General features: G+C 51.2%; 6 protein-coding genes, 1 long non-coding RNA gene and 6 other non-coding genes across 15 annotated transcripts in view; 6 read left to right on the top strand and 7 right to left on the bottom strand.

The window, feature by feature from the left end:
• Positions 1-143, bottom strand: part of LOC148673982 (uncharacterized) — a 21,650-nt gene extending 21,507 nt beyond the window's left edge. Inside the window, exon 1 of one of the 2 annotated variants that reach the window (XR_015933495.1) lies at positions 1-143. This exon is cut by the window's left edge and continues 1,534 nt beyond it. This is a non-coding gene — a long non-coding RNA (uncharacterized LOC148673982). The other variant, XR_015933496.1, reaches the window with a different exon arrangement.
• A 21-nt stretch (positions 144-164) lies between these two features.
• vma22 (vacuolar ATPase assembly factor VMA22) lies at positions 165-5,364 on the top strand. Its single transcript, XM_088623657.1, has 5 exons — positions 165-808; positions 1,690-1,793; positions 2,099-2,193; positions 2,713-2,901; positions 3,820-5,364. Exons 1-5 carry the CDS (start codon positions 692-694, stop codon positions 3,936-3,938), a joined length of 624 nt encoding a protein of 207 aa, XP_088479783.1. The 5' UTR covers positions 165-691; the 3' UTR covers positions 3,939-5,364.
• A 305-nt stretch (positions 5,365-5,669) lies between these two features.
• On the bottom strand, positions 5,670-5,741 carry trnae-uuc (transfer RNA glutamic acid (anticodon UUC)). The gene has a single exon. It is a non-coding gene; the product is annotated as a tRNA-Glu (tRNA).
• Positions 5,742-5,877: 136 nt separating this feature from the next.
• trnah-gug (transfer RNA histidin (anticodon GUG)) lies at positions 5,878-5,949 on the top strand. The gene has a single exon. It is a non-coding gene; the product is annotated as a tRNA-His (tRNA).
• An 18,012-nt stretch (positions 5,950-23,961) lies between these two features.
• vgll4l (vestigial like 4 like) lies at positions 23,962-28,032 on the bottom strand. The gene is made up of 5 exons (XM_088623640.1): positions 27,683-28,032; positions 26,081-26,240; positions 25,718-25,979; positions 24,454-24,541; positions 23,962-24,358 (listed from the first exon to the last, which is right to left on the bottom strand). Exons 1-5 carry the CDS (start codon positions 27,747-27,749, stop codon positions 24,111-24,113), a joined length of 825 nt encoding a protein of 274 aa, XP_088479766.1. The 5' UTR covers positions 27,750-28,032; the 3' UTR covers positions 23,962-24,110.
• A 24,374-nt stretch (positions 28,033-52,406) lies between these two features.
• syn1 (synapsin I) lies at positions 52,407-118,880 on the top strand. Of its 2 annotated transcripts, none has more exons than XM_088623637.1 (13): positions 52,407-53,917; positions 79,898-79,955; positions 81,669-81,760; positions 84,002-84,158; positions 84,284-84,373; positions 103,606-103,668; positions 104,217-104,359; positions 108,903-108,977; positions 109,415-109,517; positions 109,811-109,963; positions 110,066-110,171; positions 111,551-112,256; positions 114,250-118,880. In XM_088623637.1, exons 1-13 carry the CDS (start codon positions 53,616-53,618, stop codon positions 114,386-114,388), a joined length of 2,187 nt encoding a protein of 728 aa, XP_088479763.1. In that variant the 5' UTR covers positions 52,407-53,615; the 3' UTR covers positions 114,389-118,880. The 2 variants fall into 2 exon arrangements, with proteins under 2 accessions (XP_088479763.1, XP_088479764.1); XM_088623638.1 differs by having other exon boundaries at positions 52,411-53,917; positions 114,288-118,880.
• LOC148673977 (metalloproteinase inhibitor 4-like) lies at positions 84,713-93,424 on the bottom strand. The gene is made up of 5 exons (XM_088623639.1): positions 93,266-93,424; positions 88,362-88,507; positions 87,646-87,740; positions 86,436-86,684; positions 84,713-85,920 (listed from the first exon to the last, which is right to left on the bottom strand). The coding sequence occupies exons 2-5, from the start codon at positions 88,483-88,485 to the stop codon at positions 85,717-85,719; spliced, it is 672 nt and encodes a 223-aa protein (XP_088479765.1). The 5' UTR covers positions 88,486-88,507; positions 93,266-93,424; the 3' UTR covers positions 84,713-85,716.
• A 279-nt stretch (positions 118,881-119,159) lies between the features above and the next one.
• Positions 119,160-119,231, bottom strand: trnae-uuc (transfer RNA glutamic acid (anticodon UUC)). Its single transcript has one exon. It is a non-coding gene; the product is annotated as a tRNA-Glu (tRNA).
• Positions 119,232-119,587: 356 nt separating this feature from the next.
• trnah-gug (transfer RNA histidin (anticodon GUG)) lies at positions 119,588-119,659 on the top strand. The gene has a single exon. It is a non-coding gene; the product is annotated as a tRNA-His (tRNA).
• An 863-nt stretch (positions 119,660-120,522) lies between these two features.
• Positions 120,523-120,594, top strand: trnah-gug (transfer RNA histidin (anticodon GUG)). The gene has a single exon. It is a non-coding gene; the product is annotated as a tRNA-His (tRNA).
• Positions 120,595-120,777: 183 nt separating this feature from the next.
• Positions 120,778-120,849, bottom strand: trnae-uuc (transfer RNA glutamic acid (anticodon UUC)). The gene has a single exon. It is a non-coding gene; the product is annotated as a tRNA-Glu (tRNA).
• A 294-nt stretch (positions 120,850-121,143) lies between these two features.
• Positions 121,144-128,630, top strand: imp4 (IMP U3 small nucleolar ribonucleoprotein 4). Its single transcript, XM_088623636.1, has 9 exons — positions 121,144-121,283; positions 122,353-122,461; positions 122,887-122,970; positions 123,571-123,680; positions 123,947-124,079; positions 124,832-124,986; positions 125,398-125,492; positions 126,307-126,380; positions 127,547-128,630. The coding sequence occupies exons 1-9, from the start codon at positions 121,281-121,283 to the stop codon at positions 127,657-127,659; spliced, it is 876 nt and encodes a 291-aa protein (XP_088479762.1). The 5' UTR covers positions 121,144-121,280; the 3' UTR covers positions 127,660-128,630.
• Positions 128,631-130,360: 1,730 nt separating this feature from the next.
• On the bottom strand, positions 130,361-134,470 carry LOC148673970 (tubulin alpha chain, testis-specific). The gene is made up of 6 exons (XM_088623633.1): positions 134,316-134,470; positions 133,022-133,244; positions 132,214-132,362; positions 131,897-132,049; positions 131,149-131,676; positions 130,361-130,724 (listed from the first exon to the last, which is right to left on the bottom strand). The coding sequence occupies exons 1-6, from the start codon at positions 134,316-134,318 to the stop codon at positions 130,428-130,430; spliced, it is 1,353 nt and encodes a 450-aa protein (XP_088479759.1). The 5' UTR covers positions 134,319-134,470; the 3' UTR covers positions 130,361-130,427.
• Between the last annotated feature and the right edge of the window lie 3,579 nt (positions 134,471-138,049).

Below are 138,049 nucleotides of genomic sequence, written 5' to 3'. Positions count from 1 at the left end.
AATTACACTTTGCTGTCATTACACACGGAACGGGGTGGCCGTGCGCTCCCATATGGTCTAGCGGTTAGGATTGCCATTATGGGAAAGGTAGATTTTTCAATTACAACATAAATACGTTTCACTTGTATTGGTTTCGATCTGTTGTAGAGCCCTGTATTTTTACTCCAAAGTCTGAACCTTTAACTAGCAGGTAAAACTGCTGTACAGCACGTGTTCTGGGGCATCTCTGATTGGCTGTCAGTGCCGGGAGCCGATTGGCCTCCTTTCAGACTCAGCTGAGTTGGTCATGTGACGTTGGAGTAAATTCTACTTCCGGGGTACCGCATGAAAGCTCCTTTATTTAAAAACAAGGTTACTGGACGTAAATATTAAATTTTGTTCGACGTAACTGCGTACCTTTAGTTGATTAGATTGGAGCGTTTAATCACTGAAAGGGTTTTATTTTTGCCCTCTGCTTTGACTTTTTGTTTGAGGTCATTCGGTATCTACCTTCAGATCATATTCTTGAAAGTTAATATTCGGGCTTTGTTAGCTGTATTCCACATATTTAATGTTTATGTTGCACAGTAGTTAGAGGCAGAGAGAGGTCTCTCCGTGTGTTCGTCCTTAGTGAGAAGCCTTTCTGCCCGTTTCCCTGATTCGGTGTCGCTTGTTTGCCGGACAAGACCGGTTCAGTGATTCAGACAGACAGATGGGTGTCGAAGTGACAGAGGTGTCTCTCCGTTTGGATGAGCTGCTTTTGCAGTTCATGGATCAGCTGGAACTCCTCGAGGATAGAAAAAGGACTTTGAATTCACTCATAGAGGAGGTGAGTGAGTCGCGCACAATAAGGAAAACGTTATAATATTATATATACCTAAAACAGTATGTAAGTTACATAACAATAATTCCAACTGTTCAGGTGCATTAGTTCACATGTCTTTTTGAATCGCTTCCAAAGCATGACGGTCCCGTTTTTCTGTACATGATAATCAGTATCGCAGGGTTTTGAGGCTCAGTCCTCTGCCCTCTATTTTCCACAGATTTTCTGCTTCCTCCTTTCATTCTCTCCACAGTTCTCTGAGGTAATAGTTCTCTATAATCATGTACAGGGCCAGGCCACCTGCTCCCTTGACTGGAACCTCGATGCCTTTCAAACCAACCAGTATCACAGCACAGATCAAACAGCAATATCTCACACACGGGGACAGACACACACAACATAAACTGGAATGCTACAGAACCCCAAACGATAAATGCACGCTAGCTGAATATTTGACCGAGATAAGAAACAGACCCTGACGAAGTCCAGGCTCAGTGACCACAGCCTGGCCGTAGAAACTGGGCGACAGAGGCAGACCTGGCTGCACTCCCACACAAGCAGGGCCTGTAACCAGTCCTGAAACTGGGCCCAGGAGGCCTTAGCGACAGGCAGGACCACAGGAGATGGGTCAGAGTCTCCTCCTCGCTGCTAGAAGAGTGCCAGAGCAGTGCGGGTGTTTGGTTGGGTGGGGTTCAGCTTCTGACCATGGGGGGGGAGTCCTTTTGGACAGGGGTGGCGGGGGCGTGGGGGGCCGAGGGATTCTGAGAATGCAACGATACAAAAAAAAATTGTTTCTTCGTTGCATTCCGTTTAACAAGAAGTGTTCTGGAGTTGCACACCGTCTCAGCCCAGCCCCTGTGGCTGCTGTGTGATGTCCGTTCCCGCAGGGCTGGTTTGCGATCTCCAAAGCGCGCTACGCCATGGGCAACAAGAGCGTGTCTGCCCTGCAGTACGGCAGCGAGATGGAGCCGCTCGTCCACGTCCACCACAGGTGTGTGAGAGCCACTCTCCTGCCCGCAGACCAGCTGTCTGCTCACGTCCTGCTGCTCCTGGGAGACAGTGTAGACGGAGACAAACAAGTGAAAGAAGGGGGTGTTGTCTTCTGCATTATGGTCTTTGATAAAACTGAGAATAAGCTCGGTAAGGAGCTGAAAGGAATTTTGATGTGTCGACCTCTTTTAAAAAATGAAATATCTGAAAGTCCTTCAAAACGATCCGCAGAAAAAGGAAGAGTTCTGGGGGGGTGCATGGGGGCCGTCGTGTGCTCTGAGCTGTGTGTCTGTTGCTCTGGGACAGGGCGCTGGAGAGCGGCGAGGTTGCTTTCCGCACCGAGAGGAAGGAGCTCCAGCCTCCCGGCGGGTTCCCAGAGGAGATCGGGCCGAAAGAGGAAGGTAGATCCTCTCTTCGAATTCACCCGAAAAACTACCGCCGGCTCTGCCCACCGCACTGTCAGTGGTACTCCTGACCTCAGCTGAGAGCTGGTCCTACTGGAGTTCTGTGTTGCTGAAAACATTATCCTTTTATTTTGCTTGTGTGCTTCTGCAGGGTGTAGAGTTACCCTGCCCTACATATGTACCTTTACTTTACATTTATTTCCAGACACACTCAACCCAAATACGTATTCGACTGGCTCATTCTTTCCCTGGCAGTGCTCACCAGAGCTGCTAAAAGTGAACCCTGGCCTGTGGAGCTGAGCAGAACAACAGAATTATCTTTGTTCCTTATTTCCCTGGAAATTGTGATGGTGACGGGGTGATCTAGGACCTAACTTACTAAACTGCTCTCTCTGCCTGCCTCTAACTTCACAATTTTTTTTCTCACAATTGTGTCTGCAGAATGAGCAACTATAGCAAGACCGGGCACTTGGAAAATCACACATAGTTGTTGATTTAATGTTTTCTGAAATGTAGGCATGAGAAGGAGAAAGACAAATAAACCGAAGGACCCCACGGAGGAGCCTCAGGAGCCTCAAGAGGCATCTTTGCTGAAAGACGTGAGCAGGCAGGTCGGAGGACAGCCTCAGCCTCAGGACCCACTGAAGTGGTTTGGCATCCTGGTCCCACAGAGTCTCAAACAAGCTCAGTCCAACTTCAAGCGGGGTGAGTCGGCCTGCACAGACGGCTCACGATAGCTGTAGGCACAGAATTCCAAATGCCACCATTGTTATTTTACAAGAGTATTTTTTCAAAATGAATATCATCTCAAAACATTTTCTGACTCATTTCTACCACAGGCCAGAGTGGACATATTTCCTTAACTAAAGCAAGTTCAATTTCCAATGAATATTATGTACATAATGTTATGCCTAAGTCTAAAATCAATTGATATCTGAAGACTGAATGCACATGCTTAATTTCGACAAGGCAGACATCCTGCATGTAGGCTTACTGCAGGTTCCTGAGCTCCCAGGGTACTCAAGGACTCCTGTGCCCAGAGCACAGCTTGCCTGCCCAGATGTCTGGTTTCACTCAGCATTCAGACCTTCCACTTTCTGGATCGGGTAGAAGTACAGAAACCCGTGTAGCAACCATGCAGGATAAATTATAACATAAAATTCTCTATTCATTCGTTATTCATTTTTTTCCTTCTGTTGGAGAAGGGACTGAGCAGTAGTGTTTTCCCATGCACAACACAATAGTACGGTGGTCTTGACTGCTGACGCAGGGCACCGATGAGTCCGACACGCTCTGGCTGAATCCTGGAGGGCAGAGCAGGGCGGAGAAAACTGCTGTCCTGTCCACCGCACATAGTATTCTCACAGTGTCCTGTCTGTCCCACTGTCCACTCCCACAGTGTCCTGTCTGTCCCACTGTCCACTCCCACAGTGTCCTGTCTGTTCCACTGTCCACTCTCATAGTGGTGTCCTGTCTGTCTCCCTGTCCACTCCCACAGCGATTCCCTGTCTTTCCCACTGTCCACTCTCACAGCGGTGTCCTGTCTGTCCTCCTGTCCACTGTCTTAGTGTCCTGTCTGTCCAACTGTCTACTCTCTCAGTGTCCTGTCTGTCCCACCTGCAGTGATCGAGCTGTCGGCCGAGGTGGCAGCCCTGCAGACCAGACTCATGGCCACGAGGCGGGAGATGCAGAGGAGCCTGCAGGAGAAGCGGGAGCTCCTGACGGGGAAGGAGGAGCAGTGAGGAGTGCATGACCCCGCCCCCCGTGGAAAGATGTGGCCCCGCCCCCTGTAGAAAGATGTGGCCCCGCCCCCAGGAGTAGGCCATGACTACCTGAAGGGAACAAGTCAAGATTTATTCCATGCCGAACAGAGAAGACACAACATTTCAGCGTGGTAGCCTTCTTCTTCGGGGTCCACACCCAAAGAAGGCTCCACAGTCGAAACATTGTGTTTCTTTTCTTCTCTTTTCAGCCAGGAGTAAACCTTCACTTGTTCCTTTGCAGCCTGTGCTTGCTGACGCAGCTGCCTGCTTGAACTGTTTCATGACTGCCTGAAGCCCGCACTATGGTTCAAAGCAGTTAGAGCTGCTGTCTTTTACTTATTTTCAGCACTGTGCATGGTCTACACAGTACATATGGAGGAGTAGCGACAGCTTTTAGCTTTTCTTCCCTACTTATGGCCTCTCATTTCCGGTCGGTGTGAAGGTTTGCTCTTCCTGCTTCTGTTCCGGTACTGCATCCCTGCTGGTGAATCTCGGAGACGTGTCCAGCAGTGTCTTGATCCAGTGCTCCTTTTCTCCCAGACTCCTCTCCTGGCCCTGCAGGGTGGTGCAGTGCCCTCCGGCTGTCTGTGTCGCCTGTGCGTGTTCACTGCTCAGGCTGCAGCTGCAGTTTTACCTGCAGGGAATCCCATCAGCTGATACTTCAGTCCCTTCCCTGCTTTCAGGCTAATTCACGGTTCACATGCTTGCACAGGACAAGCCAAGCCGAGCTGAACTCGGCCACGTGGCGCCCTGATTATTTTTGAAGAGGAGGCAGTTGTCACTGTGTGGCAGTGCTGGAGGGAAGCAGTGCAGGGCCTGCTGCAGACGCTTGCTGAGTGCAGGCCTGTACGCGTTTCTCCAGCCAGCGCGGTGAGAGGGGGCCCTGTTCACTGTCCCTGGGGCTGCCTGCAAGGGAGCAGCTCACCCCCGGGGGGCAGTACCTACCTGGACCTGGGCCTGCTGGCTGGCTGGTTGATGAAGAGCAGGAATGAAGCCGGTATCCGCTGTGAACTGTGTAAAGGGTTTACTTTCTGTAGGGTTCTTGCACAACTGTGTGTCGGCGGGTTTCTCTGAGATGACCGAATGGGAATAAAAAATACAAATGAACAGAACCCGTCTGTTGCTCAGAGATCGGTGTACACGGTTGTGCTATCAACACGGTACTCCCGCGAGGTTGTCTGCAGGCCGCAGTCTGCTCTCCGCTTGCTCTTCCGGCCCGTGTCCGCCAGGGGGCAGCAGGCTCGACCGGTCCCTGGAGCAGTGTGCGGCACCGTGCTGGGTCCGACAGGTTGTTTCATGGTCCTTTTTTATTTTTTTCTTCGGACTACGGTTGTCGACATGTCTCTGTAAATGATATCTAATATATACTGTGATTCCATCATTTTAATAAACGTATTTTTCCGCCTATGCGTTGTTACGATTATTATTAAACAGTTTTTGTCCCACACAGAAAAATATAAAAAAGGTGTCCGTGAAGGAAACGCAGATTGTTTTTAATTCCTTCTGTTACGAAATCGATTTGCTTGAGAGCTGAGATTGAATTGTTTATAGTTGTAGCCACAGCGCAGCTTCGAACCGAAGTGAAAAGCTTTCTTCAGTTGCTGCCTGCAACGAATTGATATAACTCGCTCGGACGACCCGGTGACGTTCAGAATTCCGTGAATCACAATAAGCATATTTATCTTTCAGAATTGTGAAAAAAGACACACATTCCCATACCGGGAGTCGAACCCGGGCCGCCTGGGTGAAAACCAGGAATCCTAACCGCTAGACCATATGGGACTGTCGCGCAGGAGCGTGTGGCATCTGCTCATATGAAGACGTCATCAGCGCGGAAGCGGAGCCGGAGCGGAGGTGACGCGTGTGGGCCCGCAGATGAATGAGCGCCTCAGACGCATCTGCAGCTGCTCGCTAGCTCGCCGTGATCGTATAGTGGTCAGTACTCTGCGTTGTGGCCGCAGCAACCCCGGTTCGAATCCGGGTCACGGCAGGCGTGGGGTTTCCGCCGACGCTGGGCTTGATACTTTTTTTTTTTTGTCGTCTCCCTGTAGACGGATAAGTGACTGAGATGTTAGTATTCCCCCGCACTGTCCCTGTCCGTCCCGCCGGTCTCCGTGAAGATTCAGTCTGCTCGTCATGGGGTCGAAGTCCTGACCTCCGTGGCAATGCTATAGAAACCAGCTGAGGAAGGGCTGTGCTCATAGTCTTCATCAGGCCTTTTAACTTCAGCCCCCAGGACGACACGTTCGGTCCCGCGGTGCGAGACAAGCTGGAGAGACTCAGCTCGGAGACCATGAGTGCAAAGACGTTTTATCACTATGATCTCTGTTAGAGCCCCCTCTGCGAATGTACGTGTACTTCAGGACTGTCTTAAACACCTGACACCTTGATTATTATTCTACTTTGTATTATAGGTCTCATTGTTAAGCTCAGAATCTTTTTATGGACCTTTTGCTGTTTCTTTTCCATTTTTATATATTATAAAAACGTTGTGATTTTTTTACTTGTCTTGCTTGGAATGGGTTGCGAGCTGCACAGCATGCTGATGAAATTGCCCCTTGGGGAGGAATGATGTATTTTGAATTGAATAAAAAAAGCGTTTTGCGTGCAGGGTAAAAGTTCTCCAGATTTATTTCGATTTCCTGGGACAATGTGTGGTGCAGGGTAGCTATCTCAGAGCGAGTTACACAATACATCTCAGTGAGCCTGTGATCATGTTGGTGGCAGGTGCCCATTGTGTCGTCAGAGCTGTGCTGTATTAATATAAGAGAAGCCAGACTAAGTGATCCATCAGGTGAAGAAAATGTCATTTTGTGAGTTGTAGTATCCTCAAACCAGCTAAATGTTGCCATGGTTTCACAGTTTAAAAATCCTGCTGTTGTTAGGAAAAAGCAAAAAAGACAGATGTACTGTACAAGCTTTTGATTTCAGACCTTCTTGCGTTTAAACAAGGCACAGAAGACAGGTGCAAGTGGTTCTCAGGCAAGTGGCCATGACCTGACATCAACGGGCTGGTCATCAGCTCGGGGGCTTTGAGCCACATTTCTCAAACCAGCAGTTTGTTTCACCAGAGTGAGCAAAATATATGAGCTATATCTCAGGGCTACAGAGGGCGAAAAGTAAAAGCAATCATTTGATGCTAAAAATTCTGAAGCTTTTAAAATCACAACAGCAGATATTCGCAACCCATGCAGCTGAATGAGCATCCTCTGTCCAAAGTGCAAATACTATTATTATTCCTTACACTTATAAAGCGCTTTTCTGGACACTCCCCTTAAGTTGTATGTTATTTAACTTGTTGCTGCTGCTCTTCTGTGTCTTTGTTTTTCGTGATTAATGTCTTTGTGTTGGAGCGCACATGCAAATAAGCATGTCAGTGCACCTGTGCCGATGACAATAAACTGCACTGATCTGGAGCCAGCAGCAGGCTAGCAGAGACTGAAGCACCAGCCTGTTCTGCACCAAAGCTACCTGAATGCTGTTTTTTATTTACACCAGAGCTCCGTAGCTTTCATTCCTTTGGTACACAGATTACAATGAAATCACAAAAACAGCACAGACACAGAAAAAAGGTTACTAAGACGAAACCTGTTCCTCGGATGTTCTGCCTTTGAAAGTCTCCAGCCGTTTTGCGCCTCCAGGCGAGATGTAGTTTTATGTACGTCCGCTAGATGGCAGCCGTGTTCAGCGCAAGAAGCCGAGACCCCACTTTCTGGCACAATGTCGTCCAGGAAGTTACTACGTTTTGCTTTCAAGCGTGACTTATTATCGTTAATGTATCATTTCTGAGTCGATGGAAGTCTCGAAAAGATTTCGAATAAGCAGCCTGTAAGTTACATGAATGGTTCAGTTAAGTAACGCGCCGTGAACCCCAGCGCGCGGCGGACTGAGCTTGACGGAGATGAGTGACCTTGATCTGACCAGAATTAATTTAAATAACTTTAAATAAAAGTAGAGAATTAAATGACTTTAAAGCAGAGAGCCTGAGGGGGCAACCGGGGTGTCGGTGCAGTCTGTGACGGTCTGTCTTTCTCTCGGGCGGCTCCAGGCATCTCTTTGCACTGAGATACTTCCGGTTATTTCTCTCAGCAACCCGCACCTCTCAGACATTTCCGCTAGAGGGCGCTTTACAACCACTTCTGCGGCTGCGTGTCCCCTTTCCCCCCGCAGGAAGGAGACAGCACTCCCCGCCCCGGGCCTGGCGGAGCTTTTCGGGATGCGCTCTCGTCTCGCTCAAGCGGTGAAGCAGAGCAGCTGGATGCTCTTTTGTCCGGTGTTTCACGCTGCTCACGATAGGCTCCCACTCCTGGAGAAAGATCACCCACTTTCAGCTCCGTTCAGCTCAGTTTATTGTCATTCGGCTCTCGTACAGATGTACAAGAGAGAAGGAAATATCGTGTCTCCTGGGCCGAGGTGCACAATGCGCTGGAGCAGTCTGGCTATATAAGTAAAAATAAAACAATGTAAAGAGAAGGTAAATGAAAAAATGGGTATTTACATGGAAATAAGCATTCTGAAATACAGGGGTGGTGGGGGAGTGCAGACCACAGTGCAGGACACAGTCGTAACACGACACGCCAGTGAGACGGTGGCGGTGGCACAGCAGGGGGTGACCAGGCCGTGTGCCGTCTGGGGCTCTGTCATCTAGCAGCCTGCAGGAAAACGCTACTCCTGAGCCTGGTGCTGCTGGCTCGCAGGCTGAGAGACCGTCTTCCGGAAGGCAGGTGTGAAAAGGGTGAGAGGGGTCTGGGGTGATGGTGCACGCTCTCCTGACACACTGCGAGCTGTAAGTGCACTGGATGGTGGGCAGTGAGGTCCCGGCGATGGCCTGGGCTGTCTTCACCACACGCCGCAGAGCTCCCCGGTCAGAGGCAGTGCAGCATGTCAGGACGCTCTCGATGGCACACCTGTAGAGGCTGGTGAGGATGGGGGGGTGGAAGTCCGGCTCTTTTCAGTCTCCTCAAGAAGCAGAGGCACTGTTGTGCCTTTGTGACTAAGTGTGACGATGTATAGTGGGTCCAAGAGAGGTCTTCGGTAATATGCACCCCCAGAAACTCAAAGCTGTCCACTAACGCCAGCCCTGAACCATCCATACACAGGGGAGTGTGGACAGCCCCAGTCCTTCTGAGGTCGGCCATCATCTCCTTGGTCTTGTGGACATCAAGAGACAGATTGTTGGCCTTACACCAGGCTGCTAGCCGCTCCACTTCATCCCTGTAGACCCCAAACACCATGGGCCCGGGGTGGGACAGTTCCGTTACAGACCAGTGTTCAAGAACAGACTCACGGGGTCTCGAGCTGGTCTGCTAGAAACAAAAAGGTGTGTCGACCAATGGAAGCTGAGCTCTCCAGCCCCCCGTCTTACTGTTTCCATGGTGACATCCAATCAAATGCGTCTCAGAACTGCGGCAGGGAAGATGAGGGGGCGCAGCTGGGGCTGTTTTTGGGGTGCTTCTGCGTGGTCATAGTCCTCATGAATCTCCTGGGGCTTCATGCTGTGCAAAGGGCTCGTGGTGCGTCGCCAGCCGGCTGTGCCCTGCTAGGGCGGCGCTGTGGTGCCCCTCCGTCTGGACCATCTCCGGGCCCTGCAGTGGAGAACGGGAGTGTCTGTTTGCAAGCTCTGGCTCTCAGCACAGCCCCCATTTTCAGTCTCCTCATCCTCTGCCTGGACCGTTCCTGCCCCCCTCTGATTCCGCGCCAGCGGGCGGACGAGCCGCCTCATCGCTGCGCCCGGGGTCCTGTCTGCCTGCGGCTGGTCCCCCGGGCGAAAGGCTGAGGTCCGTGCGTCACGGGAACACGACAGGGAGCACTGCTGCCTCCTGGGTCCTTCTGTGTGGAGTCTGCGTGGTCTCCCAGTGCGCATGTGGGGTATTGTCAGTGTGGGGTATTGTCAGGTGCTCAGAGTTTTTACCTCCCACTTTCCAGTCCAAACCCACAGCCCTCGCGGTGGAGCCTGTTGAGCTGCAGACCTTGTCCCGCTCCTGCGCAGCTGCAAGGCTTCCTGCCTCTGCCCGCGCGTGCTCGCTCTGAGGAGCACAAGACGCGTCACGAGAGGCGGCCCTGCGAGCCACGCTTGGTAGTGAGTAGCTAATTGATCCCAGGATCTCAACCGGCCACTTCCTGAAAGAGCCAGGGTTGTGGCTTCAACAGCACATCTGGGTACCCTGTTCCACTCTCCCACAACCCTCTGTGTAAAGAAGTGCCTCTGATTTCCCGTAGTTTCTGCTTGTGCCCTCTGGTTCGTTTTCACTGTCGATTCTGAACTCTTCCCCATCGGCACTGCAACCATCAGCAGTTTGTGTTGATTTTTTTCTACTCCTTTTTTCCCCTGAATTTGCTCTGTTGTTATTTTTACTTACCGGTGTCCTGGCCAAATTTCCAATTGGCCCTTACCAATCATGGCCTCCTAATAATCCCCCTCTATGAATTGGCTACATTACTCTGCTCTCCTCCCCACTGATAGCTGATGTGTGGTGAGCGTTCTCACCACACATCATCCACACAGGTGGATGCTGCACATTGGTGGTGGTGGAGGGGAGTCCCCATTACCTGTAAAGCGCTTTGAGTGGAGTGTCCAGAAAAGCGCTATATAAGTGTAAGCAATTATTATTATTATTAATTACTTAGTTGTTTTACTATTTCACCTTCAATAAGGAAAAAATAAGCTTAACTGAAGTTATTCACAGGAGAAATGTGTTGAGCCAGGTTTTCAGGAGTCCTGAAGCAGGTCTCTTGTGTGCACTGCAGGATGGAAGTACGTCACTGCCGCGGCTCTGTCGGAGATACATACTCTGTCTTTCACGGGAAAGTATTTCTGGGTTATTTAGCAAAAATCATCTCAGAAAAAAATACAGTGATAATGATAAGAATACAAATCCACCTATGATCAGAAAGCTGCCTCTTTTAATTCTTAATTTAAAACTTACTTTTATGCTATCTCATTTAGAGTTTTACGCTGCGCCTAGCTGATGGAAAGGCAGTGATGGTCCTGCATGCGGAGACAGCTAGGTGTTTGATCCGAGTGTAAGTGCACGTCCTGCCGCTAGATGTCGCAAGCATGCGCGGTCCTTCACGGCCGCCTGTCTGAGATGTGGGACAAGACGCGCAGACGTCGTGCTGTTCTGCTTGTGCTCCTGATGGCTTCAGAGGTATTTTCAAGGTCCGCTGGTGTATGAAAAGGCAAAACAAAGTGTGTGGAAGCTGATCTTCCTTTGAATTGTTTTAATTCCTGAGCTGTAACAGAGCCTGAACAAACACATTTGGCAAACAGAGGTCTGTTTGGAAAGGCTCTTCTAATACTTACTGGTCCACTACCTAGAGAAAATACCGCAGTCCCTGTGTGTTTTAAGGGAAAAACAACATTTCAAGCAGGGCCATTATCGTGCTGTGGTACACTCAATTACCCTTACAAAAATAGCCAAACTGAATCGATAGAAATGTCCCAGTTTCATACCAAAACGCACAGGTTGTCTGTGGGCTGGGAGCTCATTCCTTCTGTCCCTGCCTGTAACCAAGGTGTGAAACGACACCTTCCGCTGCGACATGACTCGTCTGTGGGTTTCAAACCTTCTCAGACTGAGTGGTTTTCTGCTTGTTTTGTGCTTCTGCCGGGGTGCCTGACTTCAGCACAACCCCTGATGTCATTGACAAGCAGCAGCTGTGTCCGAGGCTGGGCGCAGGGAAGATGTTGTGTTTGTGGACGGAACGACTGTCTTTTACTTCTCGAAGTAAGATCTTTCCACCCCTTCGGACAGCCGATCAGGTCATGAGCCAGGCCAAGAACGCACTGAAAATCTACTGTACTGGCATCGAAAACGCACATGAGCATGTCCGTGTTCACGTCGAGCGCATCTGTTCGGACGTGTTGTTCCCTGGCTGTGTGAAGGGATTAGGAAGACGATCCCTACATAAAGCCGAAGGAAAACGAAATTGAATCCTTGTGTTAAAAAACGGGCGTGTAGTGACGGGCCCCCAGGCGCTGACGTGACTTCGCCCGGCAGCTCTTCGGACACTGGACACTGGACACTGGACACTGGACACTGGACACTGGCCCTGCCATCCGAGCTCCGGAGCGCCGGGCCTGCGGGCTCACACAGACGGGGTGCTAACCTGACACCTGGTGAGGTAATCACACAGCGAGGCCGTCGCTTGGGAAATGATACGTTTGTGATTGCTGGTTTGATGGCTTGCGTAACCCAGGATGATTATGATTAGCAGGAGACTTCAATTTCACCTCCTCTCTTACACCGTGGTGTTGACATTGCCCGTGATGTAATGGTTAACCCTTCAGTGTGCCTGAGCTGTCCCGCGCTCGCTGCCCCTGCCCCTCTGCACCTCATCCTCAGACTGCAGCCTGAAGTCTCCCGGAGCCGGCTGGCGTCTTGGATCTGCGCGGCCTCTGAGGAACAAGCAGCCGCTCTCTCTAGTGCTGCCCCTGCCCCTATTACAGCTGGCTTTCTGGGGCAAATGTCACCTTGTGGTTCTGGGGCAGCTCTTAGGCAATGGTCCTCAGTGGGCTGGGATGGTCGATTGCCTTTTCACCAGGTTAGAGAGAACAGGTTCAAGCACCAGGCAGAGTCTGAAAATCAGAGCCCTGCGTGGAAATGGGAAGAGCTCTGAGAGAAGCCTGGGGGGCACACAGACAACCATACGGTCTTAACACAACACCCAACACAAAGAGGAGCAGGCACAAACCCCCTCATATACATATGGTGACCTGCCCTTGTGTCCCATGCAGGGCCTGACGCAGATGCTGGTGTTAGAAGGCCACAGGTGGAGCTGAAGGATGGGGAAAGTGATGGACCTGTGAGAAGGCTGCAGACGAGGGGAGACCCCCCGGCCCATCCAGCTGGGGTGACCTGAAGAATCGGAGCTCCTGCAGCGAGGCGGCTCCGTGGGGGCTGTGCTCCTGGAAACCTCCCCCCGCGAGGGCCGCGTGCCCCCACACCCCACCCCAGCTCCTGGCCCAGCTCTGCCCTGGGTGCCCTGTGCTTCCATCTTTTAGCCTGTGGTTTGTTTCAGAAGGGAATTTAAAGATGAAAGAACAGCTCAGGCACTGCAGGAGTCTGGGCTGTTTTAACTCGGTGTTTTCAGGATGTTTCCTGTGCATGTATGTGGGAGCTCAGGGTCTCTGTCTCCCTGTCTGTCAGTTCAAGCTGCCCTCTGCCTGGACAGCCCCAGCCCCTCTCGAGTGCTCATCTCGCAGGCTGACCCTGAATCTGATCTCCAGCACGCCTGCTTGCCTGTGGTCACAAGCAGCTGGTACTGCGAGAGGGTTGCTGGGCCAGTGACGCTGTGGTACCAATACGGGAGAGTTCGCTTTGTGCTTCTCCAATAAGAACTGCAAGGTTCCACTTGTGTGCAGGTTTAACATCTGTTGGGGCCGTGCACACAATACCACGTGCATTTGCTAAGCAAGCTGTTTAAGCTTGGTTTCCCACTGTGTTTACTATAAATATGGGAGCTCAGCTGTTGTGTTTTGCAACTGGCATGCCAGTGTGGACACAGTGTGGATGTATTGTTTCATATGCTGAAACACTGAAGAGGGTGTTCTCTTATAGATTTGTAGGGTAGCATGTGATTTATGATTAGGTAGCGCAGTGGCATGATGCCCAGGGACACTGCTGCCGAGACAAGATGAGGCTGAATCACGGCTGGACCCAAGCACTCACTGAAGGAAGTGCCCGGATCGGGAACAATGGATCTCCAGCTTGTCAAGAGTGAGACTGGAGATGGGACTTTAAATAGGTGGAATTCTGAAAACAGAGAGAGAGAGGAGTTTATTCTGCCACGTGCACATGTCCATTGCGCTGTTCTCTCGGGACATGCACAACAGGCAACGCTTTCACACAATGTGCGCAGTAATCAATAATAAATAAACAGCAGAAACAAGATGTCGCCATGGGACAGCACGTCCCACGCCAGCTCAGAGCAGCGATCTGGGGAGATTCCGGGGACGAGTGGAGGACCAGCACGGCCGTCCGCGCTCAGAACAGTGGGAGCCCCTTCACCAGGGAGCCTCGCTGGCACCGGCAGAGCAGGGCTACTCTCCTTTCGCAGTGCCCCCGCAGTGCCACTGGGAGCCAGACACACCTGCCGAAACCTCAGCCCCCTGGGCACGCTGCCTCCAGCCGGGACCAGCTGGTGTGAAAGCCCCCCACACTCACGCACGCACGGTGTCTGAAAGCCTGACCTCGTTACCTGCGCTAATCACTCCCTCCCATCAGCGGCGGAGGCTGAGCTGGGCGAGGGGCCTGACAGGCTGTCTGCTGCTCTTTGTGCTGGGAGAGATGCATTGGAGCAGGCAGGGATAGGGTTTCGGCCAGGGGACGCGGGGGTGCAGAGGGGGAGTGTAGCATTTCGGTGGATACAATGGCAGAATAACATGTCTCCTGTTGTTTTTTTCCCCTTTATTTCTTGTTATCTCGGCTGCCCAGCGGCACTGAATTCCACAGCCCAGCCACCTGTCTAAGGTGACCTTGCCTCAACACGTCAGCCCTCGAGCCCGCCAGACGTTATATTTTCCCAAAACCTTGTCCAACCGGTTTCCCCAGCGCCCTGCCTCAAATATCTGCCCCTCTCCTCCCCCTCCGCTTTCCTCTTGGATATCGCCGCTCTGACTCATCACCTGGCTGCCTTTCTCTGTGGGTTATTTTCATCTTTCCCCCGTTTCTGGGAATTTTATGTTGCGATTGTTGTTTTTCCTGATTCTTTGTCTGTGCTCATGTTCCCGGTGTTTCTCTGGGGTGCTCTGGGAAGGTGCTGGTCCGGTTCAGTCCGGCCCGGCCTCCCGCGCCTCGCCCTTGTCCCAGGCTCTCCTGCAGAGCTGCTGCTGGACTGGACTGCCGGTCTAGTTTAGTCGGGAAGGATGCTGTACGTGGGGAGGAGGAGGAGCCTGGGGTGTATTTGCTCCATGGAAATGGCCTGTACCTCTCTTTTCCATTTCCAGTCTCCAAACTCACAGAGGCTGTTGATTGCCCTCGTGTCTTCCTGCTCTCTCCTCTGGCTGCTCCTCGCTCCCCCCTGCCTGCCCTCCCACCCTTGGGCCCACAGAAACACTGACTGGCAATCAGAATAGGAGTGATGACATCTTCAAGTCCAGACATCAGCAGCTAACCAAACACCTCTTTTCTTCCCTTCCATTCTCCTCACAATCTTCCCTCCCTCGGGGCGTGAACCCCATCCCTCTTATCAAACACCAGCAGCCGGCCCGGATGAAAGAAACCACATGAGTAACCCAGACGCCCCCTCCTCTGCTGCAGTCCTTGTCTGGGGAGTGAGCGGCCCCTTTCAAGCCGCACTGCGGGGGGGGAGCGGAGCGGAGCTGAAACCCTGCCCCCACCTGGGCGGACACGTGATGAGTCACGCCGCCGAGTCGACAGCACCATCGGGTTACAGTTCGAGCTGAGCCTGACAACCGATCTGCACTGCTGCCAGGCTCACACACACACACCCGAGCCGGGAACACTACCCTGTCCCGCAATAATGAACCCGAATCAATTCACCAGATCAATCAACTTTACTGTACATGGCACCTGCGAACATCTCAGATTTGCAGCACTGCCTTCAAAGCGATGTGGAGCCGTGTGACGCTGGTGTGTGTGTGTTGTGGTAGAAGCTGATTACCAAGCAGTAAAAGACAGCAGGATGGTGGTGAAAGCCCACACATGTGGAAAAGCATGACAGTGCACTGGTCACACCCTACAGATGGACTGTGGTACAGGGTGGCAGAAGCTCTGTCTGGTCTTGCCCCAGTGTCCTGAGCCACTCCCCAGGCAACAGCACGGGGCTGCAGGGTGCCCCGTGAGCAGGAAAGTGCACAAAACCATTTTCGGGGCACCTGTGACATTTTCAGCCTTGCCTGAAACCACAGAAAGTGAGGCTGTTCCTTTACCAGCTGCGCCATTTGAACCTTATCTCCACTGAAAGAAACGTCTACAGATTCCTGTGCCACCCTCAGTTTGCATCAAGGAGAATGAGATTTTACCTTTTACTTGCGAAAACATACAATACGTTCCTGCTCCACTCAGCTTAAGGCGACCTCAGTCCTGCAGAGCTGCAGTGAACAATCCCAGCCATCTGCCTCTTCACCTGTGCTCGCTAACCCCATCAGCCTGGGCAGAGAGCGGGGATGCAGACTCCACTGCTGCACTGCGGGGATCTGCTGAGCGCTGCACAGGGTGTGGACATCAGGCACAAACTGAAATTATTTTTGATTTCTACATACTACACTCACAGTAGCTCTAATAATTATTTGTGCAGCCACGTTGACCTATTTGCACACCTGATTTTCCAGTATTCTGAGGTGTCAATGTTTCTCCAGTTGTAATACTGCAGAACCTGTTCAGCTTCTTTATTTATCTGGCAAAAATATCTGAAATAATATCTGGTCGAACAGGTAAGCAGGGATCTGTCTGTTGGCCTGCCGTTATGTGCAGCTCAGTCTTTTGACTTGGTTGTTTTGCAGCAGATGCTGTTTCAACGTCAGGCAGTGGTGTTGGGGGAAACTCCATGCTGTGTGTGAAGCCTCAGACCCACTGGTTCCCTCCCGTCTCGATGTCCAGACATTAGCATGCAGGTATCGCTTCCTCTTGTCTGTGATCTTTAGTCTATTCTGTACCAGTTCCTCAGTGTTTTAGAATACACTTCATTTGACAATGGACAGACACTTATGTGTGATCAATCCACATTCTGCATCAGCTGGGATTGCCTTTTGACTGACGGAAATAGGAGTTTATCAGGTACCTGTGTGATTCGAACTGCCAGGAAATGGCCCTTTAAGATTTGTTAATGTTCTCCTAATTAGCACGAGCTCCCCACACCTGCGCCCAGCCTGAGCCAGATCAAGCCCGGCCTGTGAAGGGATGTTGATTTCACACTTGAGCGGTGCTTTGAGCATTGTGGCAGGGCAGCGGCCATGCCCCACCCTGGAAGTTGAGAAGGAAGGCATTCAATTTTTCCAGCAGCTCTTCAAAGCCAAAGGATTTAAGCTCGGGAGGCAGGTGTCAGTAAATTGGTGGGGGGTTTGGGGGGGAGGTGTTTGGAAGGAGAAGTAGCAAGGAAACTCAATCTCAGGTTCAAACACGATCCCTGCAGGCTTGCACGCCCCCGCACACACCTGGTGGGCCCCCACAGGTACTCCTGGCCCCGTCCCTCTGTGGCTCTGAGCCAGGCAGGGCAGCAGCTTCAGAGCTGAGATCAGAGGCAGCGAAGCAGAGTGCCGTGTACTGTGTCCTGACATCATGGCACCCACAGCAACGCTTGATAGCTTCTCGCTTAGATTTCAGCGCTGCATCTCCGCGGCACCTGCCACAGCTCCTGCCTCAGGGAAACGGTGTCTGTGTCCCTCCCTGTCAGATCATTCCAGATCTGCTTCTGTTCCCTCTCTTCTCTCTGCTCTCCCCCCTCTTTGCTGTGCATCTCTCTCTCTCTCACAGTGAAAAGAATAACAAGACCACTTCTGAAGCATTTCTGTGCTCCAAGAGCACAAGCATTTCTATTGATTTTCTAAAGCTGCTGTTGGCAAACCAATCGACAGCCTTGCAATGTAGAGTGAAAAATCAATTTTCTTTTCTTCACTCCAAGCATTTTGGAATCTTAGATTCAATGTCGGGTTTATGTGATGATAGAAGAAAACGTGGAGCTGAAGCTGAACAGCAGAGCAATTTTGAAAGTCGTCCTGTTACACAGTGCCTGTGAGCATGACTGTGAACATATTTCCAGTATATTTCCCTGTGTTTTGCTTTGCTGGAGGGAAGTTCGGCTCTAACAGCCGGAGGCTGGGAAGACATGCTCTCGGTGCGTGATAGACCCCCGTCAGGGGAGCTGTGGCCGTGATCTCGGCACGGCCCGGCCACTCCTCTGCCATTTCCCTGCCATGGTCTTCCCAGAACTCCACTGTCCGTCAGACGGTGCTCTGCTTCAATCACGGAGTGAGCCAGTGCAATATTGAAAGGGTTTCAAACTGAAATTAACTGTCCTTCGTTATTTTATTAAGCCTTGACCAAGGAGTTCACTAGGTGATGAAGACGCAGGATAAAGCACTGCCGAAGAGGAGCCAGGGCTGCCGATCACTGTGTTATGTCGAGCGATTTGAAGGAAAGGGTTTGAGAACCTACAGCTTTCGTTGCAGTGTGGCTTCTGACTTAATCAAGTCCATTTGCATCGTGATCTGCAACAGATGTACCTTACACCCCTGAGCTGACCAGTTCCCCAGTTTGTAAGATTGAACGAAACTCTGCCTGTTAGCCCCACTGTGCTGTCGAAACTCTTCTCTGGGCCTGTAAGTCTGGCCTCCCTGAAGATCCCCTTAATTCACTTGGTGCACTTGGTGACTCTCTCATCCCCCTGAGCTGCTGGTGCACAATGAACACTGTGCGTCTCCCAGGAGGAGCTGCTGGGGCAGAATGATCACTGTGTGTCTCCCAGGAGGGGCTGCTGGTGCAGAATGATCACTGTGTGTCTCCCAGGAGGGGCTGCTGGTGCAGAATGATCACTGTGCGTCTCCCAGGAGGGGCTGCTGGGGCAGAATGATCACTGTGTGTCTCCCAGGAGGGGCTGTTGGTACAGAATGATCACTGTGCGTCTCCCAGGTGGGGCTGCTAGTGCAGAATGATCACTGTGCGTCTCCCAGGAGGGGCTGCTGGTGCAGAATGATCACTGTGCGTCTCCCAGGAGGGGCTGCTGGTGCAGAATGATCACTGTGCGTCTCCCAGAAGGGGCTGCTGGTGCAGAATGATCACTGTGCGTCTCCCAGGAGGGGCTGCTGGTGCAGAATGATCACTGTGTGTCTCCCAGGAGGGGCTGCTGGTGCACAATGATCACTGTGTGTCTCCCAGGTGGGGTTACTGGTGCAGAATGACCACTGTGTGTCTCCCAGGTGAGGCTGTACTGTAGTGAGAGGTGAGTTGGGTTCTCACCTGTATGTAAAGCAGTTTGGGATCCTTTGCAGGTGAAAAACACTGTTCAAGTGGAAGTTATTATCACTTCTCAATGGGCTGGAAACTGATTAGTCTTCATCTTTCATTCAAGTCACCTGTGTTCTGTTTTATTTTAGTTTCTGTCAAGTCAGTGTCACGTTGTTTGACAAGGCAACATCTAACACAGATCTTGTTTGATCCGTTTTTGTTTTCTCACTTACAGATGGGCAAACTAAAAACCAGACAAACTAGTTGGATCAAAGGGCCTCCTTGCTTATGTGCTTATGATCTAAATATGTGAGTCCCGCCTTGTGCCCTGTAACCCCCCAATCGGCGCTGACTGGCCGTGCTCCTGCACGGGAGGAGGATTATGGATCAGGGAATAAGAAAGCAGGAAAACAGAACAGGGTCCCTTCAAATGTGAATCCGCAGGACAGATGACCGACAGTATCGCAGCAGCGGTTGTGCCGTGGAGCCTGCTGGTGATCAGCACTGCCCTCATCGAAGCATCATGATCTTGAACTCCATCAAGACACTCTCAGAGTTTTTATTTCGTTTCTTTAAATCTAGTATCGTCGCAGGGCTAGTGTGGGAGTACGTGAAAAAACACACAATGCCTGCGGGGAAATCCGCAATAACAACCGGCTCCTGGGAAATTTTCCTGGCTTGCCACTTTTAAAGGGCATCTGTGAGTGCAGGTTGACGTAATTCCTGCAAAATGAAAAAAACCTGCAGGTTTGGTTGGCTCATCTTTTAATTGTTCGTTGTTTTGCTGTTTAATCATTTCTTCCCAAACCAGAACTCCCTGTCGCTGCTGTCGCTGCTGGGGCTGCTGGGGCTGGAGAAGGTTCTCACAGGCTGTGGCTCTGCCCGAGGCGGTAGGCTGCTGGGAGGCTGGGGCAGGCCTGTGCAGGACCCGGCTCTTCCGCCCCGACAGCTCCGCGCAGCAATGTGAGCGATGGGGACAGGAATGCGCCCTGCAAGCCCGGACACCGTCCCGCTCTCCCCCTCCGAACCGGCCAGGCCGGGCCTCTGGGCGGGGCCTGACTCTGTCCTCGTTCGGACCTGCCAGGGAACCGCAGCAGCCAAACAGGCTTGAATCTGGGCCTGCAGGCCCCAGCACTGGGCTTTTCAGAAGGGAGAGTTTCAACAGGCCGCTCCTCCACCACAGGTGTGCACACAGACTGACAGAATACAATGAGCAGCTTTGGCATAACCCAGAGCAGACATCAACACCACAGCATCTGTGTGGCGGGCAGTGTGCTCCCAGCAGGGCCTGATGCAGATGCTCATGCAGAATGCTGGCATTATATCAAAGGGTGCAGAACAGTACAGGGAATCCCAAACTGTCTGAGGAAGGTTGTCTCTGTACAAGTATCACCTTCTCAGCCTGGTTATTGACTGTGTCTGAACCTGAGAAACATCAACCCCCTCTGAGCTCCCTCAAGGGAAAACTAGCACTCCTGGCAGAATGCAAAGACTTTATCGGACAGGAAATGAGAATAGTTGAATTCAAAATTCAGGTTTTTAAAATATCATTTTATTTTAAGATTTGCGTAATGTATTGTTTCACAATATTGCGTAGGAACTGATGGACAACTGTTGTTGTAGGAGCCATTGTAGACAACGCCTGGCGCCCAGCTAGTGTTTTCCACAGCTAGTGTTTTCAGTGATAAGAACCAAAATCCAGCAGACGTGTGAAGCGCTTGTCAGCTCTCAGCAGCAGGTTATCAGACATTCAATCTGTTTTCTTTCCTGTGCTGCAGTATGTAAATCAGGAACTGTAAAGGTAGATGTAGATGTTTTCACCTATTGCCTTCCTTCACCCCTGCCTGCAGCCTGGGAAAGCTCTGCTCGGGAGGTGGGAATGAGGTGGCCTTCAGATCCCGGCCTGCTGGGGCATGTTCTCTGCATACTTGAGCCCGACACTTTGATTTCCACACCACTGTCTGCACAACACCAGCCGGCACTCCCTGCGCTGACCTGCACGCTGAAAACACTCAGCAGCAGGGTGTTCGCCCAGCTGCTCCGCCTGTGACTAACAGAGGCATCAGCCGGCCCTGCCTGCTGCTCCCAGCCTCCTCAGGGCTGCGTCACTCCCCCTGTTGTTGTGATGCTGTCTGGAAATGAGCCCTCAGGGACCCCGGAGCTGAGCTCCCAGAGACGTCAGCAGTGCTGGTCCTGGGCACCCAGGGTGACTCAGTCCACACCGCTGCAATGAAATCACTGCGTTTTTTGCAATTTTATTAGTTTAGTTAACTCCAGAGGGTGATCAGTCTTGTAGGTATACAGTACTGCAAAAGCCACATCTTTGGGTCCAACTGTATTACTGGCAGTTTTAGATTGGGGTCTGTCGATCTCTAGCTCACTGATTCTGGCCAAGAGAAGAGATGTTGAGAAATTCAGAAATGTCTCCGTCAGGTGAACTAGGACATCTCTTCTCCTGTGTCAGGAAACCTGGCTTCGCTCAGAGACACACACTCTCTGTGTGCATTGACCCTGCGCTAGTCTGCTTCTCGCACGCCGGTGGCGTACCCGTGTCCCTCCGTTTCTCAAGGTTTCTCAAGTCGCCTCCCTGCCCGAGTGTGTCCTGCTTGCTGGGCCGGTGTGACCATGTGTTCAAGGAGCCCGGGCTGCACGTCTCCAGCGGGCTCCCCAGGCCAGGACAGGATCCACAGCCGTCCACTCTGCCCCTGCGAGCTGCTCCCCGCGCAGACCAGGCCTCGGTCCAGCCCCAGACCAGGTGGGGAACGTGTGAAAGCCGTTTCACTTCAGGGCAGGAGGAGGTTTCCAGAGGGGCTGTGGCCGTGGGGAACCGACAGCCTAGTCATCACTGTGGAGATATGGCAGAAGTCCTGATAGGTCCTGCATTACTGACAAGTACACAAATGTCCCAAATACCTGCCTCTTCTTATACTGTTAATGTGTGCTTATTTTATTTCTCAGGGAGGCAAATATTTCTAGACTGGTAAAAGGGTCAGGAAATGCAGCAGTGTTTGATTTAGCCAGTAGCCTACAAACTGGAGTGAAAAGTGCTGACAAGCACAAGCTTGAGGAGCCTGAGACAGCACAGGCCACAGAATGCAGTGGAGAGCACAAGGCGTGTGCCCTGCACAGTGTCAGCACAGTATGAGCGCACATTTGAAGACAAGAGAGCTTATACAAACATTCATGTTTATTTTATTAAAAAAGTACTCATTTCCACTTTGTTTACCAACACAGACAGGCTTGTAATAAATATCACACACAGAAAAGGAGCAAGGTCAGAGTAAATCAGGAAACAGGAGGAACATACAACTCCAGTACATCCCTCAGACTTCCCCAAAGGAACCCAAGTGAAACACCAAGTCAAGTCCGTGGCTCGGGAAAGCTCTATGAAATCTTCGCGACAGGGGCCACAGGTCCCGCTGCCCCACAGGCAAGAGGGACCGCGGACCGAGCTGGCACCAGGGCCTGCCAGACCTGCCCGGAGCACCACGCCCCTCTCCCAGCTCAACACCGGCGATCAAGTGAGCCACAGAACATCCCGAAGGTTTAGTTCAGGGTGGCTTTAACTGCAGAGAAAGGAGATCGTATTCCACAACGTGTAGCTTTCTGTTCAGTTAAAGTACAGGGCCACAAACGACGCTTCTTCCCAGCCAACGTACTGACACCGAATTCTGGCAGATACCATTTTAAACAAGAGATGTTTCAGATTTAATAAGTGTAAAAGTAGGTAAATATTGTAAATTGCTACTAAATTTCTCCTGCTCCTATATACACACACACACAGTTCTTGGTACCCACTGAACACTGGTCCCCTGAGAGGAGCGCAGGGCAGCAGGTCTGCAAGACATCGTGCGCCTTTCCGTTCAGGGAGTGAGCAGTTTGTTTACTCCTTCCTCTTCATGACAGGCACCGTTCTTCAGGCGTGAGGGCACAAGATCAATCTGTGCAAACCTCTGTGCAGGCTGCTCTCCCCACTTTAACCCCCCCAGTTCAAAGGTCATGCCTCTTGGATAGGCTTACAGCTCAGGAGCTGCTGTCAAGGTCTGCTCCTTTGCTCTACAAACTGTCCCCATCAATCACTCCTATTGATCTAGTGCTGCAGAGGCTTGAGACTTTCTTCCTATTAGGATATGGTGACCTTCGTGCTTTAATAACACAGTGAGGGCTTTGTCCTGCGACACAGTAGATGTTTCTGTACTGCTGAATCCCTCCAGCAGGAAGGGAGAGGCAGTCTCCTGTGGCATTCCTGCAACAGCAGCTCCTGACTCAAGCCTGTCAGCTACCGTCTGTTTTCACACCAGTTTGAGTTTAAGCCGCTTAAAAACCGCTGGGCAGACCATGGTGGAGATCGTTCTTACTGGGCGAAGAAGGCCATCTCAAAACATGATTAGGCCTGGGTTCCAGGCACTGCTTAAACTGGGTAACAGCCCAGCAGAGCCTAAAGGAGATGCCACATGTAGGCAGTTTTAAATTCGCTTCTCGTCCTCCTTTGTGAATCTGCAGCTGCCCCTGGGGGTGTGGAGGGGGTTGAATTACATCTAAAGATCTTTAAAATCTTTGATTTCAGGGAGGGATTTCCCTGTCTGTACTAGGAAAGGGGTGATTGTAATTGAGCAGACAGGCAACACATCTGCTCGTTTATCTGCGATTATAAGCTGACAAAATCAAAAGGCTCACTAAGCTCTGAGGAGAAGCAGAGCTGCTGGCACCTTGAGCACAGAGACAGCGGACCAACTGTCACTTCAGAAACACACAGACAGCCGATTGGCTACACATGGGGAAAAAAATCAAAACGGCTTTTTTAATTCACTGAAACATGACCACTGCTACCGAAGCACATTCTCCACAAACCCACATCGGCGTGGTTCATCGGAACACCGGAAAAGTCCTCTGCCCGTCACTACCAGCGCATCCTGGGCAAACTAGTCTACGCAAGCGAATTCCTCAACTGCGAAACTGCTGCGGGTTCGAGCTCCACACAGCTCCCTCTGCTGCGTCTGGTCAAGACCAGGCCTCTCCCGGGGGTGAAAGAGCCCCCGCCTGCGGCTCTCCACACGGGCAGCAGTGGCCGTGGCGCGGGGGCAGGCTGAGTGGCAGTCCAGCGGCGCCCCCTGCCCCCCGCTCCGGGCACTCAGGCGGGGGGGTGAACAGTACAGCGTGCCAGGCAGCCCCCGCCTCCCCGTCGCGATGCAGTCCGAGCAGCGTCCTCGTCGCCGGCTCAGGGGCCCCTCCTGCGGGCGGCGGGTTACGGGGAGGACGTCCCGGCGGGGCTGTGGGGGCTGTGTCCCCGGCTGGGCGAGGAGCCGTAGCTGGGGCTGCCGGGGGGCGAGGAGGCCCTGAGCTTCAGCCACTTGTCGCCCAGCGCCTTGGCGAAGTGGTCGTCCACGGACACGCTGACCGGCAGGGCGCTCGAGTCCGCCTCGCGGTAGTGGAGGCCCAGGCTGCGCCGGAAGTGCTCCTCCACCACGGGGTCGCAGGCCGGGGGCGAGGAGGCTGCAGGGGAGGAGGAGGAGGAGGAGGAGTTAGACTGGACCGGGCCCGAGTGCCAGGGCCGGCGGCCGTGCCAGGGCGCGGGCGTGGGGACTCACCGGAAGAGCAGGGGCTTGACCGGACCTCGGGAGACGAGCTGGCCGCCCGGGCGCTGGAGGACACGCAGGTGATCACCGAGGGCCGGATCTGAGGGCAGAGCAGGGGAGCCCGTTAGTACCGGAGCGCAGAGGGCTCTTCACGCAAACACGTCGGCTTTAAACGCCAGGCAGTGCCGCGGCCAGCCGCGCTCAGCGACGCCTGGCCCTCCGAGAGCGGAGCCGCTCAGCGCTGAGGGGCCTGAGCAGTCCGGTCAGATGGGAGGAGAGCCTCTGCTTACAGCGCCATCTCCTTGGAGTCACATGCAACAGCGCTGTCTGTTTGGGCTTGTTGGCTGCATTCCTCGACCCATTGCTCACATTTCTCCAGAAATCCAGCCGGCTCGCATATTTGGTACAAGCACAGACCTGCAGCTTTCCCTGCACATCTCTACGTGCTTCACTTCAAACACGGCTCGGAGCTCCTGTGAGGCCGTTTGAGAGGATCGGGCCACAGCCTTGCACTGCAGGAAACGATTTCATTTCCCCCCCAAGGCATTCCAAGGACGAATCCTGACAGGCAACAATCTCATGTTTTGCACACTCAACTCCTGGAGCATTACGGGAATCTTTCCTGCGTCTGACAGGAATCGGTTTGTTCACATTCCCGGTAACTGGGCGCTCACAGCTGGTGACCCATGCCAAGGGCGGGTCTCTTGTGGAAGATGTACAATCCCTAGTCACAGTCCCTAGTCTGAGAGCTATTTTTCCCTGTGTGAAGAGCTCGGAGCAGGGACCTGCGTCAGCAGCATCGCCTGTAAAGGAATAAATAAAGGTTTGCTCTGCACTGAAGTAGAAAACTCTTCCTGCTGTCAACACCTTCAGACTCAACAGCAGTAATTGTTTTTCTATTTCCAGCACAGAGCTGACCTTCACCTGTTTTCCGGTCAGCAGTCTCGGCTCTGTCCTCATGAAAACCCACTGAAAGGGTGAACCGCAGGCTGTGACGATGCACGATGCTGAACTGCTGCTCAACACCATGATTTGTCCTGAGGGCACGGTAGTTGATTCTTAGCTCTGGGCACGGCTGCCCACTAATGGTTCGTTTTGTGAACCAGTCCGATGATGATCAGCTGGCACCCCTGCTGCACCAGGTCCTAGACTGTGTGCAAACCAGTGGTGTCTTTTGCTATTTGCTTGCTCATCTGTGTTCTCTACAGCCCTGGGCTCCCGAGCTCGGAGACGGCGCCCACCACAGTGCCAGCGCAGAGAAACCGCTCGGACTCACCTGTACCCGGGTGGTGGTGGGGCTGTGGGGCTTGGCGTCCATGCTGGGCACCGTGCCCTCCGTGGGCGAGCAGTAGCCGGGCTTCTTGATGAGCGCCAGCGGCTCGTCCATGGGAGGCCCGGCGTACAGGGGGCTGGGCAGCCGGCGGGCGGGGCTCCTGGTGGTGGTGGTCACCGTGGGCGTCTGCGGCGGCGTGGCGGGGCTGAGGCTGGGCTGCCGCTGGAAGCTGCGGGTGGCACTGCCGAACAGCGCCCGCTCCTTCCTGGGGGGCACAAACACAGGGTCACAACACGTCACAACAGCAGCGGGCCGGGCTGGCCGGGCTCTACAGAATCGGGCCGGGCGGCGGCGGGTTCCACTCACGAGATGAGGGCCAGGGACGAGCGGCGCACTTTCACGGCTCGGTCCTCCACCGCCGGGCCGCGCTCGGGGCTGTGCTTGCGCTTGATGGGATAGACGGGCGGCACGCCCGCCCTGTGGGCCAGGTGTCGGTACCGGTCCTCCGTCCTCAGGCTGGGCTGCCCTGCGGAGCGAGAAACAGGCCAGTCAGCTCACGGCACGCACACGCACGCACGCACGCTGGTCCCGAGCAGCAGCGACGACAGGAGGCGTGGAGCTGGCGCTGTCTGAGACCAGCGCCCTGCAGCACACCAGGTGTCAGCGCGGACGGGCCAGCCTGGGGAGACGGCGCTGGGCCCGGCAGAGCGGAGTGACTCGCAGACCGGTCAGCTCCGAGCCACGACCTCCACAATGGCTTCACTGCACCAGTATCAATCGCCACCCCTCAGGATAAAACCAGACACTCTTCACTAATTAACCCCCCTCCCCCCGTCTAGTTGCTGGATTACCGAGACCAATCTCATATCAACAGAACATCCCACAGGTTCCGCCAGAGCAGACCAGAACCCTTGTCTCCAAGTCGCAGAGCGGCAGATGTCAGGCGTCTCGCGTCTCACTGCAGCGCGCTGAAAGAGGAGCGAGCAGCGGGCTGGATCAGGTCACCTCGCGCACAGCCACGGGGACTCGCCCCCCAGGAACACACTCGCCCCCCCCCCCCCGCAACGGCTTTGTTTGAGGACCGGGGGCGGGTCAATCCGGCCAGAAAGCACGCAGGGTCACCTCCTTACCCTCGGGCTGCACGGACAGCACTCCGGGGCGCTCGGCCGGACGGAACTCCTCGCAGACGGGTGCAGGCGACTGGCCCAGTCTGAACTTTCCGGACTAAGCGCGGTCCTGCAGTTCAGCGTGTGGCGAGCAGCGCTGTTGCCGTCCCGAGCCCCGCCGTCCGAAAGGCCCTGGTCCGAACAGCCCGCGGCATCGGGCCGAGCCTTGCTCATCAAAACCTCCCTCGCCCTCCTAACCCATCCAGTACGCACGGGCGTAGATTCACACACGCCTGTCGTTTAAATATTCCCGGTGTAACGATAGAGACTCCCGGCTCAAAGATCTCCAAGTCCTTTTCTACAGCGCTGCGGGGAACTAGCGGGCAGCCGACCGGACCACCCCTCCCAGTCCAAAACGCCACAACGCGCGATCAAGAAGGCACCTAGTTCTCCCAAACCACATTTAAGCTGGAAGACGCTCGGGTGCGAACGAGGTCCTGAGCTGCTGCCCTGCGCTCCGAGCCCCGTGTGAGCGTCACGGCCGGTCTGTGCTGCACCAGGGCAGCGCACTGTCCTCTCGGCAGAGCAGGAATACCGACTAGAACAGACGTTCAGTTTAAGGGGTTTTGTCCGCACCCGACAGCCCCGTGCAGTCGCGCGAGGGGAGGGCTCCTCCGGGCGCCAGGACTGCGCTTCAGGTGCGCATCTTCTTTTCCTTTCAGCAGGAAATAACCCTTTACCTGCTCCTTTCAATATATATAGAGGAACAGTAATGTCTCCACACCGACGCGCTTGACCAGATACCGTGACATTGCCCTGCTGAGTCCAGTTCAAACGCATAGTAGCGCTTCCGATGACTTACCTTCTAAGATGTAAACTTTGAATCCACTGTTCATGCGCGTGATGTAGTGGAAATTGGTTACAGCCATCCCGCCGATTTTATTTAACTCGTATATAGAAAAAGCAAAAAAAAAATTTTTCAAAAACTTAAATTAATAAAATCCTTCCTGGGGAAAGTTTGCAACACGGACCAGACCACAGCCGCAAGCTCGACAACGGCGAGCAAAAAACAAAATGTAAAAGACTGGATTAAGGAAACTTTCAAACGGAGACAGATAAAGACCGAGATCCTGCTGAAGATCGAGGATGAGGATGAGGTCGGGGGTCCGGCCAGCGCGCGCCTGCGAATGGCCGTGTGTCAGGAGCGTCACGCGCCCGCAGGTATTAGTAAACCCGGCTGGCTTCTGATTGGCTCCTCGCTGGCCAATCGCCGCGCTCCCCTCCTTCTCTTTGTCATCCGCTCTGTTTTGATCTCGGCTCCTTCCCTCCTTGTGTGAGATCAATAATCGCGGGTGTCCCCCGCCCCCCATGAAGAAACAGCACAGCCAGAAAACGGGGATTTAAACAGATCTGACAGGTTTCAGCTGGTACAAATACCTCAAGCGAGACAGCAGCGCCTTTTTTATTTCTGATTCCAGATAGATGGATCTGCTGGTGCTCGACAGAGCCTCTTCTGAGCACTACAGAGCTGTAGGTCCTGACCTTGAGCTTGTACAGTCCCATGGCACCCCTGAAGAACATCATGATTTTGTTCCTGTAGTTTTTATAGCTCGATATCCTGCCCAGGCTGAAACCAGCCCCTGCAGCAGAAGACACGGCTTCACAGCGTCCTCAGCTGGGAAATCACCCAGGAGAAGCATTGTTGTCTGCAATCTTATTAGAAATATATGGCAAATCTTTTGGAAATGCTTTCAACAGTGAGGTGGTAGATGTGCTACAAGAGGCGTCTCCAGAGCTCAATGATCCATCCTACTGACTTGAAATCAGCGATGTCCATAATCTACTTGTGATCGGCTGAATGGGTGATTTTTCAAATCAAATCATTTAGAGACCCCATGCCCCAAAAATCAAAAGACCCTCCTGCTCTCAAAGACATCATCTCCCTTCATTGAAACCATTGTTTCATTGGTCCCTGATCAGCAAGCGTACCCAGTCTGGTTCAGGGGCTCCGAAGGCTCACCGGACTGGTCAGACACCCCTGGGCTCCTGAGCCTCTCTCCGAGGAGGGAATGAGCAAGAGGAAAAGGGCTTTAGTCTGACTCAGGCTAGGCCTCCGTCAAGCCTGACCTCCCAGCAGGCATTAATCCTCATCAGGAGCCTGCAGAGATCTCCTCCCTTCAGACAGGCTGAGACTGCTGTGTTTGGAGTGCTTAGACAGAGCCTGAGACAGGAGTCTGCACATGACAACAGAAGAGCTCTTGCTAACAAGAGGAAGCCACTCTGAACACCTCAGCCATTTAGCAGTTTGTAGTAAACTGATCCAGTTGTTTCTTGACAGAAACCAGGGTATCAGCATCGACACCGTGGTTGGGCAGCTCGTTCCACACTCCCACAAGCCTTTGCGTAAAGACGTGACTCCCGTTCTCAGTTTCCTCCCATGTGCTCCGGTTCGTGTGTCACTCTTCATTCTGAAGAAACCCTCTGCGTCGTCTTGTCGATTTCCTTGAGGACTCTCTGTTCAAGGCCAAAAGAGATTTGCTTTTTGTGTTGATGCCCTTAATGTTTCCTTGTTTTGTGTTTTTGCTGTTTTACCTGGAACTAGACAGGTTGCAGTTTGCGCTCTGATAGTGGCTGGAGTCGAGAGGGGGCTCCCCAGCGCAGATCAGGGACCAGGCTCACATTCAGCCCTGCAGCGCCTGATTTAAAGTGACACATTCGTTTGAGGGAGACGCAGCCTGACAATAATGCTTCAAAAGCAAAACAAGATTTGCCACATTCCCTTTCATTTCAGTGCACGCGTCAGGTTCGCTAACTGGACAATCACTTTCACTGTGCATTTCCAAAAATCTGGAACACAGTGTAGATTTTGTCAATAAATTACACATAAATGATAATTGCCTGATATGTGAGGTGATTTGGATCAAGAAAAATAAATGAGATTTAAGACCAGTGCAGGTTTATAACCTGATTAAAGTTACTTGATGAAAAATGTTATCTTTTCTTTTCCTTTCAGAGTAGAATTAACCTTGACCTGTTCTTAATCCCTGTTATATTTATAGCATGAATACAAAATTGACTGAATCTTAGTAGATCAGGGGGGCAGCTGCATCAGCATGCGTAGGCTGCAAAGGAACAAGTAACAGGTTTATTCCCTGCTGAAAAGAGAAGAAAGTAAACACAACGTTTCGGCCGTGGAGCCTTCTTCATGTGTGAGGGAATCTTAGTAGATACACTCTGAAAAACATGTGCAGACAATCAGCATGTAAATGAATATGATTATGAAAGGTCTTCAGTGGGACAGGATGGACAAAACCACACAACCTTGCAGTAAAGCAAAAGCAGACCAGTCTTGTTGAGCCATTAAGGACGAAGTATTATAGTATTGTATCACAGGGTGGCTGTGGCAGTCAGTGATGAGTTCATGCCTCGTCAGTGCTTGAGGTATAAAAATAATTACTAGTTAACAGACTGATGAAAGTTGCAGAAGACCTCCCTACAACCGCACTATTCCGACCACATGGATACCCAATCCTCTGGGATGCTAAAGACCACATTTCCATTTTGCAACACTGGGAGTCTGTGAGAACTGCTGTACTTTTGGGGGATTTTCTTGGAGGTGCCTTGTGCTTGAGTTAAAATTTGTTTGGCACAAACCACAGGAGAATGTGGAAGACACCTGTGCACCACAACTGAAAACACATACAGTCTTTATTCTACAGTTCTTATTCACGTACAAAAAGTGATTTTATTCTTATACAGTACTTTCTGTACAGCTCAAGTACTGCTCGTTCCACACTCCCACCGCCCTTTGTGTAAAGAAGTGCCTCCTCTTCCTGGGTTTCCAGCTAGCTCCCTTTCAGATCAGTTCACAGATTTACACAAGGAAAAGGCTCATTTAATAATATTAATTATAATTGCTTACACTTATATAGCGCTTTTCTGGACACTCCACTCAAAGCCCTTTACAGGTAATGGGGACTCCCCTCCACCACCACCAATGTGCAGCATCCACCTGGATGATGCATCGGCAGCCATAGTGCGCCAGAACGCTCAGCACACATCAGCTCTCAGTGGGGAGGAGAGCAGAGTTGAAATACAAATGACATCTCCATTGTTGCAGGGCAAAGCAGAGCATAGCATTATCTCATACCACGAGTTAAAGCATTTTATTGTCAACTAAAGCATTTCTTTGCCAAAAACACCACTGTATGCTGTACTGTTCGTGCATTGATAAATAAACCTTGATTGATACCACGAAAGATAAACAAATTATCTACCAGCAGGAGGCTTTCCTCTGCTAGGTGGACACTGTCCTGTATATGTCTAAAACCTGACCCAGTTCAGCACTGCTTTAGCTGTATACTCTAGACATCACTTTTATTCATGCGTAACATGTCCAGAAGAGGGTTGCACTGTGGTAATGTGATCAGCATTGCTGGCCCACAGCGCTGGGGTCCTTGGTTCAATTCTAGACTCGGGGAGCTGTCTGTGTGGAGTTTGCATGTTCTCCCCATGTTCGTGTGGGTTTCCTCTGGGTGTTCCAGTTCCCTCCCACAGCCCAAAGACATGCTGGTAGATTCATTGGCTTCTGGGAAAACTGGCCCTGGTGTGAGTGCGTGTCTATGTCTGTGCACCCTGTGAGGCCCAGGGTGTACCCCGTCTTGTGCCCGCTGCTTGCCTGGAGAGGATCCGGCTCCCCCGTGACCCTGAATCGGATGAACATGGATGGATCTCCATGCGAAGGTCTTGTAATAAGGCCATGAGAAAGGTCACAAAGGAGAGGAGAAAGTTCGGCCCATCTCGCTCATTTACTGACTAGCAGGGTTGTTTAAATCTGCTCTCACTTCTCTGGACAGACGCCACAGCAGCAATATCTTCCTGACAACACAAAGACCTCAAACTGTCTGCAACAGTGCTTTGTACAATTGTAACATACCATTACTGGTTTTACATTTTACGCTTTTAATTAGTTATCATCATTCTGTTTGCTATTTTACTGCTCAGATGAAAGTGACGTGTCCATCGTCACTCTGCAGTTGCCTACAGTAAATGTCACTGGCCAGGAACTGCATCTGCAGGGGGACAGGAGGCTGTAATTGTTGCTGGTTCCCATTGTGTCCCAGTACTGCAGGAAAAGCAAAGGTGTGAGCTTGAGAGCATTGTCATCTCGCACGCCCTGCAGTCACTCCCTGACACTAATTAGTTTAGAGGAGATGTGACAAATACCTCACCAGAGAGGTGCCTGTCCAGCAGCTCAGATGAGCTCTCTCTCTCTGTCGTCTGGATTCGTTCTGTCTTTCTGAGCGTGAGATCTCTTTCCTTAACGTTGTTCTGAGCTGCGCAGAAGAGTCCAGAAGCCAGGCTCTCCCACGACCTGCACTACTGTCTCAGGGTGGCCCCTGCGTTACATTGAGAAGTGCTGTGCACTCAGCCCTGAGCTTCAGGACTGCAGTGCCAGTTTCCCACTCAGACAGTGTGACGAGGTGCCGGGACCCTGCAGCAGAGTCAGTCTCTCCAGATGTTTATTCGCTCCCCTCAGATCCCCCATCCCCCCCTCCTTTCCACAATAGCTACCTGGGAAGCCACCGCCTGCCTTCCCAAACATCTGCAATCTGGCCCGACTGCATACCTGCCATGGCTGAGCCCGGAGCTGCGTGGAGCACAGTCATTTCGGCCGACCTGTAACGACACGCAGAAGGGAGAAGAAAGAAAAGGGAACTTGTGCATTCCGGCTCTGCCTCCCATTCACGGAGATTAATTGAGGTCGGAGCTGCTTTGTTGAGGAGAGACAAAGGAGGTATTTAGCTGAGCCTCCTCAGAGGAGAGCTGCCTCCCCTGTTGCAGCTGTGTCTGTGCTTGTCTCCGAGTGTCCGTGCTCGGGTGGAGCGTGCAGCACAGCTTTTACCTGGCTGGATGGGGCAGGGGGTCAGTGCAGCGTGCAATGTGCCGTTTCGGGAGGTTCCTTTAATGCACAGACTACAGTACAAACAGAGCAGGGTAATTGATCTCTCATTATTTATATTTATGCGGCTTCACATCTTGCTTTGGTTAAGTGCTTTGAGCAGAGTGCCCAGAAAAGCGCTATATGAGTGTAAGGAATTCTTATTATTCATTTTTAGAAAATAGGTTCCTATGAAAGCACACTTAGCGGGGTTTTATCTAATGAGATGGGGAAGTATTTGGGTGCTGCACATGTGTTACGCCCACAGTGTGTTAAAATCGATTTGCTTCCTGACCAAACAGCTTTCTTGAAGACCTCTCCCGGGCAGATGTTGTAGAAACCCTCAGTTAGCTCTGCGAATTCGGACACTGGCAGATTGGGAGCAGGAAATGGCCCCAGTTGGTGAAATGACAGACAAAGGGCCCTGAGGACAGCCGGAGCCGCACACGGGGACAAGGCTGTGCTCTCTACTGCAGGGCAGCTTCAAAGCCTCTGCAGGCACATGCAGGTCAGGCGGCCCTGGTCACCTCCGTCAGGGGGCTGAACCGGCCACGCCCGGAGGGCCCATCTGCTCCTGCTTTCAAGAGTTCGTCTCCTGCAGGCTCTTATTTCACAGCGCGTCTCAAGTGTCCTGCAGGGACCTTCTGGGGATGTGGGGTGTGAGCAGAGAACGACCAGCTGCCAACCCTATAAAGAACAAAATTGGTTGACTTTGTCCTCTTCCTTGTTTTTTGTTGTTGGTTATTCACACAGTCTCTTTGTGTGCTGCACCTTGTGTACGTCTACTTAAATCGCAGTGTAGTTTGGATGGTATGGAGTATGTTTTTTTTTTTGCTAAGCGTTCAGGTAGATGATGCCATTGCCCAGTGAGCAATAAAGTGAACAGTAAAAACGAAACAGTGCAGAAATCTGTTATGCAGATCAGTTTAAATGAAAGCTGTAATTACAAAACATTAGCATGGATCCATAATCAAATCAAAGTACAGGACTTACGACAACACAAGAATGGATCAGAGGCTCTAAAAAGACAAAAGGCACACAATACCAGTCACAGACAGTCAGGTGATGAATCAGATGTAACCTGCGCCCATTATACCTCAGTCTGAGAGCTGGAAGTGACTTGGTGATGAAAACAGCACGCTGTTGAAAAATGCAGTTTCTTTTTTTAGTGGCTTTGAAAATTTTAGGAAAATGCATTGTTCATCCGGTTCTGTGGCACGATGAAGGGGGGCGTGCTGGAGAGATCGTTCGTCTCGCTTGACTTTGAGACGGATGGTTGTGTTTCTGGAAGGGGTCTGGTACTGGAGGGGGCAGAGAGCTGGGCAGCGCCCTGGTAGAAATGCTCTGCTGCAGGGGAGCTCCACTCTGGTCCTCAAGAGCTGCTGTCCAGCCACACAGAAAGGCTCCAACGTGTCCAGTTGAGCACATGGTGAGGTCAGGTAGGTAACTAAAGGCTCAGGTAGCAGGAGTAGATGGGAAACCAGAGCCCCCCTGGCCCCCCAGGACTGGAGCTGCGCCCCCCGGCCTGTGTCGCTGCGCTGTGTGGTTCTCCGCAGTCACCAGCTCTGTCCATCACAGGGCCCCTGCCTGTGGAGCGTGGGGGTGGGGTCTGGCAGCTTTCAGCCTGGGGGTGTGTGTGGGGGGTGATGACAGGTGGCCTGAGCTCTGGCAACAAGCCAGGCCTTTGTTACCTGTCCCAGCACCTGCATTCCAGTCCGTGGAGAGAGCTGAATGTGTAGCCTGCAGGCACACTTCCTCTCTGCCCACCCCTCTGCCTCGTGTCTCCCTGTCTCCCCTGCAGCTGCCCCCTGCGCCCCGCCCCCCACCTGGCTCTGGCGCTAGCGCCCCCACCAGGGCAAACACCTTGGAGCCCAGCCCATAGCCCCCCCCAGCAGGAAACGGCAGTAGTGCGAAGCTCTGCAGGTTGGGGTGCACGTGTGTGGCAGTGGGGGACCTCGATGGCTGCAGGGGAGGCGTCCCGTCAGGGGAGCCCTGCGCTGAAATCACAGTCTGCTCCTGTGGGGAGCTGAGCCACTGTCATGGCAGGAGAGAGCCCACAGCCCTCCTCGGCTCACCCTCAGAGACCGGCGCAGCGGATCGTAGTCTGACACGCCCTGATTCGGGTTTCCCGATCCCACACGCGGAACAGACTTGCTTTTGTTACAACAGTGGTAATCGCATCCTTATTAATGATGTCACCACCTTGTTAGCTCAGTGTTATTAATTCTTCATTTTAAGAATGCCAACAGACTGAACGAGGGAGGGTGCCTGTTTAGCATCTGGTGTTTGAGTGATGTTGAAAGGTGAAAATCACAGGTACAAAGCTATCTCTGAGGGCGAGTTCTTCCACTCAGGTTGGCTGGGGTTCCTGAGAAACGATTCTCCTGCTTCATGCACTTGCGATATGTGATCTGAAGATTGAGTACTGATCAGTCAGATGATTACAGGATACCTGATCTGAGGACAAGGACGGGGAGTTAGGAAAAGCAACGCAGCTTCTACACTCCTATTCACTGCTCTACCCTTTTGATCGGAAGGCTGTATGTTTTCCTGGCCCCTACCGTATCAGATATAATCTGGTTTGTATTCATCCTGGTAAAACAAAATCACAGGTGCTTGAAATCCAGATCAGAATTTAGAATGTGTGTTTCTTGGCAACCGTGCTAACTGTACTGTCTAAATGAACAAGGGAGGAGTGTCATCTGGACTCTGGCTGAGGGACACATGCCCACTTCTACAAGGTCTTGCCATATTAAAATGAGCACCCCCTCCCCATTCATAAAAATAAGAGTGACTTTCATTCGTGTGTAATCTGGTGCGTTTGCTCCCAAGGTGTAAATATCGCTTTCTGCACAGGGTGCTGTGTCAGGCCCTGCAGGCCTCCTCTGTGTTGCTCCTGGTGTTGTGCTGTGATTGATATTTCTCCACCCTTGGTGCTCTTTTTAATACGGCAGGGCTCTGCAATGTGAGCTGCAGGGGAGCCTATTTCCATTTCCTCTAGAATACAATACATATTATTGCAACAAAACCATTAAAACAAACGTTATCAAGGAGCAGCACATTTCAGGAAGGTGCGTATATGTAAAATCAGTAAAATAACACATCCATCCCGCCAGCCCTTTTCTATTTGCTGCTTGATTTATTCAGTACAGGGAGAGGAGGAGACGAAGCCTGTCCCAGCAAGCAACCAGCACAAGGCAGGGCACACGCAGTAAAATCATCAATGGAAAATGAAATGAAAGAGCAGTCTCTGTATGCAGATCATAACACACAAATATAGTTCAGGTGGGCAGCTGTGTCAGCAGGCGCAGGCTGCAAAGGAACAAGTAACAGGTTTATTCCCTGCTGAACAGAGAAGAAAGGAAACACAACGTTTCGGCCATGGAGCCTTCTTCAGGTGTCCAAACAAATGCATGTCCATACAAATCACACCTGAAGAAGACTCCACGGCCGAAACGTTGTGTTTCCTTTCTTCTCTTTTCAGCAGAATATAAAGCTGTTACTTGCTCCTTTACACACACATATAGCCTCACTCAAAGGCAAAAGCCTGGGAGCCAGGGCCGGTGGTGAGGAGCTGCGTCAGTCGGAGAGCGCTGCAGCCTGCGCTCCGGCTGTGAGCTGCTGTCCCAGGCCAGCGTGTCGTCGCAGTGGAAACTCCCTGCTCTGCCAGCCCCACTCATCTCACCTGACCCACTCAGGCAGTGTGCGAGGCCTCAGGGAGTGGAAGATTGCAAACTTCATCTTGCTATTTTTGTTTCCTCTGTTTCCGTTTTGTTTTCACTCGGCCCTGCAGGTTGTGCGTCGGGCTGCTGTGGGCACAACGACAGAACCCTTCAGCTTGGACAGCTGGATAGACAGAAAGCTGCAGCCATGCCAGACTTCTTCCTCATGGCTAACTGCTCTCCAGTTTGCGTTTGACTGTACCAGCCCCTCAACGTGGCCCTCATGCATGTACAGTTCTATCAATCATTTGTCTTACATCTTGCTACAAATTGTGGCATTTGTTGTGCAGAAATTGTTTAGAATGCCTCATGCTTTAAAAGAGGTTGTATTAATACATTGTATACACTGAACATGGGTCCCTGCCCTTCCTCCTGTTTTTACTAGATATCCACGCCGTTGTTGTTCTTAAGCAGATAAAAGAAAGACCCTCCTCTTCACCTCAATGCTCCACATCAATCTACAGTTACAGCCGGCTTCTAGCAGAAACCACAAGCAGCTGTCGCTGTCATCACCCACAACTGACAGGGAAGGCAGCCAAGCTGATTGTGCCGAGCCTATTGAGAGCCGCAGAAAAGACAACAGAGCGACAGAGTCCTTTCACCGGCGTGCAGCCTGACCAGGTATCAGCTTTGCATTGGGCTCCTGAAAGTGTGTCACTGCCGAGTTCCTCTTTGAGAAGAGCCCACCTGCTCTGTCAGGATTAATGCTGTTTCTCTAGGGGGGGCCGGGAGGGGGACAGGACAGACACAATGGGCTCTCTCATGCACTCTTATCAGGACCATTCCAAAGCTGTTGTTGTTGCATTGGACACAGAGCCTCTGTGGTTGAGAGTTCTGAGGCGCTGGTCTGTGACTTTAAAGCCTCCTAGAGAGTATCTCATCCTGTGCTCCTGATGAGATCTGTAAGGTGAGACAAAGCACCATACCTGTTGGAGAAGCACCCCGAAGTATCCCATTTCATGAAAGGCTTTTCATGCACGGTCCAGCTTATTTACTGTAAAGGACTGTAGTCACATGCCAACAGGGCTGGACTGCTCCACTTCCTGTAGAGGGTGTTACATCTCACATGACCTGTGCTCTCAATGTCCATTTGTTTTATTAACAGAAATACTGTTTCTCAGAGCATTATTGTAAAATCACTATAATAGCTACTGTTTTGAGAACCTCTTCACCTCAGATCAGCACAGGACAATCTGGGAATGAACAGTGGGCAGGGGTCAGTGTTACAGTGGACTGGGCAGGGGTCGGTGTTACAGTGGACTGGGCAGGGGTCAATGTTACAGTGGACTGGGCAGGGGTCAGTGTGGACATGAAGCAAATTTGTTCGGAAACAATCTTAGGCCTGAAGTGAAGGAAGATGGTGGAAAGAGAGCCTCTCATTGTACTGAGTTGGTTCAGAAGCCGTTTCTTGACTGAAATGGGCTGAGCGATGTGTTTCCATTCTAAAGCAGTGCTAAGGAAACAACACAGCCTACTTTAGAACCAGTTTCTTTGGCCAGACAGTCTGCAGTGGGAAGTTATTTTCCTGTTTTGGCTTGTAATTGGTTAATGGGCAGAGCTGGGCCTGGTACAGAGATCTTACACGGGTTCTGAGTTAAAGGCCAGGCATGAATGAGCCTGCCAGCGTGCTCCCAATATCCCAGGATTCCACGCACAGTTCGGATTTCTTCCCACTTTCCCACTAATCCTTCAGCTCACTGATAATGATCAGCTCAGGCTGAGCCTCCTGTTCAGCACATTTAATTGCTCAGCTGCTGAGACCTGAGGGAACCTTTGAGCTGCAGTAAAGCTCTTTTCAAGGAGAAAAATGTTTTCACACTGATGAAGATCAGAAGAACAGTTACAATCAGGAAGGTGATGAGCACCCAGAGGAAAGCCACATGAGTGCAGGGAGAACATGCAAACTCCACACAGACAGCACCCCCAGGTCAGAAAGCAACGCTGACGACTGCTCCACCAAGGCACCCCGAAATGCCTTTCAGCACACCACTAAATACATTTTATAAAAATAAACACATTGGTAAGTTCAGGTGGGTAGCTGTGTCAGCATGCGTAGGCTGCAAAGGAACAAGTAACAGGTTTATTCCCTGCTGAAAAGAGAAGAAAGTAAACACAACGTTTCGACTCACACCCAAAGAAGCTTCACAGCGGGAACGTTGTGTTTCCTTTCTTCTCTTTTCAGCAGGGAATAAACCTGTTACTTGTTATATTGGTACGATAATTTGCTTCTGGAAAATTGACCCTGCTGTGAGTGTGTGTATCTGCAGTCCTGAGATGGACTGGTATCCTGTGCAGGGTGAGCCTATTGCTTGCTGGGATAGGCTCCAGTGTCCTCCAGTGACACTGAATTGGAATTGAATGTTAAGAAAGTGGATGGATGGATATCCCTTCCCTCCGAAACAAGCCTACCAGCATCTGAAGTCTGTTTGAAGTGTATTTCACAAGCATTTCAATTCTGCTGTTTCTATTTTCTCCAGTACGCACTCAGTGTGAACTCAGCCGCTAACAGCTCCTCCCCCAGAGAAAGAGCAGGACAGGCTTCAGCCAGGCGAGACTGTGGCAGGGCCAGTCCTTCTGGAGCCCTGACTGTGTCTGTCTCATCCGCTGGACACAGGTTGCCCTGCCCTTGTGCTCTCTTCGCGAGAAACACCCCTAGAACTTCCCACCCGTTCTTTCTCCTTCTCTAGTGAGGGCAGGACTGAATACCTTCTGAGGTGTTCGGCTCAGAAAAGCCTTACTTGGGCAGGAATCTAATCACAGCACAGGGACACAGTCTGGGCATATACAACAACCACACTGCTTATGTTACACACAGTACACAAGCATAATGTTTTCTTTTCCATTGGATGTTAGCAAATGAAGGCTCTGTAGAAAATGGTGTGATTTATCTATTGTCATCAGACTTTATTTTTCCACAAATCGCTGCAGTAGGGAGGTTCTAGTTGGAGTGGGAACACATCCAGGATCAAGGACCAGGATCCAGCTGGAGAGCCGAGCATCTTTCCTGACTGTGCGAACTGGCAGCAGGTCTGCAAATACTTGTATCTGAACAGATCTCACAAAGAACTATAAGTCTCCAGCCTTTGTGTATTCAGAAAGCTCCCAGTCGTATTGGGTTACAGGTTAATGGGTGTCCATTCGCCCAGCTCATAGCTGCATTCCTGACAGTGCAGCCAAAGGTGTCTGCCATTGACAGAGGAACAATGTGCTTTCAAAGAGTAATTCTCTCAAAACAATTTTCTGTGGAATGCATCCCATTATAACAAATCAGCCATCTGTTATGTAGGTGATAATGTGTTCTCTTGGTTATATGAAATGTATGTATATTTACAGTGCATTGCACATTGTTTTTTTTTAAAGTTTAATAGCCCAGTAGAAGCATCAAGTATGGTTACAAACCCACTTGATTTGGAAGAAACAGTCAAGAAACAACCACAGGGGGCGCTGTTTGAGGACCAGCACTGACTGGAGGAGAGGAGCGTCCCGCACTGACAGCCCGGGAGCCACAGGGGGCGCTGTGTAGCTTAGAGCTGTGAGAGCCCTGGCTGGAATCCCAGTCACAGTCCAGGCTATGACCCTGCCTCAAACCCGGGACTTCCTCTCAACTGCAACTGCCCAGCCATGTTGGAGAAGCCGAAACCCTGGCTTCTTTCCAGACACAGCCGGACAAGATCCTGGGACCAATTCACTACGAGCAGCCGAGCTGCCCGGATGTTCAGAGTGGCTCCTCTGGTCTGGAACTGCTGGCCGAGGGCCAGTTCCCGCACTGGTGTTTGGAAACGCCTTCGTTGGTAATGGCTTGTGTGTTGTGTTGTGTGGTTGTGTTGGCCATAAAAACAATCTTCCTCCACAGCATCATAATAACATTTGAATTAAACTATTTAACAAGACTGAACCGCGGGATCCTGTTGAAACTTTGTAATTGTTGTATCCTGTCCACTGGGGTAGCAGGGGTGTTTTTCCTGAATGGCCTGGGGCTGTGGTGGCTCACTGTGGAGTCGGTTCATTCTGCTGCCCTATAGTCTTGGCTCCTGGTTTGACCTGCTAATCGCATGCCTGTGTGTGTCCTGTGGTGGACGGTGGCTCGTCCGGGTTAATCCCGCCCTGTGTCCTGTGCTCCCCGCCACCTGGCCAGGAACGAGCATCTTGCTGCTGCCTGTGGATCGCTGTAAGTTCCCAGGCTGGGAACGCCGCAGCGCGAGGGTGGCAGGTGACAGCCCTGTCAGTTAGCTCGTTTGCATTTCCATGCCCTGCGGCTACAGCTCAGAGCTGACTGTGCCAAAGTCATTAGGGCTGCATTTGAATCACAATCCACAAGTAGGCAAACAGGTTTTTGTGCACACCAAAGGCACTGAGCCCACGTCCTCTCTCCCTCTCTCTGGAGCGGCAGAGCCCAGCTGCATGCACACTGACCAGCGCTGGGCTAGTTGCCCATCTCCTGCTGCCCACCCGCAGTGGTGCCACGTCTCCGCTGGGTCGGTCAGTTCTGATGGATAACATCAGAGAAAAGCCCCACAGTTCCGCCTCGTTCGTGGAAGACAAAACAGACATGAAGATCATTTTCATTCCCACACAGTGGCTCTGCCGGAGGAGTAGGAGCTGCTGAAGTCCGTGCCTGTTGTTCACAGTGCAGCTGAATAACTTAGCAGCAGAGACACACGTGTGTGACTTTGTTCAGTGCCAGCTTTTACTGTTTGGCCAAATAACGATGGGAAAGAAAATGTCATTGCTAACATCTGCCTGCATATATAAATGATTATTTGATTAAACTGAATTACAATTTCAGCTGTGAAAGGCTTCAGGTCCAGATATTTTTCATTCCTGAATCTAGATCATTCTCATCCGCACAGAGCCGTTGCGCAAGAGTGACCCCTGCAGCCACTGAATGAAGTTAGCGTCTCACTTACAGTGCTGGCAATGAATTACCCTGAAGTGCCAGTTCTATCTGCAGCTAATGAGGCTGTGCTTCCTAGCTGGTGTTTGCCAGCTGTCTGATGTTTATGGTGCTGGCTTTGAAGCACAGTGCGGGTTCTGCTTCAGAAGAGCAGTGTGCTTCCTGAGCCCAGAATCTCTCCAGGATACTGAGTCCAGACTGAATAGTTCACACAGAACAATCAGTTACCGATCCCCCTTCATTCCGTGCAGGGAAACTGAGAATGAGGGTCTCAAGCGTGGTGTGTCTCTCCCCAAAAAGCTCCGGTATCCGAGAATATCAGAGAAAACCATGACAGCAAGGCAGACGAGAGAAGCACAAGACATTGGTTCTAACACACGTGTAAAAAATCCTCTTTTTGTAAAATACAAAAGGAAATATCGTGTCTTCATACTCCCGGCAGGAGAGCACCTGTGGCGGAGGCCGCAGCGTGCGTCCCCTTCCCAGATGCCCCGGCTGGAGAGAGGGGTGGGGCTGCGGGCGCTGAATTCTGTGTCCGCGGGCGCTGTGCGGCTCGGCAGCTCCGAGGTGGGGCCCAGCAGGTCCTTACTTGCTGATCACACACTCTCCACCGACTGCATTTTTTCCTAGGAACCAAAAAAATGAACCACCTCCACCGCACACATTTTCCAGTCCCCCGGCCCCCGTGTGGCGTGGCTTTCCCGATTTCCCGTAAAGATGAAACCCTCCTCCTGGGTGGAAATGGGAGGTTTTCCTCCATTCCTCCGGGGTTAGACCCAGCCCTCCACGGGGCACTGGGATTGCAGAGGTGGACAGGCAGGCGGTCAGAGCACTGGGCAGTCCGGGGCAGTGGCATGTGCTCCCAGTGGGCTCTGTTTGCCGAAATTACTGACCCACCCAGATCCCTGCCTGTCCGTCCGTTTGACCGCCTGACTGCTGGGGCCTGTGTGCGGCCTGTCTTCTCCTCAAACCGCAGGCCGGCACTATCCACAGAAAGCTCCGAGCCGTAAACACGGGAATTTCTCCAGAGACGGAAATATTCTGCTGCTGATGGGTCTCACCCAGACTGTTTTTCTTTTCCCACACTGAACAGAAGTGCAGCGTCGCTCCCTCCTCCTTTTCACAGACAGTCCCAGCCACACTTACAGCGCAGGGTGCAACACAAACAACAGATCAACGACAACAAATCAGAGGATATCAGGCACTATGGGGAGATGACTGCAAGCCTTTCCCTAATAAAGCCCTGAGACGAGAAAGGCAGGGAGGTGTAGCTCACAGCTGCAGGATCCTGGTTAAAATTTTAGTTTGAGTGCCTGTCTGTGTGGAGTTTGCATGTCCCCTATGGTTTCACCAGGTTTCCAACACCCAAAGACATGGGCAGGGCAGGGAAAGCTGTTTCACCAAGCTATCCCAGTGACACCCCAGTCTGCTGCTTTTTGCTCCAATGAACTGCCTATTGCTTAAATTAACCTTTAATTATCCTGATACATTGTGGTCTAGGCACCTTTTACCTTTTAATTGTTTTGTAAAATTGTTAAAGGAATTAAGAAATTTGATACCTGTAACTCCATCAGCCTGTAATTCTTCAATCTGAATTAAGCAATTTGAAACCTGTAACTTCAACTAGGTGCTGAAAGAAATGAAAAAAAGGTGAAGTTCATGTGGTCAATGAAAGCAATTGAGAGTCTAGCTGGACTGGGAACTTGCAGACAGCGGTGAATCTCTGGGTAGATTCCTCTTACAGGTGGACAGTGAGAGAGGACGCCAGCAGTAAGTCCCACAGGTATTTGGCCTTTCACTCCTGCCTGCAGCTGGGCCCACACTGAACTGCTCTCTATTCATCCTCCTAATGAAGAAACACCCTCACTAGGACCCCTCGCTTCTTGCAATGGAAATACTGGACTCTCTTGGCCTCTTTCTGCCTCTCTTGGCTTCTCTCACTCTCTATAGGTCTCTATCAGTCTCTCTCAGTCTCTCTTGGTCTCTCTCAGTCTCTATTGGCCTGTATCAGTCTCTGTCATATCAGACCTATAACAGTCTTTCTTGGTCTCTCTCAGTCTCTCTTGGTCTCTCAGTCTCTCATGGCTTGTGTCAGTCTCTTGACCAGCCGTCGCAGTGTGTGCAGGGAAGTGTTCCCAGACAGAAGAGCTCAATCTCCTACCCTCTCTGTCCTGTCTAATGCTTGTCAGTAAGATCTGTTGTTCTCTCTTCTCCCAGAGCTTGGACCTCTGCCTCCGATTGGAAGAAGGGTTTGGCCTGCTCTGGCCTGCTCTGCTCGGTCGATCGCAGTTCAGGACAGCAGGGTGGTTCTGATCCCTGTGTCCTGGGCGTCTGGGCGTCCTCACGAGGAATCAGATACAGGTTGTGGTTTCAGAGGACAGGAGCAGAGCTCTGCCTCAGTGTGACACAGCCTCTCTGTCCGATCTCCCTCTGGCCCGACCAGGAGCTGAGGCCGGGAACATTTCAGCAGATTCCACGGGGAAACTGGCACCTCTGAGTTTTCAGCAGCACAGCAGGACAGCTGTCCCCGTAGGCTCTGAGAACGAGATGAAAGAAAACCTATGCTTTGTTTCTAGGAGGAGAGAGGTTGTAAAGACAGGAAATTCCCCAAGAGAACAGTGGAGCTCTGAGGGGCCCTCTGAGCTGCCAGCAGGCAAACCGACCAGGGGTCTTGTGAGCACTGTGAGTCTGGGGCCTGTGTGCGACTCAGGGAAAAGCAGAACTAATTACCATCAGCTCTGACGAGGAGTGGAAGAACAGGTTTAGGAAAACTGGGACGGCTGTGAAAACAAATGGCATCTGGAGCGTTCAATTACCCCCCACACACCAATACACAAACACCTTCCCTTTCAGAGACACTCATCCACAAATCCACAGGCACTGAGACACACCGCCTGCTGCCTCACTGCACCCTGACTTGCTGAATGTTTCTATCAGGTCTGGACAAATCAGAGGAGAGTATTGGATTAGAAACCAGAGAAGAAGAGCAGGCAAGCGGATTCCTCCCCTGGCTGCGCTGTGAGAATGTGTGCTGCGGAATGTGGTTGTTAGGGAAATTTGCAGGAATTTGCTGTTATTCCAGGGACGAGTCGACGCTTGTCCGAAGAATTTGCCAGTATACCTGCTGGCTCTTTCCCACTGTCACCACAGCATTGGCTGAAGGTCAGAGCCTGTCTGAGCCGAGCCCCGTTCCCCCCAGATGACAAGAGCAGCTCACACATATACAGAACCATTCATCATAGCTGAGGCTCTGAAGACATCCGCAACAAGGCCCGTAATAAGAAGAACATGAAGGGTGGTCAGTCACCCGATGTGAATACATGAGGACCCTTGTCTTGTCTGCACAGGCCAGAATGGGCACTTGGGGTCACGGAGCACGCCCCCACAAATATTCACAGGGGGAACCTCAATTCCAATAGAATTCACCCTATACGTTATCCTACAGGGGAATGAGTTTGGAACTCCAGGTCCAGAGGGGGAGGAGAGCGCCACCTTTTGGCCCATCAGTGTCACTGTACACCAGAGGAGCCTGATGTCTCCCTCTCGGTTCTGACCCGGTCCAGTCTCTGTGCAGTAGAGTGTCCAGTGCAGGGCGCAGCGTTTGCTGTACCGGAGGGTCCTGGCGAGATCAGACCTCAGGAGCTGCAGAACCTGTACTATCAGCATGGCGAGCAGCTGGAAGAGCAGCTGCACACAGACAGGAGATTCAGATCAGACTGGCTGTAGGTTTCTCTCTGCTGCTGGATCAGGCTGGTGTGACTCATGAGAGTCTCCTGCAGCCCCAGGGCTGAGTCTGCAGGACAGTAAGAGTCAGGAGAAACGAACAGCTGGTTTAGCTCTTGTACATACTGTGCTGTGCAAGACAGCGATCCTCTCACAGGACAGTGTACACTACTGTTATTGCCTCTCCAGAGGGAGCACCCTGATGTCTCCCTCTCGCTTCTGACCCAGTCAAGTCTTGTTAAAATGTATAGACATCGGACCAGTTGCATGCAGTATGTTACGTGCTACGTGCTACAGTATATACTATAGGCTACCATCTGCCAGCAGCCACATCACCCTGCAGCTCGCAGCTGGGAGCCCACTGGAGCCCAGCAGGTGTGAGCCTGGCCAGTACCTGGATGGGAGACTCCTGGGAAAAACTAAGGTTGCTGCTGGAAGAGGTGTTAGTGGGGCCAGCAGGGGGCGCTCACCCTGCGGTCCATGAGGGTCCTAATGCCCCAGCATAGTGACGGGGACACTATACTGTAAAAAGGCACCGTCCTTCGGATGAGATGTAAAACCGAGGTCCTGACTCTCTACGGTCATTAAAAATCCCAGGGCGTTTCTCGAAAAGAGTAGGGGTGTAACCCCAGTGTCCTGGACAAATTTCCCCCCTGGCCCTTATCAATCATGGCCTCATGATAATCCCCATCTTTGAACTGGCTTCATCACTCTGCTCTCCTCCCCACTGAGAGCTGGTGTGTGGGGAGCGTTTTGGTACATCATCCAGGTGGGGCTGCACAGCTGGGGGTGGAGGGGATCCCCATGACCTGTAAAGAGCTGTGAGTGGAGTGTCCAGAAAAGTGCTATAGAAGTGTCAGCAATTAATCACTGTATATGCTATATACTATATACTACACTAGATATTCTACTGTGTTAAGTATATACTCGCCCGGTATGTAGACTTTACAGCATGTCCAGTTAAAAGGTGACGAAGATGAAGATGATGGTGATGCGCCTCGACCTCCTCAGCATTCCAGTCGCACTGTTCCTTTTTCATGGAGACACACAGGAATGTGAACGCTGGCGATGGAAAGGAATTCGCTGCACAGAGTCTTGCGAGGCGTGTAAGATCATCAGGACGCGTTATTACGATGTCTTCAACATAAATAATGCCTCCCATTCAGAAGAGCCGTGTTACCCTACGGGGGTAAGAACTGGCATGTTCCTCTTTTCCTGCGACACCCAGTGGTAACGCTGGTGGGCACCGTGCGACATCAGTCGCGTCCGAGGGCGAGCCAAGAGCCGCGTGACCAGGCCCGCCGGCCTCGCGCGGCTCGATGCACTTCCGACGCGTCACCGCTGGAGGGCGACAGAGCCGCGTGCACTCGTCCTCCCACAGGCTTGCTCGTGGTACTGTCCATTGATTTATCTTACGGTTCTAAATGAAAACTAAATTGCTTGGCTTAAGATGGCTTTTTTGGTATCAGTATCCATAGTCCTTTCTAACAGGTATTGGTAGAATCTGATTTCTTTTAAAGATAGGATAAAAAATATTTTTTACTAAAAAATGCTTGAAGGTCACAATAAACAACATTGAAAACCTCGACAATAAAATCGGTACCCCTTTGCGCACGGCTGGTCTGTGTGTCCGTGCAGGGTGTGAGGCGAGGGCTGTGACAGTGCCGATCACTGATCGCTGCGTGTTTCCGCTGCGGCACAGCTGTAGCACAGCGGCGTGTGACCCGATTCAGGCATTTCGTGTTCCAACGCCGACTGGGCTGGGTCTGAAACGCCTCAGACACAGCAGAGCTCCGGGCAGAGAGGGATGTAGTCTGCAGGTCCTAACTGGGGAGATTCAAGCAATCACATCCATGACTTTTCTAACTGCTTCACAGAACACAGGACCAGGGCCAGCCCAGCACCAGCACAGAGCCGGGTACACTGTGGACCAGCACAGGGCACACACAGACACACCAGGGCCAGGTTTCCCAGAAGCTAATTAACCCACCAGCATGTCTGTGGGAGGAAACCGGAGCGCTTGGAGGAAACCCACACACACACACACACACACACACACACACACGGGAAGAACATGCAAACTCCACGCAGAGGAACCGAACCCAGGGCTCCAGTACTGACCACAGCGCCACCCTGGTGCCTCACGAGCAGCAGCAGCCCTGGCTGGGCAGGGACTAGGGCCACATGAGCACAGGCTGCCAGGCCTCCTGCGTGCTGTGTGGATTCTCTTTTAATTGCACCACCAACACTCAAACTGCTTTACACAGATATAAAGCTCAGCACTCGTCTGTACCTTAAACCTGCAGGAAGTATCTTAGATCAGAAATCCCTGCTCGGCTGCACACTCCGAGTGGACGTGGAATGGAGTGTTGTAGCCCGGCGAGTGGGATCTTGTTGTGCTCCTGGGTGGCGCGCGCTGGATCAGCTGCCCTGAAAGGACTGGAGATGAGGGAGCAGGTCTGGGGAGATGCCAGGAGGCACTGGCTCCGGGGCCGAGAGCTCTGGAAGAGACTCAGTGTGAAGACTGAGTGTTTCATCGCCGGAGAGGCAGAATGACAAACCTGGCTTTCCTGTTTTACTGAGCAGTAAACTGTCTGTTATCATTATTTACTGGAGATGCGAGACTCACATAAAACGGCAGCTTTGAGGGATTTACCCATAAAAAAGAAAGACTCACAGAGCTGTGGGTTATTTATAGAAGGAATTCATCTAAAATTGACCAGCAGCGCAGCATGACAATAATCTCCCATGCAGCCTGAGCTCTTAACCCCTTCACGGCCAGGCGTGCTGCAGGGGGCCTGTGGCGATCTGAGCGCACCTCGCTCTCGCGCTGGACTGGACTGTGTGAGGAGCACAGTGCTGTTACTGTGTTGAGACTTTAAAGCCTACATGTGTGGGGGGTGGCATGAAACCAAGGTATTGTTTTGGAAAGACCTACAGTGTTGCCTGAACACTAGACTACAGGGAGCTTCTAAAAATAACTAGCCTGCTGGGACAGATGCCTGGCAAAAACTTCACATTGCAGAGCAGTGAAAATTGGTGACAATTTTAGCGAATCAAAGAGGTACCAGTATTCCTCCAATAATACACGCCAGAGGGCGCTATACCAACATATTATGGCCACTGTTCATCTTACAACGGCCGCAGTCGCCCCCTGGTGGAGACTCAGAAGACTGGTGTCTACTGGGGTGCTCTGTTCTTGCCCTTGAGAAGGTGAATCTCAGCTGCCAGAACCTGCGCCTCGTTCTTCACAATGCAATACCTGTGCATGAGTGACAGATTGACTGAATAAGCAGCCTCTGTATGTGTGAGAGTGAGGCAGTGAGAGAGAGAGCCCTCCGAGCCAGCTGGTCCTGAGGCTCCCCGGCCCGAGCCACACCGACACCAGCCAGCCTCAGCACTGCTAGAGCACCACAACTGCAAAGGAGGGGCCAGTCAGGTTTTTTGTGAAGCGATTCGAGTGGGGAGCAAAACAGGGCCTGTCACACCAGTGAATTTATAATTGACTCAATAACAGGATAAATTCAAGCTGTGTGACTCCTTTCAGATTTTTAACCTATTGAAGGCAGCTAACTGTTGGATTTCCTAACTAAAATCAAATCTCAAGCTCTAGAGTCAAAAATGTACTTGCAAATGTCCCAGTCAAGGAGCTTATTCCTGAAATCCAGCAGGACCAGGATGGGCTCCCCTGCTGTAAAGGGACTAGTGCAGGTGAAACCCAACTGGAAAATTAGAAAGGAAAACACGGCATTTCAGCAGCTGGTTCTCCTTCAGAAGATGAACTTATTCCCCCGAAACGTGAGCATGGGATTCACCCGTGCCTGCTCCTTCCTACTGTGTACATATCTGTGTGCACAGTGCTTCTCACAACGCCTGCCCGAGCAGGCTGCTTTTCTCACATGTGCTCTGCAGATAAACACGTACCAGCTCGTAAACTCCTGGGTGGTAGCGCCTGTCTGCAAAATTAGCTCAGTGTCAGCACTGTAATTATCGAACAAAAAATTCCCAGTTTCTTGAAAGGAAGTTTAATGGCAGTGTGTCATTAAATGCAATTACAGAAAAACAAAACACAGGTAGCGGACAGAAAATTGGAACCTCCTGGGGGAATGAGGAGCAGCCAGGACACGGGGCTTCCGCACAGCAGAGAGCGGCTCTGTATGCTTAGGGGCACGTGGAAGAATGGACAGGCCAGTTCCTACAGTTACAGCTGCGAGAGGAGACCGCAGTGACTTTGTAAGCGGGGTGAATTTGGGGGAGCGAAGGGAAAGAGCTTCAGGGATCAAGGCGACTCAACTTGCTGATGTTTGATGACATGATGTCATGATGATGTCAGCTTGGAACTCCAAGGGAGTGACATCATCAGCACAAGGACAACAGTGGGCAGAAGCATAAACACACCGTGGCGTCCACGTCACGGTCAAGAGCGCTTCGCTGCAATGCGCATCTAACGTCTGGATGTGTGTGTCGACATTATTACACCTACATGTGAATCCAGATTCAGCCCTGCTGGGGATGAAGGTCTCTGACAGAGAACTGGCCAGTGTTGTAAAAATGGCCCAAAACAGAAAAATAGCTTACTGAGCTACAGCTGAAAAAGGAGATTGGGATCAGCAAGAGAGACAGAAAAGAACATTACAGTGGAGGCTAAAAATAATACACAATGCTAAAAGCTGAAGTTAACATGCAAAAACACCACAGATGCTAGTTTTTAATGTCTTTGAGTATAGTTTATGTGATTACATGAGATCAAGGCTGAAGATTAGAAAGAAACTGTGAATGTGCAAAATGAATCCTCCACACAGGTGTTCACAGTAGAACACATCAATAGCGTTCTTGTTAAAGAAGGACTCCATCACTACAGGGATATTTTAATGTATCACTGAGACACAGGGGCTCTACAGGGGCTAAGGCAGCTAAACACTAAGAAATCATCAGGGTCTGCTGGTGTTGAGAGATGTAACTCATAGACAGTTCATAGATGGAGCTCTGGATCGGAATATCCACACTGATACGGGGCCTGAGGACACTGCTGTCGCGCGAGATGTTAAATTGAGGTCTTGGCTACTTGCTCATTAAAGTTCCTAGGGGGGTGTGCAGGAGGAGTGGTTTGCCTGCTGTCCTGGCTCGTGTCCACTCTGACCCTGCAGAAACAGCCTCCCTAAATCTCCTTCCTCTTCCTTCGGTTTTGTTTCAAAACAAAGCACTTTCATTCACAGCAACCTTTCTCACTCGCGCAGTGCACGGAAATCTTATGTAAAAGGCATTGCATAACACAATCATTCCAGAAACAGAAACTCCGGCTTCATCCAGCTGGAGTGTAAGACTGTGGGTCCAAGACAAAACTTTGCAGAAAAAGTATAAATGTAACCAACACTGAGGATCACGAGGGCAGACGATTTTGTCTCTCTTCACAACAAAAAACAGTGGCTCGGCTCCTGGAGCTCTGTTCTCATCCTTAGAAAGTCCGGATCTGAGCCTTGCATCGCAGTACCTGCGGGCTCCGGGCTTTGCTTGGCCAGTGACCACAGGCACTGAACCGGCTCGCAGGGGCAACAGGGAGACACCAGCGTCTTGTTCCCTGGGGACTTGTGAACTCCCTCCCCAGCCCTGCAGTGAGGAAGCTCAGCTGACCTTGACCAGACACCTGACCTCTGCCCTGGGCAGAGCTGCTCCAGTATCAGGACAAATAGGGGTAGAGCAATTCCAATATTCAATTCCAATAGACAGAGGAGGGCAGAGCTGCTCCACATTCAAGACAGAAGGGGGCGGGGCTGCTGCAGATTCAGGACAGAGGGGGGCGGAGCTGCTCCAGATTCAGGACAGAAGGGGGCGGAGCTGCACATGTGCAGATGGGCAGAGAGGGTGATCCTGGTCCTGGGTGAGCTTCCTGGAGTCTCTACAGCCCTGCTGGCTGTGAGGGGACAGGACCTCTGTAAGGATCTCTGCTGTCATCAGCTCATGGAACTCATAATCATTGTGAGACAAAACCTCCATCAAATTCAAATAACTTTGAATGTAATTTAGAAAACTTCTCCCTCCTTGTCAGCCATGTTGGTTCAGGAGGCCATGGAAGTGTGTCTGACACGGATCTGACAAGACCATCAGAAACACACAGGTCACGTCTCCTGTGAGAACAGCATCTTTAGCCTTCCAGGATATCCCACGCCTAGCTAATAGTCTTCACCAGACTGCAGGAAGGCAGTTTCCAGACTGATATTCTCATATTAATTCATAATTAGTCATTTCATGTATATACTGCAGAGATTTTCATCCTACGGGATCCCACAGCACCGCACACACAGGAAGAGTCCTGCGAGAACAGGTCACAGGTGAGAGGAATCATCCTTCCCGTTTCTTCATTAGTAACTGATTGCTCTGAGGACAGGCTATCGGCTTCAGGAAAACAGGACTGGACAGGACATACAGGACTGGACAGGAGATATACAGTAAATGCAGCACCTGGGACACAGGTGTCAGCCATTGTACAAGGATGGGCTGGAAGGCGGAAACGTTGCAGTTATCTTGTGCAGTTTGGTGGGTCTGAAGCAGCAGGAATGAAGGAGAGTTGTTATAAGCATAAAGTGACAGTGCTATCTTACAGGTCTAATAACACACCTCTTACCTGATATATAATGATACACCTGCTGCACAGGTGTATACACAGTTAAATAAGGCCCTCGGTCCTCCAGCTCCATCAGGCAGGATTCTTGTCTTAACGAGGCTGATTCTGCAGAAGCAGCAGAGGTCAAGGTGACTGAAACCACTACAAAACTCTCTGTTAGAAGCCGTCAAGAATCCTGTTCAATTACAGCCATGAGACTTGCTTCACGACAGAAGGTCCCGCATTTGGTCACGACTTTACGCAAAGGGCGGTGGGAGTGTGGAACAAGCCGCCCAGCCAACCTCTTGAAACCGATACCCTGATTTCTTTCAAGAAACAGCTGGATGAGATGCACAGATCAATCACCTGCGAACTACTCGACAGTGACTGGTCTGCGACATTCCCGTGTTCTTGTCTTTGACAGCCGTTATGACGGGGCACAGACAATAAGGACAGAAGACCTCGGGGGTCTCCTACGAAATCTCTCTGCTTGTATAAGACTGCGCTCTGAGGGGACGATCACGATTTTAAATCAGAGGGACTCTTTCGGAGGAAAACCGAGCCGGCGCTCGTCAGGTGAGCATCTTTCTTGATATTTCAGATTAAACAGGAGCCTCCATTTCACGAGCGATCGCATTCATTTTCTCTGATTTTGCCCACAGTCCCGCGTGCTCTTGAGGCTTGAAGAAACGAAACGTGTACAGGCAGAGAAGAGGGAGAATCAATCGATCCGATAATCCATCGATCCCCGTGAAGGATTATTCACAGACCCACAGAACACAGCCGTGCATGAACTCCCACGTCAACTGCTCTCAATCACCAGCGCCTTACCCCCCTCCCCCGTCCTGCGTTAATTGGATCATCCCGAGCGCCTCAGCCCTTTGATTTCCAGTGGCGTCCCGGGCCCCCGGCACGTACCACTTCCCAGGCCGGGTGCGACGCAGGGGTGGCGAGGTGAGGAGGGCAGGGAGAGGCATCGCGCGGCTTGAATGAAGGGATGAAGGAATGGGGGGGGGGTGACTGCTGTAGATTCATAAGCCCCCACCCCCTCCTTCCCTCCCCCTCTCTCTCTCCACCTCCGAGGCTCAAACGCTGCTGAGCTCGTTATTAGCGGTCCGGACTCCGGCGGAGACGAACGGCTCAGCCCAGGACGGAATAGCGGGACAGGACCCGCCGCACCTGCGCGGAGAGTTTCGCTGCCAGACCTCGGCTTCGCTTCGGGCGGGAAGAAAACGGGCTGCGTCTCGAATCGAAGAGCTCCCCAAGGCACGCATAGATCGAGTAATCAGGTGAACGATTCAGGTTCGAATTCTGAAATGAAAATAAATAAACCGACCAATTAGCAAGTAGCGTTTCGAACAACCGGGTGCTGCAGGTTCTGAATCATAAGAGAAACGCGCAGACCCCGTGCACGCCAGATACTGGGAAGGACCTGACGCTGAAGACCGCTGTGTGTGAAGATGCTTTTGGAGGACGGGAAAGCATAAGACTGCCTCTGCGGTGAACACACCACGGCGATCCCTCACACCCCCCGATTTCTTTTGAAGATTGTCAGAAAAAAATCGCACCCGCATTGAAGAAGAGCGTGTTTTCCTGCCGCTTGTTACAGAGCCGAGAGCGAGCAGACGGACGGACCGACAGCGCGCCGCAGAGCAGGACCGTCACGACCGACAGCGAGCTGCTGCGCCGCTTGGGTCTCCAGAGCTGACCTGCGGCTCGGCTGCTGTCGCGGGCTGCCCTTCCGCCTGGCCAGCCGGCGTGCCGGAGAGGAGCCGCCACCTCGCCCCCGCCCTTGCCCCACGCCAGTCGCCTTCGGACCCGACACCGCGCGTCGCGCCCCGCGGAAGGATACATTTTTTCCAATAGAAAGCAAAGAAACGTCACATCTGTCAAACGCAGCCCCGGTCTGCCACGATGAATTACTTGCGTCGTCGACTGTCGGACAGCAATTTCATGTCCAACCTGCCGAACGGCTACATGAGCGACCTGCAGCGGCCCGACCCTCCGCAGCCCAGCCCGGCGGTGTCGCCCGGGCCGCCCGAGAGGCGCCAGTCTTCCAGCCAGTCCGCCGGCTCCGGCTTCTTCTCCTCCATCTCCAACGCCGTCAAACAGACCACGGCGGCCGCGGCGGCGACCTTCAGCGAGGCGACGGACCGAGCCACCGGACCGTCGAGGGCCAAGATCCTGCTGGTCATTGACGACCAACAGACGGACTGGTAAGGCGCTGCGGCTGAAAGGAGCTCGGCCACGGGCAAATGTCGTTGCGTGAAAATGAAGGCATGCGTTCTGTTACAACCCAGAGCAGAGGGGATTCGGCGTGGAGGGACTCTGCGGTCCTGTAAACACGCTGCAGCCTCACCCCCGCCATGACGGGGGTGTATCTGTACCGAGAGAGGCGAGTGCTGGAGCTGGGAATGGGGCATCTCTTAGTCTCGGGGTCGTCAGGCAGGGAAAAAAACGAGCGAACGGGGGAGAAGCCCAGGGCACAGTTTTCACAGAAACTGCTTTTAGACTGAAGGTGCACCTGCGAAGTGGTGGTCACAGGATCAGATTAAGCAGGAATATCCTCCTGCTCCTCTGGTGCTGTGGTCTCGGCGTGTCGGTGGTCTCTCTCGGAGGCGCCAGGTAAGCAGCTGGTTCTCAGGCTCGCCTCTCTTCCGGGACGGTTTGCCCAGAGCTGTTTCCCAGCGTGCCTGACCGCTCCGGCCTGCCGCTCTCCTGGGATCGCACCGGGTCAGGGCCCCGGGGGCCCGGCCTGAGCGGCTCTGCGTGAGTCCCGCCTGCAGGTGGCGCTGCTGATGAAGAGCGGCTCGGCGCAGCCAAGCCCTCTTCAGCACAGGGTGCCCTGAGCCTGAGCCTGAGCCCTGGCCAGAGCGCTGGAGTCATCACACCAGCAGGGCCGGGAGGACTGCGGGCTGTGTGGCTTCGCTGGTGCGTTACTGACCTCCCGGACACGTTCTGCGTGATGCCTGGCTGTTGGTGCAGTACCGCTTGCACAGAGCTCTTCAGGGGAACGTCCTGTTGGCGAGCGCAGGGCTGAGATGAAACCCACTGGTTAAAACGGGTCACCTGAAGCCGGTTTGAAATGATTAGCCTTGGGTCTTGATTCATGCAGTGACTGATGACTGAGGAACTGAGGGATTGGCCGGCTGCAGTCTGCACTGATGTAACACCAGGACACCAACATGCTGAAGCAAAGAAAAGCTGATAGATAGGAGGGCTGCGGGGAAGCAGTTGAGAGTTGCACCGTGTTCTCTTTTCCATGCTGGTGCAAGTGCAACGTTAATGTACTTCCATGCGTTTCCTCTCGTGAACTTGTTTAGGAGCCACTCATGACGCAGCTCTGTTCCGGCACTGTTAGCTTGTTATCATGCAGGTGGAATTGGCACAGGGTCATCAGAGAGGACACACGCAGCGTGGTACAATCTAGCAGGTCAGGAATGAAGCCTGACAGTAGCGCAGGCGGCAGAAAGCAGCTCCTCTCAGGAGGAGGAGAATTAAGCCCAGCAATGGAGTGCATTGTGAGATTCACAGTTGTCTGCCCCCAGGCCAGTGGAGTTGCATTACAGAAAGAATCCAATAACTGTCTTTATTGTCGCTGGAACAGAACTGTCCCCAGAGGCACTGATAAATGAATTTACCCAAATGACACTGGCTGCTGTTAAAGAAATCCTCTGACTGTCAAAACCCGTCACTTATCTGATGGCTGTACTTATGCAGCAGCCAAAGGACGTGACTTCAGGAATCTGGAGACGCTGGCCGAGGAGCTGACTGAGGCAGTGAGGCTGTGTGCGTTTCTCTCTGCTGCTTGGGTGACGCAGCCCCGGACATGGACTGATCTTAAAATGAGAAACGCGGTGTCATTTCCTCAAGAGTCGTAAAATGAAAGTTTGTTCCACGGCTGTGAGTCTAAAATCTTATATAGTATTGATTGAGCACTTTCGCAAATGAGTCGTGAGTCTGAGTGGAGCTGGGTGGTTTAGCGTGGTCGATCTCCAGTGAGGATCGATCACAGCTGCGCTCGTCTGTGCAAGAGCCCGGAGATCATCGGTAATCGGTAATCCCTGCAGAGCTGTGCTGGTGGAAGGGTGCCCAGGCACGTCAGGGTTAATGACACTTCTACTAGCAGATCAAGAAAATTTTGTGTTTTTTTTCCAAGTTCCAGCAAAATTGCACGACTGCCCATAACAACAGCAGTTCACTGCATCAGGGGCTGCACATATCTGAATTACCCAGCAGTCTCAAGGCAATCGCAAGGCCACTGGCCTGACAGTTCTGTCCTTCCTGCTGCAGAGAGCGCAGGGTGCAAATGCTTAAGGGAAACACGGCCTGCCTGGGAGAGCTGGGTGAATCATGCCTGCTGGTATCAGGGGGTCGTGTGGCCTGAGTGCACTGCCTTCTGCATGTGTATGAGTCAGCAGTCCGAGTGGGCATGGCTGACATATCCAGAACAACAGAAGAAAATGAAGGTCATCGATCTTTTTTGTTACTGTTTCCACCTTGGATTGTAGCATTGCAGGACAAATACTTTTTTTTTTAATTTAAAAAGCTTTTCAGCCCATCACCGAACATTTTGTAAATCTTCATTGCTGGGTGTGATAGGTTTCACAAACACTGCCAAGAGCACTTCGATATGATGGAAGAGAGTGTCGATTTATGAAATCACCACACTGTTTCAGTCCGTTTTAATTAGTTGTTCTGATGGAATCCAATTTGCTGTCACTGTAACCCCCTGGAGTCTTCGCAAAATAGGCCAGTTATTAACTGACTCTACAGTGGGGCTGAATATGAGAAGTCAGTCTTCAACTAGAAGGAGTTAAAGTGATGAAAGGCACGGCGCCTCTCGGGGGCTCGCTGTTGGAGCAGGGGTCCGCAGGCGTCCTGCAGTGATTTAGCTCACAGTCAGGCCAGCAGAATCGGCTCTGAACATGGCGATGCAGAAGCTCGCGGCGCCCTCTAGGGGGCGTTGGTCTGCACTGTGAGGTGGAACCTCTCTCAGCGAAGATGAGTCAGAAAGTTAGAGTCCCCGTCTGCTGTAAGTTAATGGTTTGAACAGCTTCATACCTTTAGGTGTTCTAATAATTCTGTATGCACCAGCGTGACTGTATTACCTAAAGTAATTTAAACCTGGGAGCCAGAAATAACCCGATGCTCTGTTGCTCTCTGGAGAGACAGCGTGTGTCTGGACTGCAGAACGGCAGGAGGGGGCTGGGGCCGCATGGGGCCACTGTGGTGAGCACGGTTGTCTCGCGGCTCATGGTTCGAAAAGGAGCCGGTCTGTGTGGAGCTTGCATGTTCTCTGCGTGCTCACTATGTTTTCTGCAGTCGCTGCTGCTTCCTCCTCCATCTGCAGATGTGCAGAGCAGGTCTGCCTGGCTGGCTGCTGGAATGTATCCTTACCGGGGGTCCATCCTTATCAGGACCCCAAGAGAAGGGGAGCTGGGCCCCCCAGACCTTTGCTCTTCCCCCAGCTGGAGCTGCTCAGCTGCCCTTCTGCCCTACAGTGGGGCAGTTGGATGCCTGATCTTAATATCCTGTATTTCCAAGCCTACATTCAGCAGCAGGCAGTGCTGATTAGGGCTGTGTGTGATATCTGCTGTGGCTTCAAGTGTGAAGAGTGATTTCAAGGTGGCTCTGAAGAGTCGGGGTGAGGGAGAGGGGGGGAGGAAACGCGGAGGCCAGGAGGGGGTCAAGCCATGGCCGGAAACAAGGAATTAAATTGTGACCTTTTTCCTCCGGTCTCACTGTTGGCAGTAAAATGTCTAAAGGGGGAGAGGAGCAAAGTCTGACAGGATCTTCTCAAAATGGCGGCATGATGTGTGAGGTTACTGGAGTGTTAAATTCCCTAAGACCTTTATTTTTGTACAGTGCCCTTCGTGATAAGCGCTTTGATAGGCCACCTTTAATGGTGCTATATAAAATAAAGTTTTTTATTATTATTATTAGAGTGCTGATCGAGAAGTAAAGAGAAAAGCAGTAGGGCTTGAGAATGGGATCTACTCCTTGTAATTACCAGCTACACAGCAATGCAGGAGGAGTAGGATGAAGGCAACTGGGCTGCATGTAATTGGACTGACACCCAATGGCAAAGTCTGCACTCGCACAGACGCACAGACGCACAGACGCACAGACGCACAGACGCACAGACGCACAGACGCACAGACGCACAGACGCACAGACGCACAGACGCACAGACGCACAGACGCACAGACGCATTCTGGGCAGAGCAGCAGGTGCAGGTGGCTCCAGGAATCTGCACTTGTCCCATATTGACCATCTCGACTCCATGAAAGACACAGGAACAGGATGTTTGTCAAGTGGCAGCCGCCTCAATAAAATCAAAACACAGCTGATGGCAGCTGCCCCCGTTTAGACACTGAGTGCCTGGAATAACTGGGAGGCCAGCAGGTTTAGTGCCGTGATTAAATCAGCATGAGGCTTTTGTGACCGAAATGGAGTTTTTAGCAGCAGGAGTGTCGGCCTGCTGTCCTTCACCAGTGGCAGAAAAGCACTCCGAATTGCTGCTGCTGCTGGAGTGGCTGAATGAAATGATCCCGTGATTATGCAGACCCAGGGGAAACACAATCCGCTGTTCAGATTCATCCCTGTTCACTCCCGGCCCCATGCCACTCTTACAACAGGAAGTACATCCGACAAGCGAGTACAACACAGGAGGCACGCAGGTCAGATTGACTGTCTTGAACTGGTCCAAAGCCACACCCTGTGCTCTTGGGTTGCAGTGGCAGTAGCAGGCCAGGCGCTTGAGTGTCTGTATACATGAGTGTATTGAGGATGCCAGGGCCTCATGTCCCACATGGCCCAGTGCTGCAGCAGGACAGCTCTCAGCGGAGGAGGCGGACAGTCTGTCCCACGCTCCATTCTGAGACGTTGTTGGTCCTTCCGGTGGGTTCCTGTTCTATTATCCTATGAGTGCATGTTGGTTCAACATTAAGATTCTGGGTAGTCCCAAGTGGCTCAACCAGTAAAGGAGCTCACCTGAGTGCAGGCTGAGCTCTGTGACCCCGGGTTTGAGGTGGGGCTGCGTTACTAGCAGTCTGTGACTGGGATTCCCCACGGAATGCTCAACTGGCTGAGTGCTGCCGAGGGAGGCTGGGATTAGTCAGACAGGGCTCCGCAACACAGCGCCCCCTGTGGCTCCCGGTCTGTCAGTGCGGGATGCTCCTCTCCTCCAGTCAGAGCTGGTCCTCACACAGCGCCCCCTGTGGTGTGAGAGGAAGGTGGGGAGTCGGAGGGATCGGCCTGCTCTTCCCCTCTCTCTCCTGCGGTCACAGGGTTCATAGTCATGAGCTGATATAACTTGAAAAATGCATAACTGGGGATTTATATACTAAAGATAATTGGTGATTTTAAATTTGTCTAAAAATGTAATAATCCTCCTGTCATATGTAGAACTAAGTCACCCACAGTTTACTCTTGCCTTATTCAGCAATTTAAATTTGAATGAGAATGTTCCTCTGTACTCAGAGGAAGGTATTCATGACTGAAGCCAGAATGCCCTGAAGAACATGTAGACTGTGCCTGAGCTCAGAGTGCCCTGCGGTCTGTGTGAAGATCTCATCCCTTCAGCGAGAGGTACAGCACTGCGCAGAGCTAGCACAGCCCACTGACAGAGCTGAATTACACCTACTGTAAAATCAGTCCGCGTCGCCGAATAACAGCTACGTGCTGACAGCAAGCCGGTTGGATAAAAATGCTGCAAGACCTCCAAGCATCTCTGAAGTGAATGGAGGCAGTAACGTCCCCAGCTGGCGTCCTGCAGGAGGAGGAGGGCTGCATGCCCAGTTCCTCCAGCTCACACTGGTCACGCTTGGTCGGAGTTTCCAACCAGCAAGGCAGCAGGACTGAGTCGTTTGAGCCAGAGACTCTGGAACTGAATTTCCATGGTCATCTACAGGAAATGGCTTTTCTCCATTCTGCTGGCGAGGAGGGGGCAGTGAGACACAGTGATCAGGAGGTGCGCTCTGTCGAAGGCAGGGATGAGTGTATTAGATTTGTATAGGAGCAGCCGGCCCCAAGCATCTGCGATCACGCTTAAATCACAGACAAGGGGTCACCGCGGAGCGGGCTGGGCAGGGACAGGCGGTCTCTGCGTGCAGCGGGGCTGGCGCCTGGCCCGGTGCAGAGTGGGGGTGTCATGGCGTGCGCGCGGTGGGAGAGCGAGATCTCGCACCATCTCGGCGTCGACGCTCAGCAGGCACGCCTCCTGCTCCTGGGACTGCTTTCAGCTGTTATTCTGCTCTGCTCCTGCGGTACTTCCCTCTGTCTGAATTTCACCAGCACCTGCGGCTGTTAAGAGCTGTTCTGGCAGCAGTGATGGCCTCCAGAATCTTCCCTCAAGGCTGCGATTAAACAGTTTGTTCCCCAGGGTCTTTCTTAACATGGATTTAGCCAAAAACATCTTTGTAAGAGAGCTGTTCAGTGAGCTTTAAATAACTAGCGCCTGGTGCTGGCTTGCACACAAGTGTCTTCACTTGATCAAAACAGAACTGATCCAAGCGCTATGCAGCCGGCATCTTTTGTCATGTTCTGCAAAGATCGTGGCTTAAACGCCTGGTTGGGGAGTTAAATCTGCGTGACGGGGTCACACGGTCGTTGTGGGGGACCGTGCTGTGCAACTGTGAAGCGAGTCCTTGCCTCTTGTTTTTACACCGAGGCCTTTGACAGCTCTTTAAGAAACAGTATTTTCTGGGAAGGGTGGGGAAATGTCAAGTCTCAGAAATCGAGGAGATTTAGTATGGAAAAGGGGCCCCCAGTAGACTCTCCAGATTCTAGGTTTACTTTTTAGTTTTTCATTCACTTTCAAAGGAAGCCCACATATCAGCATTTTCTCAGTATGTACCAGGCGCCTTGAACGAGTGTGAGGAATTGTGTCATCTCTGGATTCCTTATTTCTCAGAAAGAACACAGCCTACCTGGAAGCCATAAGTGTCAAAATCCACACTTTCCATTGTCTGGAGTCACTGAGACCCTAGAGCTGGCAGAGAACAATGTTTCTGGTCTGAATCACTGCCGTTTTACAAGAAATCGCTTCAAGCTTTCTCTGTAGGTGTTCATCAGCAAGTTTCTTTGCTTCTGAAATGGTTTTAATGCCAAACTGCTATGAGCAGGTTGGTGAGGAATTGGTTAATTTTCAAGTCAGTTTAGTTTCTTGGATTGAGCATTGCATGGGTTTGCTGCAGAGAGGTGATCCCTCATAATCTCGTCCTGGAAAAACTGCTGTGTCACACTGGGAATGGAGACTTGCTAGATTAAGATGATCCCAGCAAAAAGAACACAGAAAGCCCACAGATGAGAGGAGTCCCATCTGGTTTTGCTTCTCTGTAGTCCCACAGCCTGTACTGGCTGTACTGGGAGCAAACCACCCTAGAATGGAGCTCTCCTCAAACTCGTGAAAGGGACAGTTTGCAGTGTCCATTCGAAACTCACCCACGTGTTTGTGGGAGGTGGGTTTAAACCAAGGAGTGCCCAGAGAAGACCTGAGCATGCATGAGGAGAACATGCAAACTTCACACAGACAGGCTGTCCAGCCTGGAATTGAATCCAGGACCCTGGAGCTGTGAGTCAGTAATATGTACCCCCACGCTACCATGATCCCCCAAGAGAACAGTGCAGAGGTCTGAAAGCAGGAAGAAGCATGCCTGGAGAAGCTAACTAACCTCCCACAAGTTTCAGTCTGCTCAGCATCTTATAGCGCCCTCCCCTCAGCGTAGTGAAGTCACGACCTGGACAGAGTGCAGGACGCACGGAGAGCAGGCGCAGGCGGACAGCAGAGGCAGTGGACACAGGCTGTGGGTTTGAAGGTCCCGTCCTGGGACTGGAAGCTGGGATCGAGGGGTCCATATGGCCTCTCCCCAGTCTCGGCTTCTCCCACAGTCAGGTACTTAAACCGCCATCTGTCTCCCAATCTAGGACAGTCTCTGCTGCCGCGCGGCGCTTGGCCCTCTTGCAGGATCGTCGGGCCCATCGCCTCTCGGCAGAACTTCTGAGCCGCTCCGTGTGACCCTCAGGGTCCAGCGAAAGAGAGACCAGCATGAATATGGGGGCTCTGCCTCATGCGTCCTCTGGGGGCGATGATCAGTAATGGAAGGTGTGAGCTGTGGAGCTGAATGGAGCCACAGTTGGGCCCCGCCGGGCCAGGCCAGCCCACCCGCCGCTCAGAGAACAACGTGCTCCCCCCAGAGAGCTGCAGTGACCGCCTGTCCTGCAGGGCCGCCGCTCCCTTCAGGCGTCTGTGGGGGGACGCAGCTCCGCAGGGAGGAATCCGGGCTCCTTGCGGTTTCAGCGCTGTGCGGACGGGGACAGACGCCGCTGGCGACTCCGCGAATCCGTCCCCGAAGACTCGCTCCGCAGCCGCCTGCGGGAGGAATCGCCCGGCTCGCTTCACACACGAGCTTCTCCTGCCCCTTCCTTCCTGTGCAGAGACCGAGACAGACGACAAGCTGGTGCCCCGGGCCCGTCTGCTGCACCGCTTGCATTCATCTGCTAAATCGCTTATTAAAGAACACGTGGTGCTGCGGGGCAGGTTCTGGGAGTATGTTGAGATGAGTGTGAGGTCTGGGCTCCAGTCCGGGAGGAAAGCTGGGGGCGAAAGAAGCAAAGTCAGCTTGAGCGTCTGCTCTGGCAGAGCTCTGTTCTCAGACTCAGCAGGGATAGTCGGACCCTGGAGGGCGTGAGTACCAGTGGTCAGTATAGCTGCCTCGCAGTGCTGGGGCCTGGGTTCATTTCTGGACCTGGGGAGCTGTCTGCTAGGGGTTTGCATGTTCTCTTCACACGGGAGCCCTGTGATGGTCTGGGGTCCCTCCAGGGTGCAGGTGTACCCTGCCTTGTGCCTGCTGCTGGGCAGGATAGACTCTGGCTCTCCCGCAACCCTGAGCTGGAAGAAACGGTGAGAAAATGGAGGGATGGATCTAGGAACTTTTTTGTTGAATCTTATTACGTTTTGTGTGGTGTGAAGGTCTTGCCATGCAATCGTTTTGAACCCTCTTGCAATCAAAGCAAGGGGTCAGTGCAGAGTGACTCCAGTAGCTGTGACTCGGACTCTGCTGTATTTAAATCACTTGAGCAGTTACAGCCTGTATCATTGAAACAGCCAGTCTCAGATGCATTCTAGCTGGTTACCTGCTTAACTGGAGCAGTTCAACAGCTTCTCCCAGATCGTCAGGTGCTGCTGCTTGAAAGTGACTTTGAAAACCTGCAGACACACTGACCGTCCCTGCAGGACCAGGACTGGACAGCCCTGCTGCAGACATGCTCACTGGCCCTGCAGGAGCAGGACTGGACAGCCCTGCTGCAGACTCACTGACCGGCCCTGCAGGACCTGGACTAGACAGCCCTGTTGCAGACATGCTCACTGGCCCTGCAGGAGGTGGACTGGACAGCCCTGCTGCAGACACACTAACCGACCACACAGGACTGGACAGCCCTGCTGCAGACATGCTGACCGGCTCTGCAGGACCTGTAATATCAGTCACTCGGAAAGTGAAATTTGTTTATCTTTGCTGATCAATACCCTGCTGAGATGAAAGTGGTTAACAGAAAAATGTGATTTGTGGGTTTCAGAGATTTCAGTGGAAGACATATGGTCCATTAAGGCGTATTTTATTCTGTCCCTGGGCCCGGGTAATTAATTCCATCTGTCTGCAAATCCAGAGGTGAATTTTTAATGGATGTTCATAGCCTATGATTTTTAAAATAATTCTTCAGTTGTGAAGCCCGTTGTAAAAACCTGAGACTAGAAAGATTCAGTAGGTTTTCCTTAAAGGAACAGAGCACAATCCAATGAAAAAGACATTTCCCAGGCCTTTAGCCAAAGCCTGTACCACATTCAGGGCATTACAGACCAGTTTCCTGCTCCCACTGTGATCAGCTGCGCTGCGTGTAGGCTGCCTTGTTCTCCTCACGAGTATGCTGTGGATTTACTGTGGTTTCTTTAGGCATCCTCATGCTGTACCAGACCCTGGGATATTAGATATTGCACGAGAGAGACCAGCTGAGACCCCAGCCTGTGGGCGGTGTGGGAGTGAGTGGTTGTAGGAGATGCACTGCAGTCTCCTCCATGTTGTCTTTTCAAAGAAGATTACAGTCAGCCTAGCGCAGAGACCAGGAAACCGGGAAACTTGCACACATACAGCTCCATAGAAAACACTTCCAATTTCAATCCGTCTGTTAGGGCCAGTTTTTCGAATGCACTTTTCCATGCTGTATTTGTGGGTCCAAGGCATTTCTAAATATTTCTACCCAGCGCATCCATTTACCCCTTTACTGGTGTCTCCGACGTGGGACACTATGCAAAAAGCAGGTCTGTCTCAGTTGAGGTTAACAGTTAACCAGTTAGCCAGTTAACAGTTATTACTGCCTCTGTAGACCCAGGACACTAAAAAAACATATGCTTGCTGATAAAGTTAATAGCTAAACAAACTGGCATGAATGTAGATCGCCATTTGCCTGGATGAATGTGATGACGGGTTTGAAATTTGCATTGAGTGCTGGAGATCGAAGTGATGCAGCAGCTGCTTATTAAATTGGGGGAAATTCCAGCTGTCAGATTACTGGGCCCTCAGCTCTGGGAGATGCATCTTCAGCTACAGGAGACTTGGGCACCTCTGCACCACAGCATTGTAACCCCCCCTCCCCACAACTCAAGACCCCGCCTGTGCATCGGGTCATTCCTGCTTTGGCCTCTGGTGATTCACTCGTGCTGTTTCTTCATCTGGGCTCTTCGCCAGTGGCAGCTCTGCTGAGCTCAGGGATGGATCACTGCAGCGCTGGGGTGCGTGGACAGTGCTGGACTGTAGTGGACAGTGCTGGACTGTAGTGGACAGTGCTGGATCATGCTAGAAAGTGCTGGACTGCAGTGGACAGTGCTACTGTGCCGGACTGTAGTGGACAGTGCTGGACCATGCTAGAAAGTGCTGGACTGTAGTGGACAGTGCTGGACTGTAGTGGACTGTGCCAGACTGTAGTGGATAGTGCTGGATCATGCTGGACAGTGCTGGACTGTAGTGGACAGTACTGGATCATGCTAGAGAGTGCTGGACAGTGCTGGACACTGGTGCTGACCATGCTGCTGTCTTCAGCATTGTGTTCCTATTCCCTATGGTCCTGTGCACTGCGGGTATCTGGTCTCAGCCTGTCTATAGGTGTGAGCTGGAGGCTGTATGAGCGTGTCCTGTCTGCAAAGGAAAGAGTAAAGGTTAATTCCACGGGGAGATCGTGCTGTGGGGGAGAGGGGGATCGCGCAGGGCTGGAGGGGGGTGTGGGAGAGAGGGGGACTGTGCTGTGGGATGAGGTCAGGCTTGCAGGGGGAGGAGACGGGGGGGAGGGAGGGGTGAGTCAGTGACTGCGGTTACAGAATGTGACTCAGTCAGTGCTGAACGCCTGTACAGTCCCTCCCCCTCCTCCCCCTCCTCCCCCTCCTCCCCCTCCTCCCTCTCCCTCTTCAGGGGCTCGACGGTGGGAGCGACCTCAGCTGGCTTCTCCCAGGGGCATGCTGGGGGTGCTCGCCGCTATCGACTCTCCAATAATCTGTCGTGCTGCTTAGTTAAGCTCGTACTCCGCATTCCCAGCTCATACCTGCAGCTCTTGCAGAGCATCTCTGCCCTGGATTCCAGTGGAATGGGATTTCAGGATTCCTCCCACCACGTGAAATATCCCTTGGGGCTCCGGCTTCCCGTGTGCGGGAATTTCCGAGTCATTGTGCCAGCAGCCTCCCCCCCAAAACAGAGGAATTTGTTGTCAATTCTTGGAAATCTTTTAATTATACCCATTCCAACCACTGTCTTCGGAAGTCTGTTCCGAGTGACCGAAGGAAAGGTATTCTAACCTAAACTGAGAACTATGTCTAAGCTGGACTGTGAGCTCTCATTAAGAGTTAGAGGTACTGTATGAAAATCAGTACCATCAGCACTAAGTCCTTGGTTTCCGCCTCAACTCGAGCCAATGTGATAAAACACCAGACACAAAACAGAGCAGACACAACCCCTACAGTACAGTACGTGATAGCCAGGCCTTGTGCACTGGTATACTCTGGTATTTACATTGTGGGCACAGCATCTCTGTGGGAAACCGATCAGCTGTGGTAGGATTTAGAAATAATAGTGGGGTTGCTTAAATTAACATGGGTTTTGTATTTCTATGATGGGCAGGGGTGTGTAACTAAACTAATGACAGCTGATTAAACTGGTTAACCATTATTTTACTATACAATCAGCCATTGGTGTCTGGTTTTCACAGGAGACATTGGAACCTCTTTCCTCGTCAGCGGTGTTCAGGCATGGTAGCGAACAGGTGTGCGATCAAAGGGACTGAGGCTTGACGTTGTTTCTTGTGATACGACTTTTATAGAAAGGTCAGCGCGCTTGAAAGAGCCCAGATCAAAGTCCCGCGGTATCTTCTCACCACACTAAGGGAGCTGGTTTCGCTGCTTCTTTGGCTTCTGCCAGAATGGGAATTTCAGCAGGGATGAGCTGATCAGTCGCTCCTCACGCTGGCCAAGTCAGAAAAGGCTCTCAGCTGGAATGATTCCAGGGTACTAGATCATCTCCCATTGCATCTGTCTTGGACAAGCTTAGTCTAGCTGTTGATTTCTCTGGTCACTACAGTATCTAAAGCCTAGGAGAAATGTTTTAATGAAGCTTATCTTCATTATATATGTGTTTTTAAATTTAAAACCCGTTCCACTTTGCTGCTCCTTCATCTCTTGTTATTTTCGTTCCACTGTTGACTCTGGCTTTGTGTTTCTGAATCCTTTGTGTCTTCATTTTTGCTGCTAACAAGCTGCCCAGTCGCACAAGACCTCTGAAAAGACTGCTGGTCAGGAAGTAAGCTGAGGAAGCAAATTAGTGTTGCACAACCCTGGTCCAGGGGAATCGGAGATATTAATATGATACCAGTATTTTTAATGAGCACACAAAGGTCAAGGGGATCCTCATCCAGTCACAGGTACGATGAAGTCTTTGTGCTCAGGGTCCAGCAGCTTTTCAGGACCAAGGGCGGAGTCTGCTGGCCTAGAGGAAACAGACGACGGCCTCCTGAACTGGGTCACGCACTAGAAAGCTTGAGCTGCTGCAGAAATGTGTGCTGAACTTGAAAGCCAAAAAGCGTCGTGGGCAGGAGGTGAGGGGCGAAGCCATGAGTGTCTCGTGTTTGTGAAAACTTAAAAACGTCCTGGGAAATTCCCCGTCTGTGATTATGGGCCCGATTAACATACACAGCCGGACGGGAAGCAGATAAACGAAGCCGCTAAAGACATGATTACGATCTGTAATAGCGGCGGGATTTCTGCTCCTTTCCCAAAGGCCGGTGACTGCGAGCGGAGCTGTGGGGATCTCCCCCTGCCTGGGGGGCACGGTGGTCCTGATTGAGCACCCCAGCCCTCAGTGTTCAGGGAGCTGGCTTCCCTCGCGGGAGGGGAGACCGCCGGGCGAGCATGCTAATGAGCTCCATGTTTCCTCCGCTCTCCTCTGAAGCTGACATTGAAAAACTGGTCCTTCGACAGAGCGGAGCGGGGCCGAGCAGCCGGTCTAATTTCCCCCCTTGCAGAGGTCCCTGCGACAGGATCCGTAATTACCGGGGTCGCCGTGGATTGGAGCCCTGCTGCCGAGCTCTGTGTGCCAGGAGCTCTGCAGGTGCTTGCATTCGGCTCCCTGAGAGCAGCTGGAAGCGAGTGACTAGGGCAGAAGTGAAGCATTGCTTTTCCTACCCGGAGTTGTGAGGTTAGTCCAATTAAGCAAAGTAGGGTGTATTGCTATGTTAATTGAAAGGGGTTTTGCCTGCGAATAGGAAAACTAAATAAAACCAGCAAACATGATTATGGGAAGAATTCCTCTCTCACGAGCTGAGGCACCCACCCACAGAGCACTGATGAACTAATACAGATCCTCACAGCAGCACTTCAGTGTTCATCACTCATCCTCACATCCACAGTTTCATCCTACTCACCTGTCCTGCACTAATTACTGCAACTGAACTGCATTCCATCGTGGCTGATCCGTCATGGGCAAGAGATGGCCGAGTACTAAGGATTAAAACAGTTTATAGAGCTGAAAGAGGCGAGTGCCTCTCGGCGCGCACAAGCAGAGGAGACTCGTGTGGAGTGTTACAGCCTTACAGCGATGCAGAATGAGGAATGAGTCTCTTCTCAGTTGCGATTGGAAAAGTTTGTCTTTGGCTTTGTGTCATTGTAAATCAGGCCTGTGCAGAACCTGCCACGCCCCTCCCATCACTACCCTCTCCTGCCACACCCCTCTCATGACACGCCCCCTGTTAGCACACCTCCATCACGCCACCCCCCCATCCCGACACGCCCGCTTCTGACATGCTCTCTCTCCCTACCACGCCCCCTCTGGACCTGGGCAGTAATTTTGCCATGCTGTTTCTCCCATTCTCCAGCGGTGTACCCCAGTAAAGCACTGTACGCTGGGGAATGGTATGCACTGAAACCACACTGTTGTACAGCTGTAGACTGGGAAATGGGAAGCCCAGTTTTGCTTTTTCTTTCTCCCCTGCTTACACCCTACTAAGGAAGTACCAAGCAAAGTAGACAAAGATATAAGACTGGTTATAAGACCAGACCTCCCTGAGGGGGACTGTTACAGTCTGTTTCTGTCCTGCCTCTCTGCCCCGGAAATCTCAGCAGCTGTTCTGAACTGCAGCTCCACAGCGTGCTGAACTCTGCACACCTTTGTCACAATGTCACCTGTCAGCTCAGCTTTGGAAATCCCTGTGGCCTCTCATGTTGCTAATCTTGAGATTTAAACCTGGTAATCTGTCTCTTGGAGTGTAAAAAATCCTGTTTGTTGAATAGGCTAAGTGCTGGTGTAAATCACAAAGAGGAATCTTTAGCCACAGTGGCAGTCTGATCCCACAGCTCTTGAGTGGGGAATTAGAGGTGCCTACTCTCACAGTGAGTCAGAGAGAGGAGCTCCTGTCTGCCTTGGTCCTGCTCCACAGCCTCCAGCCATCTAAAAAGCAGATAATGTGCTTCAGTGGAAGAGAAATCAGTTTCTCAAGGTAAGGTAATGAAATGAACCAGCTTTCAGCATCCAAACACACTGCAGCCCAGCACTCTGACACTGAGACACTGAACACACTGCAGCCCAGCACTCTGACACTGAGACACTGAACACACTGCAGCCCAGCACTCTGACACTGAGACACTGAACACACTGCAGCCCAGCACTCTGACACTGAGACACTGAACACACTGCAGCCCAGTGTCCCACTGTCAGGAGATGACTCTCCCACTGTAATCCTTACTTGTCTGCCTGAGCCGCATCCATATGCTAAATCAGGCTGTGATTTACTTCCGTTAAATCCAGGAAATTTGCTCCGTAGAATCAGGTTGAGTCATAGTGTCAGTAACATCTGCCCAGGATGCATTAGTTAAGTTTTAGATGTGGAAATACAATGACTCCCTGAGGTCCATGGTCCTACTGATCCCTTCTGCCATGTCCTGATCCACTTGTTAAGCTCAGTCTGCAGCTGGTGATGTCTGGATTGATAGTTTAGAGTGGCATGGCCTGGACTGGAACAGACTGCACTGGATTCTGCTGGACAGGATGGGACTGCACTGTACTGGACTAGACAGGACTGGATTGTGCTGGAATGAGTGTGACTGGATTGTGCAGGACTGGACTGGACTGGATTGTGCTGGGAGGGACTGGACTGGACTGGATTAGACTGCACTGGACTGGACTAGGAAGAGGAGCCATTAGGAGAAAACTCTTTTTACAGCATCACTCCTGTGTGTGTTTTCTGCCCTGGGAGGCCAGTGCTGAGACTACGACAGTGTTTCTGCCCGGTATGACTATGATGTGCTGGCGTTTGTCTCAGGCTGCAGTCTCTGTGCCCATCACAGCGGACGTTTATGACATTGTCTGCTCTAGATGGGTTCTCCTGATTGCGTGTCTCCATGACCAGGCTGGACTGAGAGAAAGGGACTGCTGTGGAGGAGGATCAGTACGTTACTGTCCAGTTGATAGAGTGAGATGGGCTGACGGGTCCTTGTCTCATTTTTTATCTTTTCAGTCCATTCCAGTCCAGTTCACCTTTCCATTTGTTTCCCACACCAGTCCATTGCTCTCGTGTTTCTTCTCTGACTCTTCTTGCGGATTCAGAGCCTTCTGGGGAGACCCATCTCTGTCTCCTTCTGCGTCGTCACAGAGCGGAGGAGAAGTGTGGCTGTTGGAGGCAGAAATGACCTCTTTTCCCTGTCGTGTCCTGGATTATCTGTGTGTCGTGCCCTCTTGAGCCCCGGGCTGATCCGTGTGGTGCCCCTGTCCGCTCGGCTGTGGTTCCCGTCTTGCAAGGAGGCTGGTGAAGAGCTGCTGGTGCTGTTGGCACCAGGATCTGTTGCCGGGAGCCCGGCCACATCCGAGTCGGGAAGAGAGAAGAGGGTGGCAGTGGTGCAGCCCAGCCCCTTCCAGTGCGGAGCTGTGGAAACAGTCTCTGATCCACATGTGTACAATTACACTCGTTGCTCTTATGCACGAAACCTCGCCAGTCTGAGTTAGTGGCTTTTAGTGCATTTCCCTGGAACATTGTGGCCCACAAACTGGGTAAATAAACTGCTTAATGCGTTCGTCTGCATTAATAGGAGCTGAAGAAGTAAACAGATTGCTAATGCGTTCTTTTGCATTGGTGCTGTCAGACATTTTAAACTGACTCCGGGATCCACCAGCCTCTGCTGTGGTCTATCCCAGTGACAGAGGGGGTCACGTGCCGCACTTCCTGAATGGGATCCAGGATGATGTTAAACTCTGATCCTCCCACCAGGAGCGAGTCCTTATAGCCTGATGTGGGGGAGGATTTCCTTCTGCCAAACAGATGGTGTTGAAGGACTCGTGGGACTCAGTGCTGGCACCCGGGCCAAAGTCAGGGTGCAGACTGAGGGGCTGCTCAGAGTGGGGCAGCCGAGTGAGTATGAGTATAAGGGCATGAGACTGTGATCTCGGGTCAGTACCTCGGTGCCGCTGTTGGTGAAGGACTCGTGACGCTGTGCAGAGGAGTTCCGACTATGTCCAGGAAAGCGCCGAGCTGGCGCAGGCAGTCCGAGAGCTGTGCCGGGAGAAGCAGCAGAGGGCAGAGTCTGTGGTCGCGCTGCCCGGCCAGCTGGGGCAGTTCGAGGAGGATTCTGGGATTGGCGATGTTCTGAGCTGCCTTGTTTTGTTGAAATCAGATGACTTTAAGAAAAGAGGATGAGAGGAACAGCATGCGTATGGATATAAGTGACCCTCTGCTGAGAATCACAGACAGTTGTCTTATTCTTTCTGCTCCAGCTGGGGTCGAGAGCTGAGTGTGACACAGGCGCACAGGGCCCGTGTTAATCTCTCCCGCCGTGCGAAGGATATCAAACTGAACCACAGAGAGCCCTCCTGTCAGACCTCAAACCGAGAGGAGAAAGCACCCAGGTCTTCTGGGGAAGAAGCATCACTTTGTGATTGCTTACAGAAAGTGTACAGTGCAGCTGATACATAATTTATTTTTCCTAGCAGCTCTGAGCTCTAGCCCTGCTCCTCTGAAGGCTGTCGGAACTTCAGCCATGTTAACGGAAGGAAAGTACAGTTTAGACTGCAGGTTTACCATGTAGCAGAGTGAATCTTTCCTTGAAAAGACTAATAGGAGTTTAAGTCACTGTTTATTAAATTAGTACACCCAGTTGCACCTCAAGATCATGTTTATATATTTTAAATTTACTATAAATTTTTTACTATAAATTACACACCCTGTTGTAAAGTGAACAGGGTGATATTAATGTTCCTGGTTTGCCCACGGTGCTGCAGATGTTGGTGACAGTTTGACAGCCTGTCTGGGACACAGCCTCGGCTTTCTCTCCTCCTTTCTTTCCCAAGAACAGGCACGGAACAATAGCCAAACAAACACCAGCAGCAGGGCCATAAAGTGCAGGGCATGTTTCATACTGGGCAAATTCCACAGCTATAGTGGGAGATTGCCCTGCGGTCCTCTGGAAGTCTGGGAATCCTGATCCCTGTCTGGATTGGGGTTGTGATGCTGCTTCACTGTCTGTGTCTGAGTGCTCTGTGATGGCTGTTCTTATCCAGGTGCTCCTTCACAGACATGAGAGCAGCGGTCTGAGGATGTGCTCTAAAACAACTGGCATCTATTCTTGCCCTTGTAAACAGAAGCTTTCAATTGAATAATTTACATTTTTATATTTCTTCAGTTTATTTTAAAAACCTTTCAGCTTCTCAGAGGGTAGTTGGTTACAGAAAATTCCCTTTAACGTCTTTATAACGGTGTATAAGATCTTCAATTTTTGCTTGGGTTATCATGGATTCTAACGAGCTAGGGAATTTTATATTATTGCCATCTGTACTAGTAAAAAGAAATAACAGATCTTTTACTAGGCTGTGCTGCTCTTCAAATCTTTTTCTCTCAGTGCCTGCTCTGAGACACTCCAGCGGTAATGTAACAAGAAATGTCTTGCTGAATTACAAAGACTGGAAATTGCATGGAAATGTCAGCACTGGTAGCTGATCACTGGCACTGTGTGCCTTTTACAGTAAAGCAGTAGTAATGCAGAGGCAGTTTTTCTATTTTTTCATTTGATCTCCCAGAATTGTGCTCCGCCCCTCCATCACTACAGCCCGTGTGTTGCCATGGACATGGTTGCTGGGCAGCAAGCCTCCTCTCTGATTCCCTGAAGTGCCTGAGGAAATCACTGCAGAGATTTAAGGTGGAATTAAGGGCCTTCCACCAGCTTGCCCTTAAGGTGGAAGTGATAAATGCAAAATAAGAGAAGGAGGTTCTATTTGATTTTGTGGAGTGAGATGTTAGATGGGGTGCTGATCACAGAACACTGGGTTTTGCCAATGATTTGCAGTTGCAGTTGTGCCGTATTTCTGTAAAGAGTGAGAAGGAGAGATCTTTGATAAGGAATAGCAAATTGGCTTCATGACACCAGCTGATTGAAAGAGCCTTGTGTTTGAGCTGCTGGTGAAAACGGACAGAATTGCTGTCAGAGCCAGAGAATTAAGCCACTCGTAGATTAATGTCACTGTGACTTGCTGTTCAAACACCTTATCGTTGTCTCTCAGAGTGAAATAACACAGCCAAGCTTCACACACTGTGTTAAGACAGAGCCTGGTGAAACAGGAGGAAGCTGACAATGTCGCGCGGTGCTTCTGTGGGAAGCTCTTATCTGCACGGTGCCAGACTGTGGTTTGCTGTTGCTCGGTTGAAGTCATTTTGACACTGCAGTGTTTCTGGTTCACTGATGTTGTAGGACTGTACAGCTGTGGATTCACTACCGCTGGTGCTAGAAGTGTGTTTCAGTGGAAAAGGCATTCTGAGCTTCAGTAAGGTTTCTCCTTACAGTATTACACTGTTATTATATTGTTCAAGTAGGAACTGAAGAAGAAGACTCCACTGCCGAAACGTTGTTTCTTTTCTTCTCTTTTCAGCAGGGAATAAATCTTTACTTGTTCCTGTTATCATATAGACGCGTATTGGTGTAGACCTCCTGGGTGGAAATGTATATAATTCTGTAGCAAGAGTCTGGAGCTGCTGTCTCAATACCCATCAGCCGGAGCTTCACAAAAGCATGTCTAAATAATTAGTGATGATAAGAAATGCCACGTCACTTTCAGTCTCCTCTCCAATGGGAGCATGGCGGTCACACTGTGCACACGATCAGCGAGCCACGTGCTCAGCTCCTCGTGCTCTTAGTGAAGGTGATCTTGACGTCTGCACTCCCCTCACACCAGGTCTGTCTTGATGCTGCGGCTGCAGGGCCACAGTTTGTCTTTATAACGTAAGTGCTGCAGAGCACCTGAAGCACCGCGGAATGTGAGAGATGGTCTCACACCTGCGGGCGATGCCTTGCCTCAGTGTGGGGCTGTCTCAGACCTCGTCTGTGACTCGGGGGTCGCGACCCCAATGTCCTCCCTGCACCAGCGTGGTGACAGACTGTTCCTTCACCGTGACCACACTGTGAGTCCTCCATAGTCAGTCACTCACCCTCTTGTGAAAAGCCACAAAAAGAGCTTTTCCTGCTGCTTTTAATTACGGCAGCTGCTGTGTCAGACTCTTGATGAGAGTAGCTGCCCTTCGCTGACCTCCGATCGATAAACACGCCTCCCTGAGGAGCTGCAGGTTTTCATTCCAGCTCTGCTCCCAAGAGCCTGAATCGGTGAGATCCAGGCACCACTTCACTACTAGAATGGTGCCTCTCATCTGTAAACCTTCTTGTTTTCTAACGATTCTGAACTTACAAAGATGAAGGTCATTTTTTAAAAAATACAACAGCTCCTGTGGCTTAAATGTTTGGATTGAGGACTGTGCCTCATTTTTCCTCATGCTAGAAACCGTGTTTTCAAAAAACAACACAGGAGCTCAACGCGTAGGGGCTGACTTGTCTTTTTAAGATGTTGGCATTTCCACAAGGACTGTGTGAGGCTGAGAGTTTGCGCTGTGACAGTGTGGAGCGATGTGCGAGGGGCAGTGCTGCTCCCCAGGGCCAGGGGAGGGAGAGCTGAGGCCTGATTCGCATCACCCCACCTCTCGGCAAACAGTGAGCCCTGGCTGACACACAGCTCGGTGTTGCTGTTCTCTGATCTTCAAAACCGAGAACAGGGGGCACCTCTTTACCCAAAGAGGTGTGGGAGTGTGGACCAAGCGGCCCAGCCGGGCTGTTGAAGCAGATTACCTGGCTTCTTCTGAGAAACAGCTGGACAAGATCCTGGGATCTGTGAGGTACTAACTCCAAACGGCTCCTCTCCTCTCTAACTGTTCTTATGAACTGGAGGATGGGATCTGCACAGCACAAAGGAGACCAGAAGAGAACAATTAGTGGAGAAAAGGACGGGAGAGATAAGAGCTGGTTTTGTATCATGTGTTTTCACCGTCCTGACCTCCCTGTGGAGCCTGTCAGACTAGGATGAAATGAGCCCCATTTTCTCTCCATCAGTCCTTAATATTACATGCGTCTGTTTTCTTCTCTGCCGTCAGGTTCTGGTGCAGATTAGGAAAATGCTGCTCTGTCTCTATCTCTGCCTTCCAGGCTCCCTGGCACGAGCTCAGCAGCTCGTCTCTGTCTCGGGCTGATCGCAGTGTAAAATATGTCATCCCCCCCCCGGCCCCTCCTCCCTCGCTCTGCAGCGCCCTGTGCAGAATTCTCACTCGAAGTCGTGCTTCCTTTGATGAACAGCACCACATTACTTTTTAATGGCTGTGGGTCTCTCCTCATGCTTGATTAATCAGGCGCAATCCGTTCTGAGTGTGTCACCGGGGAAGCCTGTTTGATTATAAGGGCCTACGGAAAAGACAAATGCCTCCCGAATTTATCTCATTGCTTGCTGAGGCATGCAGAGAACATTCCCCCGGGATCCCAGGAGCTCCTCTGTAGCTTTCCTGCACTCGGATCCCTCCTCCTTGACTGAAACACGTCTTGGGCAGCGCCTGACCCTAAACCTAATGATTACCCTGACCCTCATGTTAACACTTACCCTGAAGCCTAACGCTAACACTTACCATAAATACTCTAACGCTGTCCTGGCTGCTGTGCTGGGCGGGAGAGCCGAAGCAGAGCAGCAGGACGGGACAGGCCCGTCTGCAGGGGGGAGCCGAACCCAGCCTGAGAGATCTGCAAGCAGGGATCCGGTGCTCACATTAGACACGCAGCCTGACAGCACACAGAGCTTCACTGCCAACTGAAACAGGGCTGGGGGTGTCCTACACCTTACAGCCATCTGTGACACAGCCGCTCGTTTCTATTTTTGGGGTGCTCAGAGCTTGCCAGCCACATCACCTAATGAATCTAATTTTTCCCCTCCTTCCATAATAACATTCGTAGCGCGTGATCAGAGAGTGCCGCGTCCGAAGGGCGGTGTTGAGAGGTGTTGTAGCCCTTCTCCTGCCCCCCCCCAGCAGCGGCAGAGTGCACAGATGTCAGGGTGTTTGCAGACTGCGCCCTGACTTCAGCAGGTTGTGGATGAAACCCCAGGGACTGGGGTGCAGCGGGGGAGGTGCAGGGAGACCCCTTCTCTGGCTGGTCTGCACCGCACCGGGACGTCCCGCCTGTCCTGGGGGGTCCGAGCCCTCCCCAGGGGTGTGAAGGCAGCCCAGGCTCTGTGCTTTCAGCCCACCAGTCGGGGTCTCCTGGGAGACGGGGGCTCGATAGCGCCTGGGTTTATTTGCTTTCCTCGGTTCTTCTGTTGAACACACCTGTGATGCTCCAAGGAGTGTTTTTCCCACCTCGGATTAAAAGGAGTCCCTGGAGGATCGGCTCTGAACACGCTGGCTGAGGGGAGAGCTCGTGTACGGGAGAGCAGCGATCCCTGCCTGAGCTCAGACTCAGAGTTCAAGTGTGCAGCTCTGCTAGGGACAGCCAGGCCGCGGGGCTTCCGCCTGAGTGCGAGCAGTGGAGGACACGTGCTTCCTCCAGCTGTAGAAGTGTAGCTCCTGACAAGAGCACTGACCCCCGGAATAAACGTCTGGTCTGGGAGCTGGCAGTGTTGCCACGAATGCAGCTCTGCTGTAGTCTTGTGTAGCGCTGTGCTGCATTCGTGTCTTTTAAAGGACAGCTTTCTCTCCCTGGCTCTCGCACACTGCTGCTGTTGTAAGGTGGGTTTCAGGCAGGCCTGGTGCTCTCCATAGGACTCCCACTTTCTCCGATGAGGGAGCGTTGTCCTAATGAGACTCTGCCCCCTGTGGTCAGCAGGGACCTTGTGCAGGTGCAACTCCTCTGCACCCCCCAGTCTCTGGCTCGTTCAGACAGGTTTCACGCCACCTGCAGGCAGACACCCCCCTGCCCCGAGACGAATCTAAATCAGATGTATAGATTAATGTCCTGTTCTGGATTTCAGGAAGGATCTGTTTGTGAAACAGAAACCTCTTGCTCATGTGGGGAGGCCAGACGGCAGCAGTGTGTCAACCGCAGCACTGGGAGGGAGCGCCTGTGAGCAGAGGAGGCAGTGTGGAGGGCTGGTCAGGCCTTTGGATTCCTAGTGGGAAAGCTGTGGGCTTGACCCCTGGAAGGACTGGGAGCACTGTGGCGACCAGCACCGCCTCTGATCAGACTGCCTGTCTGGAAGGAGCTTGGAGGCTTGGGCTAGATGGGCAGGGAGGTTACTGCAGGTTTTAACTCGTATTCCAGCTCAGATCTAAAGTGTGGTGAAGGACAATAAAGCCCTAGAAGATGGAGTCTGGAGCAGCATGGTGGCGCAGTGGTCAGCATTGGTGCCGGGACCCTGCGTTCAGGTCCAGACCTCGTGTGCTGTCGGTGTGGGGTTTGTATGTTCTCCCTGTGTTTGTGTACATTGTGTAGGTTTCCTCAGGGTGCTCTGGTTTTCTCCCACAGTCTAAAGACATGCTGGCTGGTTAGTTGGTGTGAATGCGTGTGTGTCTGTGTGCCCTGGCCGGGGTGAGCCCTGCCTTACACCAGGATAGGGCGCAGCTCCCCTGCAGCTCTGAATTGGATAAAGAGGATAGAAAGGGGGTGGGAGGGTGGAATATGACTGTGCCGCATTCAAAAGCTTCCTTCGGGGCTCAGAACCTGAATGCTTCTGTGTGCTACAGGATGTTTTTAAGCATGTAGGGAGTCTACAGGGTTCAATAGCTGACAGAGCATTTTTAGTCTCTGCTAGTAGCGAAAGTTAGCAGTTACAGTGAGCACGATTTTCTGATGCTCACAGCCCACTGAGCTGTGCAAAGGTTCTGCGTCACCTCTAGCTTTGCGGCAGGAGACAGGAAAAATGCCCAGCACAGGCTGGAGCAGACACAAACATCCTGCACGTGCTGTGTGTGGTACCCTGGGGGTGTGGATCAAGGCCCGATGGAGGCAGTAATGGAAACGTGGTAGATACTCTTGAGGGCTGCCTCCCTCCTGTCTCCTGTTCCACAGCGAAGGGCGGCCTGTGCTGGGACAGTTTAGAGCCGGGCGTGAGCACAGCAGGAGCTGCAGCAGGCGGTCCTGCTGGCTGATCCTTCAGCCTGCGCTGCTCCATCACGGTGCCCATGCTGCAGTGGGGGCTCCCAGCGCTGCCCCAGGAGCTGCGATGTTCACCCAGGCAGGCTGAGTGGGAGGTAGACGGGGGAGGGGCGGCAACTTAATGAATGTCGCACTGATGCTATTTTCTGGGTAATGCAATTATAGCAGGAGGTGATTACATTTTATTCTGCACAGCATGACAGCTACATTGTTAAAGGCCAAGAAAGTCTCTCATTAAACTCTTTCCTCTTTCCCTGTTCCTCAGACTCTGAGCACTGTGGCTATGTGTGCAGTGGTCTAAAGGGGTATTTATAGCGGCTCACCTCTCAGTTTTGGTGATCTCTGGGCTTCCTGCAGTTCCAGACCGTCTGCTTTGAGACTAGTTGCATTTTTTCCACTGTCTCACTTTTCCTTAGGTGCTGACAGGCCCGTCTGTATTGAAAGCTTCCCTTGTCTGCCTGTCCTGTCCTGTACTGTCTTTTTCCCCCTGTAGCCCGGTTAGGAAAGTGTTGAACAGCACTGGCCCGGCACACTGCTCTGAGTCCCGTCTCTCCAGTGCTGTGCACTGGGCCCTGTGACACCTTGCATTTTGCCCAGCACTGGCGCAGTGTCTTTATCTCTGCAGCAGGGGTTTGTTCTACCTCGCTTGTGCCCTGCTGGCACTCCTCAGCTGCAGGAGGCTGGTTTTTAACAGGCATTTGGCTGCTGAGAAATCCGACTGAAATAAAGAACATAGAAATGTATTTTTTTTAAACACTGAATATCAACCAGAAAAAGAAACAGGACGATGAAAAGTACATGTAAGGCGCTGTTATACAAAACAGCTGCACCAAAACACCAAGCACAGAAAGCAGCATGCACAAACACAGCAGATCCCTGCTGGTTAGTTCTGTGGGTCAGGGTCTTGAGCGGGCTGACGTACTGAGAGGGAAAGTAGTGTTTATGGGAGGTCTTGTGTTTAACGTGACGGGACTCTGGAACGTGAGGAAGGGCGGTTCTGGGAAGATCTGCACTGCGGCGTCAGGCGTGGTTTTGCTCCTGCGCCCAGCCAGCCAGCTCCCGGTGACAGGTGCGAGCAGCTCGGCCTTCTGGGAAACCTGCCAATTTGGCTGCTGGTTTCTTAGCACCTTGTCTCTCTCCCTGTGATGGCTACCGTTGCCATAGCACCCAGTATTAACATCCTGCCGTGGAGGGATTGGTCGCTAGGCTCATTCCCCCCCCCCCCCCCCCCCCCCCACTTCCTGTGGCCGACCCCTGGAGCTGCTCTGAAGCGACCTGCCTCTTCACTCCCTGGAAATCAGTTCACACCAGTGGAGTCCCCAGCCCACCTGTTCTGGTTACTTTTTGAAAGATGTAAACAGATAAACAGGCAGAGCTTCAGCTTGTCTTTAGCTCACCTTGTGGATTTTAGCTGTGTGCCTCCTCAGGGAGAGCTGTGTCACTCCTCCGGCTCTAGACAGAGAGAGCTGTGTCACTCCTCAGAGAGAGCTGTCACTCCTCTGGCTCTAGACAGAGAGAGCTGTGTCACTCCTCAGAGAGAGCTGTGTCACTCCTTCGGCTCTAGACAGAGAGAGCTGCGTCACTCCTCAGAGAGAGCTGTCACTCCTCTGGCTCTAGACAGAGAGAGCTGTGTCACTCCTCAGAGAGAGCTGTGTCACTCCTCTGCTCTTGTCAGACACAACTAGGTTATGTCAGAGAGAGCTATGTTACACCTGACTGTGCTGTGACACTCCTCACTCTCCTGTGACACTCCTCACTCTCTGAGCCTCCAGAGTTTCCAGTGTGAGAGAGAAGTGAACAACAGGCTCAGACTGTGTCTGGGATCCTTCACTCCTGGACGGAGGCTGCAGGGCTTAGTGGCTCTGGCTGGTAGCTGATTATTTCCAGATGGAAAGTTTGTGGGGGGATATTTTCATAATCACTCTTGAAAGAGTAAGGTGCATGGGGACACTGTCACTGCACCACGCAGCAAGCTTCAGCCCCACCAGGAGGAAGCTGTGGAAAACTCACTGTGTCAAATGACCCAGAAATCAGGGTTGAGCTGCCTGTTCCACTGAATGCTGAGTGTAGCAGCGGTGTTCAGCAATGACACAGCACAACGATCATTAGGGTGCCAGCAGAGAAGCAGCATCCTGATTGTGGGGCGGAGTCGGTCAACCTGCTTCAGCAGAGCCAGCTGTCGTAATCCTGTAACCTGACGCTCGTCTCTCCCCCTCTTCTCCCTCAGGGTCAAGTTCTTCAAAGGCAAGAAGGTGCATGGCGAATTCGACATCAAAGTGGAGCAGGTAGGTGTAAGTCCCTCTTGGAGTAGAGCAGTGTCAGCGCTGCTCTCTCCTTCCTCCCTGGACAAGCTGCATGAAGCCGGAGCACGTATCTGTTGTGAGACACACTTTGACCGAGTGTCCACATCCCTGAGGGCTGGACAGGAGAAGACACCTGGTTACATCAGGTGGAGGTTTGAGCAAAGGCAGAGTTTTGAAGCACAGCTAGGAGGAAGTTACCATAGATAACAAGGGGAGTGTAGTTTAGTGTCCTTATTCAGTTTTTGATTTAAACTGGTGAACTGATGAACTGGTCTTGTACCACAAGTTGACCACCTCTGACTTCATGACTTACAGAGCATCCACACAGAGCCACTGAGAAGAGGGTCCCCAACAGAGAGGCTGACACCCCAGTGCAGCCATGCAGGACCTGTCCTGTACCACACAAAGTTGGGCTGTAGCTGACAGTCATTGTCGTTTGTTTAACCAGCAGCATGCAGGGCCTTGCTCGGCTAGTCATGCCGTTCATTGAAAACCACACTCTGTAGCAGTAACTCAGCCCCCTGATCCTTTCCAATATAAAACAGACAGAAGACAGATTTAAAAAGATCTGGTAACGGAAATGAGTGAAATTATGGAATAATATCCCAAAAATCTGGTTCTTAAAATAACAAAGTACTTGAGAGGTGAATTAAGGACTTAATTGACAATTCTTTGAACGTCGGCGTGACGCTCCCTTTGAGCTGTCCGCCAGGAGTGGGGGTTCGTGGAGCTGTGCTGACGCATGTTGCTCTGCCTCCCAGACTCCTCAGCAGACTGATCACAGAGCGCACTGCCATGAGCAGGGCTCTGTTCTTCGGTCTCTATGTGACTCCTTCCCAAAACACTAATAACGTTTCTGAAAGTGTGTTTCTGTGTCTGTATGGGTGTGTTTATATGTGTTTGTCTATGAATGTGTGTACATGTGTTTGTGTGTCAGTATGACTGTGTGTACATGTATTTGTATGACTATGTGTACATAAATGCATATACATGTATTTTTGTGTTTGTATGAGTGTGTCCATGTGTTTTTGTGACTGTGTCTGTATAGGTATACTGTATGTCTGTGTGTGTGGATTTGTTGGTCTGTGTCTGTGTGTAGATGTGTGTTTGTTTATGTGTATATATGTACGTGGATTTGTGTGTATCTGTGGGTGAGTGTGTTTCTATGTGTCTATGTGTGTCTGTGGTTGTGTGTGCCTGTGTAGGCATGTCTGTCTGTGTGTCTGTGGGTGAGGGTGTATCTGTGGGTGTGTGTCTGTGAGTGTGTATATTTCTGTGTGTTGGTGTCTGTGGTTGTGTGTGTCTATTTGTCTGTGTTTGTGGTTGAGTGTGTCTGTGTATCTTAAGTGTCTGTGTTGTGTGGTGTGTCTGTGTGTGTTGTGTATCTCTGTGTGTGTCTGTGAGTGTGTGTCTTATCTGTGGTTGATTGTTTCTATGGGTGTGTCTATGTGTCAGTGTTTGTGTCTGTAGGTGTACGTGGATGTGTGTGTCTGTGTTTGTGTTGTGTTGTGTTTCTGTTTTTGTTTGTGGTTGAGTGTGTCTGTGGGTGTACATGCCTGTTTGTGGATGTGTGTGTCTGTGTTTCTTTGTGGTTGAGTGTGTCTGTGGATGTGTGTGTGTGTTTGTGTTGGGTGTCTGTGCCTCGAGTCCTCAGCCCACAAGCTGTTCTAACGACTGGTCACTCTCCCTCTGCAGGCCAGCTTCTCGGAGATAAACCTGGTGGCTCACGCGACAGGCAGCTACAGTGTGGACATCGAGGCCCTGCGCAACGGGAACAAGATCACGAAGTAGGTTGAGCCGCTGTGCCTCTGCACACGGAGGGGAGCGGGAGCTGAGGGGGCCGAGCCACAGCCGGGGTTGTGTTCAGTGTTTCCAAAATTAGGTAAATGCACGCAGGTTGGTGAGGCTGAGGATGAGGATGATGATCGTGAAGTGTACTGCTGCATGATCAGCTCGAGCACCTCGAGGGACTTTCTGCACCTCCCTGGAGTGTCGGTTTCCCTTGTTTCGCATGTCTCTTAGAGGAGCGGTGTTTTGCAAAGATTTTTCACCTTCTTCTTCATGGAGTGAATCTCCGGGGGAGAAAACTGTATCTGACGATCTTCACCCCCAGCCCCGCAGGGAAGTGCGGATTTGATTGGAAGCTGTGTGCCGTCCTGCGCCGGGGTGCAGCAGGGTGTGGAGGGGTGACGGTGTTCAGCTCCCCTGCAGGGATCAGTGCATGAGAGAGGAGGGCAGGCTGCTGCAGTCTGGGCGCGAGCTGTGTGCCGGTGCTCACAGGCGCCGGCTCTACTCCAGGCTGTGCTGCAGCTGCAGTCGTTACTAAGAAACAGCAGGATCTCATTCTGACCGGCAAGGTTGCAAAGAAAAAGATGCTGGTTTGTATGTATGCTGCACTCAAGCCACATTTAAGAATCGGTGAAGGTTCATTCCATGCTGAGAAATAGGAAGGTGCATACCTGAAGAAGACTTTATAGCCAAAACATGTTTCTCGTTCCTTTTTTTCAGTGTGAAATGAAACTCTACTTGTTCCTATGTAACCAACAAGCACTGAATGCTGCACACTTTTTTTCTTTTATAAATCACAGTTTTAACAAAGGGAGCATGCTCTTCCTTTTTTTTCACAGTGAGCAGTGGGAACTGTCTGAACTGTGTCAATCCAAGATTTACTACCAGAAGAAAAATTTCCTCATTTAAACAAACACCTTAACCGATCTGTCGGCTAACTGGAGGAACAGGTTGGCCACGGAGCTCTGGGGCTGTTTGTATCACCCTCTGCTGCAATTTTCAACAGCAACTTCCTGCACTCACCCCTTCTCTTAAAAATACGGACCCAAGGAAATGTACTAGACAGATGTTGGAGAGCTGTTCCCACGTATCCACCTCCAGTACAGATGTTGGATGGTTTCAAAGTGCCAAGATCTGTGAGAACACAAGAGGGTGACAAGTGAGAGCAGCCCACTGGGCCCATCTAGCCTGATGGGTTGTTAGGAGCTAATTGTGGAAGGTCATTTAAATCTGAGCTCAGGAGGCACGTTGTTACACAAAGGGTTGTGGGGGTGTGGAACAAGCTGTGCGGCCATGTCATTGAAACTGATACCCTGACTTCTGTCAACACAGAGCTGGATGATATCATTGGATCAATTACTCACTGCCAAATGGGTCGGACTGCAAACATCTGTGCTCTGTGACCTTTCCCCTGTTCTAATAGGTGAGCAGAGTTCACAGCATCACCAGTGCACCAGAGCTCCACTGCAAGGCCTGCCAGCGTGTGACCTCGCTGTGCACATGGTGCCTGTGTCTCCCCTGCACGGCCGCACTGGGGTCTCAGCCTTTGTGTTGGGGACACCCTACCTTGTGTTTCTGTAGGCACTTTATTTCACTGAAGACAGAGGTGGAAACGTGCGGTAGGAAAATAACAAGAAGCTTGCGCTAGTTCATCAGGGCTCTGCAGTCAGAGGCGATTTACCACTTCAATTCAAAATCCCAAAACCTGGCTTTCATTTATATTAATCGCCATCTGTAAATGTCCTTGAATAACTATTAGCCTTTCTCCAGAAATGGATTGTAATTGAATAATTATTCCCACTGTGTGCTGCAGAAAAAAGGAGCCTGATTTCAATTAGTAGCAGTTTAACGGTGTGTTAAGACCAGAGAGAGAGAGCAGGTCCTGGAGATTCATATTTCTACCCTGTGAACACTGGGCCTCCTTCTTCTGCTTTTCTTTCTGTTCACACATGTGCGTTTGTGTTCTGGTGCATGTGTTAGTATGAATGTGTATGTGTGTTCATATGTGTGTCTGCGTGCGTGCGTGCGTGCGTGTGTGTGTGTGTTTGCATGCTTGCGTGTGTGTAGTGAGGATAGCACAGTAGCTGCCACAAGAGATTCGGGCAGGTCCTGTTCTCTAGTTAAAGGCCACACTTCCCTGAGTGCCCTGCCTCGTAGACACCGATCTGCGGTCGTGCTCAGAGCAGGCTGGCGTGTTCTTCTCTGCGTGTGCTCCTGACACCTGTCCATCCTGCCCACAGGTCTTTCCGGCCGGACTTTGTCCTGGTCCGGCAGCATGCCTTCAGCATGGCCAAGAACGGAGACTTCCGCAACATCGTCATCGGGCTGCAGTACGCCGGCCTGCCCAGCGTCAACTCCCTGCACACCGTCTTCAACTTCTGCGACAAGCCCTGGGTGGTGAGTGTCCCAGCGTCGGGCTGCAGACCTGCGAGCCTGGGGTACTGTGGGGGTCAGGGGGTCAGTGTGAGAGGGGGTCAGGCCCGTGACGCAGCTGTGGTCAGCAGTGCTGTCCTGTGTTGCAGTTTGCCCAGATGACCAGGCTCTACAAGAAGATGGGGCCTGAGGACTTCCCCCTGATCGAGCAGATCTACTACCCCAACCACAGGGAGATGGTGAGTGAGCCGCTGTGCACGCCTCAGCCCCTCGCCGTCCTGCAGAGCTGTGTGTCCAGCTGACCCGTCAGCTGTACGCAGAGACACTCGGGAGCTCTGCCCTCACAACAGCCCTGGAGTTCCTGAAGTGAAGACGCCCCCCTGACCCCCATCCCCTGTTCCCTGCCCCTCTGCCCCTCTGCCCCACTGCCCTGCAGTCCGCTGCACCTGGGCTCCTCCCTCCTGCCTAGAAGACCCACCTGTGAGAGTTCTGTCACAGTCCGACCCGATCGGTTCTCTCTCTGACCCGGGTCAGCGTCGCGTTTAATTTGAGCAACAAAGCAATGCAATACAACAATCTCAACCACAGCTTGTTACTGCTTTTATTTCATTTTTCAAAGAGATTTTAAAAAGGAGTAGAAAAATAATCTAGGAGTATAAAAAACAACAACAACTTGCAATACAATACTAAAAATAATCGGATTCCAATGGGTGCCAGGCTGTAATAAACACACTCTCTTACACGTTCTGCAATATCTCTCTCCCATATCCGGTGTGTTTATTAATTACAAGCTTAAGTGCTGTTGGGGTTAAAATGATGAAAAACATGAAATACTCGTTTTTGCTTCATGTTCTTAGGTTGGTGTTACTACAGTATGTGTCATCGCTGCTTAGTAGTTCAGAACCTGTAGACATGCAGTTTTATCGTGCGGCCACTAGGCGGCAGACGTCGTTCATTAAATGCCCAAGCCGCTGGCTACCTTTGAACATCTAAAGCAAATACTTTAAAGCAGCCTTTATGAACAGACGTCTTGTGTGTTTTAGCGGAGCCCAAGATTTGTTTCTAGCTGTTCAGGCGCATGAAGGAGTGAGATGTCTCTGTGGTTTCTGCTGGAGTTAACTGGCCAGGGTACAAAGGGCTGCCTTGTGCCCTGGTGTGTGCAGCTCCAGCTTCCTTCTCTGCTGGCTGGACTCTTTGAAGTTTTGGGCTGCCGACTCAGACTAGATGGAGGAGCATTTCTCCAGCTTCCCTTGTCCTGAAAGCTTTGGAACAAATCACAGCCTGCGAGTGGTACGTTTAAAACAAATCTTTATAAAAATGCCAAAGAGACATTGTGAGAAGACCGAGCGGGGAGCTGTACTGCCCGCTGATGAAAGGGAAGAGAATTGAAACACAGAAGAGAAGAGAGAGCTCTTGCGGACGAGGGCCTGAGCCGAGGAAGTTTCAGTTAACGAGCCGCGGTGCTGCTGGCAAACTGTGCTGGGGGGGCGGCTCTATCTGTGGAACTCCGTCGTCGGAAACCTTCTGAAAGCGCGTCGGTGAAGGGTCTGCGCCCCTCCCGCCGCTGAGCCTGCAGGGGGCGTCACTGCGCCTGGGGAGCCCGCCGCAGGCCAGCGTCCGGGCGCAGGGGCTTCTGGGGCGCCCAGCCGCAGGCGGCCTCGCCCTGGTGGACGCAGGCGTACTGCTGGGCCTGCACCTGGTCCCAGCCACGGGAGAACAGCCCGTCCGTCCACAGGCACTCCCTCTCCGAGGTCAGGGTGCAGGGCACGGAGTGGCAGGGGTTGATCTGTGGGCACACAGCACAGAGGGCGGCGTCAGGCAGTGCGGTACTCCAGTGTGACTGTGCAGTGTAATACTCCAGTGTGACTGTGCAGTGTAATACTCCAGTGTGACTGTGCGGTGTAGTACTCCAGTGTGACTGTGCGGTGTAGTACTCCAGTGTGACTGCAGTGCTGTACTCCAGTGTCACTGTGCAGTGTAATACTCCAGTGTCACTGTGCAGTGCTGTACTCCAGTGTCACTGTGCAGTGTAATACTCTAGTGTGACTGTGCAGTGCTGTACGCCAGTGTAATTGTGCAGTGCTGTGCTACAGTGTGACTGTGCAGTGCTGTGCTACAGTGTGACTGTGCAGTGCTGTGCTCTAGTGTGACTGTGCAGTGTAATACTCTAGTGTCACTGTGCAGTGCTGTACTCTAGTGTGACTGTGCAGTGTAATACTCTAGTGTGACTGTGCAGTGCTGTACTCCAGTGTAATTGTGCAGTGCTGTGCTACAGTGCAGTGATGCAGTGAAGCAGCTCACCCTGCAGTCACAGTTGTCCTTGTAGGTGTACATGATGCCCCGCTTCTGCCCAGTGCTCAGCTTGTCCCAGGGCTGGATGAAACTGCAAACTGACACCATGACGCGCCCGTCCTCAGTCAGCAGCCCGGCCATCACCAGCTCAGTCTGCTTGGCAGGGCCACTGAGGTTGAACTCGAACCCGCACACGCCGCCATCATGGGGGGTGTAGATGTAGTGCACATCTGCCACTCTTTCAAAGCCCTTGAACATCTGTAACACAGGGATCATTAGCCTTCAGGAACACCAGGTGCAGCAGATGGATTATTATGAACACAGTGTGTTGCAGGCTGTGAACAGGCAGCCAGCATGAGAGAGGAGTTCACATGCTTCTGCGTGTTCTGCTGTTTCTCAGTTCACTTCACTATTTATGATCTGGTCCCTTGGCGCCTGTTCTTGCAGCGAGGGAGAGTAAGAACCAGTTTGCTCTTCACACAGGACAGTGACCACAGGGAGGGGAGAGAGGGTTGACCCCAGTCTGGGCAGCGCTGTAGAGCTCAGGGCGCCGCAGATGTGCTGGCAGTAAAGACACACGCACACACAGCTGCACGGCGCACAGCCACGCAAAGCCAAACCAAACAAGGCATGGAAAGTTCACCATCCCACTCGAGAGGAAGGACAGTGGAGATGTGTGTTACCACAGTGAGCAGCACAGTGTTTATTTGGTATGTTGGGTGTGGCCTGTGCTCAGGTACTCAGACGGCCCCTTTCTGCATCTGCTGTGGTTTTCTAGGCTCCTCGCTCTGACTCAGTGGACTTGATTGTTTATTTATAGCCAGGGCCTGGGGCTCCATTACCCTGACCACAGACTGTGGCAGAGCATCTGGACCGTCCCTCTCCTTTCTCCTCCTCTCCCACTTTCCTCTCCTCCTCTCTCCTCTTCCCGCTCCGGGACTCTTTTCCTGTCCCTCTTTTCTTTGTTTAGAGTCTGCGAGGCTCTGAGCTGCGTGTGTCTGAAGCCAGTTGTGTGCATGTGCTTGCCAGAGAAAGCCTACCTTTGGCAAGCACATGCACAGAGCGGCCTGCCATGATACACCTTGGGAAGAAGGTGAGGGCTACTTTACCTCACTGCTGTAGCTGGGCACATGAGGGCTGCAACAAAGTGCATTTCAGGGAGGACAAGTTGAGCAAAGAGTATTTGATCTGAGAGAGCCAGCACTCGGCCTTGGATTACCTTGGTCTGCTTGACCTCGTAGCGGATCCACTGCGGGGCGTCTGTCTGGTTGTCCATGTTGACGTACTCCATGCCAACGATCCTGCCTCTGATCACTGGCAAGACAGCACACAAGACCTGCAGTCAAGCTCATGCTGCAACACTGGCTGTGTAATAGAAGCCCTTCCTAACACAAACTGCCCAGTCACTCTCCAGGTTAGACAGGGTGAGCTGTGTTACAGAACAAGTCCTGATACTGAATGGACTTGAACTCTGAGTCCTGAAATCAGTTTCATAGACAGATTAAGGGAATCTCCAGAACAGCTTGGAAGTTATTCTTGTCACTAGCAAAACATTTACAAAACATTCCCTTCTTGAGGTGATAATTGATAATTGGCCCTAAATTACAAAATTGTATAAGAGGAATAATACAAATTGAATTCTCTGGGCTGTGAGCTGAGTGAAATGTTAATTTGACTCCTTCAGCACAAACCTGTGCCTGCAGCACAGCCATTGACACACCTCAGACAGGGGCTTAGACCCCCCAGAGGGAGGGAAGGGGCTCAGTCCTCACTTGTTTGTGAGTTTCTTCACACTGAAAAATGTGGAACTGCAAATGGCAGGGGGGTGGGAGGAGTCTGAGCTGAAGAAACACTTGATGCACAACATCTTGTGGCAGGAAAGGCTGTCAGAGACTGCAGACCCAGCTCCGGCTCAGCCGGTCTGTGGGCACTCACCAACGTCAGAAGAGCAGAACTTAGTCTGGGGGTGCTGGGGGCCGCAGGTGCAGGCGTCAGTCAGGCCCCCGATCAGAAGAGCCAGAGAGAGGCTGCTCACAAACACACACCACTGGGAGCTCATTGTGTCAGACGGGCAGCTGAACCTGCAGGGGGAGAGACAGACAGAGACATGGGCGTCGGGCTGATTGCTGGAGCTCTGTCCCGTGTGTCTCCTGCAAAGCCGAGTAAGAAAGAGCTACAGGTGCAGCTCTGAGCTCGTCACTCGTCACTCGTCCACTTCAGAGCGACCTGGTGACCTGCAGAATTCACAGCTGGGAATCAATACAGACAGGGTTCTGATCACAGTTCAGTGTCCAGTATCATGTCTAATGTCAATTTGTGCTTGGTGCTTCTAAGCTGTGCTTTCATGTGTGCTTGCTGCTGCTTGCACAAACGCACGACTGACAGGGTATGACATATGATATGAGTCTTTTGCTGGTTTGGAAGTCTGTGTGCGGATACATGTCCCCTCCTTCTGTCTCTGTCAAACTGCCTGGATACCTGGGAGGAGTCTGTTCTCTTCTCTAGATTGGTGATATTTTTAGAAATTGAAAAGGAAAACAGAAAATGAGACAGCTGGTATTTCCTGATGATCAGAAGGGAACAGGACATTTGATTATCTGATCAAAATGAAGACAAAACAGTCTCGATCTTCTTAGCTGGAAAATGATTGAAGTGTGCATCCAGCCAGGTGTTGTCTGTTGTCAGATTAATCTGGAGAGGTATCAGATCTATAGATCTCATGTAACATGATGTTGGAAACTGGTGTTGTTTTTGTTTTCATGTTCTTTAGCGTTCATGTAGCAGTTCAATTCTTAACTGTCTTGATGTTTTCCTCCCCTCTCTCTGCTGTGATAAGCAGACCCGATTGCTACTGCGTGTGTGTGTGTGCATGTGTCTTTTAGCTGGGCTGACTTCTGTTTGGCTGTGCTGCCACAGTCTGGGTAGAGTCAGTCAGTTCACACTCAGTCTCCTGGGATTGCAGCACACATCAGAGTGGTTTCCCTGGGATTTAGGAATTTGGAATATAGATGACCTCTGGAGTGTTCAGTGTGTAGGATGTACGGGGTCTTTCCTACATCATAAAGCAGCGCAGATTTTAAAACCTCCTGATTAAAACCTTGGACCAGCAGGGTAAAATTGTTAAGATATTTTGCCAAAATTTCAACATCTATTCTTGTATGCGAAAGCTAAGATTCAGCCCAGACAGTTCATTAAGCACTCATTAAGCTGGAGAGCACTGGACAGTTACACCTGGCTAATGTGCACCAAGACCACCTTCTTCAGCGTGTGCTGTAGCCTCTCTTTGTCTGCTAGTGGAACAGTTCTGTGTGCTGTGTCATCCTTAACTTGAGCATGGCTGGATGTCTAAATAACACTGCTATTATTGCAGCGTTGAGTGGGTATTTAACACTTGTGAATGAAAGATCATCTGTTGAATCACTCACAGCAGGCAGTACAGACTGGCCCAGCAGAACTGATCCTATTGATGCTTCCACTACAGTTCTGTCTCTGAACGTCACCCAGAGTCTTCCCAGGGAGTCCAGACTGTGAGAACCTTCTCTTCCTCCCAGACTGATATCATTGCCTAATGACAGGGCTTTACAGTGTAGAAGGCCAAGAGATTGAAATCTAAATAATAACTACAGGCATCAGAATCAGTGTTTAAGGAAAAACAATCACTCCTTTAACAGATTAACCTTACCTTGTAATTAAAGTAAAACCATGTCAATGCATCATCTCGGTATACGCTTTGTTTCTAACCAACAGATTCTTCAGGAATGATATTAGAGCTTGTTACAGCTTTGCATTGTTACCCAGAATGCACCGGGCTATCTTGCTACGTGCTGATTACTCAGGCTGAGCGGCTCTCGCGTGTCACCAGGTGGGTTACCTGTGTGCGCCAGCAGTGTGACAGAGGAGGTGGGTAATGTGCCCCCAGGGTGAAGTCTTGGACTGTGCCCGTCTGAGCTTGCTGTCTGAAATTCAGCTACCCAATGCTGGCGTGACGGAGCAGTAACTCACATCCTGCCAGTAATGAGCACTTGAGAGCAGCCTACTGCTTGTGGGTGTGTCACATACTGCATTTAAAATGGGAAGGTTTCATTAACATAATTTGCATTTATGCTTATTTATGATTATTTTTTAAAAATGTATTTCGATTGCATTGCAATTAGTGAACTAAACAAGTGTAAATATTCAATCTAGCAAGGAATCTCAAGCACCTGTTTAGGTTTAATCAATTATTCAGTTTGTGGATTGAATTTCATACACTGACCCCCAGGCAGAACGCTGTGTAGAATTACAGGAATAATTCAGAGCGTGTTTTAATTACTAAACATTAAAAACACTGTGGAACGTTGTTCTTTTTTACGCAGCCATGTGATCTTATGAAGTGATGCAGACACAAGCGCCCTGAATGCAGTTTGAGGAATAAACAGACAGTTTTCTGAAGGGCTGGGAGCCCTCCTGCCTCCTGCCTGCTGCCTGAATTCCTCTCTCTGGGCTTGGAGGAGCTGTGCTCTGTGCTCTCCGAGAGGGTGGAGGTTGAGGAGGTTAGATGAAACACCGTGAGTAGACTACCTGATTGCTCAAGAAACCGGTCTGTGCAGATCTTGATTGCCAAATATTATAGCTCCCTGTCTACAAACTGACCCCTCTGACGAAGAGCCCTGAAAATTGCTGTTTATCTTTCCCCGCTAATTGCTGTCTTCCTCCTGGGGCTCCTCTGAGCCGCCGTGCTAATGACCCGGCTTTGAGCGTGTTGGGTCTGCCGGCACTGACGCAGCGTCGAGCGGCGCTAATACCGGCTCTGCGGCCATACCTGCAGCTGTCAGCACCCGCCTGCTGCTCCTGTCTGCTCCGGGCTGCGGCCGAGCTCTCTCAGCCACACCGCACGGGAGATGAGCTGCTCAGCGGGTTTGTACAGACAACCTGCTCATTAGCTGCCACTGGCGGCATCACTGCGGCAGTGAAGATGCCGGACCCATTGTTCTGGCCTGGCCCTCCCTCCCCACCAGCCTCTCCTTTCATCTGCTGCTGCTCTGCAACGCTGCAGTCAGCACTTCCTGAGCGAACAGCGCGCCGGCGCTCAGGTGTCTGTCTCCGAGTCCCCGGCGGGCTGCTGAGTGCAGCACTGCTCGGCGGGGATTCAGCCCGCGGGCAGCCGGAGATTCCCGCCGCTGCTCCACACTCTTTCATCCCAGTCTTTTCACTTCTGCCACATTCTCGGGTTCGAGCCAAGTTTAACTACAGCTAACTGCCTCCGAGCAGAATCCCTTTATTCTGTGGAATACACAGTCTGTGGGGATGGTCTTCCTCGCGGTGTGTCTGTACGGGGAAAGGCGTGCTCGGGGTGAGCAGACAGAGGAGTCTGGAAGGGCTGATTGCAGCTCCGTGCAGCCTGCTGCCCAGGGGAAGAGGCCATTCCCACAGACCGCGGGCACAGTCACGCCTCAGAGCAGCAGCAGAGACGGGCTGGAGTCTCTGGCGCCCAGGAGTCAGATCTGCAGAGCTGTGGTGCTCAGCAGCTCTTCGGGAAGTGCCTGGGCACGTCCAGACTCTTCCGGGCTCAAGCTCATTCCCACAGAGATCAGGACACGACACGCCAGCGGGAGACATTAGCTGGAGCAGCCTGCCAGAGTGTTTTTCGGAAAAGCAGTCATTTCGCCTCTCGGTGCTTCACTAAAGCGCTCACTGCAGTGGCGGCACAGAGTGGCTGAAAGTCCAGGAACACAGCCAACTGCAGCTTTGTGGTTTGAATAACTGGGATCAGCGGATTTTTTATTATAGTACTTTAGGTGCTCACAAGTAACACTGTATAATTTGCTGAATTCACTGATTTAATGTTTTGTTAGTCTGTGCTACTGCTTTAGCTGTAGGTGTGGAGATGTAATCTCAGCTGTTTATTCCTGGTAAAGACCACAGCCACCCAGAGCCCACCCTGGAAGCACAGGGCGCAAGACTGGCCTCACTCTGGAGGGGGTGCTAATTCCTTGACACACACACACACACACACACTCACTCACTCACTCACTCACTAACAGAGAAAATTAACAGCCACCAGTTAACACAGCAAGCAAGTCTTTGGTTGGTCAGCTGAAGTTGCACTCATAGCATAAACATTTTCTTTTGCAATAGCTTTTTAAGTATATGTAGGCACTATTGAGTTACAGTAACTTGTAGTTCTCTTAATTGAAAGTAGTTGCTCTAAGAGACCTAGAAGTTAAAGAAAATAAGGGAGCTGGTTTGGTGCTCCTCTAGTTTTTTCATAGTCAGAACCAAGAAATGACAGCAATTCGTAGTGCACAAAAACGACACAAATGTGAGGTTTTACCTGTAAAGTTCGATTGTGTTACCAGTTAATAATATTTTAAGGGAGTTACTGTTGAAATAATGGTGCACAGCTTTTAACAAGCCAGTGTGAGTGTCAGAGGAGCCTGGTTTCTAGTGAAAAGGATTTATCCTCCCTGCTCAGCGTGAGGCAAGGCAGATGGGCACCGCTGTCTCGGAGACCCAGTCGCTTCGAACTTTCACAGCGCCTTTCAAACACCACGGTGGAGCGCGGTGTGAGATTACCCGAGATCGTACTGAATTCCGCTCCTCTGCAGCTGCGGCGTTGCTCTGCACTGATTAATCCCCACGCCACTGAATTCGTGATCTGCAGAGTGGATATTTCAAGCCTGTGCATTAACTCAGCTCTCAAAGAGCTCCTTTGTGCTCACAGCGCCCACAACAGACTGCTTCCCAGCGCTCAGAAGCTGGTGTCAGCCAACTGTTGTGCACAGATTTGTTTTCTAGGTCTGTTCAGCTACCCCCTCTCCTGTTTCTTCCTGTAAGTAACCCACAAAAGGCATTCTTACCTTGTTAGCTTGTCTGGGTTGCGTTCTGTTCTCTGTTCTCTGCTCCTTCTCTGTGTCTGGGAGAAGCTTGAGTTGTTGTCTTGGCATCTGTGGAGGGAGGCTGGCCTTTTATAGAGCTGAATTAACCCTTGGTTTGCTGCTGAATGACATACATGTAGGAAGCTATTATATCACTATTGTCTTTCCAAGTGTAACAGATCACACACTTCCCGTTACAAGCGGGGCGTTTCAGATCCTGGTCTTGTGCAACTGGAGTAGTGTCACTGCTCATGGGTGAAAACAAACCTCAGCCACCCAGGAAGTCCCCTTCTCCAATTAAGACTGATAGATGGCTGTGGAAACGGTTTTCTTTCATTCCTTTTTTTTAAAGGTAATATGCTGGCTCTTCTGCCGCTGCTGGTTTGTTAGAGATTTGGAGAGATCCCATTGCAGTGGGAACAGTCCTGCGCACACAGGCAGAGCTGAGCACCTGCACCAGGCAGCGCGTGAGACAGGGCCAGCTGGGGGAACTCTGTCAGCAGTTCAAAAACTGGGCAAGAGTGAGGCAGACCTGGAAAACCTGCTGTCTGCTGCCTTCCTGGTGATTGTGTTTGTGTCGCAGGACAACGGGCGGGCATGGAGGCTTCGGGACAGTGCTGGTGTGTTTGCTGTTCGTTTGGAAAAGCTCTGATTAGTGCACTAGTGCTCTTCCCAAAATCCCCAAATCGCACACGTGTGTGTAAGTAGCATTCCTGCTGCGGCTCTCTCGTCAGGTGGGGGGAGTGCTCCTGTGTGGCCCAGCAGAGGGGCACGGGGGTGTTGTGTGCATGGAGGGGCAGCGCATGGCTGCTGGGAGACTGCCAAAGCCACTCTGTCAGCTGGTGTCACTCCAGCAAGCTGCCGACCTGCCTGCGCAGAGAGCATCTGCAGGGCTGCTCACCTGCAGCGATTCGTGAGATGCCGGCAGTCATTCTGGGTGTCTGTTCTCCAATCTAGGTGTCAGAAAGACTGAAAACATCTCATTACGAGGTTCAAATTCTAGTTCTAGGAAGCCTAAGCTGCAGAAAATGAGATTGTGCTTTTAGTTCTTCGTTTTTGAAATTGTCTGCTCTAATTTGCAGGGTGTGTCTGTAGAACAGGTTCCGCACACTCTTTGCAACACAGAACTGCTGCTACATATATCTGCACCTGATCACATCTCTCTGTTTCCATCTACCTGTGTGTCTGTGTATATTGTGTGTGGGTACAGCAACGTGTGTCGTAAAGAGTAGCTGTGGCACAGAGGCAACATGTACTGCAGGTGACGGCAACCACAAGCACGAAACAGTCGGTGCTCACAAAGCTCTGTCTAGCACCTTGACCGCCAGCAAAAAGCAGGGTCTGATGCAGACGCTTCCGCCGAAGGCAGATATTTCTGTCACAGGTGCTGAGCTGCTGTGGGCCGAACTCGCATGTGCTCTGTGCGTGCGTGTGTGTGTGTGTGATTGCCACGTGCAGCTGTCATGGGGGAGTCTGCGTGGTGGGAGTCCCACAATGCCCTCTGAGAGGGTGGCCTGGCGGTGAGGTCAGGCTCAGGGCACGGCCCCGATGTCCACAGCGTGCCCGGGGGCTGCAGCGGTGTGTCCCGAACTCACTTTGAGTGACGAAACGGGAACTGGCTCATTGACGTCGCTCAGATGGCGTTCGGGAAACGTGAACTTTGTTTGTTTTGCAACACGCAGCATTTTTCTTCAAGTGTCGTAACAGCGAATGTTTCCTGCTGATATCTGGAACTACCGATCTTCAAGGTTTTTGGCTGATTTCTCGGAACGAAGGCGAAAGGAGAATCGAGGATCAGGGGCTTCCAGTCAAGTAGACAGTTAACACGGTGTCATGTGCAGTGGAGGGAGGAGAGTCTGGAATTTCCTTTTCCGACTCACGGAGAGTGTCGGAAATCACAGAGGCTGTTATGAAACCGCAGTAGTAATGAGGAAAAGAATAGAGCAAGGCAAAACAAACATCTGGTTCCCATTTAAAACACTCCACAGGTTAAAGTGTAGCTTCTGAGCATGAATTCACACCTTTCAGATACGGGAATAGGAGCTGACGGTGCTCCGGAAAGAGCTACGTCAGTGTAAATGAGTATTTGTAGCCCCAGAGAGGACAGAAGATGTGGGTGACGTATGTCCGGATCCAGATCGGAGCTCTGTCCCCAGCCTGCAGTCTGGGAATCTTGACAAGACATGAGCCATGAGCCAATTCCGGAAAACCTGGCTTCGTTTGATCCATTAATTAGGTTTATCAGTCTGTTTGCTCACAGAGACAGTATAATGTCCCAAATCCTCATCAAGCCCATTTAATTCATGGTTTTACATGAAGATTAGGGATTGAGTTTGCAGGATTTCCTTCACTGTATGTTTTATTCTGATAAATTGCTATTTGCATTGTGCTCAGTAGCAATGGTGTTGATTGTTTTAGTCCTCTGTTTTTGTCCTATTCTTATGTATTTTATTTTCTTTGAGAAATTTAGATTCTACAAGTGCCTTGCACCCATTGCTTGCTGGGATAGGCCTGTATTTTCAATAAAGTAGTTAGAAAATGTGTGGATTCAACATGTTTTGAAGATCTTAGTTCAAATGGAAACTGAGGAGTAGTGTGTTGAAAAATGAGAACAGGGGGCACTTTTCTACACTGAGAGTTGTGGGAGTGTGGAATAAGTTGCCCAGCCCTGCTGTTGACTTCTTTCAAGAAACAGCTGGGTCAGATTCTGGATCAACCAGTTACCGTCCTGGCAGGCCGAATGGGCTCCTCTTGTTCGCAGGCTTTCTTATGTTGGGATGGTGTACCCGTCCTGGATGAGGGTCAGCATGTTGACCTCTGTGCTCAGGTGGGCAGAATGAGGAGGCAGAGGCAGACTCCTCCAACCTGCCCAGCCATGAGCTGTTTCTCCTGACACGCTACACGCCACACGGCACTGCCGCGCACGGCGGGTGCTGACCACAGGAGGCAACGACCACATGCCTGGAGGCTGAGGGGTCACTGGGACACTGCTGTGTCATGCTCGGACCTGCAGCTGAGCCAGTCAGGAGACATTCTTTCCACCAGTTAAAGTCCTTTCTTCTCAGCCTAGACTGTCTTGTCCAGGAGAGCTCAGAGGTCAGAGGGAGCACAGCCTCTAGTGACCGCTGGTGACCCTGATCTTCCTGGGGTTCCCTCGCAGGGAGCTCCAGAGTGCAGAGTCACAGCCAGCCTTGGCGTGAACCTCCAGCTGTTTCTTCTAAGGCCGGAAATCTGCACCACAAGAGGAGATGCTGGGCTTGGACTGGGGCTGGCATGCGTCCTGGCTCTCAGTCCAACCCTGAGTGACCTCTGCAGCACCGCGGCCGTGTCTGGAGAGCAGCGCGGGAGGGGCATGGGCAGACGGGCCTGGTGTGTGGAAATGGGCTTGCGTGCCCGCCTGTGCCCGCCTGTGTCATGCTGCGTCAGTGTTCCTGCCATCTCAGTCTGAAACCGCCTGTTTCATGGGGCGACCGCACCTTAATTAGACTGTAATAACCTATAAAAGTCTCCCACGCTGCCTTGTGAAAGCTGTGGCCACGGTGCCGTCTGGCGAGGGGCCTGGGGGAGGCTGTGGGATTGCACTGTGACTCCAGTTGCGCTGCCGGGCCGCAGCGTGAAATTGTTCTTTCTGGTGGCTGTGAGAAAGCAGGAGGCCCGTGGCTGATTCATGGGGGATGTGGGAATGTCCAGAGACTCAGAATACCTCGTGCTATTCCTAGCAATGAATGGAAAGGCTCTGGAATGGAATGAGGGTGTCTAGAGCCAGGTTTCCGATGCTCGTGGGCATCCTGGCTGGGACAGCCTGAATCAAGCAGTCGTGCGAGACTCGATCCTGGGTTGCCGTGCTGCTGTCCTGCCCTGAAGACACAGGAACACCTGGGGTCCAGCGGGGGGCTCAGAGGCAGAGAGAGAGTGAGTCTGTTCCTCAGGGCTGGACGGGACCAGGCCGAGAATTTCAACCACACAGTCGTGAAGTTCAGTCCCACGACACTGTTCTCACTGGTGAAGATGAACCAGGGTTTCAGTTTCAACACCAGTGAAAACTGGCATCAGTATAGCAGTATGAGCACAATCCCCCCAGGATGAGGAAAGTACTTTTCATGAACCTCACAGACTTTGTAGAATATTCTCTGACTGCTTAAAGGATGGTTGTTCTTCTTATAACAGGCAGGTTGCTGGCTATTTTAACCAGTTTCCCTGAAGAAACGGAGATACCTGTTCGTTAGTAAGTAGCTAATAAACAAAATGAATGACACAAAAGTATCCTGCTCATGGCCTGCCCAGAGGAGGGTGTCTCCCAAGTGGCGCTGCTGGTGCAGAATGAGAACTGTGTGTCTCCCAGGAGGGGCTGCTAATGCAGAATGATCACTGTGTGTCTCCCAGGTGGGGCTGTTGGTACAGAATGATCACTGTGCGTCTCCCAGGAGGGGTTGCTAGTGCAGAATGATCACTGTGTGTCTCCCAGGAGGGGCTGTTGGTACAGAATGATCACTGTGTGTCTCCCAGGAGGGGCTGTTGGTACAGAATGATCACTGTGCGTCTCCCAGGAGGGGCTGTTGGTGCAGAATGATCACTGTGTGTCTCCCAGGAGGGGCTGCTGGTGCAGAACGAGACCTGTGTGTCTCCCAGGCTGCAGTTGTGGAGTGAGGGAGGAAGTGAGTCCTCTCTTATTATATTCCTTGGGACCGTCGATGAGGCTCTGGACAGGATGTGTAGTTTTGAAACCTTGATCTGAGCGCAAGTGAGTGAGGTTTGAGGTTTGGGTTGTCCCTTCTCTCTTGATAAAAACTATTTTTTTAAATGACAGTTTTTCTGCCTTTGGAAGCACACATCCCTCTGTCTCCTCCGCTGTCAGAGTTCACTGCAGTCATGCATCTAACCATGGCTGGCCTGGAGCTTTCAAAAAGCGGATGATGTCACCAAAAGGAGATGGACTACCCTATCCAGCTTTGACGTGCTTGGATTCTGAGCATGTCAAAGCTGGTTTGTTGCTGTTCCAGTTGGATATAGAGATGGTCAAGCTGGTCATTGTATTTGTTAACTTTTATTTCTGCTCAATAGAAGTCTAAAAAAATGATATTATTGAGCAGAAATAAGAGTTCACAAAGACATTCAAAGATTATTTATTCATGTTTACACGAATAGCATATGCAATAGCATAATCATTTAAATCAGTCATAGTGGCAATTCCACAGACATCACAGCAAAATGAGTCCATCGTCTGCAGCTGATGCAAGGCAGGCCACCATGGCTGACACCAGCTCCAGCTGGTTTCAGATAGTCTGGAACACACCGCGAGCTGGTCACCGGCAGCACCAGCTCACCAGCTAGAGCCGGATGTTCCTCTAGGGAAATAGCCATTCCTGTATTGCTCAGCAGCACACGAAGGCAGCAGGATTCATGTGATGAATTATATGAATTGTGGATGGCTTTCCTCAGTTCTCAGTGAAGCATGATGACCTACTATAGCCTGTACGTTTTATGGAACATGTCCATGTGAGGCACGTGACAAAACGCCAAGCACAGGAAAGCACAATGTTGGCACTTTTTATAAGAGTTTTATTCAGAGCGTTTGAACCTTTTGTGTTCAGAACTGGGGAGATGCCTTGTCCTTGCAGAAAACAACAAGCTGAGCAAGCTGAAGTGATCAGGACTGGTGGCGAGATTACTGGCACATTCCTGGACTCATTCCATTTCTAACGAAGTGACATGTTGTTAATCTTACACATCCATCTTAGATGACCTCTCTAACACACTCTTTTTAGAATATACTCTCCTACCCTTTGGGAGGAGGTACCTGATCCTTGTATAAAAACTAAGAGAGCATTTACTTTTTATACCTAAAAGTATTCCCATGTTAAATCATGAAAAAAATGTTTGCAGGTAGGATTCTTGTTGTTGTTGTTGTTGTTGTTGTTGTTTTTAAACTCTGTACAAAGAAGTAGTTCAGGTGGGGAGCTGCGTCAGCATGCGTAGTCTGCAAAGGAAAAAGTAATACATAGGATTATTCCCTGCTGAAAAGAGAGAAAACACAATGTTTCAGCTGTGAAGCTTTCTTCAGGTGTGAGCCTTACAAAGAATACTGGAAGAGCTCTGATTGAGCGATGTTGTTGAATATTGTTTTGTAAGTGCACATTAATATCTTTATGAGCTCTTGATGTGCAAGACAAGTTCCCCTGGGGGCTGTAAAGGTCAATACGATTGGATTCAGCATAAACACTGCAGCTGTTGTACTCACTGTTGCAATGGTATGAGACTGTTATCCTCTCTAAGAACTTTGCTTCCTCTCCATCTCAATGACATGCTGGGCACACAATAAAAGCAAAGAAGCTCACAAATGCGCTGTGCAAATTGTTTGACCAAGGTCAAAGGTCAACCCAGCCCTCCTGAGAGAGCCAGAGTGGGCTTCCGTGCAGCTGTGACCTTTCTGGGCTTTTTCCTGCAAGCGACCAAGACCCTGCAGGCTTAGTCGGAATGCCTGGGAAGGCGAGCTTTGACGGGCTTTCAGAGAAGTGATGTCAATGGGGACCAGCAGCCATGTGGGCAGCCGTGAACGCCAAGCAAGGTGGGCGGACGGACCAGCAGGCAGAGACGTCACAGAGGCAGCAGGCACTCTCTCAAGCCCTGATTCGTGCTGCTGGTTGGCTGACGCTCATGATGCCGTGATGAGATCTTTGGTCTCTATCCAGAGCTGATCAGCACGCTGACGCAGACTGTCTTCAGCCCGTCCCAGCTTGCAGCTCCCAGCTCCTGCGTAATATTTCAAATGACAAATTTCCCTTCCAGAGACTCTGGCCATCTGGCTGATTAGTCTTCGCTCCGTCTCTGGAAGTTCAGATTTGTATCAATAATACAGATAGCAGGTGTCAGATTGTTGGAACTCAGGAAATCCTTCTATTAAACATTATGCATTATACATTATATATAGAAATAATTCTGGGAAAATTGTAATGATTGTAATCCAGAAGACTTTCATGATGGGTCATTGCTGTAGAAGTGATGGGAGCTCCTGATTTCTGTCTGTGTTACGATCTTGTAATAGAGACGGGGGAATATTGGAGCCTGTGCAGAGGCGTAAGCAGAGGGCGAAACAGTAAGGCCAGCAGCGTCATCCAGAGGTCGTAGTCGAGTAGAGAGCCGAATTCCAATAAGCCAGGTATCCGATGAAAGAGCCAAGTGTATAAGCCAAAGACGATATCCACAAACCATAGTCAAAAAAACAGACAAAGTTCAAAAAGCCAGGTATCAGAAATCCAAAAGGCCGAGAGCAACAAATCCGAAATGAAATCCGTAAGCCGAGGTCAAAGGGAAGTAAGTCTAAAAAGCCAGAAAGAGTCAATCGAGACGAAAACGCAGAGAGTAAGCAGCTCAACAAGTAGCGATTTAAAACATTGTATGAGTTAGAAAAATGCATTTGCTATTCTATCACACTTATCGTGATAACAGTCCAATTCAGGGTTGTGGGGGAGATGGAGCCTATCCCAGCAAGCAACACACGCAAGGCAGGGTTCACCCTGGACAGGACGCCAGTCCATCACAGGGAACGCGCACACCTGGGCCACTTTTCCCAAAAGTCAGTTATTTTCTACCAGCCTGTCTTTAGATTGCAGGAGGAAACCCACCAGGGGAGAACATACAGACTCCACACAGACAGCACGCCAGGTCTAGCATCGAACCCAGAAACTCCAGCGCTGCGAGCCCAGCCATGCTGCCCACTGCGCCACTGTGCTGCCCGGGGGGAGCAACCCCATCCGGAAACTGGACATCAAAAGAATTTTAAACCATTTACCATTTCCAGAGCTCAAGACTCAGAGGAGGAATTTCGCGGGAGTGAGCTGGCCTGTTTCTTTGACGCTGGTGCTGTGGCAGAGTGTGGTGTTGGGGGAGGGGGACTTTGACACTCCTGACGTCACGTTCTGCCAGATTAATACCGGTTGAGAGGCCCCTGTCTACAGGAGAGCCGGTTCTGTGCTGCCGGAGTGCGTGTCTGGCTGGGCGCCCCTGGGCTGACTCCTTCCCTTTCTCCACTCTGCAGACAGCAGTGGGCGGGACCACACACAGGGGAAGTGGCTTTCTCGTCGGCTCAGTCCCGTCAGCCTGGTTAGCCGGTGTGAGCGGGGTCTCGGGGCGCCCCTCGCTTGTTTTGAAACACAGCTGGTAACGTTTTCCTCATCCAGCACGTAGAAGGAGCCGCTTGGGCTGAGTAACAGTTTAAATAAAATCGAGGTAGAAAATCTCAACAGGGATCAAATGTAGTTTCAGGGATGAATATAGTGAATTTATGGATGAATACAGAGATCCCCTCTTCTGACTCACATGCTGTTCATATTCTGATGCCCAGCCCCCCTTTTCCACACAGATAGTACCCCAGGATCTGAACCCAGGTCCTCTATGCTGTGAGGCAGCAATGCTAAACTCTGCACAACCACACTGCCCTTAATTACTCATCGTTTCAATCATACATCAATCTGCTCCAAGGGAAATGGGTTACTATAAGCCCTGGCAGATATTTACATAAAGTCAATCAATCAATCAAGGTTTATTGATCAGTGCGCAAACAGTACAGCATACAGCGGTGTTGTCGGCAGTGAAATGCTTTATCCGCAAGCTGGTTAAGAGGGATAGAAGAGTAGGACAGGAGTTTATAGGGATTAGATTTACATTGGGATACAATAAATTACACAACTGAAATTTATAATACAAGTCTGGCTTTGATCCAAGAAGGCTCTCATGGCAAAACTACGAAATTTCCATTATCTCTGGGGTTCACACACTGTGTCTCGGCGCTGTATGTGATTGGAGAAATGTGAGTGTTTACAGTCCCTGCTGGGAAGTCCAGCCTGCGGTGGGCTGGTCTTTACTCATGGGGAAGTAAGGGCCTGACCTGGCTGTGGAGAAGCGGAATCTCTTTGATCTCTTTGCTAAACCAGCTCACGGTGACCACGCCAGTCTCTGTGTCTGCTCGGACCTCAGGAGCCCAGGCTTTCCTCGGAGTGTCAGGACGCCCGAGGTGAAGCGCTCGGGACACGAGGGTCAGGACCTCAGAGCGGAGGGAAAGACAGACCCCAAACAAGAGGACCAAGCTTGCCAGGCATGTCGTTGAAGCTGATACCCCAACAGAAGAAACAGAGACCCTTGGATCAGTGAGCTGCTGTCACACGGCCTGATGGGCCGAACGCCTCCTCTTGTTCGTGCCAGGCGATGATGTCACACATTTCTACAGCGGGGATGGGTCAGGAACTCTTGTCTTTATTGGCAGAGAAGGAAAGCAATCTCTCCAGAGGTCTTCAAAGTCATGGAAGTTATGATAGTTAATGGTGGCCATCTTGATTTATTTAAACCGGGTCAATTTGTTTGTCATTTATCATCTTCATCTGCAACTGTCTGACTTTCACAAATCAGGAAGCATCCCGTAAATTCTACTGTCACAGAAGTTACCGCTTTTATGAACAATACAAAGTAAAGAAGTGTGGAGTGCAGAGGTCATGATCTCGGAGCTGTGACCTGCCCAGAGCGTGGTCCTGCCGGTGCAGATAGCCCTGACCTCACTGTGGTTGTGGTTACAGGCTGGCCAGAGGGTGAAGGGTGAAAAGGTCGCAGGCGTGTGGCAGGCCGTGAGGGGGCTTGGGGTGTGCCACAGCAGACGCACTCAACTGATTCTCCTGTTTCCTGTCAGTAGGATCTGTTCAGCCATGTGGAAGTTGTGCAATTTCCACACAAGCCACTGACTCAATGTCTGAGTTCTATCGCAGGGCATGAGGGCCTGGGTGCCCATGTGATGTGTTTTAGTCTATTCTCTTTCTGAAAACCAGCAGTCTGAAGGTGGGTAGTACAAGACATACAACGAAAGTGTCTCAGAAAAAGCACAGACCTGAGCCTACAGCCCAGTCCAGTCTCAGCCTCTCCACTTTCTTTATCAGTTCACTAGAGACCCCAGGGCCCTGACTGTTATAGCAGGTGTGTCCTGGCTCAGCTGCTGAGTGTTGCTCAGGTAGGGGCTGCACTTCAATGATGGGTGAAGTGAGTCCCCTCCTGTCTGAATGACACTGAGATATTCTGGGATGAACAGCACTCTATAAATGCAAAGTTTTGTGAACTATCCATATTTCTGACTTCACCACTGAAGCCTATGTGGTGATTGAGGTGATTGAACTTTACAGAGGGAAGTCACAAAACTGCAGCTGCTCCTAATGTACAAGAATGACCAAGAAGAACCATTAAATAGGAGCAAAATATGCCTGCTTGTGGCACTGTGCGGAATTTGACCTCTGTACTGGTGGGTGTCCCTAGTTCATGGCTTCGTTCTGTTTTCTGTGCTGCAGATCACCACGCCCAGGTTCCCAGTGGTGGTGAAGATGGGACACGCGCATTCTGGGATGGGAAAGGTAAGGTCACGGCTTCCTCCTCCGTCTCCACCCGTTCTGCAAGTGTTCCAGCTCGCTGGGTCTCCCTCAGACAGACTCCTGAGGGGTTCCAGCGCCCCTGTGACACCAGTGAGAGACTGACAGCAGAAATCGCCAGGGAGCTTACCCATCTCACCGTGCGGCACACTGAGAGCTCGCACCCGATGCACAGCAGGCCCCCGCAGCCCCCTGGGAGCACGATGTGGCGGAGGGGACAGCAGGCCGGGCCCGGCGCTGCCCAGTCAGGCGCTTGTTTCTCCAGGGAGCGAAACAAGCAGTTAGAAATGGACAGCCCACTCCAGACACAGCCCTGCGCTTAGAGGGATCTGAGCACTTTGAGTCAGTATAACACTGCACTGAGTTAAGGCTACCTCTTTCTGAGTTATCTTGGAGAAGAGAAGAGCTCAGATTAATGGCAGCTGGTCATGGTGTGAGTCCCTCGCGAGGACGTCCAGGTGTAGCATCTGTTTCCCGAAGGGCGGAAGGGAACTGGGCCAGTGCTCTTACTGACCGAGCCCCCTCTGTTCCAGGTGAAAGTGGACAACCATTACGACTTCCAGGACATCGCCAGCGTGGTGGCGCTCACCAAGACCTATGCCACATCCGAGCCTTTCATCGACGCCAAGTACGATGTGCGCATCCAGAAGATCGGCAACAACTACAAGGCCTACATGTGAGTGTCAGGGTCAGGGGTCATGCCTCAGGCCCTGGGGGACAACCCGCAGACCCCGGGGAACCCCCTTCAGTGTCAGGGGTCAGAGGTCAACTGCAGAACCCAGGGAATCCCCTTCAGTGTCAGAGGTCAGAGGTCTTCCCTCAGCTCATGGGGAATCCCCTTCAGGGTCAGGGGTCAGAGGTCAACCTCAACCCTCAGAATCATACTGGGTGTGGGGGCTCATCCCTCAGGGATGGTTTTCATTCCAGCCTGAGTTCTTAAAGTCTTAATTCACTGATGGCTGCAGCTCCATCAGCGCTGGACACTGGGCTCCACTGCAGTTCAGCTCAGAGTGTCATTAGACTGTTTCTAATTGAGTCTCCATTGAAATTTTTCTTACTTCTCTCTCTTGGCCTTTTTAATATGCGTTCATCCTGGGCTTGCAATTAATAATATTACATTTCTCCAGCTGGAACCTGATCTCTATTGATCATATTAGAAAGTATTTTTTCAAGTATCAAATGTTTAATCCTCTGCTTTCTAACCTTGGACTTCCTGTGTTGTGTATTTGTGGCCGAGTGCCGTTCCACTGTTTCCAGTATTCCTGGACTGATTGCACAGTCCTGTCCCAGTCTACTGCTCTTCAGCTCATCGTCAATCCTGCATCATTTCCTGAAATAGAGCCCAGTTAGGGACAGATACGTCTAATAACTACAAGCCGCTATAAGGTATAGGAATCACTTCTTTAAAAATGTTGTACTCATTAGAATGCAACAGCTGTGTTCCTAAAACCAAATGCAAAACTAAAAAAAAAAACATCTGAGGAAAATCTAGAAAGTGGTTTCATTAGAGCTGTACAGTAATCCGTATAAAACTGGGAGACTAGGAAAGGATTGGAAATAACAATGAGCACATCGCACATTTGTCTAGATGAAATACAGCGTAGGCCAACTTTTAAACAAATGAAACAGAACCATAAACAACAAGAATGTACTGAAGGTTTCAGACACAGTGCTGAGTTCCTGACACAAAGAACAGAGATATTTACAGGAACAGAGCACATTCAGCCCCCGGACTAGAAATCTATGATCTAGAAGGAGTCCGAGGTTATTCAAACACTTGTAATTTCTGTGGAACTGGGTGGTGCTTGCAGCAGGGAGAGGATATAATAATAATAATAATTATAATAAATGCTCACACTTATATAGCGCTTTTCTGGACACTCCACTCAAAGCACTTTACAGGTAATGAGGACTCCCCTCCACCACCACCAGTGTGCAGCCCCACCTGGATGATGCAACGACAGCCATAGTGCAGGGCATCAGTGGGGATGAGAGCAGAGTAATGTAGCCGATTCATAGAGGGGGATTATTAGGAGGCCATGACTGGTAAGCGCCAATGGGAAATTTGGCCAGGACGCCAGGGTAACACCCCTACTCTTTTCGAGAAACGAGCACAGTTCAGAGCCGGGTCAAGGCAGTGTCTCAAAGCCCAGGTCCAGGGAAGCAGTCCAAGAGCACGAGGATGGTCAGAGTTGAGAGTCCAAAGAGAAACCCAGACTAAACGGGAATGAGGCTGTGGCTGAGAGCTGAGCTCTGTGACGGAGGAAGAGGGGGCTGAAGTGATCGCTCACAGGCGAAACGAGCTTCCCGTCCGCGCCAGCCAGCCCGACTGACCAGAGGAAGAGGTGTGACCGGCTCCTGCAGTACAACTCGGCACTCTGCAGGTCGCGCGAGGACAGGCGGGACTGACCGGTGACCACCTCACCTGGCCAGAGCTGGGCTGCCTCTCCGCAGCGGGCTGAGTGCCCTGCGCGTCTCTGGCCCCGGGTCAGGGCTCCTGAGCGAAAGGAGCTTGTGATTTCACTCTCGGTTCTGAGGAAGTGCCTGGTGTGTACATGAAAGGAATTTCACTTTCAACTGCTGTGATTCTATCTCTTTGGAATGTCTGTTGGTGAAACAGTTTCCAGTAAAAAAGGGTGGGTCGGAGGAATTATTGTGGAAATAAGATCTCCATTTGAAAGAGCTTTGATTGAGTGCAGATGTTCTTTCATTGAATTGAGCTCCTAAGCCGGCCTGCCAGTGAACCAGGCTCGGACACCCTCTGATGTCAGGAGAGGTTCATGACTTCTGCAGTTCCTGTTTCATTGTTAATGGCTTTGAGGTTTTGTACGCTGGAATATTTTAAGTGACAATGTCTGGAAAAGTCAATATCCAGAATTTTAGTGAATTATAGTCTTCCCACACTGAACTATGACAGTGTTGTGAGACAGTAAATGTTTAAAGGCCAGTAAGGACATTTCAAAACTGCATTCAGTTTCATATCCTGATAACTGTGGGAAATACAGTTCATCATCCTGCTGTAAGGTAAATTTCACAGTTACACCTGCTTGGTCCTCAGACACACAGCGCCCCCTGTGGCTCCCCGGCTGTCAGTGTGGGACACTCCTCTCCTCCAGTCATTGCTGGTCCTCGCACAGCGCCCCCTGTGGTGTGAGAGGAAGGTGGGCCAATCGGATTACTCTCCCTCTCCCCTGTGTGCGGTCACAGGGTTCAAACAACAGCACCAGGGCTGTGTCCACAGTTTTACAAGAAAGTGCATGTGTGTAATTGTAATATGTCTTTGTGCTCTTATCTAGCAATTGAAAAAAAATGCTAACGCAACTTAAAAATCCTGATCTTCAGATAAACTGTGTTTCTTTTATGGTTCCAGCAGTGTTAGGGTGTAGTGCACTCTTCAGTAATATACTTGGTGAGGTACAGGTATTTTCAAGAAACATGTGCGACACTGGGGACAGTGGTCACTGCCACTGTCCCACTGTCCTGCAATGTGTAGGTCATGCCAGAGGTAGAGGTGGACCTGGCCTGACCGTGCCCTGATCTTGCTGACCAAGGAGTGCGAGAATAGAAGCGTCTTCCCTGAACTGCTGTAGGTCTTCTTCCACTTGATTCTTCACTGATTTCGGCCAAGGAGACGTGGCAGAGCCGGGAGGGTAGGGGTCTCCGAGCGCGACAGTTTTCCCCACATATTTCTGGGAAACGGGCAGAATCCAGCCTCCCCACGGAACACCCTGATGTGACGGTTCCAGACTTGTGTCCATTCCTCTCTTCTCTGGAGAATCTCATCCCGTGTCCCTTATCTCTTGACACGTCCGATATCTCACAGCTCAGGCAGGGCGGGCTGTGGGCGCGTCGCGTTACCAGGCAAAATCTCCCGATCTGTGACAAAACTCTGGAGGCAGTGGTAAGAGGCCTAGAGAGGTGTGGCTCTGAGCACTTGCCTGACTTCTGTTTTCTTGTGCTCAAAAGCAATAGAACAGTAGCTGAACAACATACTCTTGTTAATTAAATGTATTTGGAAAGTGTGAGTGTCTGATTCAATTATCATCCTTTTGTAGCAATAGAGCTGCGTAGCTCAATGCCCGACCTACCGACTGGCTGTAGAAGTGGTTTGAAGCAGCTGTAGGTGAAGGATAGCAAACTGGAAGATCGAGGAGCTGAATATCACTTTAAGAGTAAAAATGAGTAAATGTTTTGATGTGACTTATGAAATAGCTGGTCAGATTGCGCCAGTGAGCAATTTGTGTGTATTAAAGAATTTTGACATTTTATTGTTTTGGAATTGTGTTGCATGTGCAATAATTTCGACAACTGCAGCACACGAGGTGGTTGAAACAGGCTGACGAGACCAGTTCCCTGGAAGCAGTCTGAGGAAGCCCGGGTGCTTTTCTGTGCAGTGAGAGCTGTAGGACAGCCCCTTCACACAGTACCATACAGCCCCTGCCTTCTCTCTGCTCCACAGCTCCTCTCATCAGCTGCCCAGGAGCTCACTGTTTTCCAGGCCTGAGTTTGTCTGTGTGCAGTGGGCAGGCTGCCAGAGCTGTGGTGACACTTCTAGTCATAGTGGGATCGCGGGGGTCCGGGGCAGATCCCCTGGTGGAGCGGTTTTGCCACCAGCAACCAGGAACCCTGGACTCCAGTGGGCTCATCCTGCCCTGCTCTGTTCCAGATCCTACTCTAGTCCCCACACAGGTGTGGAAAGACACAGCGTGACGCCAGCAGACCGCGTCGCTGTCGGCGTGCAAGTTTATTTCCTGCGCCTCGCAACAAGCAGGGTAACGAGGTGACCTCCAGCCTGACTCTGGGGGTACTTCTGTCAGCCTGACTCTGGGGGTACTTCTGTCCCCCTGACTTTGGGGGTACTTCCTCCAGTACTTCCTGCCGGCTTCCCCTGTCCAGCAGGTGTAGAGTCTCTGTTCCTCCTTCCTCGTATTACTGCGTTTTCCAAGTACTTTGGCTCAGTCGCTCTGAAAATGCCACGAGGTGTGATTCAGAGCTGACCGGAGAGAATCCGGGAGACACGCAAGCAGAGCGGATTTCACATTTCACCCCAAAATTCTGGAGAACCTGTGACTGGGTCCCCATGGTTCTGTTCCAGGTGACCTGTCGGCGGCTCTGTCCGTAGTCCCCTCAGTGTGGTCCCGGCCGCAGGGCAGGGGTGTGCCGGTGGCCAGGGCGGGGCTGTGCAGACTGCTGAGACTAACACGGCTCTCGTTTGACAGGAGGACCTCCATTTCGGGGAACTGGAAAACCAACACGGGCTCCGCCATGCTGGAACAGGTGGCCATGTCGGACAGGTGAGGCTGCTTCCTGCTTCCTGCTGCTCGGCCGCGATCGCGAGAGCCTGCACACGCCCCGCGAGAGGAGGCAGAGCTGACCGACTGTCCGCCCGCTTTAGGAGGAGCCCCCAGATCCGACACCTGTGGGGGCTTTGAGCAGGGAGGCGAGTCAGGGCTGCAGCAGTGGGGCGCCCCGACCAGCCGTGAGGCATGAACAGGGGCGCCCAGCTTTCCTCCGGGAACCCCTGAAACAGCTGCCCGTCCTGGCCTGTGAGCCTGCGTTGTGGGGGTTCAGCCACAGTTTGTGGGTGTGCAAACTGCTTAATACTGCACTCTGGACTCCTGCACACGTGGCAGGCGGAGAATAAGTGCGAAGCCCGACGGGTGAAGGGTGGGGTTTCCCCGGTGAGCCTGCGCACTGCGGGCGGCGTTCTCACCTGGCCTCGCTGTTGCAGGTACCGGCTGTGGGTGGACTCCTGCTCGGAGATCTTCGGGGGGCTGGACATATGCGCGGTAGAAGCCCTTCATGGCAAAGACGGCAAGGATTACATCATCGAGGTGAGAGGCTCATCTTCACAGCGCGCTACGCTTATCCTCCTGTCTCACGCCTGCTTCATCTCTTGTTGGTCTCACACCTGCCTTTTTTGACTGAAGGTCTAAAATCTTGGTCCTGAAGAGACAAAGCCCTGCAGGGGGGCTTTAAACAGGCAGTAAGCAGAGACCTGCAGAGCTGAGTTTGGGTCAGACAGCGAGAGACACTGGCGGTGTGCAGCAGGTGCAGCCGGAGTCGGACTGTCTGCCCTGCGGGCCGGCTGTCAGGTTGTGACCGGGCGCCCTGCCCCTCTCTCCAGGTGGTGGGCTGCTCCATGCCCCTGATCGGAGAGCACCAGGATGAAGACCGCGCCCTCATCGCTGACCTCGTCCTCAACAAGATGAACCAGACCGTGTCCAGGACCCCCATCCCCTCGCCCCTGCGCCCCACGGCTGCCGCGCAGCCTGCCCAGGTACCGCGCCCTTGCCAGGCCCCGTGCCGCCCGCTCTCTGGAGAAAGCTCTGCGCTCACTCGGCTCTTGACCCCCGGCTCTCCCTGTGCTGTACCTCCACAGCCCCCCGTGCCGCAGGCGGTCTCCCCACAGCCCGCGCAGGCACAGCCACGGCCCGCCCCGGGTCCCCAGACAGGACCCCCAGCTCAGCAGCGCCCAGCGCCACAAGGTGAGCAGCGACACTGACTCGCACCCGTGTGCAGGAAGACGGGGGCCGCAGGGCAGGAGCCAGCAGCTCGCAGCTGGCGGCTGGGATATAAGGCTCAGGAGGGCAGAGCAGGGCAAGAGTGTCCAAACCAAGAGGGATCTGGCCGGGAGGAGTGCGCAGCTCAAGGGACTGAAAGATTGTCGATTGTGAACCAGACTTCTCTGGCCAGACCCGCAAGAGGATGACTGTAGCGATGCATATAGTGCCTTTCCAGAGAGATTTGCACAGTGGGGTTAGAGTACAGCACATTACATGATCAGTGCAAGAGGTAGTCACGTTTCACAGTAAAAGCTGAAATCACTAAGGTCAGCCACCCAAAATCAGGTAGGCAGCTGCGGCTGCAAAGGAGCAAGTAAAGGTTTATTTCATGCTGAAAAGAGAAGAAAAGAAACAGAATGTTTCGGCTGTGGAGCCTTCTTCAGCTGTGTTTCTTTTCTTCTGTTTTCAGCATGGAATACACCTTGATTTGTTCCTTTGCAGCCAAAATCGATGAGTGTCAAAATGAGAGTTATTGGTTAAACAGGTAGAGCTGAAGTTCATGTACAAAACAGAACAGTATTCATACCATTAATACTCCATATGTCACCGTACAATGTAAGATGTACAATAGTGCACCAGATAATACAGCACACCACAGCACAGTCCTACAGTTTAATGCTGGACGCTAGTTCCCTCCGTCCTCTCTGAACATCTCCCTTCCCTCTGGAGCAGAGAGCCGGGTGGTCTGGAGCTCTGGACAGTCAGCCGTGCTCCTCACAGGGACAGGGGCAGGGGCATGATTTCAGGGATGCAGGTTGTTCTTATCTTTGTGGATTTGGGATAGGGGAGCAGAAAGGGGGTCTCTGTGTCCGCTGTCCGCGAGTCTCCCTGAGGACTGGACGGCTCTCGCTGGGCTGTACAGCGCCATCTTGTGTTGCTGGGGGGTAATGACAGCGAAAGAGGCAGCAACACTGCCGCTGACTCTGAAGATGGGGATCACAGGCAACTTATCAATCAGTTCAGCGGTTCATCTGTTTGATTGGCCCCCAGTGCTGAACGGTACTCAGACTTCCGGCCCAGATCATCTCTCATTCACTCAACTTGACAAATCACCTGCTTTAATTGATCACAGTGAAACGGGGGGGCGGGGGCCCCTTGCTGTACTCAGAGCTGTCCCCCAGACCCTGGGGGCCGAGCTCCAGCTCCAGGGGAGCTGTGGGGCCTGGAGGAGCGCGCTGGGCTGGGAGTCTGGGAACGCAGCTGAACGTTCGCTCAGTAATGATGAGACAGCGATTCCTCCGCCAGCCGCGTAATTACAGACCGGCTCACGCTCTCCTCCCTCCTCTCCCGCTGTCCCACAGGCGGCCCCCCGCAGCCTCCCCCGGGAGCCCAGGCCGCCCGCCAGGGGCCCCCCTCCCAGCAGCGCCCCCCGCCGCAGGGCCAGCCCCTGCAGGGCCTCAACCAGCCGGCCGCCGCGCCGCACCGCGCGCCCAGCCCCAGCTCGCAGCAGCCTCCGCGGCAGGCCAGCCCGGGGGGCCCGGGGGGCCCGGGGGGCCCGGGGGGGCCGGCGGGGGCGCAGCAGCGCCAGCCCGGCCAGGGGGCCCAGCAGCCCCCCCCGCAGCAGCGCCCCCCCTCGGGCCAGGGCTCGCCCCAGAGGAGCCAGGGGGGGTCGCCCCAGACGCAGCGCCAGCAGCCCCCCCCACAGCAGCAGCAGCAGCAGCAGAGACCTGCGGGGGCGCCAGGGCCGAAGCCAGGGGGTGGGCAGCCCCAGCAGAGACCCCCGCAGCAGCGCCAGCAGGGCCAGTCCACCCGGCAGCCGGGCCAGGGGGGCCCCCAGCCCCCCCAGCAGCAGCAGAGGCCTCCCCCCCAGCAGGGGCCCCCTCCCCAGCAGGGCCGGCCCGTGGCCCCCACCACCCAGCAGCCCCGGGCCTCCGCCCAGGGCCAGGGGGGCCCGCTGGGGCTGGCCGGGCCCGGAGGGCGACCCCCCATGCAGCAGAAGCCACAACCCCCCCAGAAGCCCAGCCAGGACCACCCCAGCATGGGCATGGGCGGACCCCCGCAGCTGAAGTAAGACACTCCTTTCGCTCGTCTCCTCTCCTCTCCGTCTCCTCTCCGTCTCCGTCTCCGTCTCCTCTCCGTCTCCGTCTCCTCTCCGTCTCCGTCTCCTCTCTGTCTCCGTGTCCCTGGGCCTGGATGCACAATCGGCAGTAACAGCGCCAGACCGGGGTACACCACACAGCACTTCCTCAAGGGGGCGCTCAGCCGGTCCTGCACAGCTGACCAGCAGGTCACAGGCAGGCCGGAGTGAGGTCAGCAGCCCCTTACAGGAGACCGTGTGGGGGCAGGTAGTGACCAGTAGTCTGGTCCTCACGCGTCCCCCTCGAGAGTTAAACACCCAGGGCAGGGCAATCGACCTCTCAATTCTTTCATATTTGATTTGTTTCCAGACGGCAATATGTAGCATAGTGCTGCAGTCCTAACAGGAAATATGCGGCTCTGACGCTGTACTAAAGGTTGTGCCTCCAGGCCCATGAGTCTCGTCTCTATTGTGGTTAAATTATCCTTGGCAGAATACTAAAATTACTGCACTGAGACCAAGGCAAGGGTTTCTTTAGACACAGAAAAGAATTACGTAAAGGCACAGATTCAATGCCAAGTCATGTGGGGTCTTTTCTTTTTAAGAATGTGGAAAAATAAAAATGAAATGAATGGGTGGATTGCGATCAAGGTAAGGCTCTTTTGCTTGTGATACTGGGGGGTCACTGCCATGCGAGTCAGACTGACAGCACGCTCCACCAGAACGGGTTCTGGCTCCTCGCACTGACATGCTCGTGTAGCATCACTTCGGGCTGCAGTCGCGCAGAAGTTTAAACTCTGGGCCTCTCTCGGTGAGCGTCACTGTGGAGCTCTTTAGACAGGGCACAGAGTCCTGCAGAGGACAGCAGGGGGACCACACAATGACGGGACACATTCTGACCGGCAGTCTGGGGGAGTGGAGCTCTAATATGGGTTTGAAACTGGTTTTCTCTTTTACGATAAAAATCTGTTTATGAACACAGGGTGGAGAGGGTACAGAGTATATATCATACAGAGCTGTTTCCTGGGTTAAACATTTAATTTTCTACTTGTGATTTCAAATTCTTGACAGAACATTTGCATTTTCTGCTCACGAATATCAGAATGTGTTTCGTAGAACAGAAGTCACAGTCAGTTTCAAGACTTCTTTAACATCGCCAATATGAGAGTCTAAGCTTTTATGTGCCATTCATGTGCCACATCGCGAATCGCCCAAAACAAAGGAGAACCCTGAAAAGAGGAAGTGTAAAGCCTGGCTGACCTCTCCTGGAGTTCAGGAGGTCACCGCCGGCCCGTGACCCTCAGCTGCATCTCCGCTGTGGCAGGCCCGTCACGTGCAGTGGTCTTGCCCAACGCGGCTCTGCGGACCAGGGCGGCCAGCTGACGAGGTGTTGCCCAACCGGGCGTGAGCAGGAAACCCCGGGCAGGGCACGGGCGCAGGGTGTTGCATCAGGGGTGCGTGGGCAGCACGGTCACGTCCTGTTCCTTATCACCTCCATCGAGCGAAGAGCCGGCCGGGCTGGGACAGCTGTGCATGAGTGCGACTCGCCTTGTGCACAGTGGCGCAGTCGTGCGCATGTAGCCTCTCCTCCCACCCTTCTGTCTGTCTCCATCTCTCCCACATACACAGAAATATGTGAGCTCCCCCCAGAAACACACGGCTCCCCGAACCTCCCGTAACCACAGTGGGAAAGTCTGCCTCCTATAGGTCTCCCAGCGCCATTTCCACAACTGCAGCTCCCTTCCCCTGAGTGTGCTGTGTGTCAGTGCAGACCGGCCCTCTGCGGGGCCTTAGTCTTATTGAATAAGGTGCAAGAGCAGTAAATCTTATTAAAAACCACCCCACCCCACCCCCGCGCCCTCAGAGAGGAGGTCAGGTGGGTGGCCTTTCGTCACTCCCCTGCCTCAGCCCCCCCACTCCCGGGTCTCTGCATGACTTTAATAGTCTTTTCCTCTCCTCTATCACCATTCTCCTCTCTTGTAGCAAATCCCAGTCTCTTACCAATGCCTTCAACATTCCAGAAACTTCAGCGGCGCCCCGTTCCAGCCTTAGCCAGGACGAGGTGAAGGCCGAGACCATCCGCAACCTGCGCAAGTCCTTCGCCAGCCTCTTTTCAGACTGAGCCAACCAGAACCCCGACACCCCTCCCCCCCCACCCTGGGGACTCTCGGACTCCACTTCCAGTCACCCTGACAACACAGCCTGATCCCCGGACTCCTGCTCCTCCCCCGCCCCGGCACCTGGAGACGAGTGGGAGACCCGAACCCAGGGAGCCCTCCGCGAGGAGGAAGCCACCTGCACGCCCACGCCCCTCAGCTCCCCGTCCGTCTCTCTGGATTCTCCTGAAGAGGGCGCCACACACGCTGCGCTCCGAACACAAGCATGTTTTCGTCCTGTTCATTTGCATGTCCGCGGTGTGTGGAATCGCTCTGCCCTCCATCTGACCTGGACAGACAGTGCTGGTGCTCCTGGCCCCATCAGCCATCCTGTCAGCCAATGGCCTTGCAGAACCCTCCCCGTCAGGCATCCTGTCAGCCAATGGCCTTGCAGAACCCTCCCCGTCAGGCATCCTGTCAGCCAGTGGCCTTGCAGCACCCTCCCCTCAGGTGCACAGTCAGCTCTGCAAGCAGGAACGTCTTTGTTTCTGTAATGGAAACAGCACCCATGTACTTTACAGAAAACCTTCACGTGTCTTTTCAAGAGAAGATGCCCATGAAACCATTACCCTGCTGGGTGTAGATAACTTCCTGATCTTGCAAAAATGTACCTGCAGTTTATAACAAAGGCCTGGCTTTCTTCTTCAGTCCCCACCTATCGCTGATTTCCCAGTGGAGAGATCCCCCTTTGGGAATCGATAGGGACCGATGCCTCCTGCCCGCACTGTTCCAATCCGATCAGTATGGATGTCCGCTGTCCTGCAGCTCTGTGTGGCGGGATTCCTCAGGCCTGATGCGGGGGTCTCACCGTGGCCGGTTGAGAGGCCTAGTTTGCCTTTGATCTGAAACCTCCCTTGAGTGTCAGTGGCTGAACAGGACTGAGCCTGACGTTCTCAGTCACAGCCGCAGCACTGTCTGTCCCCAGAAGAGCAGGGCCCCACGCCCCATGCGGCGGGCCGTAACCTCGTCGTCACACTCAGTGGTTCCTGTAGAACGTCTGTGTTGTTACTGTGGATATAGTGTTGCTGCTCCCACTTCCTCCCTCCTCCCCAGTCTCTCCCCGTTTCTCTTCAGATCCGAGCCCTGAAACTGGAGTTCAGCCCCTGAAACTGGAAAAGCCAGCTTGTGTGTTTGTCTCAGGGATACCCCGGACTGGGTAGCTTGTTTCCTCCCTCGTCTTATTCATGCAGTAGTCCTCCTGGGCCACAGGGGGTGGTGTGGAGAATACTGGAAGGGCCTTTGCTGGCTCAGCACTCAGGATCTGCAGGAAATGTCCGGCAGGACTGGAAATGTGGTCTGATGGAAACTCCTAGCAGATTTTAACACAGTCTCTCGTACCTCTCTCCTACCTGTCGGAGGGCTATGGCTTTGGCTTGTGCCGAATGGGTGCCGTATGAAGGACCTGTTCCAGCCTGGGTGAGGGCATGAAAGTGCATACGCCATTCCAGTCCAACCACTGCTCCAGCGAGAGCCGGTTTCTCATGCAGAAGATACCATCTTTTCTCTGCTTCCTGCCAAGGTTGAGCATACTGGTTACAGCTGGTAATTAATACATTTCTTGTAAAATATACACAAATTCTGTCAAGACTGGAAGGAAAGGCAGCCTTACGACAGTACAGTCGGTGTACTGGTTTTCAAACCCAGCCATCTTTAACAGCTGAGCAGGAAATCAGTGACTGACCATGCTCTGATTGGCTAGGGTCTCTAACTGGCCACACTCTGATTGGCTACTGTTTCTTAATGGCCACTCTCTGATTGGCTAGTGTCTCCAGTTTTAGGGCTCCCTGAACTATGCCAAGTATGTTATCCCCAGTCCCACCCCCCCTCCCCGGGCCCCTTGTGGCCTGTTGTAGAAGTTACTCCAGCTTCACTCTCGTGTCTCGGTTAACCCTGCCCATCCTTGCCAGCCCAGCCCGTAGTAACCAGCTCTTCCCTTCTCCTTGGGGCCAGAATTGGCATCAACACAGATGGACCCCCAGTCTGCAGTTTGGTGGTGTTTACTGTGTACTGGTCTGAAATCGATCTTCAACTCAATTGGCTCACTGTCCGTATCATTATAACGCTAATTGACCAGGCCTGCAAAAGTTAAATCCTGAGACTTCTTAAAGACCTGGGCCGAGCTTGGAGAATCACCCAGCATAATCCAAATACCGGTGAGATTCCAGGGGCTAAAGAAACACTGTCCTGACATCTGAAGATCGAAGCAGAAAATGCTTTGATTTTTGTCTTTTGTATTACAGCAGAGAAATTCTTCAAAGCTTTTAGCAAGGTTTAGAAAATCAACTGTCTGCGAAGACCGATCCCAAAGCATTGTGCAACCACAGTGGAGAATCTTCCTTCCTTGTCACAGTTCCTTTTCTTATATCTGATGCTCAGAGAGGACTTTGCAGAATAGGAGCCTTGCGAAATCAGCAGCTGAGGCTGTAGATCTATATGCAAGCGGCACAGTGTTAATGTCATTCCGACAGGTCAGGAGCAGGTCACTGCGCTGCGGGCCTGTCAGTGCCACAGTGGACACAATATGCAATCTAGAAATCTGGGTTTCAATCTTTTTTCTTTTTTTTCTTTAGTGTTTCATTTACATTTGTAGGTGGAACGATTTAGAAAGACATTTAGGTTATATACAGACTCTCCTCTTAAAATCAGACTAAAACACATCCTGGAGCGCTCTTGACATCCGCAGTGCTCTGTGACAGCTGCTGCTCTCTCTGGGAACAGCTGGCACTGCGACAGCAGCCCTCTGCATTTCAAACTCAATTACGGCACTCTGAAAGGACTGCAAGAAACTGTTTCCACGCTTTTCTCAAAATATTTAGTTTTAATATGTTGTCATAAATACAAAAACCTCAGAACTGCAAGGATGGTAGCTGCTTGAGAGCCTGTATGGTTCTCAAATGGGCTGTTGTGGTTTTTGAGTTGTGCGAAGTCCAAACCAGCTCCAAATCCAGAATCCCGATCCAAATACTGAAGAGATTCCAGGGTCTAAAGAAACACTGTCTTGGAATCTGAAGATCAGACCAGAAAATGCTTTGATTTGTCTTTTATATTACAGTAGAGAAATTCTTCAAAGCTTTAATCAAGGTTGAAAAACAGCTCTACGCTAAAACGAATCCTTAAGCACTGTGCAACCACAGTGGAGAAACTCCCTGCGCTGGTCTGACACGAATGGATTCTAATGCAACCTTTTCACATCTCTCGTCCTCCAAGGAGCTGATATTGTCACCGTGCCGCCCCTCTCACCCTGTGGGTTACATGTTTAGATGCTTCTTCAGTCAAATTCTGCCCCCAGCCCCCATGACCCCATGACCCCCCAGAATGCACCTGTGCAGCTGTAAATAAACCCACATCCTTTGTGCATCCAGAGTGATCCCTTGTGAGTAAAGTGCATACACCATGTATAAGTTGTACCGTAAACTGTAAAACCAAATAAAAGTATTGTACAGTTAGTGGTTACTATGATGATGAAATTGTGAAGCTTCTGTCTCTCTTTTAAAAGAAACTTTTATTTTCCCTGTGCCTGTGGTTCTGTCCGTGTGTCGATGAATGCTTGCTGTATATTTTGTACTGTTTTATTTGTTTGTGCTGATTTATGTCGGAGTCTTCTGACGCTTACCAAAACAACTGCAGAAAACACCAGACAAAAGCTGGCTTTGGTTTTTGTCTTCTGCACTGGAAAAATCAAATGTCTTCGCTCGCTGGCTGCTAGGTAGGTACTGTTCCAGTTGGAGAGAGAAAAAAAAACTGTTCAGATTGTGCAAAGTATCCGGATTCTTTCTGGATCCAGATTTCCAAGAACAGGTAGAGGTGTTAACCTCTGTCTTCTTTTCTGGAGCCACCTGGGAATGGTGTGCTCACCTGCTGGATTCCCATAAGGAAATCAGCCATGTAAAGACAGCGGGTAGGCAGGTCTCCCAGCTGGGCTGCTGTTGCACATGAAGGGATCGACACTTGCAGCCTGCAGTGCAGCTACAGAGACTGGACATTGCACAGAAGTGAGAGTGATTTTTACTTAAAACCAACATTCCACTGTTCTTGATAGGGAGTGATAAGTTTTTTTTATATTTATCTTTTCCTTTGAAGATTTACAAAAACGTTTCTTGTCATTGTTTTTTAGTGACTTTAACAAGATGTCTTTATTTTTTTCAGTGTGCTGACTGAGCTCTGAATGTACACCTCTGTAGTGCAATATGCTGTTCTGAATTCTGGAGCTGTTTGTCCTTGACACCCTGTGTATTGTATAAAGCCTATGATTTAAAAAAAAAGTAAAAAAAGAATTAAAAATTAACAGAATTGTAAACCATCACTGAGTTACTGTGACCAAGCTGTTTAGGAAATAATTGTACAAACACGTGTCTTTGATGTGATTGTAGGTGTGACAACTAAATATAAAAAATCTATGATATTATTGTGCTATTGAAATGAAGAGACGATAAATAAAGTCTATAATTATATCTTAAACATGACTAGATCTCTGTTTTCATGTTTCCTGCTTGTCTTGAACATTTTGTGTCTTTCACAAGAAGATGACATTTTTGTGCAAAATTAAAATTCAGAGGCTGAAAAAATCCTTCACTGCGAAGAGGAGGTTTTTTTAACTCCTAGAAGATTTTGCAATCGCTTTTCAATGTTTTTGACTATTGCTTAAAAATGTGATTTTATTAAACAAGTCATAAGCGATAAATCTGAAATTTATTGACTCAAATAAATTAGCGGTAGTTTTTTTAAAAAAGGGACACCTTCCCATACCGGGAGTCGAACCCGGGCCGCCTGGGTGAAAACCAGGAATCCTAACCGCTAGACCATATGGGAAACTGGCGTCAGCTTTTGTTTTGGTGCTGGATTTAATGCCAGTAAACGCGTCAGCACAGGTCAATCCAGCAATTCAGACAGCACCGATGGATGGAATTCTGAGTCAAAATTAGAAATAAGTATATAAACGGAAACATGCAAATATTTATATATGAGTTTGGCTATAAACACGTTGTAATGTATTTAAACAGAGGAGTCCTCAACGCGTTTGCTGTGACGTCAGGCGCACGCCTCGGGGTGGCGCACGCCGCTGATTCGCCGAGCCCCCGGACCAATGGCAGGGCCCGCTACGTCACAGGCTGCCGCCTTGCCAAGAGCGCAGCTGCGCCCTCCCTCTCGCAGCTCCTCGGTAGCTCGCCGTGATCGTATAGTGGTCAGTACTTTGCGTTGTGGCCGCAACAACCCCGGTTCGAATCCGGGTCACGGCAGGTGTAAACCTGGCACGGCAGGGGAGCTCTCTTTTTCTATCATTTATTTTTTAATTTTATTTAAAAATAAAATGTTATATTTAAAAGTATATTTTAAAATTTGAGTATACTCGAAGCAGATATCGAAATAACTGAACACATTTTTGTCTCATGTCACCGTTCACCGCCTTTCTGGCACTGCTTGTTCGGGGCTATAATACAATAGTCCTATTCGTGTACATCTCAGTTTTACAGATATTGTTCTCGGTGTCTCGAATCCAAACAAAGAAGTCCGTATAATGATAAAGTTTATTCTCTTGTTTGCAAACTTTTACATACACACGTGTAGAGTAAAAAAGAATCTTGTAAGCTTTAAAGAATTTTCTAACTCATTCAAGCTATACTGTAAATCACTGAAAATATTAGAAAATAAGCCTGGTGAGTTTTTCTACATAAATGTCTTTTAGCATATAAACTGATTTAATGCAACCAATAACACCGCATGAGCTCTGTACTGTGGACAAAGTTGGCTTTTTTTTTCATTTTTTCGCCTCGTATCATTCGCTTGTTGCTACCTTGTTGTGTCGTGTTGTGATATCTGTATATCGTTATGTATGGCACGAATCGAGCTAATTTTTGTCCTGTGCTATTTTATTATTAACTCATAAGGCGGAAGGCTGTATCAAGGGCGACTACAGTGGATGCAGTTAGAACAGCACAACAGGCTTTGAAAGGGATAAAAAGCAGCCGTGCTCGGGGGCAGTGCGGGAGCCGGGAGCCCGCCGGCAGGGCCTGGGTCGCTCAGCCCAGCCGACGGGGGGCTCAGGGCGGGCTGCTGCTCTTCACGCGTCTGCGAGGCGTCCTACTCGTCTCCTCGGTAGCTCGCCGTGATCGTATAGTGGTCAGTACTTTGCGTTGTGGCCGCAACAACCCCGGTTCGAATCCGGGTCACGGCAGGATTCGAGATCCTTCACGGTGTAGAGGAGCTGCTTTTTATTTTCAACCCCCAATTCGTTTCTGCAATCGCCTTTCAATCTTTTTGACGATTGCTTCAAAATGTGATTTTATTAAACAAGTCATAAGTGATGACTCAAATCTCAAATTTATTTAATCAAATAAATCGGCAAAAAAAAGACACATTCCCATACCGGGAGTCGAACCCGGGCCGCCTGGGTGAAAACCAGGAATCCTAACCGCTAGACCATATGGGACTGTCGTGAGCATGTCGGTTCTGTTGAGTGTTGTGCCATCAGTTCAGTGAAACTCTTCACCGCCTCTGACTGGGCGCACAGGAGCGCTCTTCCATGGTGTCTGTCTGCAGGAAATATATTTGCAATCTTTATTAAAACAGCACCAGAATATTCAGAATATTACGTCTTTAAAAACAAGATAAAAATAAACTCAATTTTATAATCGTGAGGCTTAATCGTTTTTCCCCCGTTTCTTCTTATTTCTTCGGTTTACTTGATATAACATAAAGCTCACAGTAATGTCATTGTCACTCCGTTTTGTTCCCATGAGGCCGCGGACCGGCCGCAGTCAGTTACGCGGCTCGCTATTGGCTGCCGAGACGGGCCAATGAGAGGCGGCGTATGAGCGAGGTCCGGATGCCCATGTGAGGTTGTGCTGCCCGGCTGTGAAGATGGTGAGTGAGCTGTTGGTTAAAATTATCGCTCTGAAAGTTTTGTTTTAACAGCCGGATTGTTTTTGCTCTGTGCTGGGCTCTGACAGAGTGTGGAAATAGAGACGCTTTACGCAGGAGCCGGTACCTAACGTACAACTTAATGAGAGGCGTTCGGAGTTGTAAACAGAGCCTGTAGATGTAGATTACGATAATTTGAGTGGCGGAAAAAAAGTTTTAAAAAATCTCAGAAGTTAATAGGACGCTCTTTTCCGTCCAAGAAGAAAGTAACGCATGAGCCTAACCTAGTTGTGGAAACTGTTGCTGGTTTAGATGCTGCTCAGTTGATTCAAAACCGTTTCCAAACTGACCCAGGTCTATCCTGAGAACCCAGTTCTTTTCTGTAGCGAGTAGAGAATATAGAGTCCAACATTATTACACGTGAAAAAGGACACCTGAAGAAGGCTTCACGGCCGAAACGTTGTGTTCTCTTTCTTCTTTTTTTTCAGCATGGAATAAACCTATTACTTGTTCCTTTGCATTATTACACGTGAGCGATCTGTGCAGTCGACGATGCGGGATTTAAATGATAAACATTTGTCTTTTATCGTTTCAAAACGTGAACGCAAAAGAATGATGAATAGTATGTTAAGATCCGAATCGTTCGTGATGAATGGTGTTTGGGAAGCTGACAGGCTGCTTGAGATGGAGACCAGGATCATGGGAGTGTTTCATCTAAATACCTCCCCCCATGTCTCAAGTGCTTTAGGATCCTTGGTGTTACGAGCCTGGTAGGGGTTTAATAGTCTCCACACAGCATGAAAGGACCGAGGTTTACATCTGTTTGCAGTCGCCACTCTTTCACACTAGAGGGCGCCCGGCGCACAGAAATCATCTATAGCAAGATGGTCTAGAGGAGCAACAGCTCGCCATTCAGCAAACTGATCTCCGCGGCGAGGTCATTTAAAGACTGTTTTTGTCCCAAGAGGGGTTTTTTAGATGAGTTTGTTCTTGGCTGTTGGAAGGCTCTGCCGCTCGTGCTCTCGCGCGTGACGGGTCTCGCGTGACGGAGCCGTGTTGTGTGTGTGTGCAGCTGCGACGCCAGGCCCGGCTGCGGAGGGAGTACCTGTACAGGAAGGAGCTGGAGGACAGGGCGCGCACCATTGATGAGAAGAAGCAGCGGCTGAAGCAGGCGCTGGACGGTGAGACCCTCCGCACGCTGGGATCTTGTCTTCCTCTGCCCTTGACCAACACACGGCGGCCATCGTCCGCTCGCCAGCGTGGGGCCGTGTGGAGATTGGAGTCCTGGAGTCTGAAAATACTTCTCACATGAAATTTGTGTTCATTTCTTTATATCTGAGCACTGCTGAGTGCTGCCGGCAGCCTTCGTCTCTGTGCAGAAGGTTTCCGCTGGTGCTTGGTGCTTCACTCACAGGATGGTATTTAAGAAGCACTGCACACTTTGCATTTCCTTTGCTGACTGACTGCAGAAGGCAAAGTGTGGCTGGTGTCCTTAATTGGGTAGAAAGATGGTTTCTCTTCTGCCTGCTTGTGTCATCTTTTCCTGTGCCTTCGCAGTCCGCAGGAACATCCTGACCGAGTGACTCAAGCTTCTCCCTCGTTGCAGAAAACCGACTGATCCCCACAGAGGTTCGCAAGGAGGCCCTGAAGCTGCAGAAGCTGACCGAGTATGACGATGAAGGGGCAGAAGGTGAGGAGGTGGGGGAGGTGGATTCTGGCGCCCCCTGCTGGGAAAGACGACCTATGCTGTGCCTTTGCCTCTGTGTCCCCGACAGCTGTAAATTGGGCTGGTTGGTTGGGCAGTTATTGTGCTGCTGTCCAGTCCCATGCTTGTTTCATTAATAACTACTTGGCAGCAGTGTTGAGAGTCCTGGACTCATGACTAGAAGGCTGTGGGTTCAAATCGCTCTTGTACTGCTGAGTTACTGACTTTACCCAGATTGCTCAGGTCCAAAATACCCCATGATACAGTTGGGTGCAAATAGAAGTCAATTTGGCTAAAAACATCAGGCAGATGAATTATTAGTACTAGAGCTGCATTGTAATGGAAGAGGATACCTCAGAGTAATACCCCATTGTGTATTGAAAGTTAATAATATATAGCTTAGAATTCTATTTATAAGCATCTTTAGAAGCTCAGGTCTCTGAAATTCCAATGCCTTGGTTCCACGCGAACTAGCCCACTTGACTCATTCTTATTCCTGATGGGCAGTGTTTTTCTGAAAAGTTGCTCTGTAAACTGAGCCTCTGCCCAGTGGTGAACACAATTGAAAACTCGGCCTCCCTCCAGGTGTCAACTCGCACATGGATGACGAGTACAAGTGGGCCGGAGTGGAGGACCCCAAACTCATGATCACCACGTCCCGGGACCCCAGCTCCCGGCTCAAGATGTTTGCCAAGGTTGGTGACGCGATGGAGCCGCGCCGAGCTCATCGCATTCAAACCCGCTGCGCCGCAAAACAGGGGGCTTGTCTGGCGCTGCTGAAATCCAAGCCTCCAGAGCGAGGCGCGCTCGAGAGGGGGGGGGACCCCAGCACCTCTGTGTTTCTGGCGCCATGCGTCAAGCAGTGACTGGTGTGCATCGTTGTACCACAGTGGGGGGTGTTGTCTCTCTCTGAGGGGCTCTGCGGAGGTGTGACTGCTCACCCTGCCCTGTGCCCCTGCAGGAGATGAAGCTGATCTTCCCCGGCGCCCAGCGGATGAACAGGGGAAACCACGAGGTGGTGACGCTGGTGAAGGCCTGCAGGGCCAACGAGGTCACCGACCTGGTCATCCTGCACGAGACCCGGGGGCAGCCAGGTAGGCGTCGCGGGGGGGGGGGGGCAGTGTTGCCCCAGAGGACCTGGAAGCTGCAGGCTGGTTCCGGTACGGCGCGGGGTGCTGCTGCACGCCTCCCCCGGGCCCCAGCTGTCTTACCGCTCATGGTGGAGAGTCGCTGGGGGGAGTTCCTAAGCCTGAGAGCTGTGGCCCCGGTGCCCAGTGTGTGGGCGTGTTTTTATATCAACATCAGCTGCTCGGCCAGCTGTGCTGGAAGTTTTATTAACCGCTTTCTAGCTTCCCCCGTTAAGCAAGTATCTTTCTGAATCGGGTGTGAGCAGCCAGTTTCTTAGATCGCCAGGAGCGCTGTCCCGTCTCCAGTCAGCCACGGAGGCGGCAGGCTTTGCAGCATTGGGTTGTAGCTGTAGTTCCTGTAAAATCACATCGGCCTTTTGAGGTGCAGGTGTCGGAGTCGGTCAGATGTTTTGTTATCCAGGCTCTGGGGGAGAATACAGGTCTTTTTTATAAACATCAGGTTAGTGTGAGTGGAAACATTCCGGCTCTGCTCTGTGCTGAAGATCACTTTAATAATTGAGGATCACATTAGCTTTGCCTGCCCCGGCTGTTTTGTGCGAGCAGCGCAGCCGCTCTGTAGTGGAGTAGGACATGCCTGGACACCCCATGCGTGGGTGGGACTTTCAGAGAGACGCCTCTGCTGTGCAGAGCAGTGGCCACAGGTCTGCTGCCTCCCCCTGGCTGACGTGCCCTCTCTTCTCTCTGTGTGTCTGCGTCAGATGGGATGATCGTGTGCCACCTGCCCTTCGGCCCCACTGCCTACTTCACCCTCTACAACGTGGTGATGAGACACGACATCCCCGACATCGGCACCATGTCCGAGGCCTTCCCCCACCTCATCTTCCACAACTTCACCTCCCGCCTGGGCAAGAGGGTACGGATCCGAAGGCTTGCTTTTAAAGAGTTTGTTAGAGAGCAATTTGCAATCTGCAGTTTCCCTCACGGGATCAATAAAGTATCTATCTAGAGAGAAGTCTGTGACTGAGCTGAATAGTAGTGTTATTAGTTTAATTTTTAATCAGGGCTAAAGTTTTTTCTGTTAAAAAGGTTGTGAGATCATTCAGTGTAGATTTTAAGGTTAAGAACATTTAAAATCAAAGGCTTTGCCCTTTTCAGATGGCAGATTTTTTTGTTGCTAGCTGGCGAGTGCTTGCAGACAGCGTTGTTTCTCTGTTCCTGGAGCTCTGCACGAGTCGCTGTCCCAGCACAGCTGCAGGCCAGACAGGCCTCTGAGGGGACAAGCAAGGACAGAGCTGTGGTCTCAGCCTCGGGTCTCTCTCCACAGGTGTCCGATATCCTCAAGTACCTGTTTCCAGTGCCTAAAGACGAGAGCAGGAGAGTCGTCACCTTCTCCAACCAGGAGGACTACATCTCGTTCAGGTGAGCGCTGTCCCGGGGCCCTGCTCCGGCTGAGAGTGTGGGATTGGCTGGGGAGATTCTGTTTCCATGTGGTGTGGTAGCAAGCTGCAGAACTGAGCGACAGGGAGTGTCCCTTTCTTTTTCAAATGTGTGGATTTGACATGATTCCTCAAGAAAGCCGTTGTCTCTCTCATTGCCTTCACTCTCAGTCTGAGGGAGATCCTGTGGTCAAGACATCACTTCATTAATTATCAAATGAATTTCTACACACACAGAATTTTTCACACCCGAGTGTATGGCGTTTCCTCACCGGGACCTTAGTCCCATCAGGTTAGTCCTCCATAAATGCCCTGTGTTGTGTGGCCTGGGCGTCTCTCACCTGACAGAGTTGCCCTTCTTATGGCCAGTGTTAATCCTGGCTGCTCTGCTTTCCTATTTCTGGTGTCCCTCTCGGAATCCAGGGCAACATCGGGGTCCCCTGTTGACCTCAGTGTTGCCAAGAGAGCACCCAGCCCATTCTTAGTGTCTGAGACCTGGATGGCCAGGAAATCTCTCCCTTTTCCAGTAATGGACAACAGGGTGAAACTGGTATAATTGTGTAACTCCATAATGGTGTAACTGGGCTCCCAGACCTCCAGACACTTCCCAGCTGGCTCCGTGCTGCAGTTTGCCTGGCAGGGCCTTTGAGTCAGTCAGTCTCACCGAGAATACAATCTGCTCCCTGATCTGTCTGATCTAAATAGGCGTTAGTGCCTCTTGAGTTCAGAGCCAGAAGACGTCCATGTCCCTCATGTATAAAGGCGCACGCGTGAAATAATCTCTCGCTTTGTTCTAGGCATCATACGTACAAGAAGACGGACCACAGGAATGTTGACCTGACGGAAGTGGGGCCGAGGTTCGAGTTGAAATGTAAGTTACCCCTCCTTTCAGAAACGTCATCCGGGCTGCCTTCTGCTGGCAGGAAACCTGAGCTCCGATGGGCCCCCTGAGTCCAGGGCCTCCTCTGTAAACGCAGGCCAGAGACCACTGGCTCTGCTCTGGGCTCCGGGATCAGCCTGTGTGCGCTGGTGGGCAGAGTGTGGTATCGAGCTGTTCCAAACAGCAGTCATATAGGTATTTGTAGTGAGAGAGAGCTGTCACTACCCCCACCAGTGTGCAGCCCCACCTGGATGATGCGCCGGTACTCTCTCCACACACCAGCTCTCAGTGATGAGGGGAGCAGAGTGATGAAGCCAGTTCAGAGAGGGGGTTATTAGGAGGCCATGACTGGTGAAGGTCAGGGGGAAATTTGGCCAGGACACCGGGGTAACACCCTTACTCTTTTTGAGAAACACCTGGGATTTTTAATGACCACAGAGAGTCAGGACCTCAATTTTATGTCTCATTTGAAGGACGGCCCCTTCTTTACAGTATAGTGTCCCCATCACTATACCGGGGCATTAGGACCCACATAGACTGCAGGGTGAGCGCCCCCTGCTGGCCCCACTAACAGCTCTCCCAGCAGCAGCCTCAGCCTCAGGAGTCTCCCATCCTGCAATAAACTTGTGCATCAAACACAGACCTCCAGGTTAATAGGCATGCGCCAAATCCTCTGTACCAACGCGCCACTCAAAGGAAGGATCGTTTGCCATTTACAGTTAAGTGGTGATAAAGAGTCCACATCTGCTCCTGGTCATTTGGAAGCTTGTGTGTTCATGGTCACACTCTGCAGCAAGGACCTAACTGCCCTGGCCAGCAGGGGAGCTCAGTTCAAGTTTTACTAGAGTGGAGATCCATGTAAAAATACAGATTATTTTTACCCTTTACCTGTGTTTACTATGCGAACTGCTCAAATCATGTAGTGTAGCAAAGTACCGGTCATGTACCTGGCCTGTTGGTTCTGTGATTGTGAACCGCGTGTGGGAAACAGGGGAGCTGCTGGGCTGAGTTATGCTGGATCAGGCTGAGTTAGGCTGGCGCTGTCTGCCTGCATCCTGTGCGATTCAGCTGAGGCACAAGAGCAGCCTGTCCTGCCCTGTGTCCAGCATGCTTCACGGGCGGGAGACAGAATAACCCTGCAGCCATGTTTGTTCCAGTGTACATGATCAAGCTGGGGACCCTGGAGAACGAGAGCACTGCGGACGTGGAGTGGCGCCTCCACCCCTACACACACACTGCCAAGAAGAGGAAGTTCCTCAGTGTGGAGTAGAGTCCTGGAGCCACAGCCCTGCAGCCGGATCCCGGGAGCCCGTGTCCAGTGTTCAGTGGGAACCAGCCAAATGGACAGCCTGCTCTCTTATAGTCTTACCCTGCACAAACGAAAACTAACATCTGAATTAGCATAAACATCCAGGGAGACATTCTATAGACTTGTATGACTTTCTGTATTGTATGAGAAGAACATCGGATGTGTTTCTCAGTGCTTGATGCTTTCAGCTTATATGTACTTGAGGAGGCTCTTCCTGTAGCCTTTTGACAGGTTATTAAAACTCGTTTAGTTTGACCACTCCTTCCTGCAGGATCGCTCTAGGCTGCGAGACTTGGCTTGTGATCTGTTCTTAAGCACAGAATTGTTAAGCTCTTGGCCATTTGTTTGTGTAATTGTATTATCCAATTGTGAAGGCCATTTGTAACCAGGACTGAGCTTCACGGATGGCACAATTTCTGTGTAAAATATCCTGGTAGGTTAAGTTTAATTAGGACCAAAACCTTCACTCTCAACAGAATTGCATTCTTTTCAATCAGCTTTTTCTGTGTTAATCATGCTCCTGGCAAGAGCATCTTTTCTGCTATTATAAATCTTCTCCCTGGCTGGGTGTTTGTTAACGTTGAAGGTCTTAGTGACAAACAGAAGTCAAAGTAAAGATATCTTGCATTATTTATTTATAGCTGCCATTGGAGCTGTTAAGGTCAGTACTCTTAAAAATCTTCAGTCTTTGGACAATTCTGGCTTGCCCCCATGACCGTGTGATGAAAAGCCAGTGGCCGTTAGGTATCCTCTGGAACTGTGGCTTTGCAGAATGACCAGATGACCAAACAAATTTAGAGGATTGAATTTATTACATGTATTTTCAGAAGTGTATAACTGAATATGAACTGTTTTTACCTACAGCACATGGAGTAATTTTATATAAGGTTTTACCATGATTAAATTCCTTAGTGTTTACACATCTTGCCAAATCACTGTGCAATTCCAGTTTATCAAGGGTTTGACTGAGTGGTTGCTGCTGCACCAGGGCTCCACCCTGCTGTGAACAAACAGGGGTGGAAACTGGTAGCACTCCTGGGAGACAGAGCTCTTTGCCAACTATTACACTTGGTTGTACAAATATATATATATTTTTTTTCATTTAAATGTTATTTGGTCTCTGAATGAAAGTTCTGCTTATCCTAATTCTTAAACCTGAATGAAAGTTCTGCTTATCCTAATTCTTAAACCTGAAGACAAAAACAGTAATTCACCATTTTGTAATGTTTACAAAACTAAACCCAGGAAACATTTTTATTTTTTGGTGAATTACGGATTACATGGCAATCTGTGGAACAGAATAAATTTCCAAAAACAACCAAAATGTAAAAGGTTGTTTTAAATCAATGAGCTGTGCTCTTGTGCTTTTGTGTTGCTTCTGTGGACACAAATCAATACAGCAAATTGAAAACTGAAGAAAACACCTTTTTGTTCAGATCTTGCTGCCTAAACACATACAGTGGCATGAAATCTACTTTCTGTGATTTTCTGTGAGCAACAGCATTGTCATATGAAGTCACAAGCAGTGACTAATGTTAATGTTAATAGCTTAATTATCTTGTGTAATCTGTACTTGGACAATTTCTGGAATTCTCCCATTTCTGGTACGAGTGCAACCAAAAGCAGAAGCAGTCCTGGTGCTCCTTTAAAATGTGAATTATTCTAGATATATTGAGGATGTTATCCTTCTATTTGCATTTCTAGCACCTTCACAATACATCAGTGGTATGGCATTCTGAGGGTAACAGTGGCCAGGATTAGAAAACAAGCGCCAGCATTCAGTGCTGTCTGTAGTACCAAGGGTGTATTCAAGTTCCAGTTTTCATAGTAAGTTGTTAGAAGGTTCAGAAGCTGAATTTGGATGTTTCATTTGTCATGGTTTCCACAATTCTAATTCGATTTCCCTATTACATACACTCTAGGGTTTGAGGACTGTTCTACAGATGAAACTGAACATTTTTAGTTCTGACTGAGGTATTTTTAGAGACAAATGTTCACAATTCTAAAAGGAATTGAGTCACCCAATGACCATCAATCAAAAATTAAACCAGAGAAAAAAAAACATTTGAAACATTTTAGACAGAAGGTCCTGGACTCCCACAAGCGACCCAGCTACATCCGAGATCAATAACCTGGTTTACAAGAAATAATTGAATTACAGCGATGCCCAACCATGCCATGTCTAGCCTAGACACTTGTCAGACATGTTCCCGTTAGTCTTGGCTATTTGTCATTTTAAATATGAACATTTCCACCTTTAGCTAGAAATTTGCAGTGGAGAGTTAGTCTTCCGTTACTGTTTGTTTGCAATCTGTTGAGCCAGTCTCAGCAGAACTGGCAGGTGGGCCTGTCCAAGTGTGGGCTGCGATACAAATCTTCACAACTACAGAGCAGACTTGTCTCAGGCTGCGTAAGGAGTCCTTCAGCACACTAGAGCAACGCTAACCCTCTGCTGTACGTGGAAAGGATCTGGGGAAAAGGGAACTGTCTCAAGACTGTTTCACTCAAGTACCCCTCACACACACACTATAAAGCCTCCAAGTGCAATAAAAACATTTCCTGCCCACACACTTTTGTTGTTAAAAGTCTTCATTCTTGCATCAAAGTGGCTGATTTATATACAAACTCATTTTAATGTTTGGAAAATAACTTGATAACAGAATGAAATGATAAAATTCTTTATTGGAACGTGAACAGGTTTCACAGCAGGTTTTGGCATCCATTGGGTCTCACAGCTCCTCTCCTTCCTCAGCCTCTCCCTCCACAGAATCGACGCCCACCTCCTCATAATCCTTCTCCAGCGCTGCCAGGTCCTCCCGCGCCTCCGAGAACTCCCCCTCTTCCATGCCCTCACCCACATACCAGTGGACAAATGCCCGCTTAGCGTACATCAGGTCGAACTTGTGATCCAGGCGCGCCCAGGCCTCTGCTATAGCAGTGGTATTGCTCAACATGCACACAGCCCGCTGCACCTTGGCCAGATCACCCCCCGGCACCACTGTGGGCGGCTGGTAGTTGATGCCAACCTGTTCAGAGAGAAATGCTCCTGGTCAGAAAGCCATCAGCTGCAGTGAAGAACTGAACTGTTAATGGAAAAAGCACTTTTGTTTTCAAAGAGCCCCAACAAGCCTGGCAGTGCTGCGTGCAGTGTCACGAGAAACAGGCAGATTGTGGCAATTTGTAAATTACCACAGTACGAGTGCTGTAACAAAACGTAGCCCAGAATATGTATTCAATTTTACTTGTGGGATCATGATTATGCATCATACAGCCTTAATCCACAAGTACCAGGCTAAAGCCAGATTGAAACAGTAAGATGCTTCCTTTAAAATTCTGGTATAAAGAAGATGTCAGCACAAGTACAGTACCTGGCTGATCAACTGCAAGCAGTTTCTCCACCTCCTGTACCCTGTTCCAGGAAAGCCAGGTTAGGAGCCCAGGTGACTTTACCTTGAAGCCAGTGGGACACCAGTCCACAAACTGGATGGTTCTCTTGGTCTTGATGGTGGCGATGGCAGCATTGACGTCTTTGGGCACCACATCCCCACGGTACAGCATGCAGCAGGCCATGTACTTGCCATGGCGGGGGTCACACTTCACCATCTGATTGGCCGGCTCGAAGCAGGCGTTGGTGATCTCGGCCACGGAGAGCTGCTCATGGTAGGCTTTTTCAGCGGAAATGACAGGGGCGTAGGTGACCAGGGGGAAGTGGATGCGAGGGTAAGGGACGAGATTGGTCTGGAACTCTGTCAGATCCACATTGAGAGCACCGTCAAAGCGCAAGGATGCAGTGATGGAAGACACAATCTGGCCAATCAGGCGGTTGAGGTTGGTGTAGGTAGGCCGTTCGATATCCAGGTTACGGCGGCAGATATCATAGATTGCCTCATTGTCCACCATAAACGCGCAGTCCGAGTGCTCCAGGGTGGTGTGGGTGGTCAGGATGGAGTTGTAGGGCTCCACAACAGCGGTGGACACCTGTCAGAAAGAGCAAGGAATTTAGCACACAGCGCAGCTCCTAGGTTTGTGACGGCTTCAGATACAAACATCGCTGAACGAGAACAGTTTTGGATTAAAGTTCTCACTCATGGGTCCCCTCCCCCCAGCTTTAAGAGGTTCATCTGTGGAACACTATGCCTTGTATTTCACACATGTGGAGGTTGTGACAAGCCGTGTGGAAGAGCACGGAGGGGTGTACCTGGGGCGCAGGGTAGATGGCAAACTCCAGCTTGGACTTCTTCCCGTAGTCCACAGACAGCCTCTCCATGAGCAGAGAGGCAAACCCAGAGCCAGTTCCGCCTCCAAAGCTATGGAAGATGAGGAAACCCTGCAGGCCCGTGCACTGGTCAGACTGCAGGACACAGGACAGGACAGACCATTGTGTTTTAGGGCCACAGGGTATTACTACACAACTCAGTTACAGGGAACCAGGATACACATCATTGTGTTTTGGAAGTGGTGACCCAAATGCCAAGTTCCGTACCCCCTCGACAGGACAGGCAGTCAGCAGCTCACCAGCTTGCGGATGCGATCCAGCACCAGGTCCACAATCTCCTTGCCGATGGTGTAATGCCCACGGGCGTAGTTGTTTGCTGCATCCTCCTTGCCAGTGATGAGCTGCTCAGGGTGGAACAGCTGCCGGTAGGTCCCCGTGCGAACCTCATCTGCACACAGCTCTGTGTTAGTGTGTGCCGTCTGCACAGCAGCCTACAGCCCCAGTCACTTCTCACCCACCCCACCCTGCAGCTGCTCAGTGTCAGCGCTTACTTTCAGACCAACTCTACCACTAATATGCTGTATAACCTGGATTTCTACATAGTTTTCATTTTAACTAGCATGCTTTACATAAGCATTTTACAAGCTCAGTTTTGGTGCAGACCTCCTCTCCAGTATTGCTAGTTCAGCCTGTTAATGCTACTGCCAGGCAGTCCTGCAAGCTCCTGCCACCCGCTTCTGTAATTTCCTACCCATCTTCATTCTGTGGTCAGTGAAGTTAGACAAACCAAGAGATGACTAAATCCATGAAGTGCTGAAAAAGTTTAACTAAGCAAGTAGTCAAAAGATTTGTGTAAGTTCTTCAGCAGATCTGCAGTCCTTTGAATGTTGGTGAAGTGGTGCTTTTATTGCCTTCAATTTAATCGATTATGACTGCAGTGCAAATGTAAAAGCCTTGAAAGATGGTTTGCATGGTTGTAGTATTTCTGTCACTCAGTATTAATACTACTAAGTATTTCAGTAATTAGATTTAGTAGTTATTGATCCTAATAGTAAAATATTATTACTAAAATAAGTAATTGATTGCTTCCAAATCTGCCCAACCCACCAACCACCGTGGGCTCCAGGTCCACGAACACGGCCCTGGGCACGTGCTTGCCCGCCCCGGTCTCACTGAAGAAGGTGTTGAAGGAGTCGTCTCCGCCGCCGATGGTCTTGTCGCTGGGCATCTGGCCATCGGGCTGGATGCCGTGCTCCAGGCAGTACAGCTCCCAGCAGGCGTTGCCTATCTGCACACCCGCCTGGCCCACATGGATGGAGATGCACTCACGCTGAAACAAGGGGGCAGAGAGGCTGGTGAGGCTGTGCAGTGCTGCCTCTGCCCTGGCACCTCAGTCGCCACCCTGCCTGCGCCCCGTGCAGACAGCATGACAATGTGCTTTTCAACATCAAAGATTCAGTTGTCCTCAAGGCACATGCTTACACATTACTTTTAGAAATGTCCCAACTAAAACCACTTCCAACGGATACGATGTACTCAGGCTGCCAAATCCGTAGCAGGTGTTTTCGGCAGTGCCTGCAGTACAGACTGGAGGTGATTCACTAATCCGTCAGGCCCGTGTCTCCAGGGTCGCAGGCCCGGCAGCGAGCCGGGACAGAGCCCAGCTTCGCAATAAGGAGCCATTTTTGCTTCCCAACATTTTGTAAAGGGGAGAGCCAGGTTAACACCCCAAGAGTACCGAAACCACCGGGCTTTGCGAGCTACCAGATCACAGACCAACGGCCAAAGCGCACTAAATCACTCCGACTACACATCTTCATGGGGGGTTGAACACGAAGGCCTTGAGAGCAGGAACTTCGGGAGCTGCAATCTTGCACGTGTGGGGGCTGAAGTCTCCCGCCAAGACGAGTGACGCGCGTCCCGCACGCGGCCCACACGGCACGCAGGCCTGGGATTACAGACCGCGGCACGTTTACTATACACCGCCTCGCTAAGATGACCCGACGGTGGAGCAGGGAGGTTTTTTAGGAGTATTTGCGAGCGGTTTCGCGCAGTTTTCCAGACTCTCCCGGCAGCAGCGGGGGTGGCGGCGGTTAGTTTTCAAACTGCACAGGCGGACATTCCGCCGCGCGCCCTCTACTGTTGCCATGGAGATTAGATGCACCCCCCCCACACACACACACAGAACCAGCACTTCAGCTCATACCAACCCAGCTGGGCCGCTTGGTACCGCTCGGCCCGTTTCAACTGGAGCCACCAGCCCGCCACCCTTGTGTCGCTTGCCAGCAACCGTATTTTGTTTTTAGGGAAAAAGACCACAAACGAGAAGACACGAAAGAGTGTACAGCATTGCGAGGCTGGTAACTGTACTTTAAACCGATAATATATCATAATGTCTTACCATAATTTGCTTTCCAAAAGTCGAACACAGTCACAAAAATAACTCCCACCTTCTCGCCTCCTACCGCCGGAGAACTTAACGGTCGCCTAATGACGAGCGAGCGCGAATTCTTGTTTTAAACGGTCCTCGTCTCGTAAGACCCGCCTACCACCTCGCGTCATCGGATAGGGCAGCGTTCTTTTTTATTTTCATTGCGCACGCAGGCCGTCTATCAAACGGTTCGTGAAAGTGATTGGATAAAGAAAGTGATTTAAATATAAGGTCGCGGCTTAGCGGGAATGCGCGCATTTCCCATAATGCAGCACTGGCATTTTTAGAGCGGGCAGTACGTCATCGACCGGTATTTTTTCAACTACATAAAGGCGCGAAAAATCGGTTAACTTTAAAATGTTTAATTTAAAAGCAAAATACATTTCAAGCATGGAAAATGTACCGCACAATCACGGTACAAAAACAAATATAAAGTACACGGTGTTACGTTTTCTTTTAAATGTAAAAAATTGCCAAGATATTTAATATTCGATAAAATATGAATAACTTTAACATATTGTTTATATAGTTATTACTGATTTCCAATTATGTGTTTTGGTCCTGACCTCAGAATTAAAGTGTTATGTCTTTTTCGAGAGGGAGACTGGGGAATCTGAATTAGTGCTCGTTTGCCGTTTTTTAAAGCTGTTATTTAACGGCGTCTTTCGTTGATCAAGATGGAGTGCAGAAAACCTTGACGATAGAAAGGGCGTTCATAGAAAGCATGAGGTTAACCATTTATCCCGTTAAAGTCCCACGTTAAGGACCGAGGGGCGACACCGGGACGGACTGAAACCCCGCCGACAGGCCGGGCTAGCCGGGTCCGAAGGCAATACGAGACCGTAAATATAAACAAAATGACAAGCTTGTTTGCAGAATTAGGCACTGACGTATTTTATTTGTACATGTGCAAAAGCAGACATTTCGTAAGCAGCCTGTTGTGAGAAGATACTCGTTATCGCTTAATTATGCGCGCTGGCTCTCCCTCGAAACTGTTTTTCACACATCTGATGTTAGCACTGAATTTTAATTAAAAGCATAAACTTTCACATAAGCCGTCAAATTAATGAACACTTCCTCGGTTATAGCCAGCGTCTAGAAATTAAACCAAATAAAATGCCCCATTGCTTTCTAACTCTGTATTGTACTCTTGTCGATCAGATGGATTATGCCATGCAGGCTCTATGCACAGAGCCCAGTGTCTCTCAGATCCCAGTCCTGGAGTCTTCTGTTTAATCAGGCTAATTGATCCTTTAATTGGGGTTCTTGCTTGATTAGACCTTTTCAATCTGTTTTTGCACTCGTGTTTCAGAGAATCTGATGTGAGTTGCAGGGCTGCATGAGGCTCAGTGGTCGGCATCACTGCCTCTCAGCGCTGGGGCCCTGGGCTCTATTCCAGACCTGGGCTGCTGTCTGTGTGGAGTCTGCATGTTCTCCTCGAGTTTGTGGGGGCTCCACATTCCGAGAACACACTGGTAGATGAATTGGCTTCTGGATTGCCCCTGAATGTGAGTGTGAGTGTGTGTCCCCAGGCTTGTGTCCGTTATTTGCTGGGGTCGGCTCTGGCTCCCCACGGCCCTGAACTCAATGACACAGCAGCCGACACGTTGTGTTGCCTGTCTTCTCTTTCCAGCAGGAATAAACCTTTGGCTTGTTCTTCTGCAGCCTCTGCATGCTGACGCAGCTCCCTGCTTGAGCTTACTGAATAAGAGTTCGGCTGGAGAAAAAGACAGAAGAGAGGGGGTTGAGAAGCACTCTTGTGACCCTCTGTTTTCCAATTGCCTTCTTTTAATAATAATAATAATAATAATAATAATAATTGTTTACACTTATATAGTGCTATTCTGGACACCCCACTCAAAGTGCTTTACAGGTAATGGGGATCCCCTCCACCACCACCAATGTGCAGCCCCACCTGGATGATGCGACAGCAGCCATAGTGCGCCAGAATGCTCACTACACACCAGCTATCATTGGGGAGGAGAGCAGAGTGATGAAGCCAATTCATAAATGGGGATTATAAGGTGGCCATGATTGGTAAAGGGGGAAATTTGCCCAGGACGCCGGGGTTACACCCCTACTCTTTTCAAGAAACGCCCTGGGATTTTTTTTGTGATAATGCTCAGTGCAGAGTGGCTACAGATGGTTATTCCCAATGCTTCATCTCTAAGATTTCAGGGTGCTGTGTGGAACCAGCTGCCCAGTTATGTCGCTGAAGCCAAAACCCTTGTTTCTTTCCAGAGAAGGCTGGATGAGATCCTGGGATCAATCACTACTCACTACCTAACAGGCCAGTTGGGCTGAATGGCTCCTCTCCTTTTTAACTTTCCAGCTTTCTGCTGAGAGGGGCTCAGATCGGCTTTTCAGCCCTTAACATGAGCAGGCAGTGATGAGCTTTGGGAAGAGTTAATAGTGCTTCTCTGCAGGGCTGGTGAGTAACAGCACCACTGCGGTGCCAGGCGGTTGGAGTGTGTCTCAGCCTTTAAGAACACATTTAGGAACTTCGTGCTCTGAGCACAGATGGCCGTGTGGGAACAGCACTGCGAGAGATCCCAGCCCAGGAGTGTCCGCTGGGAATGATGAATAATGAAAAATGTGCCACATACCCATGAAAATAAAGCACTCGAGCACTGCGCTGCACACAGACTGGTACAGATGGGTTCCGTTGCAGGTACAGCCGTATGAAAACAGAGTGCGTCAGAGCAGACATAATCCCTGAGATCTGAGACCAGTTTTTACAGCAAACTAAACGATTGCTTTATACAGAAGTGTGTTGGTGCCAATGCAGTAAAAATAAAATAGATCATCTGAGTGAGACTTTATTGCATTTGTATCATTTGCAGAAACTGGGAGGTGGGGGTCTGCCTTCACCAGTGTTTTTTTGTGATTTAACCCTTTATTTAGCCAGGTAAGTGAACAGGGAACAGACTCTGATTTACCCGCTGACGCAGCGTGCCCTGCCTGAGACGTGAACTGGCAGCCCCCTCGCCCTCCGCCGTGGACAGCGCTGTCGTGAGCGTGACCTCAGGCTCTCGGACCTTCGCAGGGTCCAGGGAGCACAGGGAGAGGAGTGGAGGCCTGTGAGAAACGGCTTTAGTCTGGTTCAGACCCTTCCCGTCCTCTGACACCCCCTCTGCTCAATCTCTCGCCGCCGATTTCTCGCTTTAAAGAGCTTTCCAACCTCATTTCACAATTCAATATTGATTTACATCACATTTAAAACATTCTTAATAATAATTAGTAATAATTCTTCACACTTATAAAGTGCTTAGCGCTGTGGCTGGAAGGTTGCTGGTTCATTTCCCACGGCCGGCAGAGGAATCCTACTCCTCTGGGCCCCTGAGAGAGGCCCTTAACTCCAGCTGCTCCAGGGGTGCTGTATAAATGGCTGACCCTGCGCTCTGACCCCCAGCTTCTCTCTCCCCATCTGTGTGCCTGTGTGTCTCATGGAGAGCAAGCGGGGATATGCGATAAAGACAAAATCCTAATGCAAGAAACGGTATATGGCTAATAAAGTGATCTTATCTAATCTTCCCTGGACACTCCACTCATAGCCCTTTACAGGTAATGGGGATCCCCTCCACCACCGCCAGTGTGCAGCCCCACCTGGATGATGCGCCAGTACTCTGCCCACACACCAGCTCTCAATGGGGAAGAGAGCAGAGTGATGAAGCCAGTTCAGAGATGGGGATGTTGTTGTTGCT

Source organism: Lepisosteus platostomus, chromosome 3 (genome assembly GCF_059453375.1).
Source record: "Lepisosteus platostomus isolate fLepPlt1 chromosome 3, fLepPlt1.hap1, whole genome shotgun sequence".
Taxonomy (NCBI): domain Eukaryota; kingdom Metazoa; phylum Chordata; class Actinopteri; order Semionotiformes; family Lepisosteidae; genus Lepisosteus; species Lepisosteus platostomus.
Note: the sequence above shows the minus strand (reverse complement) of the source record. Positions and strands in the feature narration are given on the sequence as shown.

Coding starts and splice junctions, on each gene's coding strand:
- vma22 (XM_088623657.1), top strand. CDS start 692: ATGGGTGTCGAAGTGACAGAGGTGTCTCTCCGTTTGGATGAGCTGCTT. Junction 809..1,689: donor TGAATTCACTCATAGAGGAG/GTGAGTGAGTCG, acceptor CCGTTCCCGCAG/GGCTGGTTTGCGATCTCCAA. Junction 2,194..2,712: donor GATCGGGCCGAAAGAGGAAG/GTAGATCCTCTC, acceptor TCTGAAATGTAG/GCATGAGAAGGAGAAAGACA.
- vgll4l (XM_088623640.1), bottom strand. CDS start 27,749: ATGGCTGTAACCAATTTCCACTACATCACGCGCATGAACAGTGGATTC. Junction 25,980..26,080: donor TCGTCCCTGGCCCTCATCTC/GTGAGTGGAACC, acceptor TGTGCCCCCCAG/GAAGGAGCGGGCGCTGTTCG. Junction 24,359..24,453: donor GTCAAGCCCCTGCTCTTCCG/GTGAGTCCCCAC, acceptor CCTCCCCTGCAG/CCTCCTCGCCCCCGGCCTGC.
- syn1 (XM_088623637.1), top strand. CDS start 53,616: ATGAATTACTTGCGTCGTCGACTGTCGGACAGCAATTTCATGTCCAAC. Junction 84,159..84,283: donor TCTGCGACAAGCCCTGGGTG/GTGAGTGTCCCA, acceptor CCTGTGTTGCAG/TTTGCCCAGATGACCAGGCT. Junction 104,360..108,902: donor AACAACTACAAGGCCTACAT/GTGAGTGTCAGG, acceptor CTCGTTTGACAG/GAGGACCTCCATTTCGGGGA.
- LOC148673977 (XM_088623639.1), bottom strand. CDS start 88,485: ATGAGCTCCCAGTGGTGTGTGTTTGTGAGCAGCCTCTCTCTGGCTCTT. Junction 87,741..88,361: donor GTTCTGCTCTTCTGACGTTG/GTGAGTGCCCAC, acceptor CTGTCTTGCCAG/TGATCAGAGGCAGGATCGTT. Junction 86,685..87,645: donor ACGAGGTCAAGCAGACCAAG/GTAATCCAAGGC, acceptor CCTGTGTTACAG/ATGTTCAAGGGCTTTGAAAG.
- imp4 (XM_088623636.1), top strand. Junction 124,080..124,831: donor CGAGACCCGGGGGCAGCCAG/GTAGGCGTCGCG, acceptor TGTCTGCGTCAG/ATGGGATGATCGTGTGCCAC. Junction 126,381..127,546: donor GCCGAGGTTCGAGTTGAAAT/GTAAGTTACCCC, acceptor TGTTTGTTCCAG/TGTACATGATCAAGCTGGGG.
- LOC148673970 (XM_088623633.1), bottom strand. Junction 132,050..132,213: donor TGGATCGCATCCGCAAGCTG/GTGAGCTGCTGA, acceptor TGTGTCCTGCAG/TCTGACCAGTGCACGGGCCT. Junction 130,725..131,148: donor GGTGTCCCACTGGCTTCAAG/GTAAAGTCACCT, acceptor CTCTCTGAACAG/GTTGGCATCAACTACCAGCC.